Source organism: Capricornis sumatraensis, chromosome 14 (assembly GCF_032405125.1).
Source record: "Capricornis sumatraensis isolate serow.1 chromosome 14, serow.2, whole genome shotgun sequence".
Classification (NCBI taxonomy): Eukaryota; Metazoa; Chordata; class Mammalia; order Artiodactyla; family Bovidae; genus Capricornis; species Capricornis sumatraensis.
In genome coordinates, this window is record NC_091082.1 from 46134455 (window position 1) to 46260572 (window position 126118).

General features: G+C 39.5%; 2 protein-coding genes and 2 non-coding genes across 6 annotated transcripts; all 4 read left to right on the plus strand.

The window, feature by feature from the left end:
- Positions 1–16957: 16957 nt before the first annotated feature.
- On the plus strand, positions 16958–60764 carry FMO2 (flavin containing dimethylaniline monoxygenase 2). Of its 3 annotated transcripts, XM_068986512.1 has the most exons (9): positions 16958–17041; positions 18892–19029; positions 40953–41141; positions 43751–43913; positions 47462–47604; positions 51424–51623; positions 52860–53212; positions 56076–56148; positions 57244–60763. In XM_068986512.1, the coding sequence occupies exons 2-9, from the start codon at positions 18898–18900 to the stop codon at positions 57587–57589; spliced, it is 1599 nt and encodes a 532-aa protein (XP_068842613.1). In that variant the 5' UTR covers positions 16958–17041; positions 18892–18897; the 3' UTR covers positions 57590–60763. The 3 variants fall into 3 exon arrangements, with proteins under 3 accessions (XP_068842613.1, XP_068842614.1, XP_068842615.1); XM_068986513.1 differs by lacking the exon at positions 57244–60763 and having other exon boundaries at positions 56076–56152; XM_068986514.1 differs by lacking the exon at positions 16958–17041 and having other exon boundaries at positions 18895–19029; positions 57244–60764.
- Positions 60765–68473: 7709 nt separating this feature from the next.
- On the plus strand, positions 68474–107388 carry FMO1 (flavin containing dimethylaniline monoxygenase 1). Its single transcript, XM_068985596.1, has 9 exons — positions 68474–68584; positions 78478–78615; positions 90791–90979; positions 94011–94173; positions 98574–98716; positions 101782–101981; positions 103738–104093; positions 104763–104835; positions 106620–107388. The coding sequence occupies exons 2-9, from the start codon at positions 78484–78486 to the stop codon at positions 106960–106962; spliced, it is 1599 nt and encodes a 532-aa protein (XP_068841697.1). The 5' UTR covers positions 68474–68584; positions 78478–78483; the 3' UTR covers positions 106963–107388.
- On the plus strand, positions 95537–95622 carry LOC138090916 (small nucleolar RNA U13). The gene has a single exon (XR_011145890.1). It is a non-coding gene; the product is annotated as a small nucleolar RNA U13 (small nucleolar RNA).
- A 16107-nt stretch (positions 107389–123495) lies between the features above and the next one.
- LOC138090915 (small nucleolar RNA U13) lies at positions 123496–123586 on the plus strand. The gene has a single exon (XR_011145889.1). It is a non-coding gene; the product is annotated as a small nucleolar RNA U13 (small nucleolar RNA).
- The last annotated feature ends 2532 nt before the right edge of the window (positions 123587–126118 follow it).

Sequence of the window (126118 nt, forward strand, 5' to 3'; positions counted from 1 at the left end):
ATTTGCCTGTTACTCCAGGTGTTTCTTGACTTCCTACTTTTGCGTTCCAGTCTCCTATAATGAAAAAGACATCTTTTTTGGGGTGTTACTTCTATAAGGTCTTGTAGGTCCTCATAGAATCATTCAAGTTCAGCTTCTTCAGTGTGACTGGTTGGGGCATAGGCTTGGATTACCGTGATATTGAATGGTTTGCTTTGGAAATGAACAGAGATCATTCTGTTGTTTTTGAGATTGCATTCAAGTACTGCATTTCAGACTCTTTTGTTGACCATGGTGGCTACTCCACTTCTTCTAAGGGATTCCTACCCACACTGGTAAATATAATGGTCATCTGAGTTAAATTCACCCATTCCAGTCCAATTTACTTCTCTGCTTCCTAGAATGTCGATCTTCACTCTTGCCATCTCCTCTTTGATCACTTCCAATTTGCCTTGATTCATGGACCTGACATTCCAGGTTCCTATGCAATATTGCTCTTTACAGCATCAGACCTTGCTTCTATCACCAGTCATATCCACAGCTGGGTATTGTTTTTGCTTTGGCTTCATTCCTTCATTCTTTCTGGAGTTATTTTTCCACTGATCTCCAGTAGCATATTGGACACCTACCGACCCGGGGAGTTCCTCTTTCAGTATCCTATCATTTTGCCTTTTCATACTGTTTATGGGATTCTCAAAGCAAGAATACTGAAGTGGTTTGCCATTCCCTTCTCCAGTGGACCACATTCCATCATAAATCTCACTAAATCTCTATGTAGAATTCATAATGTCATGAGTAACGTATGAGCTAAAGTTGATTTTTGCTAACTATGACTTCTGTTTTCAAATTGAAAAGAAAATGAATAAAAAAAAATATTTAAATGGAGAATATTTAGCCTAATTAAGAAAAACTAATCATTTACTATTACAGCACAAAATCCATAAAAATCAGAATTATGAAAATCATAAATGATGACCTCTTTGCTAAGAAAATGCCTGCTGAGGTCTGTGGCACATTTAAAAGTGAACCATATTACATATTTTAAAAGCAATCATTATTCAAGTTTTTCATTGATTTTTCACTGATATCCTCAAAGGCAAATACTAATCAGTTTATTTGCCTTAAATTTAAAATTGGTATGACTATGTCAATAATCCTCAAGAAATCCTAGTGGATTAAGGTACCATTTCATTCAAAATCAATTGATCCTGAATGTGATCATTATTCAACAACTAGGACATGCAAAGCATTTTGCTAGTAAGGAAAAAATAGCTAATCCTGCTTTAAAAGAATTTATCTAAAGGAACACATACACACAAGCTGCTGCTAAGTCACTTCAGTCGTGTCCGACTCTGTGCAACCCCATAGACGGAAGCCCACCAGGCTCCCCCATCCCTGGGATTCTCAAGGCAAGAACACTGGAGTGGGTTGCCATTTCCTTCTCCAATGCATGAAAGTGAAAAGTGAAAGTGAAGTCACTCAGTCGTGTCCGACTCTTAGCGACCGCATGGACTGTAGCCCACCAGGCTCCTCCATCCATGGGATTTTCCAAGCAAGAGTACTGGAGTGGGGTGCCATTACCTTCTCCACACAAGCTGCTGCTGCTGCTGCTAAATCGCTTCAGTCGTGTCCGACTCTGCGCGACCCCATAGACGGCAGCCCACCAGGCTCCCCCGTCCCTGAGATTCTCCAGGCACGAACACTGGAGTGGGTTGCCATTTCCTTCTCCAATGCATGAAAGTGAAAAGTGAAAGTGAAGTTGCTCAGTCGTTGTCCGACTCCTAGCGACCCCATGGACTGAAGCCAACCAGACTCCTCCACCCACGGGATTTTCCAGGCAAGAGTACTGGAGTGGGGTGCCATTGCCTTCTCCTCCACACAAGCTACATATAAGCAAAAAAATCTGGAGCAGTTGAGGACAGTGACAGCTGTATAGTGACTCCTCTCCCAGGATCTACTTACTCATCAAATAATTTGAAACAAGTAGAAATAAAAGGCAATTTCTACACCAAAACATTCCTTCAGTATAACTTGAGGGTAGAGGATGCCAAAACTGCAAAGTAACTGTCAGTAAAAGAGAAAGATCACCAAATAACAGTGTGCAACTTCACACTGCCACCCCTCCTCCTCAAATTGCAAGACTTCGTAGAAGCAGATCAAGAAAAACTGCATGAAAGAAAGATGGAGATAGTGAAGGAGGCTAAGGGTGAGTTGAACAATCTCTAGATTCATTACATTCACCATGCATTACAAAATACTAGAAAAGCACCTAGGCAGACCAGAGGAAAGGAACTTTAAATACAAGGAATTTGAAGAACTGGGCACCATTTTAAGGACTGGTTTAATATAAAAAGACAGACACTTGTTTTTTTAGTAATAACAATTTCTTATTAAATTAATTAATTTATTTCAATTGGAGGCTAATTTCTTTACAATATTGTGGTGGTTTTTGCCATACATTGATATGAATCACCCACAGGAGCATACATGTCCCCTCAACCTGAAAACCCCTCCTACCTCCCTCCCCAACCCATCCCTCTGGGTTGCTCCAGTATTCCAGCTTTGAGTACCCTGCTTCATGCATTAAACTTGCACTGGTCACCTATTTTACATATGGTAATATACATGTTTCAATGCTATTCTCTCAAATCATCCCACCCTCACCTTCTCCCACATAGTCCACAAGTCTATTCTTTACATCTGTGTCTCTTTTGTTGCCTTGCATATAGGATCAAAATTACTGTCTTTCTAAATTCTACATATATACATTAATATACCATATTAGTATTTCTCTTTCTGACTTACTTCACTCTATATAATAGGCTCCACTTTCATCCACCTCATTAGAACTGAATCAAATGCATTCTTTTTTATAGCTGAGTAATAGTCCATTGTGTATATGTACCACAGCTTCCTTATCCATTCATCTGCCAATGGACATCTAAGGTTGCTTCCATGTCCTAGCTATTGTAAACAGTGATGAAATGAACTTTGGGGTACATATGTCTCTTCCAATTCTGGTTTTCTTGGTGTGGAAGCCCAGCAGTGGGATTGCTGGGTCATATGGCAGTTCTATTTCCATTTTTTTAAGGAATCTCCACACTGTTCTCCATAGTGGCTGTACTAGTTTTCATTCCCACCAAAAGTGTAAGAGGATTCCCTTTTCTCCACACCCTCTCCAGCATTTATTGTTGGTACACTTTTTGACAGCAGCCATTCTGACCAGTATGAGATGGTACCTCACTGTGGTTTTGATTTGCATTTCTCTGATAATGAGTGATCAATCATTTCCTCCATGATCAATGCAAAGAAATAGAGGAAAACAATACTATGGGAAAGAATAGAGATCTCTTCAAGAAAATTAGAGATACCAAAGGAACATTTCATGCAAAGATGAGCACAATAAAGGACAGAAATGGTATGGACTTAACAGAAGCAGAAGATATTAAGAAGAGATGGCAAGAATACACAGAAGAACTATACAAAAGAGATCTTCACGACCCAGATAATCATGATGGTGTGATCATTCACCTAGAGCTGGACATCCTGGAATGAGAAGTCAAGTGGGCCTTAGGAAGTGTCACTATGAACAAAACTAGTAGAGGTGATGGAATTCCAGTTGAGCTATTTCAAATCCTAAAAGATGATGCTGTGAAAATGCTGCACTCAATATGCCAGCAAATTTGGAAAACTCAGCAGTGGCCACAGGACTGGAAAAGGTCAGTTTTCATTCCAATCCCAAAGAAAGGCAATGCCAAAGAATGCTCAAACTACTGCACAATTGCACTCATCTCACACACTAGCAAAGTAAAGCTCAAAATTCTCCATGCTAGGCTTCAACATTACATGAACTGTGAACTTCCAGATGTTCAAGCTGGATTTAGAAAAGGTAGAGGAACCAGAGATCAAATTGCCAACATCTGCTGGATCATTGAAAAAGCAAGAGAGTTCCAAGAAAACATCCACTTCTGCTTTATTGACTATGCCAAAGCCTTTGACTGTGCAGATCATAAGAAACTGTGGAAAATTCTTCAAGTGATGGGAATACCAGGCCACCTGACCTGCCTCCTGAGAAATCTGTATGCAGGTCAGGAAGCAACAGTTAGAACTGGACATGGAACAACAGACTAGTTCCAGATAGGAAAAGGAGTACATCAAGGCTGTATATTGTCACCCTGCTTATTTAACTTATATGTAGAGTACATCATGAGAAACTCTGGGCTGGATGAAGCACAAGTTGGAATCAAGATTGCCAGGAGAAATATCAACAACCTCAGATATGTAGATGACACCACCCTTATAGCAGAAAGTGAAGAAGAACTGAAGAGCCTCTTGATGAAAGTGAAAGAGGAGAGTGAAAAAGTTGGCTTAAAACTCAACATTCAGAAAACTAAGATCATGGCATCTAGTCCCATCACTTCATGGCAAATAGATGGGGAAAGAATGGAAACAGTGACCGAATTTATTTTGGGGGGAGGCTCCAAAATCACTGCACATGGTGACTGCAGCCATAAAATTAAAAGACACTTTCTCCTTGGAAGAAAAGCTATAACCAACCTAGACAGCATATTAAAAAGCAGAGATATTACTTTGACAACAAATGTCCATCTAATCAAAGCTATGGTTTTTCCAGTAGTCATGTATGGATGTGATAGTTCGACCATAAAGAAACCTGATCACTGAAGAATTGATGCTTTTAAACTGTGGCATTAGAGAAGACTCTTGAGAGTCCCTTGGACAGCAGGGAGATGCAACCAGTCCATCCTAAATGTAATCAGTCCTGAATATTCATTGGAAGGATTGATACTAAAGCTGAAACTCCCAATACTTTGGCCACCTGATGCAAGAACTGACTCTTTTGAAAAGACCCTGATGCTGGGGGAGGATTGAAGGTAGGAGGAGAAGGGGACAACAAAAGGTCAGATGGTTGGATGGCATCACCGACTCAATGGACATGAGTTTGAGTAAACTCTGGGAGTTGGTGTGGACAGGGAGGCCTGGCTTGCTGCAGACTATGGGGTCACAAAGAGTAGATACAACTGAGCAACTGAACTTAACTGATAATGAGTGATGTTGAGCATCTTTTCATGTGTTTTTTAGCCATCTGTATGTTTTCTTTGAAGAAATATCTGTTTAGTTCTTTGGTCCATTTTTTGATTGGGTTGTTTATTTTTCTGGTATTGACCTGCATGAGCTGCTTGTATATTTTTGAGATTAATTCTTTGTCAGTTGCTTCATTAGCTAATATTTTCTCCCATTCTGAAGGCTGTCTTTTCACCTTGCTTATAGTTTCCTTTGTTGTGCAAACTTTTAAGTTAAATTAGGTCCCATTTGTTTATTTTCATTTTTATTTCCATTGCTCTGGTAGGTCAGTCATAGAGGATCTTGCTGTCATTTATGTCACAGAGTGTTCTGCCTATGTTTTCCTCTAAGATTTTTATAGTTTCTGGTCTTAAATTTAGGTCTTTAATCCATTTTGAGTTTACCTTTATGTAAGAAATGTTCTAGTTTCATTCTTTTACACACAGTTTCTCCAGCACCACTTGTCAAAGAGATTATATTTTCTCAGTTGTATATTTTTGCCTCCTTTGTCAAAGATGAGGTATCCATAGGTACATGGATTTATCTCTGGGCTTTCTAATTTGTTCCATTGATCTATGTTTCTGTCTTTGTGCCAGTACCATACTGTCCTGTGACTGTAGCTTTGTAGTATTGGCTGAAGTCAGGCAGGTTGATTCCTCCAGTTCCATTCTTCTTTCTCAAGATTGCTTTGGCTGTTAGAGGTTTTGTTTTTTGTTTTTTGTTTTTGCATTTCCACACAAATTGTGAAATTATTTGTCCTAGTTCTGTGGAGAATACCATTGATAGCTTGATAGGGATTGTGTTGAATCTATAGATTGCTCTGGGTAGTATACTCATTTTCACTATATTGATTCTTCTGATCCATGAACATGATATATTTCCCCATCTATCTGTGTCATCTTTGATTTCTTTTATCAGTGTTTTATAGTTTTCTATATATAGGTCTTTTGTTTCTTTAGGTAATTTTATTCCTAAGTATTTTATTCTTTTCGTCACAATGGTGAATGGGATTGTTTCCTTAACTTCTTTTTCTGTTTTTTTTTTTCATTGTTACTATACAGCAATGAATGGGATTTCTGCATATTAATTTCATATCCTGCAATTTGACTATATTCATTGATTAGCTCTAGTAATTTTCTGGTAGTATCTTTAGAGTTTTCTATAGATGATCATGTCATCTGCAGAAGTGAGAGCTTTACTTCTTCTTTTCCAATCTGGATTCCTTTTGTTTATTTTTCTCCTCTGATTTCTATGGCTAGGACTTCCAAAACTATGTTGAACAGTACTGGTGAGAGGCATCCTTGTTTTGTTCCTGATTTTAGAGGAAATGCTTCAGTTTTTTGCCACTGAGGGTAATGATTCCTGTGAGTTTGTCATATATAGCTTTTATTATGTTGAGTATGTTCTTTCTATGCTTTCTGGAGAGTTTTGATCATAAATAGTTGTTTAATTTTGTCAAGGATTTTCTCTGCATCTATTGAGAGAATCATGTGGTTTTATATCTCATTGATTTGTGAATATCGAATAACTGTTGCATCCCTGGAATAAAGCTCACTTGGTCATGTTGTATGATCTTTTTAATATGTTGTTGGATTCTGTTTGCTAGAATTTTATTGAGGATTTTTGCATCTATGTTCATCAGAGATATCAACCTGTAGTTTTCCTTTTTTGTGGCATCCTTAAGGTAGGTGCAATTTGAAAGGATAAACTATGTGTAAAGAAACAGTCTGAAATACACAGCTCTGGGGGAGAAAAAAGACAAAAGAAAGGACAATGTGCCCTTTTAAAATTTGGTGGTGAAGAGAGAAAGAAGAAAAAAGGGGGAAATAAATCTAGAGACTTCCAAGACAAAAAAAAAAAAAAAACCTCAAGATGAGAGGACTCATAACCCTGCCAGGCTCCTCTGCCCATGGGATTTGCCAGGCAAGAGTACTGGAGTGGGGTGCCATTGCCTTCTCCGCATGACCCTTCCACTACCATTTAAACAAAATAAAAATCTTTAATACCAGAATTTTTCTGTTCTTCAGAAGGAATGAATCATTAAATGGGGAATCTAATAAAACATCCCAATATCATAAAAATAAAAATAAATAAAGAAGATGAAGACTCAGTTCAGTACAGTTCAGTTGCTCAGTGGTGTCCGAGTCTTCACAACCCCATGGACCACAGCATGCCAGGCCTCCCTGTCCATCACCAACTCCCGGAGTTTACTCAAACTTGTCTCTATGGAGTTGGTGATGCCATCCAACCATCTTATCCTCTGTCATCCCCTTCTCCTCCTGCCTTCAATATTTCTCAGCATCAGGGTCTTTTCAAATGATTTAGCTCTTCGCATCAGGTGGCCAAAGTATTGGAGTTTCAGCTTCAACATCAGTCCTTCCAATGAACACTCAGGACTGATATCCTCTAGGATGGAGTGGTTGAATGTCCTTGCAGGGTCCAAAGGACCCTCAAGAGTCTTCTCCAACACCACATTTCAAAAGATGAAGACTATGCTACATCTAAATAGATAGGGGGAAGGAGAAAGAGAGAGGGAAGAATATGGGAAGAAGATAACGGAGGGGGAGAAGGAAAGAGGGAGGAGAGATGAGGAAGGGGAGAAGAAGGAGGAAAGGAGAGGAAGGAAGAGAGAAAGAGGGGAAGAGGAAGAATAAAAGGAAGGAGGGAAAGAGTATGGGAGGAAGAAAGGGAAGAAGATCAAATACTGCCCAGAAATCCACTAGAAGAGTTCTTTGTATGTTTCATCATCAAAATTAAAATTGCATGGTGACTTCCAAGTAGAAGGGCATCTGTAATAATGAAAATCTTTTCCAGCCTATAGTGGAGAGGGAAAAAGAACTTGGAAGCTTTTGGACATGCAATAAACAGTCTCTGGTATGTCTTTCCTCACAAACTTAATTAGTAAATATTTCAGTTGGATATAAAACTATAAGCTAAAAATTTTATTACCTTAGAGTTTTTAAGTCATTGCCCCACCGTCTTTTAGCTTCAGTATTATTGTTAAAAGTCCATTGTTATTTCTATTCTCTTTTCTTCTCATACAACTTGTATTTCTTCTTCTGGAAGGTTATGGAAACTTTTTACCCCTGCAATTTTTGTCATAGTGAAGTGCCCTGTTTGGGGGTCTTTTTACATCTTCAGGTCTAGATCTTCACCAGTTCAATTTCTACAAAGATCAAACTTTCAGTTCCCATCCAAGATGGATGGAGGCCAGCCTCATGGTTATGCCGTATTTGAGGGAGAAATATTTGTCCCTTAAACAAATTTTCAACCAATCTTGTTGTTTCCTTACCAACATCTTTGCAGTTCCTGATGCCTTCAACTCCTAAGGCATCCTGACATCATCTGGTTTAATTCACCTTTTTTGTGTTACCATTCCTCTTGCAAATATATACATTAACTTTCTCATTTCTGATTAATCAATTCCCATCTTCAAAAAAATGTGTTGACATATCTTCTTTACTGTAATCTCCTCTCTATTCTGTGTATTCTTTGAATTTATGCTTTTTGGGGGGGGGTTCTTATTAATATTTCAGTGGGATTTCAAGGGCAACAGAAGAGAAACGTGTTCAGTTAACCATACTTAGGCTGAAGTTCTCTTAATTACACCTGTAATCTAATGAATAAATCTGGTGGTGGGGAGGAGTGGTTAAGGTGGAGGGAGTGATGGGCTAAGACTGAGAGTCAGGAGACAATCAGACCTTCAGTAAGAAAGGACAACCACCTGAATTTGGATAGTTGCAGGCATAATGGAGATAAGAGGCCAAATTTCAGACAAACTAAGTTGATAGAAACAACTGCAGTTGGTTATTGGTTGTAAAGAAGTCTAACAGACACAGTATATGAGAGAAACTTGAGCAGGTTACAATTCAATAGTAGCAATGTAAGTTCTAATTTCTGTGTGGGTTGATCAGGAAAGACGCCAAAGATGGGTAAGAGTTTGATAGATGGAGATGGAGGCAGGGTATTATGATGAATCATTACAGTTTATTTGTAACAAGTTCTACAAAGACTAGGATTTAGATGTTTTTGAAAGTGATAAAACTGCTATTTCTTCAGATACAATCAGTTTCTGCCTTCCTGAACGGGGACTGTCATTTACCTCTTTCGGTAGATCCTCCCTTTGTTCCTTAGTCCATTGCTCCATTATTTCAGTAGTGACCATGTAAGACAAGCATCAAGCACTTCCCTTGGGTGAGCCCAGGATTCAGTGAAGTTATCCAAATGCAGAGGCTTTTCTGATGGCCTAAACAGCAATAACTGTGCTTGTTTTAATAGTTATATATTTTCATTGTTCAAAAAACTTTTAATTAAAAAAATGAAAAATCTTACATTCACTCCTGACCTGTATCTACCAAGGTCCCATCTCCCTTCTTTTCAGTTCCCATTCTCTGATCCCCTTGAGTATTCACTTTTATTAACTTCCTGAATAGTTTTTCAGTTTATTTATGCAAATATGAGAAAACTAAAATGCATTTTCATTTTATTCTTTTGGTTTTACACAAAGTATACCATGGTACATATACTGCTCTGTACCTTTCTTTTTTCATTTAACATATCTTGGCAAGCAGTATATAGAGAAGTTTCTCATTCTTTGCAAAGCTGCATATTATTTGACTGTATGGATGGACTGTAATTCATTGAACCCAGTCTCCTATTGATGAACATTTTGTTTGCTTCCAGTGTTCTGCTATTTCCTTCCATTATAATCTTGTAGGATAAAAGATTTTGTTTAGAAATAAAAATTGGATGTTTTAGCAAAGCCATGATCATTCAGATCTACTGAAACGTTTGGCATTATTTTTGGTTTTGATTTTTCATAAATCTGGAGCTAGACGGATGCAAAAGTATAAATGAGAATATAGCAAACAGCAACATTCGGGCAATCTTTCCCTGAGAGATAAAGAACTGAATAGAAAGATACTGGTCTTGGCAGCACAACATGCCCCAATTAGGGAGTCACTCACATAGTGTTGAGGCCTCATAACTGCAACTTTGGGATGTCTTTACTGGAGCTTCCCAGGGGGCACTAATAATAAAGAACCAGCTTGCCAATACAGGTAGAAAAGAGACATGGGTTCTATCCCTGGGTTGGAGAGATCCCCTGGAGAAGGGCATGGCAACCCACTCCAGTATTCTTGCCTGGAGAATCCCATGGACAGAGAAGCCTGGCAGGCTATAGTCCATAGGGTCACAAAGAGTCTGATGCAACTTAGCACTCATGCACTGTAATTCTATTACACTCTTATTCTATTATGGTTGTCCAGATCATGGTAACATGTCTTTTTTTATCGGCATGTATTTTTATTGGAGAGTATGAAGTTTTTATTGTCATTTGTACTGAGTATGGGATTATTCTCAAGAAGCCAACAAGGCAGACCAGGGTGACTGCGCTTTCTGGGTTTTAGAGGCAGTCAGGCCTGGGCTTTAAGATTAACTCTACTATCAGTGAAGAGTCAACCTGGTGAGGGATTCTGAGATTTGATTCAGGTATATAGATTTTAAGAGAAGACACTTCAAGTATCAACTATAACTTACTCTTTAAATTGTACTATTATCTCCAAACCTTTGTTAATTCATAGCACTCAGTAATCCCAAAAAAGTTAAAAATACGATGAAATATCATTTCACATCTTTAATATTAGACTAAAAGAACCTCTGATTATGCCAAGTACCAGATAGAATGAAAGTCAAAGAGAATTAGTCATTGTTGGAGGGAGTATAAATTGGTACATATATTTTGGAGGACAATTTATCAATATCTAGCAAAGCTGAAAATATGAATATGCTATAATCAAGTGATTCCGCAGTGAAGCAGGTACCCTGGAGAAACTACTGAACAGGTGCTCAAGTAAACAAAAACAAGAATACATTATTTACATAGAAAAAATAGAAATAACCTTTCATTAAATGGAGAACTAAACTATAATATACTTATATCAAGGAATTCGCCACGTGATAAAAATAAATGAAATAAAGTTGCATAGATTTAGAAAACATGGATTTCATAAATGTAACACTGAGCAAAAAAGCAAGTTACACAAAAATGTATATGGTGTGATATATTTTTATGATACTATAATGTTTTATTCATTACATGTAGTAAAAGTATAAAGAAATACACACAAAAAATATAAGCAGACTGTTTACCTTTGGCAGGCATAGAAAAGAATAAAATCAGGGAAGGTACAAAGAGGGCTTCAGCTGGATACTGAGTACATGACTATGAGTTATACCTTTGTAACTTTGTAATATATTCATAAATGTTAAAAATAAAGTTACATCTTTATCTTTGTAGTACAATAGTGATTTAGGGAGAAGTGGTCTTCATAATAGCCAAAAGATAGAAACAGCCCAAACATTCATCAACTGATGAGTGGATAAATAAATAAAACATGGTATCCATACAATAGAATATTATTCAGCAATAAAAAGGAATGAAATATCTATATTTTCTACAACATAAGTGAACCTTAAAAAATTACTGCTAAGTGAAAGAAGCCATTCACATTCAAAATAAAGCATCTTATTTGCAATAATTTCAAATCCAAAAAAAAAAGATCATATGATTCCAATTTTAGGACATTTCAGAATCAGCAAATTTTATAACAATAGAAAGAAAATAAGTGGTTGCCTAGGACTCAGGGTGGGGCTATGTGCAAAGAAATTGGGATGTGATTCTGTACAGGAGTTCTCTGGAGGGTGATGAGAATATTCTAAAATTGATTGTAGTGATGGTCACACAACTCTGTGAACATACTAAAAACCATTACATTACATGGTTGTATGGCTAAACTATTTAAATTAAATAAATGAATTATGTAGCATATGAATTATATCCCAATAAAACTTTTAAAAATCTGGTCCAAAGAGCATTTCCTTTGCTCAGACCTGTCATGCATCTGTTCCTTCATATTACTTTCCTACCACTTCAAAGAGATTTTGGGAATGTTTCTCTTGGTCCAAAAACTAAGGAGGATTATTTTAAAAGAGAATTGCCCCAGAAAATATAGAGCACATGGAAATGATGAGACTATATACATCACACGGGAGATATAGATGAGTTCATCCAAACAATAAAACTGGATCATAGTCAAAGGATACTAAGACTAGTTTGGCTTGTCATTTACCTACTGGTCTAAAGCAATGCAATGAGAAAACATGTCCTTCTGGCTCTGCACTTCCTGTTCTCAGGGAGTGATGCATGTTTTTAAGTTATCTGTTGAAATATATAATTAAAAGTAAAAATGGAAATAGGACGATATCAGGGCTGATATATACACTGTTCTCTTGAGAGTAGCCATAATTAAGAGAGCTCAGAACCTTCCAAGAAAAGCTCAGGAGGTGACTCCAGGACCGCATGAGGATGGGTAGTGCCAATAACCTCTCAGTCCTTTACAGTAACCAGCATACTTTCCAGTCCAAAGTCTTCTCAGCAACTTTGTGCCTATTTTAGAACTACAACTGATAGTGACAGAATCCAGGATCTAAAATTTTGCAGTTAGGACAACTTTACTTCACTATCGCACTCCACCTCAATAACCTCTATTGTCCACTAACAAGTGGTTTTCCAACCTCTGTTTCAGTAAAGTAACAGGGAATTCATTACCTCACCAAGCAGCTCATTCCCTTCTTGTACAGCATTGTTAGCCAAAAAGTTCTTCCTTATATTGAAGCAAACAGCTTTTTTGTAACATTCACAAATTTGATCCTGAATAGACTTTTGTGTCTACTCAAAATAGGCTTAAATGACCTTTTCCATATAACAGCCTTTTTGAAGGCAAGTACCATATACTTTTCAACATATATCCTCTGGGCTAAACGTTAAAAGCTTTTTCAGGGACTCCTTATGATAAGGTTTCCAGAAGCTCATTACCATCTTGGTTATTCTTAAACTTCCTTGTAGCCAAGTTAAACTCATTTCATATCCATAAAACAAGGATAGGTAATAATGCCTATGGGCTTCCCAGGTGGCGCAAGTGGTAAAGAATCAGTTTACCAATGCAGGAGATGCAAGAGGCACAGGTTTGATCCCTGGTTCAGGAAGATCTCTGGAGTAGGAAATGGTAAGCCACTCCAGTATTATTCGTGCCTGGGAAATCACATGTACAGAGGAGCCTGGTGGGCTACAGTCCATGGGTCTGAGAGTCAGACACGACCTAAGCATGCACACACACACACAAACACAGTAATGCCTATGGCCCTGAATTAACCAAATGAATCAATGTATATAAAAGTATTTTTACACCTTAAAATACTTTGTAAACATAAAATACTATTAGAAAGTATCTGCTTCCCAGAAGGCAACTTCTCAAAACATAGTAGAAACTTGTAATACACAGTGTGATCTAAGGGTCAGTGGCATTGGAATCACCTGGAATCATGTTAGAAATGAAGAATCTCAGACCCATTCCGTATCTATTAAATCCACATCTGCAGTCCCAGATGGCTCAATGGTAAAGAATCTGCCTGGCAATGCAGGAGATACGAGAGAAGCAAGTTCAATCCCTGGGTCAGGAAGATTCCCTGGAGAAAGGAATGCCAACCCATTTCAGTATTCTTGCCTGGAGAATTTCATGGACAGAGGAGCCTGGTGAGCTACAGTCCAAGGGGTCACAAAGAATAAGACATGACTGAGCGACTAACACACACACAACAAGTATTTTATACATTAAAGTTTGAGGAACACTGTAGACTTTCATGGAGAAGGCAATGGCAACCCACTCCAGTATTCTTGCCTGGAAAATCCCATGGGCGGAGGAGCCTGGTAGGCTCCAGTCCATGGGGTCGCTGCGAGTTGGACACGAGTGAGCAACTTCACTTTCACTTTTCACTTTCATGCATTGGAGAAGGAAATGGCAACCCACTCCAGTGTTCTTGCCTGGAGAATCCCAGGGACGGGGGAGCCTGGTAGGCTGCCATCTATGGGGTCGCACAGAATTGGACATGACTGAAGCGACTTAGCAGCAGCAGTAGACTTTCAAATGGGCATACACTTGGCAATTTCTCTTTTAGATTTTTATCCTGAGAATATAATGTGGTAAGTGTGTAAGACATACACATAAATAAAATTCATGACAGCTTTTTCATAATAGCAAAAACTTGGAAGGAATCCAAAGATATATGGATAGAAAATTGGGCAGGGTGATTGATGTTTCATTTGTGGATATACTCATTCTCCCCAGGAGGCTTTATTGCCCCTTGGCACACCTAATTTCCAGCTAGGGTTATCTGTTGAGCAAGCTTCTCAGCTTGTGCTAATGGCAAGAAGATGCCTGCTCCCAAGCTGATGGCTGATGCCGTGAGCATAGCTGTATGCTCATTTGGACACACAGGGTATTAATATCTCCAGACAGATTATCTACCTGGGGATCATCAAAACATTTGCACAAGAATTCAATCTCCCAAGGGTTCAAACAGTTTTAAAATACTGCTAGCAGCATATCCAGGTGTTTTCTCAAGTACAATTACAGGACTTTTACTGAGATCATAATTAACTAGAGAAGGGACAGTGAAGATATAACTGGAGAACTGCTCACAGGCCACTTAAAAAATTTGTGACCTAATGTCAGTAAACTGGCTTTTTCCCTCTTTAATTGAGAAACATGTTCAGCCTTTCTGTTCCTTAGTTTTGACTATTGCCTTTGAATTTTCTTTTACTCTTGTTACAGAGTTACTTTGCTTATTAGACAGAGAAAAACATTCCACTGTGACCAAACGGTTTGGGAAATTTTAGGAAAGTGATGTTTCCTGAATACTTATTTTAAAATATCAAACTATACTTCTCCACTCGAAGAGCTTATTTCTCTGCTTTATTTTTCTCCATGGCACCCATCATCAACAGCTCCACTTGTTTATTGTTTATTGATTGCTTGTCTGGCTCCCTCCACCAGAGGGCAAGCTCTATAAAGGAAAGAAGTGTTGCCTCTTTTGTTCATTGCTGTATGTACAGCATTTAGGAAGTGTCTGACACCTAGGAGGTGTTCAACAAGTGTTTGTTGAATGAATCTGCATTAAAAAATTTTCAGTATCCTTAGGTCCACTGGTCTTGGATGGAGAACAAAGTCCTTCATCATTTAGACTATATCCAAGGTATACTATGGAATAGGAAATGGCAACCCACTCTAGTGTTCTTACCTGGAAAATTCCATGGACAGGGGAGTGTGGAGGGCTACAGTGGGATCACAAAGAGTCAGACACAACTGAGCACAGCAAGGTACACAAAGGCTTTATAGCCTCTTGATTTAGTCTTCCTAATTAACGGTAGTGCTAGTAATTGAGATTGTAAGCAAAGGTAAGTTATCCAGTTCTATATCAAGGTAAAAAGACAGCAATAGACAGGAAGATATTAGAAGTCCTACTAGATTCATCCAAGCAAGCAGATACCCAAGCAGAGACATATGATGATATATAGCTCTGGGGAGGGTAAGCAATCTAGGAACAGGTAAGTTAAGTTAGGATCCAGAAGTCATCAAGTCTAAGAAAGCCAAGCCAAAACAAGAATGTAAGCTCCAGAATATATGTTTGTGTGTTATACACACAGTCATGTCCGACTGCGATCCCATGGACTATAACCTTCCAGGCTCCTCTGTCCATAGAATTCTCCAGGCAAGAGTACTGGAGTGGGTAGCCATTCCCTTCTCCAGGGGATCTTCCCAACTGAGGGACTGAACACAGGCCTCTGCATTGCAGGCAGATTCTTTACCATCTGAGCCACCAGGGAAGCCTGTGAGTGTGTGTGTGTTAAAAGATTTTTAAAAGAATGTAAATTCCATGAGATCATTTGTCCAGGCATGGCGATATGTCAGAAATAGAAATGGATATTTGTTAGATGGAAAATTAATCCATCAACAAAATGGAATTCATGCAGCCATTTTAAAAATGCTGCCATAACTGGGACAACCCTGAGGGATGGGATGGGGAGGGAGGTAGGAGGGGGGTTCAGGATGGGAGACACATGTACATCTGTGGTTGATTCATATCAATGTATGGTAAAAACCACTACCATATTGTAAAGTAATTAGCCTCCAATTAAAATAAATTAATTAATTTTTTAAAATAAATAAAAAATAAAAATACTGCTTTAAGTTTACTTGAGACTGTGTGAAATTTGTAAGTTAATTTTGACAAAAAGTTGACCTCCTTATACTGCCTTCTCATTCATAAGTGTGAATTCTCTCTGCCTTTGCTTAAATCATAAAAAAAATTAAAATTTAGTTCTTTTGCACTGTTCTCATTATGACTAATAGTATTTTGGAATGTTTGGAATAAATATTTTTTTTTTTTTGCATTATGTCTTCTAATGTATATGTATGACCTATGGAAATCTATTGAATTTTTTTTTTAGTATTGTTATATTGGGTTTTGGTATTTCCTTTTCTATTCATCAACTTTGCTAAACCTGTGCCATTTTTAAACATTTTATGTGCTTCTGTATTACATTAACCAATTAATGGTTGTTGTTAAAGTGTATTTTGGAGTTATTATTTTAAAAAAATAAATACACATGTTCAATATTTTATAAAAAATGTTGCTATAGTTATAAAGGTATTGCTATATTGTAGAGTGAAAAATCAAGTTGGAAATGACATGTAGAGTGCGATTCCATTTTTGTTTTTGTGTATTATCTACATATGAAAATAAATATGAAAGATAAACAAAAATGTTATGGTAGGTAAAGGGATAATTTGGACTTCTTTTTATGAGCATATTTGCTAACTTGTTAATGAGCATTGGTTATATTCATTATATCAATAAAGAGGATTTTTTACCCTGAACCTCAGGATATAAGTCTCTTGCTTCATTTCAGGACTCCTGAAAAGACCTTGGCGTTTCAGTGGGCAGAATGCCGGAAGAGGAGGACTGCAAGCTCCTCCCATTCCCCACAGGTTCCTCTGACTCTTAAAAAGGTTCTGATTACCTCCCGGCACACAATCTACACAGAAAACTACTGTCAGCGCACTCAAAGGCAAAAACAGAGGTAAGGATTATAGCTGGGGAAAGAGACTCAAAAACAAAAGCTCGGCACTCTGAGGAACTTAACTGAAGGGGAGCGGGCCCAGTGTAGCCGCGCGCGGGAGTTAGGTCTCCTATTTGTGCTGGAAGTCATTTCTCGCTCACATTCTCGGTAACAGGGCGAGGAGGGGGAGCCTTTATCAGAGGGCTCCGGTTCCCCGCGCTCTCGCCCGCGCCGTGTAATCTCGCCCAGCACATTTCCTTCCCTCTCAGTTATGGCTTGACGAACCAACGTTGTGGCACATTATGGAGAAGAAGGAGGACCCTTTATTCTACGGGAGTAAAGACAGTACTTGCAAGATGACGGCTCTAGTCATCCTTGCACAAGGAAAGCCTTCTGCGCGCTTTGGGGACTCTAAATGTTGGGACTCCTCAGGCACTAAGTACTGAAGTCCAGCTGTCTCTTGAAAACCGTGTTCACTGTTTGACAGTATAGGCACAGGTGAGAAAGACTGCAGGTTCATTTCCAGACCCTCCAAATAACGTATCACCCAAATTCTTTTCTTTCCCAATATTAGGTTTATATTATACTGCACTCTGTTTAAAGTGTGCAATACCATTATGTCTTGGGCTCCCCTGATACCTCAGTTGGTTAAGAATCTGCCTGCAATGTGGGAGACCTGGGTTCAATCCCTTGGCTGGGAAAATCCCCTGAAGACGGGAAAGGCCGCCTGCCCCAGTTATCTGGCCTGGAGAATTCCATGGATAGTCCATTGGTTCTCAAAGAGTTGGACATGACTGAGCCACTTTTACTTTCACCATTATGTCTAAGAAAGGCATAGTCTTTAATTAAAAAATACTTTATTGCTAAAAAGTGCTATCATTTGAGGCTTCAACAAGTCCTAGTAGAAACATCAGAGATCACTGATCACCATACAAAACCGACTAATAATGATCAAGTTTGAAAATCCTAAGAATTACCAAAAGGAGCCAGAGGGACGCAAAGGAATCAAATGCCATTGGGAAAATGGTGCTGATAGACTTGCTCCATGCAGGTTTGCCACAAACTTTTGATTTGTGTTTAAAGAAAAGCTGGATCTGTAAAGGACAATAAACTGAAATACCAAAAAAAAAAAAAGGAGATATGGCTGTAATTCCTCCACTTTGTGCTAGTTATGTTATTTTAGTCACAAATTGTTTTACTTTTTAAATTCTTTTTCTGTATCTTGCTTGTTCTACTGGTGGCTCTTCCATCAAAGAACCACTAAGTCAGAGGAATGTAAATTGCTATAGGGGTGTCCCCTGGGCATGGGACAAAGGAGGACATTTCTTGAAGTCTCATTTTCTCTTTAAATATATTACTCTTAGAGAAGGAAATGGCAACCCACTCCAGTGTTCTTGCCTGGAGAATCCCAAGGACAGGGGGAGCCTGGTGGGCTGCTGTCTATGGGGTCACACAGAGTTGGACACGACTGAAGCAACTTAGCAACAGCAGCAGCATATCTTTATTAAGGGGGAAGTGGTAGTCTCTCATGCAAAAAGAAAAAAGAAACACTGAGTAAAATTGTTTCAAAATAAAATTTTAAAAAAAGGAACTTAACTCAAGACTGGCTCATATCCCTGGTACTGTTTTTTGAATCAGTTGGCTTTGTTAAATAGGTTGCTTTTAAACATTAAACCAAGACGTGACACAACTTAGCTTCTTTCAAGAGGAAGAGGAGACTGGGATTTGACTGGTGAGGCATTTTATTCAAATAGTGCTGCTTATTAAATGACCACTGCTACAGCATTTAAAGCCAGTTACTGTCCACACCATAAGGACTGACTTACCTGTTGCCTCAGTGAAGCAGCATTAATTGATCAACTCCTTGACAGGATACCATGGCAAAGAAGGTGGCAGTGATTGGAGCTGGGGTCAGCGGCCTGATCTCTCTAAAGTGCTGTGTGGATGAGGGACTGGAACCCACTTGCTTCGAGAAGACTGAAGATATTGGAGGACTGTGGAGGTTCAAAGTAAGTGAGATCTTCTTGTTTCCTGAACAGGTTGTTCTGCTATTGTAGGGTGATTCATACTACTGAGCCACTTTGGCTTTTCCTTAGCAGTTTTGATCAGATTTACTTCAAGCAGGAACTAAAGAAATAGGCTGGTGCCCAGATAGCCAACACGGCCTATAAAAGAATCTTTCCCTCTGGATGCAACGGTTGTCTTGCAGTCTACATTTTTGTTATTCTCAAAGCAATATAATGATATTAGAGAACATATTACAAAATAGAAGTGAGAGGCATTCTGTTCAAGACATGATTTGTAGTCTAACCTTGAGCTCTTGCTTTTTCAGAGAGGGAGCTCTTATTACTGCTGACTTTTTTCTGACAATAAAATAAACAATGTTTGCTTGGCTTTCTGATAACACTGTAGTGTAACTATGAGCACTCTTTAAGTATCTATTGTTATTGTTCAGTCGCTCAGTCGTGTCCAAGTCTGCAACCCCATGGACTGTAGCACAGCAGGCTTCCCTATCCTTTAAGTATACTCTACTTTTTGTACGTATAAAAGTATATATTATAAAAGTATGCTTATAAAAGTATATAGTTTTATACTATACTATACTTTTAAACTACATTTTTACTCATTAAATTTATTCCATTAACCAAACTCAAATACTGGTAATACTAGCTGTCCCTCAGAGTTTGTATAAAAATTAAAGAAAGACACAAAGATAGATAGCTATAAAGATTTATAATGATTTCTTCCCATAATCTTTTAAGTAAATAATTAGCTGGCCATCTGCTAGGTGTGAGACCTTGGGTGAGTTATTTACATTCCTGCGTCTTAGTCTTCTCAGCTATATAATGAGCTATATAATGAGGAGCAACAGAAAAGTATGATTATCTCATAGTGCTGTTTTAAAGATAAAGGGAGATAATTTATGCAAATAACTTCAAATATGGCAAACATTAGCTGCGATACCTATATTCATATTTTATAGACAAGCAAACAGAAGCTGAGGGAGGTTAAATGACTGGTCACTCAGCTGTAGGAACCAACATTCAAACCTTAGTCTCTATGACACCTAAGCAGGAGCCCCTACTTATAACCATAATTTGCATTCCTGCTCAGAAAGGTTAAACAAACTTTTATCTCAGAACTCAAGAGCAGTTACTTTTGGATTATGTATCAAGTACATTCAAATGAGATATTAAAACTGGTGAGAACACTCCAGACACAAGTGAAAGATTTTGAGTGCTTGAAAGCAGACTCTCACATCAGCAGAGACCATCCAAAGGGCTCTCACTACAAGCTGACTCATCAAGGAGATGGCAAGAACATCTAACGTGTGTGCTTTCCCAGTTCAAAATGAGTCTCATGCCAAGAGGAATTTTTTAACATTGGGTTTCTCAACTGTATATAATTATAAGACATGCCTAGAAGGTTTCTTAAAGATATAGATTCTTGAACACCAGCCCAGACTTACTGAATCAAAATCTTTTGAGGCAGGGAATCTATTTTTAACATGAGTTCTAAATGAATCCTATGATGAGACAAGTTCGGCAAAGATTGCTCAAATACCAAACAAAAAAAATCTGTGTTTTCAACCATTCAATCACAGTCAGAGCTAATGATGAAGATATTGATCCTTATATAAAACAGGTAACTTTGCTGAAAAGAAACTGGAAAACAGCTTGAATCCCATTCATTTCTTACTAACAACTAATCATTAGAATCATTATAGCTTTACCTGAGAGTGTGATATGATTAAATGGAAATTTCTGTCTTACCCAAGGATGTGTTATTTTGCCTACTCTGGGTTCACATATAGATTCTATTTCAGATATTTTCCCCAGGTAGATTTTTTTTTTCACCTAAGAAAGAAACATGAAATTTCAATAAGTCCATGTTTAATGATAAATTTGTCATTGCTTTGTTTTATTACCCAATTTGGGATTTACTATCAAAGAGCCAAATGTCTCTTATTTAATTATCATTAACTTGGACACAGAAGAGTAAGAGTTATTTTGAGAGGTCTATCAAAAATATGACTTGATGGGTTCAAGTGGTACAAGAAGGCAGTGTAGAAAGATCCTGAACTCACTTCCTCCCATGTACACAACAAATCCACAGCTACATATGGAGCAACTCTCTCTGGGAAGGACCTAAAAATGAGCTGAAAAGCCTGCCACAACAAAGAATAAAGGGGCTGCATTGAGATAGGTAGGAGAAGCAAAGGCATCATCTTTCCCCAAACCCCACCCTTGGCAGAGCAACCCACATGTGGCAGGGATCTCATGAACAGAGCACTTCTTCCTGAAAAGTGAAGGGTTTGTGCCCCACATCAGGCTCCCCAACCCTTGGGACCTGCTCTGGAGAGACCAGCCTCCAAAATGTCTGACTTTGAAAAGCAACAGGGCTTTCATCTAAGAGAATATTAGGCTTGTAGGGAATGGGGATTCTGCTCTTAAAGAGCTCATGCACAGACTCATTTGCCCTGGAATCCAGTACAAAGGCAGCAGTGTGGGAAGTGCCTAGACCACATGTGAAGGAGTTTCATTTACTAGTCTTAGAGCATCTGCCAGAGGTGCAGGAACTTGTTGGGACTGTGGCTGGAGATGGAGGCACTAGCCAGAACCATTTTTGCATTCTCCCCTCCAATACTAGCACCGCTCACTGTTCGCTGCACCCTGCCAATGCACTGATCCTTTGGTCCTACTAAAGACTGCTAAACAATTACCCTGACCCCCAAGCCACTCCCAGGGCTCCACCGAAGCTGGTGGGCAGGTGCAGACCACACAGTGGATTTGTAGTCCAGCACAGGGTGGATTATGTTCTGGGTTCCACAGTCTGACAAAAAAAATAAGAGAGAGAGTTCTTGGCACCTCAACAACTGGGACCTATTAAAAACTTTGACTGCTTAGATACTCAGAAGGCTTGAGAGACAGCCAAGGGGTAGGGCAAAGTAAAATGATAAGTTTCTTCTCTTACACAAGGCCACTCCCTCAATACTGGGTGAATACGAGCTGTTTTCCCTGGTACATAGAAACAAACTCAGAAACAGAGAAATGTTCCAAATGAAAGAACAATAAAACCCCAGAAAAAAAAAACAACAACATAATGAGGCCTATATGGGAGTATACTAATGCATATATATGGAATTTAGGAAGATGGTAACGATAACCCTGTATGCAAGACAGCAAAAGAAACACAGACGTATAGAACAGTCTTTTGGACTCTGTGGGAGAGGGGAAGGGTGGGATGATTTGGGAGAATGGCATTGAAACATGTATAATATCATATGCGAAACAAATTGTCAGTCCAGGTTCGATGCATGATACTGGATGCTTGGGGCTGGTGCACTGAGACAACCCAGAGGGATGGTATGGAGAGGAAGGAGGGAGGGGGGTTCAGGATGGGGAACATGTGTATACCTGTGGCGGATTCATGGTGATGTATGGCAAAACCAATAAAATATTATAAAGTAATTAACCTCCAATTAAAATAAATTTATATTTTACAAAAAAGAATCTAAAAAAAATAAAAGTAGATATATGTATAACTGAATCACTTTGCTGTACACTTGAAACTAACATAACATTGTAAGTCAACTATATGCCAATAAAAGTTTTTTTAATTTATGAAACAAGATATATAATTTATCTGTAAAGCCCTAAAAGTCATGGTCATAAAAACATTGAAAAGAATGAATGAACACAGCAAGAAGTTCAGCAAAAAGATAGAAAATGTATCAAACATTTCAGTACAGCTAAAAGACAGAAAAGTACCAAACAGAAGTCTTAGAGCTGAAGAATATAATAGCTAATGAAGAACACACTGAAGAGGTTAAACAGCAGACTAGATGAAGCAAAGAAAGAATCAAAACAAAGCAAAGCAAAACAGAGCAGCAAAAAGAATTCAAAAGTGAAGACAGCCTAAGGGACCTAGGGGACAGCATCAAATGGAGTAACATTTGGATTGTAGATGCCTCAGAAGAAGAGAGAAGGGCACAGAAAACTTATTTGAATAAGTAACGGCTGAAAATAAACCTAACCTCGGGAAGGAAACAGATGTCTGTCAGAATGGCTATCAGTTAAACACACACACACACACAACAAATGCTGGCAAAGATGTAGAGAAAAGGGAACTTCCATATGCTGGTAGTGGAAATGTAAATTGGTGCATCCAGCAACAGTGGAAAACAGTACAGTTTCTCAAAAAACTAAACTAGAACTTAACCATATGACCCAGCAATACCATTTCTGATTATTTATCTGAAAAAAACAAAAACACTAATTCAAAAAGATACATGCACCCCAATGTTCATAGCAGCATTATATACAATTGGCAGGATATGGACACAACCTAAGTATGCACCAACAGATGAATGGATAAAGAAGATGTGATGTGTGTGTGTATACTATGTGTGTGTGTGTGTATATATACACACACACACACAATGAAATACTATTTAGCCATTAAAAAAATAGTAAAATTTTGCCATTTGCAACAATATGAATGGATTTGGAGAGTACTGTGCTAAGTGAAAAGTCAGACAGAGAAAACAAATACTATATGATTTCACTTATATGTAGAATCTAAAAAATAAAGCAAACTGTTGAATATAACAAAACAGAAACAGACTCAGCGCTATAGAGAACCAACCAGTGGTTATCAGTAGGGAAAGGGAGGATGGGAAGGGGAAAAGGAGTGGGAGATTAGGAGGTACAAACTGTTAGGGATAAAATAAACTATTGTTATTTAGTTGCTAAGTTGTGTCCAGCTCTTCTGCAGTCCCATGGACTGTACCTGTGAGACTCCTCTATCCATGGGATTTTCCAGGCAAGAATACTGGACTGGGTTGCCATTTCCTTCTCCATAAATAAGCTGTAGTGAATATTTTGTAACTATAAATGGAGTATAATCTTTAAAAATTCTGAATTACTATGTTATATGCCTGAAACTTACATAATATTTTACATCAAATATACCTCAATTTCAAAAATATTTTAAACAAAAGTGGTTAAAAAAAACTATAACTACAATGATTAACTAAAGGATACACAGAAAAGATATAAAATGTGACATTAAAACATAAAATGTGGGGGGTAATATGAACATGGCTGAGTATGACTGAGTCCCTTTGCCGTCCACCTGAAACTATCACAACATTATTAACTGGCTGTACTCCAATACAAAATAAAAAGTTTAATAAAAAATAAAATAGAGACTGAAAAAGCAATTGAAAATATCAATAAGAGAGTTGATTCTGTGAAAAATAAACAAAATTGATAAAACTTTAACCAAGTTAAAAAGAGGATTTAAGTGAGTAAAATTTTAAAAAAAGAGTTAAAACTAATTCCAAAGAAGTACAAATGATCATAAAGTACTACTATGAATATGTCAACAAATTGGACAACCTAGAAAATATGGACAAATTCCTAGAAACATACAATCTTCTAAGACTAAATCATGAAGAAACAAAAAATCTAAACAGGCTGTTACTAATAAAGAGATTGAATCAATGATTAAAACAAACAAACAAAAATCTTAACATAAGTCCAGGACCAGATGGTTTCACTGGTGAAATCTACCAAGCATTAAAAATAATATTTAGTACATCTCCTTCTCTATTTAATACCTAACTTCTCCAAAAATCTGAAGAGGAGGGAACACTTCCAATCTTATTTTATGAGACCAGAATTACTCTGACACCAAAACAAGACAAGAATACCACAAAAAAGATAATTATAGACCTATATTCCTAACGAACATGGATGCCAAAATCCTCAGCAAAATATTAGCAAACTGAATTCAATAATATATTTAAAAGATTACGTACCATGGTTAAGCAGGATTTATTCTAGGAATGCAAAGATGGTTCAACATACTCAAATCAATCAGTGTGATATACCACCTTAACAAAATGAAGGACAAAAATCATATGATCATTTCAATAGATACAAAAAACTTTTGACAAAATTCAATATCCATTTGCAGAAAAAAAAATCTCAATAAAGTGAGTATAGATGGAATATACCCCAACATAATAAAGATGGCATGACTAGCCCATAGCTAACTTCATATTCAGTGATGAAAAACTGAAACCTTTTAAGATCAAAATAAAGATACCCAGTCTTGCTAATTTCATTCAACATAGTATTGATTGGAAGTCCTAGCCAGAGTAGCTAGTTAGAAAAAAGAAATAAAAGGCATCCAAACTGGAAAAGAAGACATAAATTGTAACTGTTGTAATTGACATGATTCTTATATATAGAATATAGACTATATATAGATATATGTATATATAAATAGATGTATGTGTGTATATAAATATAGATATATGTATATATACACACCCCCTAAAGATACCACCAAAAAAATTTGAACAAATTCAGTTGCAAGTATAAAATTAATGTACAGAAGTCTGTAGTTTTTTATACACTAAGAATGAACTATCAGAAAAAGAAATTATGAAAATAACAATATTAGTAATTGTGTCAAAAAGAATAAAGTACACTTAACTATGAAAGTGAAATATCTGTGCATTGAAAAATATAAGATATTAATGAAAGAAGTTGAAGAAGACACAGATAAATGGAAAGATATTTCATGCCGACCAATTGGAAGAATTAATATTGTGAAAATGTCCATATTACCCAAAGCAATCTAAGGATTCATTGCAATCTCTATCAAAATTCCAACGGCATTTTCACAGAAATATAACAAGCAATGCTAAAATTTTTAGAACCATAAAAGATCATTTTATATAACAAAAATCCTAAAATTTTCATAGAATCCAGGAAAGATCAGCCAAAGATGGAGAAGCTCTATACTGTCAGCAAAAACAAGACCAAGAGCTGACTGTGGCTCGGATCATGAACTCCTTATTACCAAATTCAGAGTTAAATTGAAAAAAGGAGGGAAAACCACTAGACCATTCAGGGATGACCTAAATCAAATCCCTTATGATTATACAGTGGGAGTGACCAATAGATTCAAGGGATTAGATCTGACAGACAGATTGCCTGAAGAATTATGGACGGAGGTTCATGACATTGAACAGGAGGCAGTGATCAAGACCATCCCCAAGAAAAAGAAATGCAAAATGGAAAAAATGGTTGCCTGAGGAGGCCTTACAAACAGCAGAGAAAAGAAGAGAAGCAAAAGGCAAAGGAGAAAAGGAAAGATATACCCATTTGAATGCAGAGTTCCAAAGAATGGAGAGGTAAGAAAGCCTTCCTCAGTGATCAGGGCAAAGAAATAGAGGAAAATTATAGAATGAGAAAGACTAGAGATCTCTTCAAGACAATTAGAGATACCAAGGGAACATTTCATGCAAAGATGGACAGAATAAAGGACAGATATGGTATGGATCTAACAGAGGCAGAAGATACTAAGAAGAGGTGGCAAGAATACATGGAAATATACAAAAGAGATCTTCATGACCCAGATAACCATGATGGTGTGATCACTCACCTAAAGTCAGACATCCTGGAATGCCTTAGGAAGCATCACTACAAACAAAGCTAGTGGAGGTGATGGAATTCCAGTTGAGCTATTTCAAATCCTAAAAGATGATGCTGAGAAAGTGCTGCACTCTATATGCCAGAAAATTTGGAAAATTCAGCAGTGGCCACAGGACAGGAAAAGGGCAGTTTCCATTCCAATCCCAAAGAATGGCAATGCCAAAGGATGCTCAAACTACTGCACAATTGTACTCATCTCACATATAGCAAAGTAAAGCTCAAAATTCTCCAATCCAGGCTTCAACATTATGTGAACCATGAACTTCCAGATGTTCAAGCTGGATTTAGAAAAGCCAGAGATCAAATTGCCAACAACTGTTGGATCATTGAAAAAGCAAGAGAGTTCCAGGAAAACATCTACTTCTCCTTTACTGACTATGCCAAAGCCATTGACTGTGTGGATCACAACAAACTGTGGAAAATTCTTCAAGAGACAGGAATACAGACCACCTTACCACCTCCTGAGAAATCTGTATGCATGTCAGGAAACAACAGTTAGAACTGAACATGTAACAACAGACTGGTTCCAAATCAGGAAAGGAGTACGTCAAAGCTGTATATAGTCATCCTGCTTATTTAACTTATATGCAGAGTACATCATGAGAAACCCTGGGCTGGATGAAGCTCAAACTGGAATGAAGATTGCCAGGAGAAATATCAATAACCTCAGATATGCAGGTGACACCACCCTTATGGCAGAAAGCGAAGAACTAAAGAGCCTCTTTTAATGAAAGTGAAAGAGGAGAGTGAAAAAGTTGGCTTAAAGCTCAACATTCAGAAAACTAATTTCATGTCATCTGGTCCCATCGCTTCATGGCAAATAGAGAAACAATGGAAACAACAACAGACTTTCCTTTTGGGGGGCTCCAAAATCAATGCAGATGGTGACTGCAGCCATGAAATTAAACAACACTTTCTCCTTGGAAGAAAAGTTATGACCAACCAAGACAGCATATTAAAAAGCAGAAACATTACTTTGTCAACAAAGATCTGTCTAGTCAAAGCTTTGGTTTTTCCAGTAGTCATGTATGGATGTGAGGGCTGGACTCTAAAAAGAGCTGAGCGCCGAAGAATAGAAGCTTTTGAACTGTGGTGTTGGAGAAGACTCTTGAGAGTCCCTTGAACTGCAAAGAGATCCAACCAGTCCATCCTAAAGGAAATCAGTCCTGAATATCCATTGGAAGGATGGATGCTGAAGCTGATACTCCAATACTTTGGCCACCTGATGCAAAGAACTGACTCATTTGAAAAGACCCTGATGCTGGGAAAGATTGAAGGTGGGAGGAGAAGGGGACAACAGAAGATCAGATGGTTGGATGGCATCACCAACTCGATGGACATTGAGTTTGAATAAGCTCCGGGAGTTGGTGATTGACAAAGAAGCTTGGTATGCTGCAATCCATGGGGTTGCATAGAGTCGGACATGACTGTGCAAACTGAATTGAACTGATAGAAAGATCCCGAATAGTGAAAGCAATCTTGAGAAAGAATAGCAAAGCTGGAGGCATCACGCTCTCTGATTTCAAACTAGTACAAAGCTTTAGTAGTCAAGAAACAGTATGGTACTGTCATAAAAAAAAAAAATAGCACATAAGTCAATGGAAATGAACAGAGAGTCCAGAAATAAAGCCACATATATAGGGTCAATTAATTTACAACAAAGGAGTCAAGAATACAGAATGGGGCAAGAATAGTCTTTCCAATAATTAGTGTGGGGAAAACTGAATAGCCACTGTGAAAAACTGAAAATGGATCACTATCTTACACAACACACAAAACTGGCTCAGTATGAATCGAAGACTTGAACACAAGATCAGAAACCATAAAACTCCTAGAAGAAAATGGAAGCAGTAAGCTCCTTGACATCAGTCTTGGTAATAATTTTTTTGTATCTGACTTGAAAACAATAGCAACAAAAGCAAAAATGAACAAATGGGACTCCATCGAACTAAAAAGCTTCTGCTTAGAAAGAAGTTTAGCTTCCTTCTGCTAAAGGAAACCATTAGCAAAATAAAAGTGCAACCTACTGAATGAGATATTTCAAAATCATATATCTGATAAGGTGTTAATATTCAAAATATATAAACACTCATACAACTCAATAACAAGAACAAACAATCCAATTATAAAATGGGCAGAGAATCTGAATAGACAGTTTCCTAAAGAAAACATACAGATGGGCAACAGGTACATGAAAATATGCTTACGTCACTAATCATCAGGGAAATGCAAATTAAAAACACAACAAGATATCACCTCCCATGGTTCCGAATGGCTATTATCAAAAGGACAATAAATAACAACAAATGTTGGTGAGGATGCTGAGAAAAGAAAATCCTTGTGTATTACTGGTGGAAATGTAAAATGGTGCAGCCACTATGGAAAACAGTATAGAGGTTCCTCAAAATATTAAAAATAGAACTACCAATAATAATTAAGGAATTCTAGTTCTGAGTATTTATCTGAAGAAAACAAAACCACTAATTGGAAAAGATATAATGCACCCCCATAGTCACTGAAGCATTATTTACAACAGCCAAGATAGGGGAATAACCTAAGTGTCCATCAAAAGATAAATGGATGTGGTGTACATTGGAATATTACTCAGCCATAAAAGAGAATGAAATCTTGCCATTTGCAACATTATGAATAGACCTTGGGTATTATGCTAAGTAAAAGTAATTAAGACAGAGAAAAACAAATACCATATCATTTCACTTATATGTGGAATCTAAAATATAAGCAAAATGAAACTCATAAATACAGAGAACAGATTGGTTACCAGAGGATAGGGGATTGGGGAATGGGTAAACGAGATCAAGAGGTACATAATTCCATTTATAAAATAAATGTCATGCATATATAGCATAGGAACTATAGTTCAAAATATTGTATTACAAATTTAAAAGTTGCTAAGGGGATTTCCCTGGTAGTCTAGTGGCATGGGTTCAATCCCTGGTGGGAGAACTAAGATCTCACATGCCATGAGATGTGGCCAAAAATAAATAAATAAATAAAGATTGCTAGGAAAGTAAATCTTAAAAGTTCTCATCTCAAGAAAAAAAGAACTTCTTAAGTTTTTATCACGACAAATGAGAAATAGGACTTACTGTGGTGATCATTTCACAATCCATACAAATGTCAACCATTATGTCCTACATCTGAAATTAATACAATTTTGTATGTCAATTATGATTCAATTTATATATATGATTTGATTAATTCCAGGAAGATGCTTTCTGCCCCAAAATATTTCTCCTGCTATCACATTCCTCATGTCTAAAATTTCAGAATTAGAGATATCATCCTGTGGGATAGAAGAGTTAGGTTAAAATTTGAATTAGTTCAGTTCAGTCACTCAGTTGTATCCAACTCTTTGCAACCCCATGGACTGCAGTATGCAGAGTTTCCCTGTCCATCACCAACTCCTGGAGTTTACTCAAACTCGTGTCCATCGAGATGGTGATGCCATCCAACCATCTCATCTTCTGTTGTCCCCTTCTGCTCCACCTTCGATCTTTCCCAGCATTAGGGTCTTTTCAAATGAGTCAGTTCTTCGCATCAGGTGGCCAAAGTATTGGAGTTTCAGCTTCAACATCAGTCCTTCCGATGAATATTCAGGACCAATTTCCTTGAGGATGGACTGGCTGGATCTCCTTGCTGTCCAAGGGACTCTCAAGAGTCTTCTCCAACACCACAGTTCAAAAGCATCAACTCTTCAGTGCTCAGCTTTATATTCCAAGCTTTATTAGATATAAAATGGTTAAGTATACAGCTCCCTGGCACTTGCAACAATATCACACTTCAAACGTCCCTTAAAACTATATCCAAGTGATAAATATAAACAATTTCTCTACCCAAAGAAGACAAAATCTTCACTGAAGAGTGAAACATGCAATAAGCAAAATTTCACAAGCCTCCAATGGGACCACGAGAGGGTCCGGATTTCCAAGAGACAGTAGTGCCAAGAAAGGAGCTGCTGAAAATTCTGCTGGGAGCCTCCACACCCACTTCAAGCAAAACTTGCCTCTCCACAACTCTACCAATCAGAATCAATGTTAAAATATATTACTGTTTAACTTCTATATTTACACACAATTCTTCTAAGATCACTTAATACATTTAGTGGTGACAAGTTAAAACAAAATTTTAAAATTCCTGCCCCATGCCCTACTCGGATGGTGCTGAATTCTTCCGAAAGGTTCTCTAGCACTTTCTAGTGGCCATTTTGGAACATGAGAGGTGAGTAATTAACATATATTTTAGCACTTTTCTCCAGCAACAGGAAACATTTGCCATGCACCATCTCATTTTTCTTCACAATACTCCTAGGGCATAGGTGTTATGATTATCCTCACTTAACATATGAAGAGTTTAGGATAAATAACCTGCCCAAGGGAATATAGGTAGTGGGAAAATAATAAAAATGAAAGTCTGAATGAATCAGATAAAAATCACTCCCCTCAAAAAATTTATGGTCAGTTCGTTTTATACTTTCCCACTATAGCTTGTGCTTCACTAGGTTTGAATGCTGCACCTCTACTAAAGGTTTAACGTGCACTAGCCTTTTCAGTTGGAGAAGGAAATGGCAACCCACTCCAGTGTTCTTGCCTGGAGAATCCCAGGGATGGGGGAGCCTGGTGGGCTGCCATCTATGGGGTTGAACAGAGTCGGACACGACTGAAGTGACTTAGCAGCAGCAGCAGTAGCCTTTTCAGTATTTGCAAAGCTAATGCTATCATTTATATAATTATTTGCATATGAATTATCTCATTCTATACTCACAATACATTAGTTTTTATTAACTCCAACTTAAAAGTGAGAAAGCCAAAGTAAGTGATTTGCCTATATTAACTAATAAGTGGTAGATGACAGTAAGATGACATAATAAGATGTTTAAGATGCCACAATATTGAGGTTAAACTACTATGTTTACCCTCATGCTTCATCTCACAGAATTCTAATGATGAATACTAAACTTGGGATCAATTAAAACCCCTGTGTGTTTTTCATCTGAACCCCTATCTTTGTAAAAACTAATTTTTTAATCTTAATTACAAGATTTCACATTTGTGCATGTTAGACATTATTTAGTTGGTTTTATTCTTAGTCAGAGTGTTTATATGAAGTTTTAATCTTCTGTTAAGTTTTCTGTGTTGAATAATATTAGAATATTTACTCACACCATATTAAAAATTAAACTGAAAATGGATTAAAGACCTAAATATAAGATCTAAAACCATAAACCTCCTAAAAAAGAACATAGGCAGAACACTCTTTGATATAAATTAGAGCATATTTTTTTTATTTGTCTAAGGCAAAGAAAACAAAAGCAAAAATAAACAAATGAGACCTAATAAAACTTAAAAGCCTTTGTACAGCAAAGGAAATCATCAACAAAATGAAAAGATGACCTACTGAATGGGAGAAAATACTTGCAAATGATATGGTTGATAAGGGGTTAATATTCAAAATATATAAACAGCTCATACAACTCAGTATCAAAAAAGAAGCAACTCAATTTTAAAATGGGCATAAGTCTTGAATAAATATTTCTCTAAAGAAGACACACAGATGGCCTACAGGCATATGGAAAGATGTTTAACATTGCTAATCAGAGAAATGCAAATTAAAACCATAATGAGATATTACCTCACACCAGGGTGGCTATTATCAAAAAGACCACAAATAAGAAATGTTGGCAAGAATGTAGAACAAAGCTAACCCTTGTATACTGTTGGCGGGAATGTGTATTAGTACAGTCACTGTGGAAAACAGTATGGAATTTCCTCAAAAAATTAAAAATAGAATTACTATACAATGCAGCAATTTCACTGCTGGGTGTATATCTAAAAACACAAATTCAAAAAGATACAGACACCCCAATATTTGTAACTGCCAAAATATGGAAGCAAACTAAATGTCCATCAACAGATGATTGGATAAAGATGTGGCAGTATACATAATGGAATACTACTCAGCCATAGAAAATAATGAAACTCTGGCACCTGCAACAACCTATGGATGGACCTAGATAGTATTATGCTTAGTGAAACAAGTCAGAGAAGGACAGATACTCTGTTACTGGTTATGTGTGTAACCTGAAAAATAAGACAAACGAATGTATATAACAAAACAGAAACAGACTCACAGATATCGAGAACAAACTAATGGTTACCAGTGGAGCGAGGGAAGAGAGGAGGGGCAAGTTAGGAGTATAGGACTAACAGATACAAGCTGCTGCTGCTGCTAAGTCACTTCAATTGTGCCCGATTCTGTGCAACCCCATAGACGGCAGGCCACCAGGCTCCCCCATCCCTGGGATTCTCCAGGCAAGAACACTGGAGTGGGTTGCCATTTCCTTCTCCAATGCATGAAAGTGAAAAGTGAAAGTGAAGTCATTCAGTCATGTCTGATTAGTAGCGACCCCATGGACTGCAGCCTACCAAGCTCCTCCGTCCATGAGATTTTCTAGGCAAGAGTACTGGAGTGGCTTGGCTACCCTGTATAAAATAAATAAGCTAAGCAACAAGGATATATTGTACAGCACAGGGAAATATAGCCATTATTTTGTAACAAGTTCTAATGGAGTACAGTGTATAAAAATATTGAATCACTATCTGTACACCTGAAAGTAATATAATATTGTAAATCACCTATACCTCACTTTCTTAAGTGTTTATTTGAAGTTTCAATCCTCTGTCAAGTTTCTATGCCTCCACACTTTGGGTATATACAAATTTGATCATCTGTATTTGTCTCCATCAAATTTGCTAATTTAACTGTTGATAATAGATGAGACTGTGAAGTAGACACCCGGGAAATCACCAAAAGGAATTTCCCCATATGGTGCCATTTTCACACTGACCAAAACACGTACTTTCTTTATTCTATGCCTCACAGCCTCTCTTCTGTTTCAACTGGCATGTTTTTTTAACAGCACATTATGTTCAGTTTAACATTAGACAGAACTAGCTTAGAACAAAGAGCCATTTCATTCCCTGAAAAGATAACCGCCTTACCCTTGTTTTACTTTCAGAAGTTCTCTGTGATAAATGTATCACAGCATTATTCAATATATATTTTTGTACATTGTTGTCTATTTAATAGAACCAAATTCAACATGTTAGATATTAATAACTCTCCAGGAAAGCAAATATAAAATACTATGGTTCTTAAGCCTCTTTGCCAGCTGTTTAAGATATCTTTTGATTGGTGGTTTAGTCGCTAAGTCGTGTCCAACTCCTGCGATGTCATGGACTGTACCCTGCCAGGCTCCTCTGTCTGTGGGATTCTCCAAGCAAGAATATTGGAGTGGGTTGCCATTTCATTCTCCAAGGGATCTTCCCGACCCAGGAATCAAACCCAGGTCTCCTGCATTGCAGGCAGATTTTTTACCAACTGAGCTACAGAGGAAAGCCCTAATTTTGGTTAGTTTTCCATAATTTTTTTTTAAAGAAGTAATGTTTACATGTATAGAATAGAATAAAAAGTTTATAACATAATATTAGCAAAATCATAACATTTGCATGCATAAAACAAAACAAAGTTTATAGCATACTATCAGCAAGACCATTTATTTATTCCCATTACACTACTATTTTAATGTATCATTTAGTAGTATCTTAGCATCATTAAGCCCTATTTACAATGAGGGGAAAATGCTCTGGTTAACATGACTTCTTTCACTCATTCAACAAACATATCACCTGGTTGCATAATATGCACCAGGCATATATTAGGTACTAAAAAGACATAATTGTACAGTCTCTGCCATCAAAGGGCTCATTTTTCGGGAGGGCGGTGTGGCGGGAACTAAAGAAAATCCTGAGTGCAGATTTATAAAAGCTGAAACACTGAGTGTTATGGAAAGCACAGAATCTCACTCAGCAGAAGGGTATGATACTTTTATTTGTCTTGACAATAAACAGATCAGATATGTGAAAATCCATCTAGGCTGAGCAAATGGCATGTGCAAAGGTGTGGAGATTTGTGAAAGTTGATACACTTAGAGAATAGAAAGTCACATAATGTGGCTGGAAAGAAGGATGCAGGTGGCTGAGAGATAACTGATGAGGCTGGAGAGAAGAGCCAGAGTCTCACCATGAGGACCTTGTGTCCCATGCCAACGAGTGTACCATTTACCCTGAAATCAGTGAAGACAGTGGGCAGTATCTGAGTCAACGAGTTTAACTAGGGGGCTCTTTCAGTGATCAAGGGTAGAAATTAGGGAAGTACCATCCCAAAGGAGAGAAGGCAGAATGCAATGACACTCTAATAAAGGGTGTGTCTCCCAGTGTTCATTGTGCATAACAGTCAGCTGGGGAGCACTTCTAAAATACAGATGTCTGGGCCCAAACCGGACCTACTCACCCTTTTTATACTTTTCAAAGCTCCCCTGAATTCTTCTACTGGAATTAGTCCATAGATTAGCATTTGAGAATGACAGTTTTGCCTCTAACTGTAGGACAAGGACCCACATGAGAAAAGAATCTAAAAAAGAGTGGATGTAAGTATAACTGATTCACTTCACTGTACTGCAGAAACTAACACAACATTGTAAATCAACTATAAGCCAATTAAAAAATTAAAATTTTTAAAATAAAAATAAGATGCTAAAATAATTAAAATAAAATGCTAAAATAATTAAAATAAAAATATTCTTATTGGTAAGAATTTAAAATTTCAATTATACTTATTACAAGTAACAGAGCAGATAAAATCCACCTGAAAAAGTGAAAATATGGAATATTAGGATATTTTCAAAGAGATAAATTTTATTTCCAAACTGCTTAGAATAACTAGCCATGAGAATAAACCTTGGATTGTTAGAAGTCAATATAATTACATTTCATAACAAAAAAATTTATAAGATTTTATATTTACATTTGTAATAAGTGGATTTTTGCTTTGTAAGCTTGCTCATTCTAGATTAAATATTAGCTTTATAATCTTTCTTAAACTTAATTTAGTTTTTATATCCTTTTCATCTTTAAGGAATCAAAGATAAACTTCAGTCCAGCCTATAATAAAAGATCATAAATTCTAAATCGGTGTTGTCTGAACTAACTTGGTTTTGGTACATAATCTTCTGACTTGCAAAAAAATTTATATTAAGAAAAATACTTACCATATGATCAATTATCTTAAACAAGTATATTGTCACTAATTCTATTTGTTAGGAAATTCAGGCTATTAATCTGTATTTGTGCTTAGCTCATTTTTAGGCAGTGCTTGTATTTTAAGTAAATATATGAGTTAAATTTATCTGTTTTGAAAGTCATGTCTCCTGTCCTTGCCTTGGTTGAGAGCAAAGCCTCCCATCTTATTTCTCTACTTTCCATCCCCAAAGCCCAAACTGATTTTAATTCAATGTGACAATAAGCTCCATGAAGATAGAAAACTGTTTGTCCTGGTAATACTTTACCCCTAACTCCAAGCTCAGGGCCTAAACAAGATATATAGTTGATAGACATTTATTTATTTACTTTGGAGAAGAAAATGGCACCCCATTCCAGTACTCTTGCCTGGAAAATCCCATTGATGGAGGAGCCTTGTAGGCTGCAGTCCATGGGGTCACAAAGACATGACTGAGCGACTTCACTTTCACTTGTCACTTTCATGCATTGGAGAAGGAAACGGCAACCCACTCCAGTGTTCTTGCCTGGAGAATTAATAAGAATCATCTTCCCTTTATAATCCCAGGAAAACTCAATTATACCCAGATTTATCTAAGCCTATAGGCATCTGCTTCAGCCAGTATAGGAAGAAGCGCACATGGACAGAAAGCATTTTTTAATAGTTGTCTACCAATCAACCTAAGTATAAAGATTATTACTTGATGTTCAGTAAAAGAATTTTGATGTCATCATCAGTTGTGTCAAATTACACAAGTAAAACCCCCAAAGGAGAGCCTTGCCCTGGCCCTGAAACTACTATAGGGGCTCAGACATCAAAACCAGTTGTCATCACTCAAAATTCCCTTAAAATGACCTGACAGAGGAGCTAACCACATGTTAAAGCCAATTTAAAGCACTTGTAAAAACTAACATGTTAGCTCTACTGTAACAGTCCATGTTATTCTGTCTCAAAACTGACTGGTTCAGTAAGACTAACTCTAATGGCCAGTAGTAACGCAAGAGAGGCAAACGTGGATGGAGCACTTATTTAAAGTCAGGCATTGTGTGAAGCATTTTATCTAATCTCATCAAAGCCTCATGACAGCTGTCTAACGGAACAATTGATGAACTCCATTTTACAGGAGAAAAGAAGGAATCTGACTTACGTAACTTGTGTATGCTTTGTGCATATATTACACCATTTTATATAATGGACTTGAGTATCCTTGGATGTGGGTATCCACAGAGGGTCCTGGAACTAATCCCCTATGAATACTAAGGGATGACTGTATTATGCAATTTGAAGCTAGGTTGGAAAACAAAAATACCATGATTTATTCATCCAAAGTTCAGATTATATCCTTGTATATGAGACAGAAAGCACTTCATATTTGAATACAAACTCCCTTTGCCTTCTGTAAATACATACAGTTAATAATAAGACCACACCAAATTAATCACCTAGAAAGCTGACATGCCCTAGCATGACTAGTTTTTACCAAGCCACTTAATACTGTAACAAAGCTATCATCTGCACCTTAATTATGGACTAGGAAAGATAAACAATCTGCTCATGGGAAAAAAGGCATCTGACTCCTGGCTTACGGTAGGCATGAGTGAATGAATGAATGAGGAAGAGAGTGCAATGTATGAGGGAGGAGGATCTTTACAGACTCGGATTTTATTGGTCTTAAATGGCATGATCTGAGAGCAAACATCGTTTTAGCCTTGGAAAATCATGTTAGTACTGATAATCTCTGGACACAGTGAAGCCCAACACATATAAAGAGCTTTGCTGATAAAAGAGGAAAGATCCCACAGTTTAATCTTTAACTCTTTGAAATTAAGTATAGCCTCTTGTAAAAAAAATTCAGATGTGATAGATGATAGTGAGTGTGTTTGTGTCAGTTCCTGTGGTGTCAGAGCAGCTGTCTGGATACCTTTATTTTATGGTGAACAGTGAGGAGTCACTGACAACTTTGCTGAAACTTACAGCTTCCTCTGTAACAATAGACAATAACAATACTTTTGAGCACCTAGCACATCCCGAAGCTCAGAGGCACTGACTGGTCCAGGCTCATACAGCCTGAAAGAGATTAATTCAAACCTGTGTCTAACTCAAAGTCCAGGCCCCTGCTGCTAGTCCAGTTGCCTCTTTCCATGTCCAAAAATCTAAGGAGGCTTGACCTAAAGATCTGGCAGGAAAGTAATAATTTTCTATAAGTAATGGTAAGAAAGCAACATATACAACTGATTTATTACAACGGTAGAATTAGAGTTGGATATTTACTGTCCTTTATTTACTATTCCGTAGAGAACATTATAATGCCATTTATGTTAAGATTAAGTAATTTATTACAATTAATTCATGAGTTCCTATAATCTTTCCATTTCTTTTTACATCCTACCCTGGTGCTGAGTCATTATAGCAACTACTATATGCTGGAATATACTTAGTCTCTGCCTGTGCAGAAGCATCTGTTGAGGTTTTGGGTGGCGTTATTTACATTTTCTTATAAAGCTTGTTTGATAACATTCTGACTTCACAAACACTGAATCACCACACTTGGCTCTTACATGATTTAACATTAAATCATTACACAGACCACTTCTTGTAGAGGAAATTATAAACTCAGACACAGCATGTGCTATCTCCTGAATTATCAAAGCATACTCAACAACACTCAGAATCAAACTTAAGGTTTTATTGAGAAATCTAAAAAGAATGATACAAATGAACTTATTTACAAGACAGAAAGAGACTCACAAACTTAAAGAACCAACTTACGGTTGCTATGGGCAGGTGGGGAAAGGATAGCTAGGGAGTTTGGGATGTTCATGTACACACTGCAATATTTAAAATGAATAACCAACAAGGATCTATAGTGGAGCACATGGAACTCAATGGTATGTGGCAGCCTGGATGGGAGTGAGGTTTTAGGGAGAATGGATACCTTTGTATGTATGACTGACCCCTGCGCTGTTCACCTGAAACTATCACAACATGGTTAATCAGCTATAAGTCCAGTTCAGTCGCTCAGTCGTGTCTGATTCTTTGCAACCCCATGAATCACAGCACTCCAGGCCTCCCTGTCCATCACCAACTTCCAGAGTTCACTCAAACTCATGTCCATTGAGTCGGTGATGCCATCCAACCATCTCATCCTCTGTCGTCCCCTTCTCCTCCTGCCCTCAATCCCTCCCAGCATCAGAGTCTTTCCAAATGAGTCAGCTCTTTCACATCAGGTAGACAAAGTACTGGAGTTTCAGTTTCAGCATCAGTCCTTCCAATGAACACCAAGGACCAATCTCCTTTAGGATGGATTGGTTGGATCTCCTTGCAGTCCAAGGGACTCTCAAGAGTCTTCTCCAACACCACAGTTCAAAAGCATCAATTCTTTGGTGCTCAGCTTTCTTCACAGTCCAGTTCTCACATCCATACATGACTACTGGAAAAACTTTAGCTTTGACTAGACAGACCTTTGTTGGCACAGTAATATCTCTGCTTTTTAATATGCTATCTAGGTTGGTCATAACTTTCCTTCCAAGGAGTAAGCGTCTTTTAATTTCATGGATGCAATCACCACCTGCAGTGATTTTGGAGCCCAGAAAAATAAAGTCTGACACCGTTTCCACTGTTTCCCCATCTATTTCCCATGAAGTGATGGGACCAGAGGCCATGATCTTCGTTTTCTGAATGTTGAGCTTTAAGCCAACTTTCTCAGTATCCTCTTTCACTTTCATTAAGAGGCTCTTTAGTTCCTCTTCACTTTCTGCCATAAGGGTGGTATTATCTGCATATCTGAGGTTATCGATATTTCTCCCAGCAATCTTGATTGCAGCTTGTGCTTCTTCCAGCCCAGTGTTTCTCACGATGTACTCTGCATATAAGTTAAATAAGCAAGGTGACAATATAGAGCCTTGACGTACTCCTTTTCCTATTTGGAACCAGTCTGTTGTTCCATGTCCAGTTCTAACTGTTGCTTCCTGACATGCATATAGATTTCTCAAGAGGCAGGTCAGGTGGTCTGGTATTCCCATCTCTTTCAGAATTTTCCACAGTATATTGTGATCCATGCAGTCAAAGGCTTTGGCATAGTCAATAAAGCAGAAATCAATGTTTTTCTACTCTAGTACAAAATAAAAAGTTCAAAAGGAAAAAATATACTTGATTGGCATTAATACTACTTATTTGAGACTTCCCTGGTGGTCTAGGGGTTAGGAATCCACCTTCCAGAGCAGGGGATGTAGGTTTGATCCCACTGAGGGGACTAAGATCCCACATACTACAGAGCAAATAAGCCACTGACACAACTAGAGAAAACCCACGCACTGCAACAAAAACCCAGTGCATCCAGAAACAAAGAAACTACTACTTACTATTATCACTTGAGGAAGGTTGATTCACATAAAGCATAAGATAAAGGCGGGGGATTCAAATTAAGATGTGAACACTTCCTGCTCCCCAAAATACTCATTTTAACTGAAACTCTCCATTATAGTCTCTGACCAGTGATGCAGAGCTTATTGGTTCCTAAAGATGTGGAAGACAGGTGTAGCCTCCCCAGGGAAAATTTTGGAAGGGGGCTGATTGTCACAATCAGTTCAGTTCAGTTCAGTTACTCAGTCGTGTCTGACTCTGCAACCCCATGGGTTGCAGTACACCAGGCCTCCCTGTCCATTGCCAACACCTGGAGTTTACTCAAATTCATGTCCATTGAGTCAGTGATGCCATCCAACCATCTCATCCATCATCCCTTTCTCCTCCTGCCTTCAATCTTGCCCAGCATCAGGGTCTTTTCCAGTGAGTTAGTTCTTCACATCAGGTGGCCAAAGTATTGGAGTTTCAGCTTCAGCATCAGTTGTCACAATGATTGACACTAAACAGTTAGAAATCTGGGAAGCTAATTATTGATGCATTCTTAAGCAACGTAAGAATGGCACACACACAGCTCCTCATCCACCAGACGCTTCAGTCATACTGCAGCAATGAAAGGGGCTTCCCAGTTGGCTCAGTGGTAAAGAATCCACCTGCCAAGTAGGAGGGGTAGGCTCAATCCCTGGGTTGGGAAGATCACCTGAAGAAGAAAATGGCAACCCATTCCAGTATTCTCACCTGGGAAATCCCATAGACAGAGTAGCCTGGCCGGTTACAGTCCATGGGGTCACAAAAGAGTTGAACATGACTAAACAACAACAACAATGAAAGAGCTCCACATCACGCAGGGGTTAGATGTGGAAGGTGAATAGGAAATCAAGGGATTTCTTTAATACCTTATTACTACTCCTTTATTTCATTAGGAAAATGTTGAAGATGGCCGAGCAAGTATCTATCAATCTGTCATCAGCAACACCAGCAAAGAAATGTCCTGTTTCAGTGACTTTCCAATGCCTGAAGATTTTCCAAACTTCCTGCACAATTCTAAACTCCTGGAATATTTCAGAATCTTTGCCAAGAAGTTTGATCTACTAAAGTATATTCAGTTCCAGGTATTGTATTTTGGGTAGGAGGGAGGGAAACAGCACGATACTACTACTACTAAGTCGCTTCAGTCGTGTCCGACTCTGTGCGACCCCACAGATGGCAGCCCACCAGGCTCCCCCGTCCCTGGGATTCTCCAGGCAAGAACACTGGAGTGGGTTGCCATTTCCTTCTCCAAAACAGCACGATAGAAAACTCAAAAAGTAATGTCATTACCTGTGATATTATAGGCTATATGCATAAACAGAAGAAAAACATTTGTCAAAATTAAGGCTTGAATGATATTTTGACAGTGAAACTGCATTTAAATTAGTATCTATAACCACTGAGATGACTAGCCTCATTTCCTTTGAAAGGGTATATGAAAACAAGTTATGTTGTTTTATTTTCTTACCTTCTCCATAGAAATGGATTATCTTAGAAAATAGATTAGATAAACCCACAGCTCCCCATTCATCTCAGAACCCTATAGAACCCATTTTTGTTAATTTTTGATGCATTCTTTAGCAACATAAGAATGGCCAGATAATTCTGAAATGCAATTATAACTACCTTTCCCTTGTTTCCTCAAAAACAAATAATCAACAAGAAAAAAACAATATCTTCATTAAACATCCTAAATTTGTATCAATAACCTATACTCTGAAAACTAGTAACTGTGTCTAGGAAATAAATTATAGCTTTGAATAAATATTGGTAGAACTTATTTTTTAACACATTTCATTTTCTCAGTAATTTTTGTTTTACTATAGATTTGTATTACATTATTTGTAATAATTGATTTGGCAGACATAAACATATGCAAATACCATGAAAATGTTTCCACCTATCTAATATAGCATTCCCCTAGATGCTTCTTCTCTTGTTTATCGTTTTACTGACGTTTTCTGGAGGTTGGAGAGGGGTTAAGAAAACTCACTCCCATTTATTGGTCTCTGAATCGGTACAAGCTATAAGATGCCAGAACTCAATTCAAACTATAAAAGGACATGTCCAGACTAAGTTCAGTATCAATACGGTGACCTCCCAGGAATAGGAAACCACCAGGTTGCTTGAGGAGGAGTGAACTGGCTCAGGTCAGTTACATTTCTAATAACCTCCCCAGTGACAGTGAAGATTGGTCCTCTGACCACATTTTGAATAGCCAAGAATCTGGAGTACTTTAGTGAATATACTACGCTTAAGTTCAAATTTGAAATCTTTCAACTGAAAATATCCAGACATTTTGTAGGCTTTTCACAACATTCCACATACATTTTTTTAAACTGTAAAAGTTTCAAAATTGCCAACACAGCATTCTGAAAACTATCTGAAATTTTGAAAAGCATGTATAAGGGGCTCAAACACTTGCCATCAAGAGGGATGCATGCCGTTCATCTGGGAGGAACTCTTCACTTCCTTTGACGTTGCTTCTTAAATATAGCAAACACAGCATTTATGTACACTTTTTAAAATCCATAAACCTCCACACAGCAAACAACATTTACAAAAAATCAATAAACCAGTAATTTAATCCAAATGAGACTATGAAATGTATTGCTAGTAAGACATTTTAAAAATAAAGATGACAAGCCACAACTACTGAGCCCACGTGCTGTAACTACTGAAGCCCACGCTCCTAGAGCCTGTGCTCTGCAAGAGAAGCCCACACACTACATCTTTAAAAAAAAAAAAAATAGTGGATATGAACAGACAATTCACAAAGCAAGAAATGTTGTACAAATGTAACAATAAATATTACCAAAAAAAAAAAAAATCTGCACTCACTAGTAAACAACAATATGCAAAATAAAGGATATGATGCAGACTTCCTTGGTGGCACAGTGGATAAGAATCCCTCTACCAATGCAGGGACACAGGTTTGATCCCTGGTCCAAGATGATTCCATATGCCATGGAGCAACTAAGCCCATCCACCACAATTACTGAGCCTGTGTGTTGCAAATACTGAGCCTGTGTGCCGCAACTACTGAAGCTCTCATGCCCTAGAGACCATCCTCAGCAACATGAGAAGCCAACTCAACGTGAAGCCCATGCACCTCAATGAAGAGTAACCCCCACTCCCCACAATGTGAGAAAGCCTGCGAGTAGCAATGAAGACCTAGTGCAACCAAACATAAATTATTTTTTTTTAAAAAACCACATGATGCCTTTAATAAAATAAATAGGAACAACTCACCATTCATGGAGTACTGTCATGGTACCAGGTGCTATACATGGAATATCTTCTCTAACATAGAGTCTGCACAGAGGTCAACACAAAAGTTTTGTGATAAATGCTGGTTGTGCGATCACTTGAATGATGAACATGTATTTTGTATCTTGCCCAGAGTTTTGCCGTGATTTTCTAAGTCTCCCTCCTTATTCAGTCCTTAACGCTGGTTCCCACACTGAGTCAGGCCTCTCACACAAAGCAGTACATCCTTGGTAGCATGTGCCAAGGAAGAAGCAGCAGGGCGCACTTAGCAGTCTTTGCCTTAAGTGGCTTGAAATGGCTTCAAATGGAATCTCAATGGAGCCAGACATTGCACTCTACCCTTACCCACTCCCGGCACTGGACAAGGCCCCTTTTATGCCAGAGTAATTCTCAGTGATGCCTTCTCTGTGTTTGATTCCAGACAACCGTCCTCAGTGTGAAAAAACACCCAGATTTTGCATCCTCTGGCCAGTGGGTGGTTGTTACGGAGAACAATGGCAAGAAGCAAAGCGCCATCTTTGACGGAGTCATGGTCTGCAACGGCCATCACATCCTTCCTCATCTCCCACTGGAGTCATTTCCAGGTGAGGCCTGTGTAGAGCCCCGGCTTTTGGGAGTAGGTGTCCAAGCATTTAATGTTCAGGCTGGATTGACAGCAAAACTGGCTAGCTACTGCAAACTCAGCATAATATTAAAATCAGGATAGAGCCAGAAAGATCAAAGACTCCAAATACCATCTTTGTTTCTTTTGAGCCCTCCGGGTCTTCATTATCAGAGTTCAGCCAAATTTCAGCCTCCCCCAAAGTGACTAAATGTTACTCAGAATTTCAGAGAATTTTCACCCAAGTTGGTTTTCTGTTGGAGAGATCCTTTCAGCCATATACCTTACCTTACGGCAGGGAAGCCTGGCGTTCTGCAGTCCATGGGGTTGCAGAGTTGGACAGGATTGAGGGGCTGAACAATAACAAAAGCTTACCCTGACCTTTTTCTATCCTGCCAAACACTTGTGACTTTGTTTCATTCTGGGGACTTCCACAGAGCCATGCCCACAGCCAGGGTTACTGGGGGTAGTTTCTGGACATCAGTGCTCCTATACAATACTGATGGATGCTGGGAGTGCAGAGGAAGATGGCCCCTCCCAGTCTCCTCCTTAAGAGAGCACACTTCCTTCCCAAGGCCTTTAGGAAAACATTTAATAGGGTGGTTCAGTCCAAGCCCCACATTATTCAAACCACCTGAGGAGGTTTTAAAGTTCAAATAACCTTCAAAGATTCAATTGGTCTAGGGTAGGCCTAGGTCAATTACTTGTTCAAGTGATTTCAATATGCAACCAGGACTGAGACGTCCTGATCTAAAGCAATGGAACTTTCCAACAGAATCACCTGGAGGACTTTTAAAACCACAACTTTCTAGGCTCCACCCCTAGCATTTCCAGCTCTGTAGGTCTAGGCTGAGAATTTGCATCTCTAACAAGTTATGCTAATACTGCTGGCCAAGGGACCAACACTTTGAGAACTCAAATGACCTAAAGGAGAAGGAAAGAGCAACCACTCCAGTATTCTTACCTGTAAAATTCCATAGACAGAGGAGCCTGGCAGACTACAGTCCATGGAGCTGCAGAGTCCTATGTGACTGAAGCAACTGAACACATGATCTAAAGGCTCTTTCAAGCAACCCATCATCAAAGACTTTAATAAGGTCACGTTTTCCTGGGAAAAGACACCAATGTTTATCTTCAAAAAGGCCTGTCCATGGGAAGCAATCTAGATGTTCATCGACAGATGAATGGATAAAGAAGCTGTGGCACATTCATACAATGGAATATTACTCAGCCATAAAAGTGAACACATTTGAGTCAGTTCTAATGAGGTGGATGAACTTAGAGTCTATTATACAGAGTGAAGTCAGAAAGAGAAAAACAAATATATAGTATATTAATACATATACATGGTAAAGATGGTACTGATTAACCTATTTTCAGGGCAGCAATGGAGACATAGACATAGAGAATAGACTTGTTGATATGGGTTGAGGTGGGGGAAGGAGAGGGTGGAACGAATGGAGAGAGGAACATGTAAACATATATACTATCATATGCAAAATAGATAGGCAGTGGGAATTTACTGTATGATTCAGGGAGCTCAAACTGGGGCTCTGTGACAACCTAGAGGGGTGAAATGGGGTGGGAAATGGGAGGGAGGTTCAAGAGGGAGAGAACAAATGTATACCTTTGGCTGATTCACACTGATGTATGGAAGAAATCAACACAATATTGCAAAGCAATTATCCTTCTGCTGCTGCTGCTGCTAAGTCGCTTCAGTGGTGTCCAACTCTGTGAGACCCCATAGACAGCAGCCCACCAGGCTCCCCTATCCCTGGGATTCTCCAGGCAAGAGTACCGGAGTGGATTGCCATTGCCTTGTCCGAATTATCCTTCAATTAAAAACAAACAAATTTTTTTTAAAGCCTCTCCAAAGAAGACATACAGATGGCTAACAAACACATGAAAAGATGCTCAACATTGCTCATTATTAAAGAAATTTAAATCAAAACCAGAATGAGATATCACCTCACACTGGTCAGAATGGCCATCATCAAAAAGTCTACAACAATAAATGCTGGAGAGGGTGTGAAGAAAAGGAAATGGTCTTGCACTGTTGGAGGGAATGTAAATTGATACAGCCAGTATGGAAGACAGTATGCAGATTCCTTAAAAAACTAGGAATAAAATCACCATATGACCCAGCAATCCCACTCCTAGGCATATACCCTGAGGAAACCAGGGTTGAAAAAGACACATGTATCCCATTGTTCATTGCAGCACTATTTACAACAGCTAGAACATGGAAGCAACCTAGATGCCCATCGACAGATGAATGGACCAAGAAGTTGTGGTACATATACACAGTGGAATGTTACTCAGCCATAAAAAGGAATGCGTTTGAATTAGTTCTGATGAGGTGGATGAACCTAGAACCTATCATACAGAATGAAGTGAATCAGAAACAGAAAGATAAATATCATATTCTAACACGCATATACAGAAACTAGAAAAATGGTTTTGAAGAATTCATTTACAGGGCAGCAATGGAGAAACAGATATAGAGAATAGACTTATAGACATGGGGAGAGGGTGAGATGTAAAGAAAGAATAACATGGAAACTTACATTACCATATGTAAAATAGGTATCCAATGGGAATTTGCTGTATGGCTCAGGAAACTCAAACAGGAGCTCTGTATCAACCTAGAGGGGTGGGATGGGGAGGGAGATGGGAGGGAGGTTCAAAAGGGAGAGGATATATGTCTACCTGTGGCTGATTCATGTTGAGGTTTGACAGAAAACAACAAAATTCTGTAATCCTTCAATAAAAAAATTAATTTTAAAAAAAGGCTCATCCAGTCAGTTGCTGACTTAGTGCAATGTGGAGACTATCCTTTGCCTTAAATGTGCCTTGTTTTTAGTTTATTTTAGTTTTTATTTGCTTTTGCAAAATAAGAAAGATGAATGTTATTCCAATTATTACACAATTACAATAATAGCACTTAATACTATGTTTAAGAAACATTTAAAAGAATATATGCTACGTGATATTGAAGTATCATTGTATAGTCCGAAATAGGATAATGGATGGCTGGAAATCAATACCTGACTCTGCTCTATTCATCAAAACCATCTGTCCTCTAGTAAATACCTAAGCTGCAACCTCTAAAATCAACTATTTTGGTGCTGAACTATAGGCTTGGGCTTCCCTGGTGATTCAGATGGTAAACAATCCGCCTATAATGCAAGAGACCTGGGTTCAATCCCTGGGTTGGGAAGATCCCTTGGAGAAGGAAATGGCTACCTACTCCAGTATTCTGGCCTGGAGAATTCCATGGACTGTATAGTCCAGAGGTCGCAAAGAGTCAGACACAATGAGTGACTTTCATTTCACTTCACCATATGCTTAACCTAACATTTCTTACATGTTTCATACTTTGAGTTTGCCAGTTGGCCTTAATATTATAACTTCCCTAAGAGGGGAAATAACAAAACAAATGATTGATCCCAGAAAAGAAAAGCTGACAGTGCAGTTTTATTGAAATTAACTTGACATATTTCATAGATTTCTCTTTTCTTCACCCCAAAGGTATCCAGAAGTTCAAAGGCCAGTATTTCCATAGCCGCCAATACAAACACGCAGAGGGATTTGAAAAGAAACGCATTTTGGTGATTGGAATAGGAAACTCAGCCTCAGATATTGCAGTTGAGTTGTGTAAGAAAGCTGCTCAGGTAAGAAAGCTGCTCAGGTAAGATGCTCCTTGATTACCTTGTCTGCTGGGTGTGGGGGGTGGGAGGAGAGGAAAAGGGAAGGGCATAGTAGAAAATCACAGCCATATAACCAAGGCTCCATTACTTAATAACTGGTTGATTAGTTGGTTGGTTGCCCAGTGTGGTATCATAGGAAATCTAGAAATCAGGAAGCCAGTCAATCTCCCAGCTTTGCCATTAATCAGCTGTGTAACCTAAAGCAAGTCATTTTACTTCTCTGGACTTCTCACTTAAGTTTGGATCAGACAACATTCAGCACAGGAGGCCTTGTTTCTACCCAGGGGCTTCTATGAGTTGACCTGCTCATCTTTGGAGGAGTGCCTTTTAGAAATTTAATGCATATTTGAATTCTATTTGAAATGTAAACAATCCATAGTTCCCAAGAATCATTTTTTAAAAAAGAGAGATTAAATAAACAATAAGACTCCCAAACAAGATCATAAATATTTAGGTGCTTCCTGAGGCCTTCTGACCACTGTTATCTTTGCACCTGTTCAGGAATGACACAGCTTAGCTGCCAGCGCCAAACATTACAAGATGCAGATGATGCTGACAGAGATGGCTGGGAATGGCAGAAACTAAATCCCTTTTAGAAGGACAGGCCTAGGCAAAGATGAGAAAATAGCTTAGGTTCCTCTCCCCACAGCAAGCCCGTTCAACATGGTCTGGATTCCAGGGGCTCTATCACTCTTAGACGGGCCTCCTTAGCCTGGCGTCTTCTGGCTACTCAGGATTTACTGCGGCCATGTCTACCACTGCCAAAAGTGCCCTTTCCTGAGACTCACACTGTCAGGACTCAAAGGTTGTTATTGTTCTTGGGTCATTTAGTCGTATTCGACTCTGTGACCCCATGAACTATAGTCCTCCAGGCTCCTCTGTCCATGGGATTTCCGAGGCAAGAATACTGGAGTGGGAGGCCATTTCCTTATCCAGGGGATCTTACTGGACTGGGAATCTAACATGCATCTCCTCTACTGGCAGGCTCTGGTTCATACCCCTGAGCCACCAAGGAAGCCCCAGGGCTCAGATGCCCAGTAGCAAACCACTTATGATAAACATACGTGGTACTTCCCCAGCAGGTTAATGAAGGGGTTCCACTGGGACCTGTCAGAGTTACCACCCTGAGGACAGAGCAGGTCACTAACACCAGAAAGAGTTGTACTAGACACAGGAGGTCCTCACCTTATTTATGAAAAGAAACCACTTTTCATTTTTCAAAGTTTTAAGGCCTTCATGTGAAGAACAAGTAAAGAGGCAGTAACTGTAAAGGCTCGGAGAAGAGCCAGCTCAGGTGGGGGAAGTGTCAAGTTCAGTCCCCTTGCTGTTGGAAAACCTGACAAGCTTGAGGAAGGGAGTGTGATGAAAGGAGCTGACCTAGCCGTCAACTAAGTGAAGCTCCATACGAGACCACTACATTTTGCAGGTCAGTGATTTGGGCTTAGAACAGCTGATCCAAAGATCTTAGATTGCAAGAGTCTATTTCCTCATATGGGCTTTGCCATGTAAAAGCCTGTCTATCACACTAGATTCAGTGTTAAGTAAGCACCTTAGCTATATTCGTGTGCTTTCCAGCTCATTAATCTTTAAATAGTGTCTTTCCAACATTTATTAGATTAATAACATAATTGATCATTATGATAAAATATCTTACACTGAGTAATGCACTCTCAATCCTTCTTTGACAAGGCTTACCAGAGATTTTCTAGGAGCTGTGTAGGTAAGAGTTAGAACCAGGTGCACCTGCAAAGCTTAAAATTACAGTCTAAACTCACCTTAGTCCTAAGTGTGCCCTGCTTCTGTTAAAGGAAGTTCATGTTCATAATTATATGACTTGTTCTACCACAGTCCAACCACCCACTCAAAATGCTGTGTGATGGTGCTGAGTTATCCATACACTTTCCCACCAAAACCCAAATCTCTGGTCCTTTGCCTGAAGTATACATCTGATCCTAAATCCTCAGACATATCACACTGATACAGCTAGTGGAGCTAGCCAGATTAGACTCCCCTGCTGCAGGTATGGTGACAGAGAAAGAAAGGGAATAAAACAGGCAGAGCTTCCAGTGTGAACATGGATTGATCCTAAGTGTGTTATTCACTCAGTCGTGTCCAACTCTTTGCAAGCCCATGGACTGTAGCCTACCAGGCTCCTCCGTCCATGGAATTCTCCAGGCAAGAATACTGAAGTGGATAGCCATTCTCTTCTCCAATGGATCTTCCCAATCCAGAGATCAACCCTAAGTCTCCTGCATTACAGGCAGATTCTTTACCAACTGAGCCACCACGGAAGCCCTAAAGAAGAAGGGCAGATGATAAGTAATGGAAAGAGACTTCACAGAAATATCTAAGTATATTACCTAATGCCTAGCCAAAGTATTGGCTAAACCAACAAAAGGATAGCAGCAGAAACAGTCAGGATGTTAAGTATATTACTACGCACAGACCAACAATTCAACACCATTTTATATAAGTGCTACTTTACAAGTTAAGGAGTTGAGACCCAGAAAAATTTGTCTCCAAATTCTGGCTCACTCCAGATATGAGGCACTACATGAAACTCCTCCAGCCTAAATTTACAAAATAATAATAGCTAGCAATACCTGTCATTGGCCAAGCAATAATTTCAGTCCTTTACATGTATCGTCTCCTTTAATTGGCACAATAATTCTATGAAGCAGGTACTGCTACTACCCCTATTTTATGGAGAGAAAAACAGAGACACAGAGAGGTTGAAGTAACTCACTCAAGGCAACACAGCTTGTAAGTAGTAAGGCTGGGAATCAAACCCAGGTAGTCTGAATCCAGAGTCCTCGATCTAGAATTCACAGTCTTCAACTCTTAAGTCAATCAGTTCGTTACAAGGGAGTATTAACGTGTTTATCAAGTCTTTGTACAATAGAACTCACAGAGTTCTAGCCTGTAAAAGTACTGACATGCAAAATTTTAAGAAGCAAATGAAATATGTATTTTGTCAATGGAGAAGTAACAGTAAACAAGGTAAAATACACACTTGAAAAGAGATTTAAATGTACATCCTGAAAACTAGGGCAATATGAGTATACAAGGTAAAGAATACATCTGACATATACACAAACACATGACTAGATATAAAATAAAAGCCCATCTGTAAAATATATAATCAACAAGGAATTACTGTACAGCACAGGGAAATATACTCAGTACTCTCTAATAACCTATATGGGAGAAGAATCTGAAAAAGAATAAACATATGTACATATATATATATTAATATAACTGATTACCTCCCATATTAACTTCCATATAAAGTAATATCTATGAATGGTAAAGGTTAGATTTTTAAACTCTGAGTTTTTAAAATAAATTCAAAGTTAAAAATCTGGCTTTTAGGCTGCAATCATATATATTTCCTTGGATTATAATTGTATACCTTTGCAATAAAAACAACTTGGATTGGATAGAAAAGTGAGAGGAGGGAAGACATATCGAACCACAATGCAAACATAGATGTGTGGGTTTTATGGTTAGTTTAGCCCAGAGATTTTCTCGGGTCTCCTTGAAGTTCTCAAGACTATGGTAGTCTTCCTCTATCAGCGTAAAAACCCCTGGGCACCACTTGTATGATAAAGCTGACCCAGAGCAGTGAACACTAGAAGATCCTTCACTTTGAAGTCAATCACCTTTAAGACAAAGCATTTCAGCCAGTTCTGGGGCCATACATGTGGTATATTATCTACACAGTGGGTTCCTCCCCAAAAAGATGATGCCCTAATGTGAACTGCATTCCTTTTTGCTCACCAGGTCTTTATCAGCACCAGACATGGTTCCTGGGTCATGAGTCGTATCTCTAAAGATGGCTATGCCTGGGACTTGGTGTACCACACCCGGTTTAAAACCATGCTCCGAAATGCCGTGCCACGAAGAGTTGTAAAATGGATGATGGAAAAAGGGATGAATCAATGGTTCAACCATGAAAATTATGGCCTTGTCCCTCAAAACAAGTAGAGTTATTTTGCTTTTTTATGGTATACTCATTGATAATCAGGGTTGTCAGAAGGGTTTCTCTTTGAAAAGAGCCAGATCTCTAACATGGTAGTTCAAACCACAACCTAACAGTAAGGGTATCATATAGCTCCCAGATTTTGAATCCCAGATTCATTCTGTATGTCTTTTAAAAAGTTAATATTTGAGAAGATGAAGTATAAATATTATGAGTTGCTCCAGAGAGTAGAACTAGGATTGGGGAAGGACTTCCTAATACCCAGAGCTATCCAACATTGGAAAAGGCTGTTTTAAGAGATTGTGACCTTCCTTTCAGAAGGTGGGGTGGGAAAACTGATCCAAATTCTACAGGAGCCTGTTATCAAATAAAGAAAAATAAACATCCATATTGTTTGCTTGTGTTCATAAGATCAGTGATGTATAACTTGGAGATTAACAGGCAATAAATATGTTCTCAAAAGCTACCCATGGGAAGAACTCTTATGGTGTAGAGTTAGCAAAGTATAACAGGCTCCTTCCCCCCTCCCCTGCCAAAAAAAAAAGAACAGGTGAGCTTTGCAGTCTTTCAACAAATGCAATGTGGCTGCTGTATTCTCAGATCTGATATATATGCCATGCAGCTGTTTTTTTTTTAAGTGGTTCTCAGATCTAAAAAAGAAAAGAAAATTCTAGACATATAACCAGACTTTGCCCCACTATTCATGCTATCATGCTATCCATGGATATTTGAGATATCCCCAAACTTAATTCTATGCAGTAATTTTCACACTATCCTCTTAATTAGTTTCAAAACTGATGGGAATTTAACAAATTTTTTCTTCCTTACTTATGATCAGATAGAGATTAAATGAAGCAGCAAGATAATTAAAGGTAGATAACATAAAGCAACAGTGGAAATATCAGCAGGATAATGACAACTGGAGAACTCAGGAATTGATCACAGGCGTTGGCATTTTGTCTAAACCCTTAGGATGTCTTTTTTTGCAATGTGTTCTGCCCACATCATCTACATGCATGTTTTCCTTATTTGTTGAAGGAAGAGATATGTGACATGTGAATAAAGTCTCATGTGACATGAGAATAAAGTCTGAGAGTAAAGCTTGTGGTAGGCCAAGTTAGAAAGTCAAGTTAGAAAGTTTTACAATTTTCTCAGATCCAACCCCATAAAATATTAACAGAGTTCAAAACTCCTCACTAAATACTCCCTTCTGAGTGTTTTCTTCTGCGTGTTTCAGATACCTTGTTAAAGAGCCCGTCATAAATGATGATCTTCCAAGTCGTATACTCTATGGAGCCATCAAGGTGAAATCAAGAGTGAAAGAGCTCACAGAAACATCTGCCATCTTTGAAGATGGAACAGTGGAAGAGAACATTGACATCATTGTCTTTGCAACAGGATATACTGTCTCTTTTCCCTTCCTTGAAGATCTTGTTAAAGTAGAGAATAATATGGTCTCACTGTACAAATTCATGTTCCCTCCTCAACTGGAGAAGTCAACTCTTGCATGCATTGGTCTCATCCAGCCCCTAGGTTCCATTTTCCCAACTGTTGAACTTCAAGCTCGTTGGGTAACCAGAGTTTTCAAAGGTAAGTGAGTGAGTTAGCAGGCAGGTGAGTGGCTGAGGGTTTCATACTTGGTGGACTTTGCTCAAAAACAAGTTTAGAAAAAGAGGTTGCCAAAAAAAAGCTTTCCAACCTTGGCTGCTCTCACAAAACTGGCATCCTAAAAAATTAGCAGAGAATTCAAAAAATAACCAATACTGGGATACAAGAATAAATATCCATAATCATTCCTTTAAAATATTAGAAAATTCAGGGAATTTCAGTTGGCATAGTGTTAAGTACATATTACTTTTTGTTGGACTAATGAGAGAACAGTGAAGAAGGAAGACATCTATGACTCCAAGTTTTACCTATAAAATATTTATAAATTCCTTGGGATATGTGCAAATCAAGAGACCTAGGGCCTACTCCATACTTAACTTCAAATTAACTCTTAATATCTAAGCACCTCAACCTCACAGATTCCTACAAAGCTATAAAATTATTGAAATATTTCTCTCTGAGCATTGTGTAGCACTTTGCACTTCTCAGAAGACTGTTACTATATCCCTGATCCCAGGGTTCAATTCAGCTAAACAAAAATTTATTGAATATTCAGCCCTGTGCTGGAACTTGGTGGCATAAAGACAAATTTAAACGGGTCATTTCAAGATAGTAAGACAAATGCTTTGTCAGAGGAATGCATGGAGTGTTTGGAAAGAAGAGAAACGGTGTTGAGCAACAGCAGAGTGGGGCTAAGGAATGGCATGTGGTCAAGGAAGACTCCTAGATAGCTGGGTTTCCCAGGTGCAGAAAAAGGAACCCTTAAGTGAGAGCACAGAGGTGTGATATAGATGGAGAGTTACATGCTATCTGATATTCCTAGAACATGGGGTGTGAGGCAGAGAGGAGTGAAAGATTCTTCTTAGAGAGCAAGGGACCAAAACAGAGGAAGCTTTTAAGGCACACTAACAAGCTTCAGAGAAGGCAATGGCACCCCACTCCAGTATTCTTGCCTGGAATATCCCATGGGCGGAGGAGCCTGGTAGGCTGCAGTCCATGGGGTTGCGAAGAGTCGGACACGACTGAGCAACTTCACTTTCACTTTTCCCTTTCATGCATTGGAGAAGGAAATGGCAACCCACTCCAGTGTTCTGGCCTGGAGAATCCCAGGGACGGGGGAGCCTGGTGGGCTGCCGTCTAGGGGGTCACACAGAGTCAGACGACTGAAGCGACTTACCAGCAGCAGCAGCAGCAACAAGCTTGAATATAAAATATAGATCAGCTCTTTCCTAATTTCTTGTTGTTTAGTCTCTAAGTCATGTTCAACTCTTTTGCAACTCTATAGACTGTACCCTGCCAGGCTCCTATGTCCATGGGATTTCCCAGGCAAGAATACTGGAGTGGGTTGCCATTTCCTTCTCCAAAGGATCTTCCCAATCCAGGAATCGAACCTGAGTCTCCTGCATTGCGGGCAAATTCTTTGCTGCTGAGCAACCTGAACCCCCTTCCCAAATTTAGCTGGTAGACCCAAAACCATCCAGTGGACCCTTAGGAATCCTAATTAAGTTTGACCTGAAGACCTAGAGTCTCCACTTAAGAAAGCTTTTCTGCCAGAGGACCCAGTGAAAGTTTCTAAGCAAAGACCAGCCATTATCAGATTTACATTTTTGGTAGATTATTTCAGCATTAGTGTGAAAGATAGATTTGAAAGTTGAAAGTGACCAGAGACCAGTGAGAAGGCTATGTAATGGTCTATACTAAAACATGATACCCCCTCAGCCAGGCAAAGGGACAGGTGGAGGAGAGAAATAGTTAAGAATAAAACGAGCAGGACATAATGATTGGCTCCAAGAAGAAAAATTAGAGGGAAAGAGCAGAATCACAGGTGACTTGCAGATCTCAGGTAGTGGAAACTGGATTGAGAGTGGGGCTGTGATGAGGGGAGGCGTGTGGAAGGGTATGCAAGCCTGAGCAGGAGGACTTCAGTGATAAGCTCAATTTTGGCCTCACTGAATCTGAGATGTCTGATGACTAGCCATATCCAGGGAGTGTTAGTTCTTCATTCATGTCCGACTCTTTGCAACCCCATGGACTGTAGCCCACCAGGTTCCTCTGTCCATGGAATTCTCCAGGCAAGAATCTGGAGTGGGGAGCCATTTCCTTCTCCAAGGGATCTTCCTGACCCATGGATCAAACCTGGGTCTCCCACACCGAAGGCAGATTCTTTACTGTCTGACCCCCCCAGGGAGCCAAAAAAAGTGAAAGTGTTAGTTGCTCAGTCATGTCCGATTCTATGCAACCCCATGGACTGTAGCCTGCCTGAGAAACTGACCATTTTTCAGCATGTCTGAAGCTCCAGGGACACTTGTAACACAGATGGACTCCCAAGCACACAATGATAACTCACATCAATCTTTCTCCACCCCTACTTTCCTACCCTAGCTTGTGCCACTCTCTCCCTCACCTGGTTTACTTCACAGCCTCTTAACTGGTCTTTCTGCCTTTAAACTCACCTCCCTGGACCCATTTTCCAAAATTCAATACCTAGGAGAATCTTTCCAAAAGGCAAACCTGATCAGGTCACTTCCCACAGCTTCCCACCACCTTCAGAATGGAGCTTAAGCCACCTGGCACAGCTCCTTGACTTCTTAGGCTCACTTTCCCTCTCCAGCTTCCTCTCTTAACTGCCACCACCCCACCTCAGAGTCCATAATGTAGTTTGGTGAATCCTGGACAACATCACACAGAACTCAATGTGAGTGGCACATGCTGGAGTTCAACAGCACAACCTCCCTGATTGGTTTAACATGGGTCAGTGGCCGAAAGTTACATGTAAGAATCAATTACTAGATAAAGCAATGATACTGATTCAAACCAACTGCTCAACCAACCTTTTATTTTCTAGGCTTATGCACCTTGCCCTCAGAGAGAACTATGATGGAAGACATTATCAAGAGGAATAAAAAAAGAATTGACATGTAAGGATTTTTTTTTAATTTTTTACATAGAACAGTATTGAACTGCTCACAAGAATCACCTAGCTGCTTCTTAAAAATGCAGATTCCTGGGACATAACCCAGACCAACTTAATCAAAATCTGGATGAGACTGGAAATTCGTATTTTTGTGTTCTTCCAAGGTGATTCTTATATATGCTAGTTTAAGATCCAACTTCTTAAAAATAGTCATTTCACCAAACGAGAACATTTTTCCTTGACGTATTTTCATTTGTTTTGTATGATGCCTGTGTTAGATTCTATATCTTCTCACACTCTGTGGCAAAGAGGAAATGGGATGGGGCACTGGTGGTGACAGTAGCCTGAGTATCTCTGGAAAGTTAGCTGGGGGAATTCCCATCAAAGCAAATTAGAAAGGAGTTGGTATGGAATGAAAGTCAAGGATTTATACTTTGTGACACAGTAGAATCCCTAAGTGATCTTAAGGATCCATTAAGAATCCATTCCATAAGGAATCCACAAAATGCCATAGGTGATTAAGTACATTGGAAGGTTTACTCGGGGGCCTTATATCACATGTAGGGATTATCTTACTTTCAAGTTCTAAATTATCTATTATATTCCAACCAGAGTGCCAGATACTTTAATAATTTAACAAGAAAATATTAAGCATCTCTTCAAGTTCTAAATTATCTATTATATGCCAACCAGAGTGCCAGATACTTTAATAATTTAACAAGAAAATATTAAGCATCTCTTCTGTGCAAGACATCGAGCTACACTTTCATCTGTAATCTGGTGAATCTTTGCAACAATCCTGACTAGTTTTACTTGCCAGAAGATTTATAGCTGCTTGCTGAATACCAAATAATAATAATGGTTATAAACCCCATCACGTTCCTAGAACTTCCACAAATGCATGCTTATTTATTTTATATCCTACTCTCAATCTGGAATGTGGGTCTCCTGATGAAATAAACTAACACTTGCCACCAGAGTCATCCAAAACTCATTTATTCATTCATTCCTCTCTCCATTCTTTCAGCAGCTATTGAATACCTAATGTTCTTATATAACTTAGAATATTTTGTGACTCTGTCCTTTTTTCTCCATTAAGGTTTGGAGAGAGCAATAGCCAGATACTGCAGACCAATTACATCGAATACTTGGACGAGCTCGCTGTAGAGATAGGTGTGAAGCCAAACATCCTTTCTCTCTTGCTAAAAGATCCTAAACTGGCTGTGAAACTCTATTTTGGGCCATGCAACTCCTATCAGTATCGCCTGGTTGGGCCTGGGCAGTGGAATGGAGCCAGGAATGCCATCTTCACCCAGAAACGAAGGATACTGAAGCCTTTAAAGACACGGGCTATCAAAACCTCATCAACTTTCCCAGTTTCCTTCCTATTGAAAATCCTGGGGCTTCTTGCTGTGGTGGTGGCCTTTTTTTCCCAACTTCAGTGATTTTAATCTATCAGCATAATGCTTTAAGTTTTAATGGCAGTCAGTACCTCTTAAAGAAAAAAAAAAGAAAAAATATTAAATCTAAAGTCTACATTTTAGAGTTGGAAAGAACACAGAGAGAGAAAGAGTTAGAAGAATTAAGTATAAAATGTATAAAACCAAAATTGTGTCATGAAATTTCTTTGCCATCCATCCTTCCCTCAAGCTCACCAGACTCTCCAAAAAAAAAAAAAAAATCAATATAGTAACACTGGCTGAATAGTGCTGCCAAGCCTGAATAAAGGAGAGCCATATGGAAAAATAGTAGAATTACACAGAATGAAAAGCACCCATGGTTTAAATTATTGGAAAATTTAAATTGTGGGTAAATATTTAAATTTCTGCATGTTGTTCTTGATAGTCCTCTTAGCCAAACTTTATTTGGTCACAAAGTTCTCAAATGTTAAGTCAGGCTCCATTTGCTTCATGGAGAATCACTCAAAAATACTGGAGGAAAAAAAAGAATGAGAAGATAGACTTAGAAAACAGGAACATTCGGACAGGTTTTTAGGGCCTCACATTAAAAGCTGAGCAAATAGCCACTTTTCTTATATTTGTCTTATATTTTTGAAGGGCTTCCCTGGTGGCTCAGGCAGTAAAGAATTTGCCTGCAATGCAGGAGACCTGGGTTTGATCCCTGGGTAGGAAGATCTGAAGGGAATGGCTACCCACCCCAGTATTCTTGCCTGGAGAATTCCATGGACAGAGGAGCCTGGCAGGCTACAGTCCATGGAGTCACAAAGAACTGGACACAAGTGAGCGACTAACACTTTCACTTCACTATATTCTGATAGAGACACTGCTGTAAAATTAAAAATAAGCATACTATAATAGATGGATAGATGTATTTATAATATTACTATACATATAATATGTATTTTCCATATATGTATTGAGAGACTACTTATCATATACCAATGTGCACATGGTGTGTATTATTTCATTTAATTCTCATGACAATTGTGTGAGATGGGTGCAGCTCTTGTACCCATTTTACAGGCTATGAAACTGAAACTCAAGTTAGGTAACATGCCCAGGGCCATCCATCTTGTGATGGAGCTGGAACTGGAACTCAGGTTTGCCTGACTCCAGAACTGAATATCATAACCTTGCCTCATAATACTTATTTACAAAAACCTCTACTATTAACAAAAATACTTACAAGTTCTATTTATAATCACATATGTATTACTTCTATAGGTCCTTTACATAGAAAACAATACTCTTCTCACAAATAAGATCTGATTAATTTTATTTATAATATTTGGGTTATATTTTAGCTAGGTCTAAAATTTGTTTGAAGGAATTTATAACAAAATAAATGCTTATATAATAACATTAAAGATAATCATTTACATTTTCAAAAAACAAGTGTTAAGGGAAAAAAAGTATATTTCCCAAGTAGATGAAAAGTATTGTAATGATTGGACCTTGTATTTAGCTCTGACCAACAAATAACCAAGGCAAAAAGCAAAACAGTATGTAATCTTTGTCACCTGATAAAAGCAAGCATACCAGCTTGTTAGGAGAAACAGACATTTGCTTAGAACTGAACTTTAAAAATGTCACAAGCAATTCAATGTCAATAGATATTGAGCAACATAATAGATAAACATCTGGTTATAAAACATTGATCACAGCTGTTATTTCTACAAATTGTACTTTGGGAGATTAAACCATGCCACAAGCCCAGAACAAGACCTTCAAAGATAGCGGAAAGGTCAGAGATTCAGGATTTAGACAAATTTCTCCTTTTATTCCTCCAAAGCCTTTGGGGTCATCACTCTTCACTTGGCCTAGATTTCTCAAGTGCCCAGAACAAGGTGATGGCAATCCTGTCAGTGGAACCTCTTTAAAGGCTATTGAAATGATACCAGCCTTTAAATACAGGTGTTTGGTTTTTTTTTTTCATTGCTCCTACAAGCAGATTCCTTTGAAAAAGTGTATATGGTATATATACTTAGTTATCAATTAAAAACCAATTACCTTGCTAATTATTAAAAATCATTTACAAGTCATTATATTAGTAATAATAATAGAATGGGATTTATCAAGGCTTTATAACAAGAGTAGGCAAACTACTGCCTGTAGGTCAAAACCAGCCCACTACTTGTATCTGTAAATGAAGTTTCACTGGAACACAGCCATTCCTTTTCACTGATTGTGGCTGCTTTGAAGCTGTAATGACAGCGTTGAGTAGTTGCTAACAAACACAGTATGGCTCACAAAGCTTAAAATATTTACAGAAAGTTTGTAAAGACAGAAAGCTTGCCAGTCCCTGCTTTGTAATGTGCAAAGCTTTGCCCTAATTGTTTTTTCATAACTCACTCATCATTACCACTACCCATTGAAATGACTATGGTTATTATTCTATTTCTAGAGTAGAAGATTGAGAATCAATTGTCAGGTTGATGCTGAATCAGTGGGGTGGTGGGGGGGTGCGGTGGAATAATGCCATTAGGACAAAATTGTTATTCAATTTACATTCTTGAAAATGTTTAGAAAGAAGATGATCACTTGAAATCATTCCAAGTATTCTGATATATTTTTTAAACATAAATAGTTCACATCCAGAGCCTGAGATTAAGGAAGACTCATTCAAGTCTGTTCCTTTGCCTCCATACATCCTCAAACATGAAAGTATCCTAGATAAAGAAACCATCTAGGATAGTTTGTTTCAAACTATGATCCACAGAGACATTTTCTGCATCAGAATATCTCAGAGAGTTTTTAGAAGTGCAGATTCCTGAATAAAATGTAACTATAATTCAGACCTGCTGGATTAGAATCTCCACTGCAATCTACAGTCTTGATAAATTCTCTGGAGGATTCTTGTGCACATTAAATCTTGGAAATATTGGTTTGAGGCTTCTCAAAAAAACACTGCTTTCAGAGATTAGTCCATGAATTTTTCCACTCCTAAGGCCCAAATTCCTCCTTAGATTCAGTCTTACAATTTCTTGCTGTACAATGTTTCTTCTCCTGAGAAGGATGTTAGCTAGCTACCATCTTCTTGCAAAATCTCTTCCTGTGATGGTTCCCTTTTACTAACTTCTGATTTTAACTATTCTTCTCCAGATGATTGGTCCTTGAATTTCCACTCTCAAAGCCAAATGTGTCATATTTGCAGAAAAATAAAGATATTTTAAAAATAAAACAATTGGACCATCATATGTAACAACATTCCAAGTAATAAAGATTTTCAAAGCTTAATTGAATTATAATCCAGCAGTCACATTATAATGAGGATGGCAAAAGAAGATTCTTCTTCATAACTGGTCTTTCATCCTGGAAGGATTGCTGCTGGCCTGCAACACCTTTTACAGAACTTTTGGCTATTTCCCAAGAGGGAGAATATGTTTACACACAACATATCTCACTTTCTGGTCCAGTCTGCCTTATGACCAGATCATGGATCAATGAGGTTAAAACAAAAGCTCCTGAGATTGTTGTTGTTCAGTTGCCAAGTCATGTCCAACTCTTCAAGACCCCATGGACTGCAGCATGCCAGGCTTCCCTTTCCCTCACCATCTCCCAAAGTTTGCCCAAGTTCATGTCCACTGCATCGTTGATGCCTTCCAGCCATCTCATCCTCCATTGCCCACTTCTCCTTCTGCCTTCAATCTTTCCCAGCATCAGGGTCTTTTCCAGTGGGTCAGCTGTTCACATCAGGTGGCCAGAGTATTGGAGTTCAGCTTCAGCATCAGTCCTTCCAACGAATACTCAGGGTTGATTTCCTTTAAGACTGATTTTAAGATTCTAATCTCTAATCCTGAGATTAGATTCTACTTAATTCAGGTTGGGTGCTAGAATGAGATTAAATATGCAAGGGGTTTATTAAGGAAAATGACTGCATGAGAGGAAAGAGAGAGAGCTGTGCAAGAAAAGGCTGAAAGAGTCACTGAACAGCAATGCAAGTCTGACCCTGAATGAAGGAGAGAGGGAAGATGGGTGGATAGAAACATCATAGACTGTTGTGCAGTTTAAAGAAGAATTGGCGGAGCCACTGGGGACACTTCAAGCCATCAGAGAAGCCCTGACTCTCCTGTGAATGAAATGCTTCAGTCTCTGTGCTGTCATCACTGACTGAAAGCAGCTCAGGGGAAAGTGACCTGAACATGAGTGCAGCAGTGCATCTCAAGCACAGTAGCTAACGCCCTTGGTTAATCACACTCCCTATTGTGAAATATCTATAAAACGCATCCTCATGGTTACCATGGTTTCATAATATTATTTTTATATTCTTTACTTGGTGGAATCAGCGTTTTTAGATTAATTTACCTAGTTAGTCATCAGTTTCTTCCACAACCAGTTCTGAGATATCAGTGTCCCTTCCCCTTGCCCCAAAACTTCCAGTCCCTGAAAGCCCAGACTCAAAGGTATTTGTGAGAGTACCAACAAGGAGATGCTATGGAGTTCTCCTTTCCTGCTGACACCTTACTCCTTTCCTCAGAAACCTTCAGTGGCTCTCCATCATTTATTATTCAAAATTCTCCACACCAGCTGTCACTTCCCTTCCCAGCATTCCTCCCACTGTGATGCCTTCACACCTCCCTTCACACCTTGCCTCACTTGCTGCCCTTCTTCCTACAGTGCCAGGTCAAATGCTTTCCCCAGTCCCTCCAGCCAAAATATATCTCCTCCCCCTCTGTGTTCCCAAACCACTTTGTTTCAATCTTGCAATAGTGTTTACACTCCTGCCTTCTATTAGGTTACTTCTGTAGCTCCTAAAGGAGTCACCTCAGTTTTCTGAGACTGAGTTTTCTCCACTGTGCAGAGAAAAGGGGTCAGATGATCACTAATTCCCAGTAAGTATAATATTCTATGGTTTTATCATAATTCGTTAACTGTCAATTTTTTAATAATGGTTAAATAGAATGCCTTTTGTAGTTCACTAGCACTAACAGCATGGCACCCCACTCCAGCACTCTTGCCTGGAGAATCCCATGGATGGAGGAGCCTGGTGGGCTGCAGTCCATGGGGTCACTAAGAGTCAGACACGACAGAGTGACTTCATTTCCACTTTTTACTTTCATGCATTGGAGAAGGAAATGGCAACCCACTCCAGTATTCTTACCTGGAGAATCCCAGGGACAGAGGAGCCTGTTGGGCTGCCATCTATGGGGTCACACAGAGTTGAACACGACTGAAGTGACTTAGCAGCAGCAGCAGCAGCAAAGGTAACAATTTTGTGCCAAGAAGCTACCAAACCCAACTTCCAGAAAACACACAGAAAAGGCTGCTTTGGCACTCCTCAGGGTAAAGCAGTAATACGAATCATATTTTGGAACCAAAGGATCATTGCAAGTCACTGGGTCATTTTAAGGATGGAAGAGACTAAAGAGAATGCTCTCAGATATGAAAACAGAGATTCAAAGAACTCAGGTCACCATCCGGGGCCACATGAATAGTCATGTCTCCTGAATACCAGCTGGTATTGCTTCCTCTATCAGTTCAAATAAACTGCAATAAAGACTGGCTGCTGTATCTTGTGGGTGAGAAGTATACACCTAAAACTTGTGTTTTCACACCCAGATATCCATCTATATCTGTCACATATTCTGGGAGAGGAATTTTAATTATAACTATTAAACAGAGCTTTAATTGTTAGACATTCCTATTCTTTGGGCTACTAGCCAGTAGAAAGTAATTGATTCTATAGGATCATTAATTTCTCTTATTGTGGAACTACTTCAAGTTTAGCAACCTAAAGAAACTGGAGAAAATAATAAAAAGTCATATACTGATCATTTATTATGTTCTAAATATTATGAAGAATTCAATTTAATTTCATCATATTTAATCCTCATAACCTATTTTATATACCTGGAAATTGAGACATAGTGGCAAAAAGGCTTTTCCAAGTTATGTGGGTTATAAGCAAGCCCATCTGGGTTTTACTGCCAGAACTGTCTGACTCTGCAGCCTGTGCTAATGATGATTTGAAGGATGATGAATCAACAAAAAAGTCATTTATTATTTCTTCATTTTCCATTGTCCATCTTATATCCAAGGTAAAATATCATGTTAATCAATTTCATCCCCTCTCTACACACCAAGAATGGGGCTGATCCACAAAAGAACTAAGAAGTTGATGTAATGCAAGTTGTCAAAGAAGGTTCAAAAATAGTTTTAATATATTTGTGTGTCTAATAAAATAACATAAAATTGTATGAATATCTACAGTCATAAGTATGTTAACTTAGGTATTAAGGTATCTAAATAAGAATGGAGACAACATTTATTTGAAAAAAAAAATTCTTACAAGTGCCTGGGGGCAAAAGAGACTTGAGTTTGGAACAAAATGAAATTCTTCAGAAGAGAGAAAGGTTCAGGCTTTTTAAAAGAGGATGGAAGGAAAGAATATAAGAACAAAAAGAAAGAAAAGAACCAGCAGGATAGCAGAATGTTGGGTAGGAGCCCATGCAACCTCTCCTTGTGATTCTTCAGCTAGTCAGTAGAGCTATTAAATACACACACACACACACATACACACACACACACACATACACACACACACACACACACACACACAAATACTGAGTGGAGCTAGACATTTTGTGGAATAGAGGAGGAGCTAAGCCCTGCACTTACATTGGTTTGGGACAAAAAAGTAATAGCACAGAGTCTAATGCAGACATAGAAAGGACCATGCTATAGCTGGGAATACCATGATGAGCAAGAAAAGCCAGATGCACACTTTAAAGAGTTAGATAATTGCGTTCTGTAGTACTTACAAAGCACTCGACAATTATTATCTAACCTAATCCTTACCACGGCCTCAGGTGTTAGGCAAAACAAGGATGACTGTTCTACTCTGCACAGATTACTAACGAACCCTGATTTCTCACCAGTGTTCTTTCTGCTTCACCCCTCGCTGCTATTCTAAATACAGTAAGTCCACTAGGTACAAATGAGTTCCATTACCAGAGTGCGCTGGTAAGTTCAATTTGTTTGTAAGTCCAACCAAGTTAGCTTAGGAACCCACCAACACAACTGGCTATATAGTACCATACCATAATAGGTTTATTATACTTTTCACACAAATAATACATTTAAAAAACACAAAAAATAATAAAAAATTTAATCTTATGATACAGTACCTTGAAAAGCACAGTAGAACCACTTATATCACCACTGCTTTATGCTTGCTTCCAGATATCCTGAGCTTGAAGTAAAGATACTGTACTCTGTACTTTGCACAGTAAAGTACACAAAACCACAACCACTTGTAGAAGATGCACACATGACAATGTACACCAGACACGTGAACTACCTTACATAATTGGACACACAAATGCACATTTGTGTCTTTGAAAGTTCACAAATTGAAGGTTCCCACATATGTCACCATGTAAACATTTCCCATTAATTACAAACTTCTTCAGTTCAGTTCAGTCGCTCAGTCGTGTCCGACTCTTTGCGACCCCATGAATCGCAGCACACCAGGCCTCCCAGTCCATCACCAACTCCCGGAGTTCACTCAGACTCACGTCCATCAAGTCAATGATGCCATCCAGCTGTCTCATCCTCTGTCGCCCCCTTCTCCTCCTGCCCCTAATCCCTCCCAGCATCAGAGTCTTTTCCAATGAGTCAACTCTTTGCATGAGGTGGCCAAAGTACTGGAGTTTCAGCTTTAGCATCATTCCTTCCAAAGAAATCCCAGGGCTGATCTCCTTCAGAATGGACTGGTTGGATCTCCTTGCAGTCCAAGGGACTCTCAAGAGTCTTCTCCAACACCACAGTTCAAAAGCATCAATTCTTCGGTGCTCATCCTTCTTCACAGTCCAACTCTCACATTCATACAAACTTCTTAGGCAGTTACAAAATATAATAGCACCTTAAGTGTTATAACAGTTTCTAACTCACTGTTGCAAACTTTCCCACAAAATTTTCATCAAGCTACAAAGACATCTAAGGGAACTTAAAGTGGCTGCTATTTGCTCTCATCCTTAGATGGCAGAGGTGTGAATCACTGATTCACCACTGTTGAAGAGAAAAGACCCATTTCAAGCAAAATAATTGGCCTTAAGTAGGCATGGTACTATTTCCACCTCCCCTTTCAATGCTACTGTTCTGTAGGTGTATTCTCACAAAAAGAAAAACAACCTCAACGTGAAAGGCACTTAGGGAATTAACTCCACTTAAGAACACGTGTATATATATATATATATATATATATATATATATATATACACACACACACACACAATGGCACAGGGAGCTTCTTGATGCTTTTGGTGTGGGGGAGTTGAAGTGTAAGGAGTTGTGACTGTTTTAACTTTTTAGAGGGAGAAAGAACAGAATTGCAATGGGTAGGTCCAGTTTACAACTGGGACTAAAACTGAGTGAATTCTATGCTCTCTTTTAACTTTGAAATTCTGTGGCTTTAAATATGAACAGAACAGGGGAAGAAAGGAAGGGAAGGGAGACTTCAGAAGATTACTTAAAAATGCAATGAAGGAGCAAACAAACATCCCTCTAGTGCATCAGTCATTACAAGCAAGGTGTGATGCATTAACAACAAATCCTTAAATCTCAAAACTTTGAAATAAGACAAAGACTGTTTCTCTTTCATGCTATATATCCATTGGGAGTTAAGCTCTGCTCATCATAGTTACTCAAAGCATCCAGGTTAATGGAACAGCCATGTTGAAAGTTTCTCCTTACCACACTGAAGGAAATGAAAGTTCTATGGGATCTCATACCAGCAATTAAATCCTCTGAGCCCAGAAAAGACACTTGATACTTTGGTTCACAGTTCACTGACCAGAACTAGTCACATGTTCCCAACCAACCACTAAGGGACCAAGAAGTTCAATCCTACCATATACCTAAAGGGCAGAAATTCCAAGTTACTTCCTAAAGACCATCATCATCCACCAGTTCAGTTTCTTAGGGTCTAGGTTTGTTTCAAAAGGGGGCCCGGATAGATTTCACCATCCCAAGGCCACAAGTACAACTAATTGCCAATAAACCCTAAAATTAGAAGGAAGGAAAAAAAGGAAGGCGCTGTTGAAGGCCAGTCTTTTCATTTTTAATTACTTAAGTTTCTTGATAATTATGGAAACTGAGGTGCTATGATCAATGGCTAGGTTTATACACAACCAACACTATAAAATTTGTGTTTCCACTCATGTTAGCAGCTTGCCTGGTAAGGCCTTGGGACCTCCTTGGTGGGCACCAAGGGTGCATGTACAATCAAGGTAAGCACCTAAGCACTGGGGTTTGGGACATTAATCGTGGCCCTGGCTCTCAAGGTATCCATGACTCACAATTTTTAAAAACACTTGAACTAACAGTTGTCTTGAAGTCTTAATTTCAGGGTAAAAATTAAACTTTGAAATCATCCAAATACTATCATCTTCATAGCTACAGGTAGGCAGCTGGGCTCAACAAAGCCAACAATGCTATTTCGGTGCCAAGTCTTCAATAAGCCAGAAACAAGGCAAAGGGTAAGTGTTGTGAGTCAGCAACAGACCCAATGATACAGAAGGCCCTCTGAATATAGGGCTAAAGGGTGTAGTGAAACTACATTGAAAATCAAGGGGAAAAAAAAAAAAAAAGATTTGTCTTTCCAGAACCTTCTCCATGCTTCAGTCTTACCAATCAGTCTTGGAGTGTAGTCTTTGTACCTGTGAAAGTCACTTCAATATTGTAAATCAAAAATCAAGATACCTTATCTGGTCTAGCAGTAGCATCATCATCATCACCATCACAGCCATCCGCAACATGTGTACTGTGTACAAGACTCTATACAGATGTCTCATCCAGTCCCCACCACAACTATGTGAAGCAAGTATTATTATGCTTATCTTAAACTGAGGAAATTAAAGGTTTAAAAAGTTAAATAATTTTCCCAAGGTTACTCTAATAGTGCCTGGTGAAACTTCACCTAAACCCAGGACTTCTGATGCCAAAGACTGTGCTCTTTCCATACATTTGTTATATTTCCCAAGTGCTTTGGCAATCATCTGCAGTCAAGTCCTTAAAGATGGGAAGCTGGGATGGACATAAACATACTACTACATACAAAACAGATAACTAATGGGGACTTACTGTATAACAAAGGGAACTCTACTCAATACTCTGTACTGCCCTATATGGAAAAAGAATCTAAAAAAGAGTGAATATATGTAAATGTAAAACTGATTCCCTTTGCTGTACACCTGAAACTGACACAACATTGTATATCAACTGTACTCCAATAGAAATTAATTTTAAAAAATAATAAAAATATATAAATAAATTAACACAGAAAAAACTGAATACTAATATGGGTGAAGCATGACTTGGAAACAATAAGCATTTTCTCTAAATGAGAAATGGATCAAAATGTTTAAAAGTGACTCTTCAGTGTAGCAGCTGTTGCCATAATTGCCTTATTTTATTTATTCCCTCCTCTTTTAAGAGTGAAATCTAGGAACAATGAATATGCTGCTGTTACTCCCTAAAATAATTTCTCTTTTGCAGGAAAAGAGTGAGTCTAAAGTACATATCACCAGTATTTATCTTAGCATTTCACTGTTGCAATTAATCAAGTTAAAATATAAATAATGGCTAAACTTAGATTGCAAATTCTGCATAACATTCCTTATCCTAGACAGGGTTCATCCGGTGTACCCGGGATGCCTAGGACAATACTGGCTCTGGATCACTCAGTTTCATTTCTGCAAACTCTTAACTGCGGCCAGGACTTGGCATCAGGAATTTCAAGTACATGAAGTAAACAACCAGATATAACCTCTGATTCTTTGCTTTAGGGAGGTGGGGCCCAGAGTTTTCCTGTTTTGTTATTGTGCTTCAGGACAGAGTCCCCTCAGCAGAATGCCACTCCCTTAATCTGTGGAGAGCTATAAAGTCACTCCCCATCCCAAAGGACAAAGAGGGGTATGTGCTTGAGTTCTTGTAACGGGACAGTAAAGTCAGATAGTACCAAGTCTTCTGTGTACACTGGTAAGTACATTGCTGGGTAGACTACTAAGTGGTTAATCAAGGGGAAAACATGTATTCCTAATGCAAAGGGAAATCAGTACTTTTTCTTAACAGCTTCCATTAATAGCTTCTAACTTGGTGTCAGACAATGCTTTGGGGGTTTGTCTACCAAATATTGGCATGAGCTTGGAGATAGAGGCAATGACCCCTCCCTTTTGAATCTGACCAATTTATCTTGCATGTTGTCTTTTTTTCACTCAGTTAAATTCACAGGAGTATTAATTTTAAGAGTTTCAAAACTCTCTTGTAGATATCCGGTTGAATGCCATCTGATTTACAGATGGAGGGACTGTCTGTCCTTTGTTATTTGCTAGTTTCCCCTCTAGCCGAGGGAATATCTGTGGCCTTGTAACTGGTATGGTGAATTTAGTACCTGGCAGAACTTTTCTTATCAAGTGGTTGTGTTTCGGAAGAGGCTGGAGGAGGGGGAAACAGCTGCTGGAGGTTAGAAATCCCAGAGCAGGGCCAGGGCCATCCTCTGGGATTTCTAACCTCCAGCAGCTGTTCCCCCCTCCTCCAGCCTCTTCCAAAACAACCACCTGATAAGAAATGTGTGTATATGTCCATGTGTGAGAGAGGGGACGAGAGACACAACATAGGACAGAGAGACAGAAAGAGAGAAAGGGGAAGGTGCGGGTGCGTAATGTACAAATGAAGGGCTGGTTACAAGCCTGTCTGGCTTCCCTGGAGGCTCAGAGGTAAAGAATCTGCCTGCCAGTGCAGGAGAGTTTGATCCCTGGGTTGGGAAGATACCCTGGAGAAGGCAATGGCAACCCTCTCCAGTATTCTTGCCTGGGAAATCCCATGGACAGAGGAGACTGGCGGGCTACAGTCTATGGGGTCGCAAAAGAGTCACAACTTAGTGACTAAACATGACTTAGCGACTAAACAAGAAGCCTGTCAGCACCAGTGAAGATGGCTTCCTTTGAAATACATAGATGAGTCACACCAGAAACCTTTAACACTGGTTAACTGCTGGACTAGGTATAGGATAGCTTGCATTTCTTGACACCAGTAGATAAGGTCTCCTGATCAATTAAAATATATTCAGAAGGAAAGACTATAACCCAAAGATTCCCAAACCTTCTAGGTTCAAGGGGCTCTTTAGTGTGCAAGTAATTTTGTCACAGGGCCCCCAAGCTATAGCTCCTCTTATTAAATAGTCACATCCAGACAACTTATGTATTTCTATTCTTTGTATTTGTAGTTTTATTCTGTTCTCTATTTATACTTGTTCTTTTTCAATCAACCTTGTAGTTGTTTGAAATAATAATACACAAACTTAAAGGAAAGTGGTATTTTTATTTTATATTTGAATAATCGCAGTTACTTAATAATGAGGTGCACACAGCACTGCTCAACTCTTGGAATCAGATCAAATATTCATTTTCTGTTCTACCTCAACTGTTCACTTTTTAACATTGCAACAGTCAGAAACCTAGCTTTGCAAAGATGTTACATCATGGAATAGAATACATCCCTATCTGATATAAAAATTGTGAACTACCTCCAGCTAATACTTTGGTATTCAACAGACATGGAGTATTACTACACTTTCCTCAAATTTTTGAAATAACTCAGTACCTCTGCACACAATTCTGGGAATGACAGCCCTAGCCTCATGTTCTAACCCCCTATATCATCCTAATAAACCAACAGAGGCACTCAGTCTCGCACACGCACACAGCAACACGCCAACCAAGTGTATATATGTCAATCGCAACCAGCTTCATTTTAGAAGGAAACTGAGACCCAGAAACAAATCACTTGTATAACATCACACTGCTGGCAATTAGTCAACACTAAACTTCCAGCTCAGGTCTGACTCCCAAGTACCTACTTTCCCATAAAAAATCCACAGGGATGTTTACTTCTCCAAAAAAGTTGGCTGGTACATTATATTTTTGCATCTTACTTCTTTTGAAGTAGAGGCAGTGATGTAAAATGCTTAGGAAAATACCAGTGGTTTGCTTGTAACCCCCATGGTTAAAAATCGGTAACTTTGATGTAACCGACAGTAATTTCTCAACTCATTTAGCAATTTTGTGTTGCTTAAGTTATTTTGTTTGATGTTTTTTATAAACTCACTTTCATCCAGTGGACACTTCACCAATTTGGTCATACTTTTTATTTTCATTACTTCTTTCATATTTAGTCAGCTTTGATGAGGCTTTCTTCATTGAAATAATAATGATGATGGTGATGATACACTGCTTTTAAAATCTCCAGCAAAGGAATGGCCAAATTTTTATTGTATATTCACATTAGAAGCAATAGTATTTTTAATATTCATTTTGTGTTAGCGTGTGAAATAACGCTAATCAGTGGCATTAGAGTACTTTTCACCTTAACAAAATTTCCTACTCTGTTATCAGTCACTTTGTCTAACCTACAGCAGTCAGTGACTAGAAATGATTTTTAGTTAAAAGAAATAATGAAGGCAGGCAATACTTTTTCTAAAAAGCACTTATTAATTTTTTCAATCACTTTGGTTTCATAGAAGTATCAATACTTGAAAGAATGATTGGAAGCATTAATTTTCATCAGCATGCGAATGAGGTATTCACCTTGAGGGCCTATGTGCTCGTGTATGCTCATGTTCGTTTTTCCAGACATGAGAACAATTCATGTGAGAATATGGAAACACATCAAGTAGATCTGAAATGAAAACGGAAAGAAATAAAAAGAAAAGTCCTGAAGGGTGATTTGGAGCCTATTTTTTCTCCTTTTATCTTTTTCTCTCTTTCCTTCTCTTATCACCAATTCTTTTATTTCCCTACTCATTTCCTTCACTTGCTAGAACACAACCTTTAGCTATATATTTCTAGTTGCCCCAATACTCTCTTATTCCAAATAAATAAACCCAAAATTGTCAAGGCAGATATCTACAAAAATATCAGATTCAAGAAAATGCTCCTGAATATGTAAAAATAACATAGCAACTTCTGTTCTGAGATAAGAATGTCCCAAGTACTGTGCTAAAGTGTTTTACACATCTGTTGATTCATTCCTACAACAGGTTCAACTTATAGCTACAATTTTTTATTTATTTTTATTGGAATATAATTGCTTTACAATGTTGTGTTAGTCTCTGCTGTACAGTGAAATGAATCAGTTATATGTATACATATATCACTTCCCTCTAGGGCCTCCCTCCCTGCTCTCCCTGACATCCCATCCATCTAGGTCACCACAAAGCACCAAACCGTGTGCCCTGTGCTATACAGCAAGTTTTCACTAGTTATCTATTTTCCATATATCTAGTGTATTTTAACATATCTAGTGTACTCTTGTGACTTCACTTTCAGTTTTCACTTTCATGCATTGGAGAAGGAAATGGCAACCTACTCCAGTATTCTTGCCTAGAGAATCCCAGGGACGGGGGAGCCTGGTGGGCTGCCGTCTATGGGGTCGCACAGAGTCGGACACGACTGAAGCGACTTAGCAGCAGCAGCAGCAGTGTATATATGTTCTTGCCAGAACAGAGGAGCCTAGCAGGCTACAGTCCATGGAGTCACAAAGAGTCAGAAAAAAATCGCACACGCACACAGCAACACACCAACCAAGTGTATATATGTCAATCGCAACCAGCTTCATTTTAGAAGGAAACTGAGACACAGAAACAAATTACTTGTATAATATCACACTGCTGGCAATTAGCCAACACTAAACTCCCAGCTCAGGTCTGCCTCCCAAGTACCCTGCTTTCCCATAAGAAATCCACAGGGATGTTTACTCCTCCAAAACGGCTGGCTGCATCTGGCCCACACTGAGTAGCAGTGATGACCTGGGGAGGGAATGTCTATGGATTGTACATTTGATAGAAAGTCATTTTGAGGACAGACTGTCTGACCCAGGATATTAGCTCCCAGAAGATATTTACTCAACTATTTTTTAATTAAAAAGATATAAGGTGATGAATTAATTCATTGTACCTGTCAGGAAATCAACCCATTGCCAAATATTTATGCAACTACTAGTCCAGGACAAGCACGCAGCTAGATGCTATGAGAAAATAAGAGACTAGTCAAAGAAAATGGCCTTCTGTGAAGAAACATATAGGCTTATGCAGAAAGAAGACTAAACACATACAATCCAGTAAATCAACACAGTAATATAGTCCTCTCATGTGGGAAACATGCTGTTTCTAACAGGAGTCAAAAAAATAGCCCTTCTTAGAGTCCAGCCTCCATAGAGTCAAGTGGTCATGATGCCTCTATGGCCAATCTCTGGCCCTTACTCTCACTGCTGCCTCTCTCTGGAGGGCACTTCCTCCACTCCTCTGCCCACTGGAGTTCTTTTCATCATTCAAATCCTGGAGCAACAGTACACTTCTGTGTTGCTTTCCTACTTACCCAAAGTCACTATTACCACCTCTTTCATCATGCTCTTATTGCAAAGCACACGTGAAACATATCTCTGTGTTAGTACTTGACACAGAATGTGGTATTTATTTTCAAATCTTACTTTCCCACTGAATGACAGCTAAAGAAGGCATCATGCCTTATTGATTTTTTTGTACCCCTGAATACCTTGCCTAGGGCTTAGCAGCGTAGAAGCCCCTTGTTGAGTGTTTGAAGGGTAATCAGAAGATGAATCATAGAATCTGGCTTGATAAGACCCTCTAGGGCCTTAGATTCCACCCTCCACATTACCTTCTAATTTCCTACTTATGAAATCTCCCCCAAAAACCATCATACAGACTCTGAATGAACAAAATAAATATCAGAGCTTCAAATGCTGGAAAGTGCTTATAGTGACCTAAAATTTGCCTCCCTATAACATCTTCAAATGCATAATTGGCCATAATTCTAAGCTGTCCATGATGATTCTTCTAATGTTTAAAGGCAAATACTTAAAGTACTGTGTCAGGCCCTTGGAATAAGAGTCAGTACAGATACTCTCTTTTATAAAGTGAGCTCAAGGCCATTCCATTAGCAGCTAGAGCATGACTTCCCCCAAAGGGAATCTACTAACTTTCCCCAGTAAATCAAATCCAGCTGAAGCAAATTGGCTCTATAACACTTTCATATGATACCTAAACAAATGGGCCTTTTCATTTCATTCAAGAAATATTTGTGGGGACTTCCTTGGCAGTCCAGTGGTTAAGACTGCACTTCCACTGCATGGGGGCAAGGATTCGATCCCTGGTTGCAGAATGAAGACCCCACATGCACACAGAGTAGCCAAAAAAATAAAAATTTAGAAAACATATATATATATATAAAGAGAAATATTTGGGGGTACTAAGCATCAAATGCACTCATCTCACACACTAGTAAAGTAATGCTCAAAATTCTCCAAGCCAGGCTTCAGCAATACATGAATCATGAACTTCCAGATGTTCAAACTTGTTTTAGAAAAGGCAGAGGAACCAGAGATCAAATTGCCAACATCCGCTGGATCATCAAAAAAGCAAGAGAGTTCCAGAAAAACATCTATTTCTGCTTTATTGACTATGCCAAAGCCTTTGACTGTGTGGATCCAACAAGCTGTGGAAAATTCTGAAAGAGATGGAAATACCAGATCACCTGACCTGCCTCTTGAGAAACCTATATGCAGGTCAGGAAGCAACAGTTAGAACTGGACATGGAACAACAGATTGGTTCCAAATAGGAAAAGGAGTACATCAAGGCTGTATATTGTCACCCTGCTTATTTAACTTATATGCAGAGTACATCATGAGAAAAGCTGGGCTGGAAGAAGCAGAAGCTGGAATCAAGATTGCCAGGAGAAATATCAGTAACCTCAGACATGCAGATAACACCACCCTTATGGCAGAAAGTGAAGAAGAACTAAAGAGCCTCTTGATGAAAGTGAAAGAGGAGAGTAAAAAAGTTGGCTTAAAGCTCAACATTCAGAAAACTAAGATCATGGCATCTGGTCCCATCACTTCATGGGAAATAGATGGGGAAACAGTGGAAACAGTGTCAGCCTTTATTTTGGGGGGCTCCAAAATCACTGCAGTTGGTGATTGCAGCCATGAAATTAAAAGACGCTTACTCCTTGGACGGAAAGTTATGACCAACCTAGATAGCATATTAAAAACCAGAGACATTACTTTGCCAACAAAGGTCCATCTAGTCAAGGCTATGGTTTTTCCAGTAGTCATGTATGGATGAGAGAGCTGGACTGTGAAGAAAGCTGAGCACCAAAGAATTGAGGCTTTTAAACTGTGGTGTTGGAGAAGACGCTTGAAAGTCCCTTGGACTGCAAGGAGATCCAACCAGTCCATCCTAAAGGAGATCAGTCCTGGGTGTTCATTGGAAGGACTGATGCTGAAGCTGAAACTCCAGTACTTTGGCCACCTCATGTGAAGAGTTGTCTCATTGGAAAAGACCCTGATGCTGGGAGGGATTGGGGGCAGGAGGAGAAGGGGATGACAGAGGATGAGATGGCTGGATGGCATCACCAACTCAATGGACATGGGTTTGAGTAAGCTCCAGGAGTTGGTGATGGACAGGGAGGCCTGGCGTGCTACAATTTTTGGGGTTGCAAAGAGTCGGACACAACTGAGCGACTGAACTGAACTGAACTGAAGCATCAATTACTATGTTCCAAGCGCAGAGTTGGGGTTACAGCAGAGTACGAATCAGATGAAGTCTCTGAACTTGAACTACTCTGTGTCTCAATCCTGAAAAACAAAAATGTATATTCAGTTTTGTGGAACAACCTCATCTGTGAGACAAGGAAATGCAAATGTTCAGGAAGATAGTATCTTTGAGGTAATTTTGCATCTACTCTTTGATCCATCCGGTTTAAAATTTACTAACTTGGGGAGAGAAAAATGTCCCCAAAATATTGGGGGGAACAACAGCTCAAATCACATGATAAAGAGTTGAGCTTGTGTGTATTGACCAAAATGCTATAGGAATTTAAAGAACAGAGGCTCAGTGATGGGAAAGGCAAAGAGGAAGCTGATTTAGGGAAATGTTTTTATACTTACAATAGCTTCTATTTATTGAGCATTTTCTTTTTTTTATGGCAAATCTCTACTGTAGATTTTATTTATTTTTTTATTGTATTTTTTTTTACTTTATTTTGCTTTACAATACTGTATTGGTTTTGCCATACATTGACATGAATCAGCCACAGGTGTACATGAGTTCCCAATCCTGAACCCCCTCCCTCCTCCCACCCCACACCATCCCTCTGGATCATCCCTGTGCACCAGCCCCAAGCATCCTGTATCCTGTATCGAACATAGACTGATGATTCATTTCTTACCTGATAGTATACATGTTTCGATGCCATTCTCCCAAATCATCCCACCCTCTCCCTCTCCCACAGAGTCTAAAAGTCCATTCTATATATCTGTGTCTCTTCTGCTGTCTCACATACAGGGTTATCATTACCATCTTTCTAAATTCCATATATATGTGTTAGTATACTGTATTGGTGTTTTTCTTTCTGGCTTACTTCACTCTGTATAATCGGCTTCAGTTTCATCCACCTCATTAGAACTGATTCAAATGTATTCTTTTTAATGGCTGAGTAATACTCCATTGTGTATATGTACCACAGCTTTCTTATCCATTCGTCTGCTGATGGACATCTAGGTTGCTTCCATATCCTGGCTATTATAAACAGTGCTGTGATGAACACTGGGGTACACGTGTTTCTTTCAATTCTGGTTTCCTCGGTGTGTATGCCCAGCAGTGGGATTGCTGGGTCATAAGGCAGTTCTATTTGCAATTTTTTAAGGAATCTCCATACTCTTCTCCATAGTGGCTGTACTAGTTTGCATTCCCACCAACAGTGTAAGAGGGTTCCCTTTTCTCCACACCCTCTCCAGCATTTATTGCTTGCAGATTTTTGGATCGCAGACATTCTGACTGGTGTGAAGTGGTACCTCATTGTGGTTTTGATTTGCATTTCTCTGATAATGAGTGATGTTGAGCATCTTTTCATGTGTTTGTTAGCCATCCGTATGTCTTCTTTGGAGAAATGTCTATTTAGTTCTTTGGCCCATTTTTTGATTGGGTCATTTATTTTTCTGGAATTGAGCTGCAGGAGTTGCTTGTAAATTTTTGAGATTAGTTGTTTGTCAGTTGCTTCATTTGCTATTATTTTCTCCCATTCAGAAGGCTGTCTTTTCACCTTGCTTCTATTTTCCTTTGTTGTGCAGAAGCTTTTAATTTTAATTAGATCCCATTTGTTTATTTTTGCTTTTATTTCCAGTATTCTGAGAGGTGGATCATAGAGGATCCTGCTGTGATTTATGTCGGAGAGTGTTTTGCCTATGTTCTCCTCTAGGAGTTTTCTAGTTTCTGGTCTTATGTTTAGATCTTTAATCCATTTTGAGTTTATTTTTGTGTATGGTGTTAGAAAGTGATCTAGTTTCCTTCTTTTACAAGTGGTTGACCAGTTTTCCCAGCACCACTTGTTAAAGAGATTGTCTTTAGTCCATTGTATATTCTTGCCTCCTTTGTCGAAGATAAGATGTCCATAGGTGTGTGGATTTATCTCTGGGCTTTCTATTTTGTTCCATTGATCTATACTTCTGTCTTTGTGCCAGTACCATACTGTCTTGATGACTGTGGCTTTGTAGTAGAGCCTGAAGTCAGGCAAGTTGATTCCTCCAGTTTCATTCTTCTTTCTCAAGATTGCTTTGGCTATTCGAGGTTTTTTGTATTTCCATACAAATTTTCTATGTCCCAGGAGCACTTCTAAGCCAGTTGTCATGTGTTGTTGACTCACTTGATTCTAACAAAACCCACAAGGAAAACACTACCATTCTCTTCATTTTTTATGATACACAGAGGAGTAGAATAATTTGCCAATGTCACAATGTGGTCCAGAGTCTGGTTGCTTAACCCAGAGGTTTCCAACCCCCTGTGGCCTGTTAAGAACCCTGCCACACAGCAGGAGGTGAGCGGAGGGTGGGTGGGCAAGCAAGGGCAGTGACGCTTCATCTGGCCCTGGCCTTCGCTCCCCCCATTGCTTTCATTACCACCTGAACCATCCACACAGCCACCCTAATCCCTGGAAAAACTGTCTTCCACGAAATCATTCCCTGGTGCCGCAAAAGTTGGAGACCACTGGCTTAACCAATACATTATCTTGCCTCTCATCATTCTTACAAGTTCATGTTAACTCATGGCCAAGGTCAGATACCCCTCCATCAGTGCCAGTGGTGACACGATGGTCCTAGAGGTGAATCAGGACCCTGTGGAGACAGGAGGAGAATTCCCCATGCCTACCTTTCCACCCCACACTTTCCCTTTCCCACTGATGACCATCCACTGGCAGCAGTCAGGGGAAGGACGACAGCACAGCTGGAATGCTGGCAGCTGGCCAGGGACAGGGACCAGCCCAGCGCAGTGTTGTAACAGCGCTCGTGGTGGCCAGTGTCTTGGCTCTGCATCTCATCCCCACTCCACCAGCTTCTGGGTGACCTTGTATCACATCACACCAACCTGAGATTCGATTTCGTGTGTTTATAAAAATCTGAGTTTGCCAAGCTGATCCTTTCCTGGGCTGCTGCTCTGTTATTTCACTCGAAGGTTTGTGGAGGAAGGCTGGAGGCAGCAGCACAGTGCAGAACGCGAAACTCCGTGTACTGAAGGATCCGATTCCAGCTATTCTGCCAAAAGCTACAGTCTTGACAACTGTACTGTTATTTAGCACGAGTTCTGAGTGAGGGGGTGGGAACATACGAAGCACAGGGTTAAACCAGTGACCTGAACATTGCCCTCCTAGCATTCACAACACCAGAAACCAGCTACAGAGGATTCAAAAGGAGCAAATCTCTTAATCTCTCTGATTCTTTTTCCTGGTTCACTAGAGCAGCCAAGGATGGGGTGGGGCTTTCATTTATGAATAAATAGTTCTGCTTCATTGTCCCCACACAGGACAACATGGCCAAACGAGTTGCGATTGTGGGCGCTGGGGTCACTGGCCTGGCTTCCATCAAGTGCTGTCTGGAGGAAGGGCTAAAGCCCACCTGCTTCGAGAGGAGTGATGACCTTGGCGGGCTGTGGAGATTCACCGTAAGTAGGGTTTCCGTGACTTTGTTGTGTGTCTGTTGGAAAATGGTTGACTGGTGCAAAAAAAGACTGAATTTCTTCCACAAGGGCTGGCACCCATGAGGAAGAGATAGAAACATCTGCTGAACAGGGAGACAGAAAGGGCCATTGAAAAAAAAATTTTTAATATAAATTTATTTATTTTAATTGGAGGCTAATTACTTTACAATATTGTATTGGTTTTGCCATACATCAACATGAATCCGCCACGAGTATACACGTTCCCCATCCTGAACCCCCCTCCCACCTCCCTCCCCGTACCATCCCTCTGGGTCATCTCAGTGCACCAGCCCCAAGCATCCAGTATCCTGCATCGAACCTGGACTGGCAATTCATTTCATATATGATATTATACATGTTTCAATGCCATTCTCCCAAATCATCCCACTCTCTCCCTCTAAGCAGGGCACCGCCTGAATTTGGGTGGGAAGTGCATCAGCTGCCTTATAAACTACACCCAAAGCCAAGAGGAGGAAAGATGCCTGTGAAGGGTAGAAGAGTATGAAGTGGCTGAGACAAGCCAGGAAAGCTCAGGACAAGGGAGGCTAACAGCAGAACTCTGGGGGTCTGAAGCAAGAAACTGCAGTGTGGAGGCAACAGTATGAATACAGTTCAGGAATTTCTGCCTCTGCCTGCAAGACTGAGCCGCTTAAACCAACTTCTTTTTCCAGCCCTGCTCTATCTGAAGTAAAGCAGCATAAGACTCAGTGTAGGGGGAGTTCTGTACTCAAGGTCTTGTGGTCCAGGCAGGTCCCACCCATGCCAAGAACAATCACAAGTAAAGGATGTGAGTTTGGAGACTTTTTTGTTGCTGGAGGAAAATAAAAGTAATATTCTCAGGACTACAGTATGGATTGGAGAAGGGAGGAGGGAGGAGAGGCAACTATAAAGCTCATCCTTGACTGGCCTGGGACGCAGGAGAATCACAGGGGCCCTGCTGGAGGTCACTGAAACTCTGTGAACTCCACAGCTCAGCCAGACAGTTTTTTGCACCAGATTTCCTCAAACCTTCTATTTTTCCTTCTTCTCAGGAGAACAAGAACATTTCCCATGAGCTTTAAATGTGCTAATGAAAATGTCAAAAGAATGAAAAGGAGCATGGTGTCAGATATCCTGGCCTCAGAGCTCCCAAGAGATTAAGAGAAAGACCTAGCTGTCTATTATACTAGGGTAGAACTTGGAACAGGAATAAAGCACTCATTTTCTAATTCAGTGAGCAAAGCTCTGGAGAGACCAAGGGTGCTAGTTTCAGTTCAGTTCAATCAGTCATGTCCGACTCTTTGCGACTTCATGAACCTCAGCATGCCAGGCCTCCCTGTCCATCACCAACTCCCAGAGTTCACTCAAACTCACCTCCATCGAGTCGGTGATGCCATCCAGCCATCTCATCCTCTGTTGCCCCCTTCTCCTCCTGCCCCCAATCCCTCCCAGCATCAGAGTCTTTTCCAAAGAGTCAACTCTTCGCATGAGGTGGCCAAAGTACTGGAGTTTCAGCTTCAACATCAGTCCTTCCAATGAACACCCAGGACTGATCTCCTTTAGGATGGACTGGTTGGATCTCCTTGCAGTCCAAGGGACTCCTAAGAGTCTTCTCCAACACCACAGTTCAAAACCATCAATTCTTCTGTGCTCAGCTTTCTTCAGAGTCCAACTCTCACATCCATACATGACTGGAAAAACCATAGCCTTAACTAGATGAACCTTTGTTGGCAAAGTAATATCTCTGCTTTTGAATATGCTGTCTAGGTTGGTCATAACTTTCTTTCCAAGGAGTAAGCATCTTTTAATTTCATGGCTGTAATCACCATCTGCAGTGATTTTGGAGCCCAAAAAAATAAAGGCTGACACTGTTTCCACTGTTTCCCCCTCTATTTCCCATGAAGCGATGGGACCAGATGCCATGATCTTAGTTTTCTGAATGTTGAGCTTTAAGCCAACTTTCTCAGTATCCTCTTTCACTTTCATTAAGAGGCTTTTCAGTTCCTCTTCACTTTCTGCCATAAGGGTGGTGTCATCTGCATATCTGAGGTTATTGATATTTCTCCTGGCAATCTGGATTATAGCTTGTGCTTCTTCCAGCCCAGCGTTTCTCATGATGTACTATGCATAGAAGTTAAATAAGCAGGGTGACAATATACAGCCTTGACGTACTCCTTTTCCTATTTGGAACCAATCTGTTGTTCCATGTCCAGTTCTAACTGTTGCTTCCTGACCTGCATATAGGTTTCTCAAGAGGCAGGTCAGGTGGTCTGGTATTCCCATCTCTCTCAGAATTTTCCACAGTTTATTGTGATCCACACAGTCAAAGGCTTTGGCATAGTCAATGAAGCAGAAATAGATGTTTTTCTGGAACTCTCTTGCTTTTTCCATGATCCAGCAGATGTTGGCAATTTGATCTCTGCCTTTTCTAAAACCAGCTTGAACATCAGAAGTTCTCTGTTCACATATTGCTGAAGCCTGGCTTGGAGAATTTTGAGCATTTCTTTACTAGAGTGTGAGATGAGTGCAATTGTGCAGTAGTTTGAGCATTCTTTGGCATTGCCTTTCTTTGGGATTGGAATGAAAACTGACCTTTTCCAGTCCTGTGGCTACTGCTGAGTTTCCCAAATTTGCTGGCATATTGAGTGCAGCACTTTCACAGCATCATCTTCCAGGATTTGAAACAGCTCAACTGGAATTCCATCACCTCCACTAGCTTTGTTCGTAGTGATGCTTTCTAAGGCCCATTTGACTTCACATTCCAGGACATCTGGCTCTCGGTGAGTGATCACACCATCGTGATTATCTGGGTCGTGAAGATCTTTTTTGTACAGTTCTTCTGTGTATTCTTGCCACCTCTTCTTAATATCTTCTGCTCCTGTTAGGTCCATACCATTTCTGTCCTTTATCGAGCCCATCTTTGCATGAAATATTCCCTTGGTATCTCTAATTTTCTTGAAGAGATCTCTAGTCTTTCCCATTCTGTTGTTTTCCTCTATTTCTTTGCATTGATTGCTGAGGTAGGCTTTCTTATCTCTTCTTGCTATTCTTTGGAACTCTGCATTCAGATGCTTATATCTTTCCTTTTCTCCTTTGCTTTTCACTTCTCTTCTTTTCACAGCTATTTGTAAGGCCTCCTCAGACAGCCATTTTGCTTTTTTGCATTTCTTTTCCATGATGCTAGTTTAGTCCCAGCATAAACCAGCTTGAGTCACATAAAGAAAAACTGCATATCTTGAAATGTGTCCAAACACCAAATGTGACCATCGATGCAGAGACCTCCCCAAGGGGCCTAGGGGAAAGAGAACTTCTGTTCCTATGATTCAAACCACATACATTCCAATAGACAAGCAGAACCTGACATGTATGCCATAATTCTAGCCTCTCATGGCCATTGAAGACACTGCTAATCAAACACTATTAGGACTCAGGGACTCATACTCAGACATTTGCAACCCTTTAGACTATAGCCTGCCAATCTCCTCTGTTCATGGGATTTTCCAGGCAAGAATACTGGAGTGGGTCGCTATTTCCTCCTCTAGAGGATCTTCCCAACTCAGGGATCAAACCCATGTCTCCCATGTATCCTGCATTGCAGGAGATTCTTTATCTCTGAGACATCAGGGAAACCCAATCAAACACTATGCCCTTCACCTAATTAACCTCAGACTCCTTCTTAACACAATAACCCAGATTACCACTAATTAATCTGATGGGTTAGCATTAATCCATCAGAGTTGAGAGCTGGCTTGCAGAATAAATTGCCAGAATAGAGGGACAATTAGTAGAGCTGTTTGGTTAAAGTAATTTCAGTCATAGCAAAATGTAAGCCCAGAGACCTTGGGATACCAGAGAAAAAATGCCGCTTATGTCAATCATATATACCCAATTATTAACACACTAAAAAAAAAAAAATTGATGAAGAATCAAGAGAAATGTGTTCTAGATCCATGTGTGCCCAGCTGGCTATGTAATTGGACAGGTCAAACACTTATGCACAAAGCACTGTGAGGGACACAAAAGTGAGAAACAGTCATCCTGCCCTGTGGAGCTACTATGAGACTGATAGAAAAGGGCAGGATCTTGTAACTCAGGAGCAGTACTATGGGCATTTAAATGAGGTCAGGATAACATTCACTTGAGGGAAGCCAAGGAAGGCTTCATGGAGGAGAGAGTGTGTGATGGACTCTGGAAGATTTCAACAGGCAAATGAGATTGAGTGGGAAATACCAGGGAGGAGATTGTAAAGAAAATGTACTGCCCTTGTTGGAAAATAAAAATAGTTTATTGGTACGTGGAGTATGAAAACATGGAAGAAGAGGACAGTGGTGGAATGTTTGAGGATTCACACTCCATTTAGAAGGAGCTTCCCTGGTGGCTCAGCTGGTAAATAATCTGCCTGCAATGCAGGAGATGAAGGAGATGCTGCTCTGATCCTCAGGTGGGGAAGATACCCTGGTGGAGGGCATGGCAACCCACCCAGTATTCTTACCTGGAGAATCCCATAGAGAGAGGAGCCTGGAGGGCTACAGTCCTTAGGGTCACAAAGAGCTGGACACAACTGAAGCAACTGAGCACACACGCACGCGCTCCATTTAGAAAGCAATGGATAATAAGCAGAATGAATGTCTTTCCTTGTTGCTACTGCGTTTGTTTTGTTTGCATGATAGGAAGACCCATATATGTTTCTCTCAGGTAAAGAGAAAATACCGGGATAACAGGAAATGACTGAATACGTTAGCCCAAATTGAGACAAAATCCTAGCAGTAAAAGGAAGAAGTAGAACTGCAGATCCAAGTGGAAGGATTTGCCTTGGGAAAGTGCAGAGACACACTTTCCTCAGAGACAGGAAAGGAAGGAAAAAGGGACATGGACGAGAGATGTTGAGGTGGGGGAAAGAAGACACAGGAGCAAGCACAATGGAGGCCTCAATTCTTTCAGGAAAACATGGCATCTGTGGAGGCTGAAGAAGTCAGGGTGGAGAATGAAGGAAAAAAGAGGTCACTGTGAGGCACGTGATAGCACATCAAAAGGATAAGAAAGAGGGCGACCCAGCAGTAGCCTAAGTAAAACGGTACCCTATTAACATTTCCTTTCAGTCCCCATTACCTCGTCTGTAAAATGAGAACATGGAGTCAGTTTAAAAAATAGATAAAAACTAAATTACTAGGGTCTTTGGAGGCAGGAAAAACCACCTCCACCTTCATTCAGCAGCTCTCTCTTGATACAGAAGTGTCTTTAAGGCACCTCTGTACTACCTGGAGATTCCTCTAAAGCCTGATTGAAAATCTCTAAACTAAGTGACCTTATAGGGGACTTTCAGCTCTAACATGCTATGAGTGTCCTGAGTCTTTCTAGAGAAATCCCTTCCAGCTCCTACCTCAACAGATACACACACACACACACACACACACCACACACACACACACACACACACACACACACAAGATGGTTAGAGATGTCTTTGCAATCAAAGCAAGTGGCACATTCAAAACCTGTAGAATTAGAGTCTGCCCAGGCAAGGGCTGCCCTTGCCACAAAATATACAAGGGTTATCTTTAGGACCTGTTCTGGGTGGAAGGGGCCACAAAGCAAAAATAAACAGGAAAACTGCAGAAACCGAATAAAACAAATATGGAGAAGGTTTCCATTTACAAATGGAGAGATGCCCTCAACATTATAGAGATTATGGACTACTGCAGTTTAATTCAATATTCACGTGGGCCAGACCACAGTCCTAAAGACGAAGCAGACAAAGGTTGCAATGGAAAAGAAAGCCCGTTTCTTTTCCAGGACAGGGGAGGGGTTGGCAATGTTTCAAAAGAAAAGAACCCACTTGTGAGCACCAAATCCAGTGGCAGCAGGAGGCAAGTGTGGAACATCTGTTCCACAACCAACTCTCTCAGGCTCTGGAGGGGGAAAGGGGGCTTAGAACAGTAATGCTAAAGGCTGATTGTTCAACTGTAGAGGAATAATTGAAGAAAAACATGCCAGGAATTATCCTGTCGCTCATAACTGATATTACTCTTAGAGTGTTTTAGGTTAGGAAGGAGCCTTGAGAAACAGCCTTCATGTAGAACCACACTGACATCATCTAGAGGTAATTATGCTATGCTGACAGAAACACATTCTGCTTCACCCTTCACATCTCTGTAACAATAATCCTCCCCTGGAATGACATTCTTCCTCTGTGCACCAAGGTCTTTCCCTCCACACATGTATCCTTTCGCTTACTCCAGTTATTGAGCACTCACTATGTGCTTTGTGCTGTGCTGTACTTAGTCACTCAGTTGTATCAGACTCTTTGCAATTCCATGGACTGTAGTCTGCCAGGCTCCTCTGTTCATGGGGATTCTCCAAGCAAGAACACTGGAGTGGGTTGCCATGCCTTCCTCCAGGGGAATCTTCCCAACCCAGGGATCAAATCCAGGTCTCCTGCATTGCAGGCAGATTCTTTACCAGCTGAGCCAGCAGCGAAGCCCAAGAATACTGGAGTGGGTAGCCCATCCCTTCTCCAGGAGAACTTCCCGACCCAGGAATTGAACCGAGATCTCCTGCATTGCAGGTGGACTCTTTACCAGCTGAGCAACCCAGCAAACCCACGAGGCACCTTATGTACCACATATTTTTGGATTCAGTGAGGGCAATGATTAAGTATAATACTTTACCCCTTAAATCATTGAAGGTTTCTTTAGGTGTGTTCCACCTAACTCTTACGGGGGCCAAAATGATCCGTTAAATGGATACCTTTTTACTTCTTCTTAAAAATTTATTTTTTAAGTTCAGTAATCTTAGTAGGTTTCATTTTATTCATATATTAAACAAACATTTATTGAATTCGTATCATCTTGGAATAGATCCTCCTGATAGGCTCCTACCCTCTCATGGGGTTCCTCAAGCCTTCTCTGAGGTTTCCACAGCCCGCTTGTGCTGCAGATCTGAAGACAGATCTACAGATTGTGGACAGACTATATATAGGCAGTCTGACTACAGGGAAAGGAAGTGACAAAGTAAAATGGGCTCTGACTCTTCAAAGGAGAGGAAAGGAAGGGAACAGTTGCTCTTGAGAACAAGAGCTATGAACAACCTAGCTCAGGGTTCCCCACACTCAGCATTGAGAGAAAGTCTCTAATGTGTCTATATAGTAGTCACTTTAATTATCATTTTATATCCATTTTTTAAATGAGAAAGGAGAGACCTCTGACCTGACAAAGCTTTCTTCCCATTGCCAACAATCTTCTCTGGAGGACACAGAAGTTGAGAAAGTAAATCTCCATGATAATTATAGAAAAATAATACAAAACAGTTAATATTTTTTGAGAGCTTATCAGGCACTGTTCTAAATGCTTTCAGTTCAGTTCAGTCACACAGTCGTCTCCGACTCTTTGCAATTAGAGCTATCATTTCATTTTATCCTAGGGTTATACGTACTATTGTTATTTCTATTTCGAGAGGAGAAAACTGAGACACAGAGAAGTTAAGAAAATTCCCAAGGTCACCCAGCTAAAAATGTTCTGCTTAAAGATGAACCCAGGCTGTCTGACTCCAGGACCTGTGCTGTCAAGAACTATACTCCATTCATTTCCAGAGTCTGTGCCATAGCTCAGGGATAAGGGCATGCAAATCCTGGACTGTTCATGAAATCCCATGAAGTGTTCTACTGAATATAATGTCCTTACTATTGTATTGCAGCACCAAGTGGACCAAGAAGCCGAAAACTCCTCCACTCTTGCCCTTATTATTTCCCCTTTTCCCTCCTCTCATTCGGGCTTCCCTGGTGGCTCAGACAGTAAATAATACACCCGCAATGTGGGAGACCTGAGTTCGACCCCTGGGTTGGGAAGATCCCCTGGAAAAGGGGACCCACTGGAAAAGCTACCCACTCCAGTATTCTGGCCTAGAGAATTCCATGGACAGAGAAGCCTGGCAGGCTACAGTCCACAGGGTCACAAAGAATTTGACATGACTGAGCGACTTTCACATACACACATCTCTCATTCAGTTTCCCCTTCAAGACAAAAATGTTTTCCCTAAGTGCCCTCATCAACTCTCAGGAAAAACATGCGTCCACACACAGCATACCATGACAACTGGCAGACTAACATGGAGAGAATGCCAAGAGTGCCCACAGCCAGGGGTCCCAGTGGGGCCTGGGAATCACTGGGACATTTTTTTCACCAAGGCAAAACCTGGAGGGGAGGCTTAGGACTTGCAGACCTCATTCAGAAGTGCCATGGACCTGTAATCTCTGTATATACCTTAAACACACCAGACCTTGTGTTTTTACCAAGAGAAACAAGCAGAAGAGGAAAGAGACAGAGCATGTTGGATTCCACCCTATAGGCTGACATCTGTGATACATTCTTTCACAATAGGCTTCAGTGTTTCCTGTAAAGTTTTCTTCTTCCTGCTTTTACAATTATCTTCCAAAATGTTGCAAAACAAAGTTGGTTTTGGTCTCTTTATTTTCTATTTTTGTTTGTGGGTTCAATTGTTTTAAGGTCTCCATGGTTTCATGACTTATCCAGTTTCAGTGAGTCGCCACTGCTCTTTGATTTTTAAACATGCCATTAATAAATGCTCTAAAGTTTCTTGAACTATTTTTATGAAAATCTTTACAAGATATTATACACATCCCTACCCTTCTTTAACAGTGTATATTCCAAATTTAGCCTTTTATTACTGCTAACTAGAAATCAGCAGTATTAACAAAGTATTGTTTACAATATGATGCTCTCAGATGCCAGAGAAAAGTGAATGAGCTTTGGTCACACATTGACTGATCCCAAAATGTTTATAACTGATGTTTTTATCCTTACTCTCTAATTGTTTCCCTTGCTATTTGCTCTCACTTCTCAATATTACAGCTCTTTAGAGCTATTCACATTCTCTTCATTCCTATAACCCAGAAGAAACTTGATCATGTTTAACTATGTCAAACCAACGCTAAATTTAATTCTAATACCTGGCTTCAAGTTTAAGGATGGTCTAAAGCTGTGCTGTCCAGTAAGGTAGCCACCAGCCATGTGTAACTGTGGAATGCAGTTGATTTGACTAAGGAACTGAATTTTTTTATTTCATTTAATCTTGATTAATTTTAATTTTAAAGCCAATACTCAATTCAGTTATTGGTGAATCTTTAAACATTTGTTAACAATTTGGGTATGCAAATCCACTTTTTCCAGTGAAAATTTAGCATTTGGATTCAGATTTGTAAAATATACACTAGACCTAAAAGACTTCATATGAGAAAAAAAGTTCATACTTCATTAATAATTTTGATTGATTACATATTGAAATTATAAAGTTTTGGAACTATTGAGTATCCTCTTTACCTTTGTTAATGTGGCTATTGGAATTTTTTAAAGTGCATGTGTGGCCTACTTGCCACTCTTACCAGGTAGGACTGCTCGAAAGTCTTGTTACTCAAAGCATGGTCCATGACCAGTAGCATCTGCGTGTGAACTTGCTAGAAATACAGAATCTCAGGCTCACCCAGACCTACTAAGTCCACATCTACACATTAATAAGATTCCCCAAGCAATTCTTAATAAGATTTAGAAGCGCTCATCTAGAGAGCTGTGATTCTCAAGCTGTGGAAAAGAATCAGATTTGTTTGTTTTAATTTCCAAGGAAGTATAGACACTTATATTTGTGAAATACGATAAAAAGAGCTATAATAAGGTGAAAATGAAACAAAACATAAATTCAAATTTCTTTGAAAGTATGTACAAGACAATTACTGTAGAGAATCACTATTATACTTGTGATTTTTTGCTGAACAAAACATTATGTGTGAAATACCAGTTCTCCATTAAACACCTATAGCCACACTTTCTCTATGCATTGTATATATTAATACTTAAGGCTTATAATGTGGTAATTAAGCTTGCTTCTTGTTTGTCATTTTATCTAATCTGGATTGGATGGGCGACAACACTCCTCCCAAGACCTAACATATATCTAAACTATTTCTAAGTTTTGTTTAACAGCACACATAGAGACATGAGGCTCACAGAATATAAGAATGGAATGTCCAAAAGTCTGTTCTATACATCTGTGTCTCTTGGACTCTGTGGGAGAGGGAGAGGGTGGGATGATTTGGGAGAATGGCATTGAAACACATATAATATCACGTAAGAAACGAATCACCAGTCTAGGTTCGATGCAGGACACAGGATGCTTGGGGCTGGTGTACTGGGATGACCCAGAGAGATGGTATGGGGAGGGAGGTAGGAAGGGGGTTCAGGATTGGGAACTCATGTACACCCGTGGCGGATTCATGTTGATGTATAGCAAAACCAATACAGTATTGTAAAGTAAAATAAAGTAAAATAAAAAAAATTTTAAAAAAAGAATGGAATGGAAGAAGAAAATTCAAAGCAACCTCAGCAAGCTCAGGATATTCATTTTCTTAACTGCTATCTAAAGTGAAGCAAGTGGCACTGTATTTTTAAAACTTATCTTCAGTCCTTTATCAGTAGTAGTCAGTTCTGACCATGTATTCTGTAAAGTTGTAATCAAATATCAATTATCTTCCAGTCAAAGAAAATAGCTTATAGCTTTTATGCACTTTTGGGTAACAGTTTTCAAACCTTGAAATGTCACACACTGTAATGGAGTCCTACTCACATGACTACTACACAGTTCAAATCCCACACAACTCATCACATGACTTAGACAAAGACAAGATGGATCCCGTTCATCACTAAGGGGTCCACATGCATGAATACTGAACAATGTTGAATTATTGCTATAAAAGTTTTAAGATGCTTACCCTCAATTTCTGTACCTAAATTGTCATAAACTGGTAGCAAAGAGTTCATACCAGTCTGGCTCTTTGAACAGCACTGCTTTAGATCTTCCTACAGAATAAAAGGTCAGGATTTAAACAGTCATCTTTCTCGGAAGCCATTTAGATTTTAGTTTTCTAGATGTGTTCTGGATAAATAAGACTGTCAGATGTGGAGCCACAGATAAGCAAGATAAGGTGAACTCATCAGTTGATGGGATCTGTATCATTAATTCAAACTACAAAGATATGTTATAATTTTATTTTCTGTTATCACAACACATGTCCCATTTCATACAGCTCTAGATTCATACCTTTTGAGGGAACAAAGTATGTCCTCTCCATATGTGAGGTTTATGTTCACATTTCTACTTGATTATAAAAATGATTTTTATTTCACAGGAAAAAGGAACTATACATATCCAAGATGGCAAATAATATTAAAATGCTAAGAACTTTCCCACTGAAATTAGAACAATCCTTTATAATACATCCAAAAAAACAGAGACAATGTATACACCTAAATGAGTAACTAAAACTGCCCACTATTCAGCCTTGTAGTATTAGTTGTCTGAGATGTTGTTATTTGCTAGTTATTTAAGTTCAAACTGGGATGGGAAATTCTTTAGCATTTTGCCATGCTTGCAGTTGTCCAGTCTGGAAACCCTTGACCTGCTTCTTCTCCCAAACCTTAAATCTAATCAGTTTCACAATCCTATGCATTCTACCTTTCTGCTACCTAACAAATCCCATCTCTTTCACTTTCAACTGTCATTGCTTTTGCTCAGGTTCTCATTGGCAATTGTGTGGATTTGTATTTCAAGTTCTTAACTAGCCTCATTCCCTTCCTTTCCAGATCCCTTTATCTTTTATAAAACCAGAATTATCTTTTCAAAATTTAATATGAATCACTTCCATCGATTTCTACAAATTCAAATTTCTTAATTTTAGGTACAAAATCCTTCATAATCTGAATGCCCTTTCTCCATAATCCTTTTGACAATACTCATGAAATCAACATACCTAGCAACCATTCATCATCTAGAAACTACTTCCTGAGTCTGGTGTATTTCCATATTCTCCTTTATTTTGCAGTGATACTGTGTAAATGTAGACAGGTAAGTTTATCCTATGGTTGTTAGCACATAATGATGAAATTGTAATTCTGATCATGATATTCATCATTTTTCAAGTTAAGTGCAGGTTACCAAATCCCATTAGAAAGTAGAAGGTTGCATGCATAAATTGTCTGGGTCACCTTAATCTTAGTCAATGTTTCAAATGTCTAAAAATTAGTATTCATTTCATGTGTGTGCACGCAATATGCACACATGCATACACACTCACGCGCATGCACTGCTTGTACAGGAACATGTTGAAGAAGGCAGAGCCAGCCTCTACAAGTCTGTGGTTTCCAACAGCTGCAAGGAGATGTCTTGTTACCCGGACTTTCCATTCCCAGAAGATTATCCAAACTATGTGCCAAATTCTCTATTCCTGGATTATCTCAAAATGTATGCAAACCGGTTCAACCTCCTGGAATGCATTCAATTCAAGGTAAGAAAGGCACAAAACATCAGTTAGCAGTCAGGAAGTATTTCCTACCTATTTTGTGTTATCTCTCTCTACCTGGGGTTCTATAAATGAGAGAATGAACTGGCAAGACCAACACCTGGTTGGATTCTTTTCCCCTTTTACTTACAATCACCCTAAGTAAATCTGGAGGTAGAAGTGAATACTTGGTTTAAGGATTCACGTGTAGAATTTTTTCAGTTTGCAATGCTTCCATCCAAGTATTCAAATGGACCTTAAAAATGTCAAACCGCATTTTCAGTTTGGGCCAAATACCTATACACGAGGACATTGAGAACTTCCTACCAGCTCCAGGGCTCTCCCTTTTTACTATCCATTTATAGAAATGGATGTGTGCACTGGCTCATACACAAGAGAACTCACTGTTTGAAGGAAAACCTTTCTAGATATCTTTGGAATTAGAAAAATCTTTGACATTGTTCTTCTCATTGACCATACCCATCTCCTTTCCCATTTTAGGGGAAGAGACAGGAGGTAGGTAGAAAGACAGAAGCAAATAAATATATCCTCTTTCTTTCTTCCTGTTTTTCCTTTCTCTGCAAGAAACACATGAAAATTCATGTGATTCTCTTCTCCCATTACCCTCCCTATAAGAGGTAGGGATGGTTAGGAATTCATGGAGAATTACACAGAAAAAGTAACATGAGTGGAAAGATTGGCCAAAACAAGTACCATGTAAGATTCACATTCACAACCTTTAAAGTGTTCCTGATCAAAATGAAATCACTATCTGTACCTCCATATTCATTACAGAATTATTTACAAAGGCCAAACTATAGAAATAACTTGTGTCCATTGATGGATAAGTGGATAAAGAAATGTGATAGATGATTAATAGATAGACAGATAGACAGACAATGGAATATTATTAGCCATAGTTAAAAAAAAAATTCTGTCACTTGCAAACACATGGATGAACCTTGAGGGCATTATACTAAATGAAATAACTCAAACAGAGAAAGACAAATTTGTATGATCTCATTTATATGTAGAATCCAAAATATAAAAAGGGACCTTCCCTGGCAGTCCAGCAGCTAAGACTCTGAACTCCCAATGCAGGGGGCATGTGTTCAATCCCCAGTTGGGAAACTAAAGATTCCTCATGCCCCGGAAGCATGGTCAAAACAAACAAACAAAACAAACAAACAAAAAAATCCAAACTCATAGAAATAGAGAACATACTGATGGCTGCCAGAAGTAGGCTAGGGAGTGAGGGAAGGTGGTCAAAAGGTATAAACTTCCAGTTATAAGACAAATTAGTTCTGGAGATACATTCTATATTGTGTAAATCAATTCTGGAGATGTATTGGTAATTATACCATACTGTATATTTAAAAGTTGCTAAGAGAATAGATCATAAAAGTTCTTATCAGAAGAAAAATATTGTAACTATGTGGGGTGATAAATGTTAACCAAACTTATTGTGGTAATCATGTTACAATATGCACACATGTCAAATCATTAGGTTGTACACTTTAAACTTTTACAGTGTTATATGTCAATTATATCTCAATAAAACTGGAGAAAATTAAAAGTACTCTAGTTGTCCAAAGAATATTTCATCCTACTTCCTTATTTCCCATGAGACAGAGTAAAAATAAAACAGTGCCATAATTGATGGATATAATCCACAAAAATATTTTTAATGTATCAGAATTTCTGAACCTGAAGTATTTCCTTTGCTACATGCTTTCCAAGCCTGTTTTAAAAAATATATATAAAACTGGATGTTCACCAAAGTTTTAAGAAAGTACACACAAGCAGCTGTCTGTGAGAGGTTTTGTTTTTCCTTCCTCTCTATACATTCCAAATTTTCAATGATAAATTCAGTATTTTCAAGATAAAAATAAATTTTATCTTGAATGATTTTTTAATTACCTGAAAATTTACGTTTTAAAAAGATGATTGCTAATACAAATGTAGACCCCAACAAGCACTTCAAGTATGATAAACCAGACAGTGAACCATTAAGTGGGACTTGAGAAGTCTGTCTTCTTTGAAACCTGAAGAGGAAAATGAGGCAGCAAAGTCTCTTTCATGCTTTTAAATTTGACTTGTAAATTTCTTTTATATATTTTCTGAATCAGAACCTCACACCATGGATATACATGTACTTGAAGAGAACAAAAATAGACTACAGTTGACCCTGGAGCAACATGGGTGATTAGAGGTGCCAACTCTGCACAACGGAAATCTCCCATTTCCTCCATTTCTGTGCTGTCTCTGTATCCACAGTTCCACATCCATGGAATCAAACACTTATGAATCCTGTTTACTGTAATATTTACTGTTTTTTAAAAATCTACATATAAGTGGACCTGCACAGTTCAAACCCATGTTGTTCAAGAATCAGCTGTGTTTGAAATTCAGACAACTCCATGGAAATTCACGCATAAAACGAGCACTTTTGCACAGTTCCCCCAGTCAGGGCAAATCTCAGTACCATAGCCTATAAGGCCTTTCATAAGCTACTTGTGACCAGATTTATATTTTCAATTATATACTATCCATGTCTCTATTAAAGGAACTGTTGAAAGAATTGTCTCTTGAGTCCCTTTGCTGTTCACCTGAAACTACCACACCATTTTTAATTGGCTATACTCCAATACAAAATAAAAAGTTTAAAGTTTAAAAAAAAGAGTTGTTTCTATGAGAACTAGACATGGCAGATAAAGAATTTCAAAAATACAGAAATACCTAGGTTATAATCTTGGTTCTATTACTCATTGTGAGAATTGGAGCAAATCACTTAAAATTTTTGGACCTTATCACCTCTCTTCAATACCTCTCTACAATTCTAAGTTTAGAATACTTCCATCCAGAAAATTGTGATTAACCTGAGAGCCCAGTTCAATATCTAGGGTTATGCTTATTATATTTATAGTATAATAAATATATATGTGCTCGAGAATATTTGAAATAATTGGCATGTCAGCCAGCAAGCCCTTTCTGGAATCTTGAAAACTATTAACCCTGTCTATGATTCTTTTTTCAGACAAAAGTCTGCAGTGTGAGAAAATGCCCAGATTTTACTGCCACAGGCCAATGGGAGGTAATCACTCTGTGCGAAGGGAAGCAAGAGTCAGCCATCTTTGATGCTGTCATGGTCTGCACTGGGTTTCTTACTAATCCGTATTTACCACTGGACTCCTTTCCAGGTATAGCCCTTTCTACAACTGACTTTAATTTGTCTTACGTGAGCCACCCTGATACTGGATTGTTCTGGAAATACATTCCTATTGATTTCCTCCATTAAATAGTTAAAGTAGTGAGGTAAGAGGGTTTATTCCCCTGACCTGCGCTATTTGGGCAGACTTTGGTTTTCATCAGTTTGAAACAAGTTATGAGTACCAAAGAGCAGAATGAATAACTATGAAGCAGTTTTATGCTTCACTGAAGTTCAGTGTCCATCTCTAAGTAACTGGCAGCACCAGAAAGCCTTCTAAGACATAGCAGGCCTAGACAGTTTGCTAGCCTCAGCAGTCGTGCATTGACAAAGGTGAGAGTAGAGGTCACAAGCGTCAATCCGTGAATAAAGGGAAACATAACTTGAATTTTGTTTGTTTATGTCTATGGGTCATGGCAGTTAACTAGATCAAAGGTTTATGGCACTGGTTAATAGTCACCAGGGGCATAAGTCTTGGGAGGCAAATTAAGACATCTTTGGGCCTCAGTTTCTTCATCTGGCTTTTGCAACCATGGTTCACTTATGTCAAATTTCAATTGGATTACAACTCAGAGGGAATAGGAAATCCAGTGGTTTGGTTTATTCAATCTGTAACAAAGGATTCAAAATGTTCAAACTTTAGCAAATTTTTCTCTGAATCATCTAAATATCACTTGTAGTGATCACAAGACTCAGTTCACAATTAACTCATCTACCTCCAGTGATACTTGGTCTGCCCCCAGCGGTTACTGAAGTCAGGCCATGTTAATATAAAACATATCCTGAAAACTGTCATAGACTCTAATCAATGAATTGGAAAGCAGTCCAGCCTTCTTCCTGGTGCAGGAAACTCTTCAGCATCCCTGAGAAAGACTCACAGCCTTGGCTTAAATGCATTCAACTATGAATTCTTTCCACCTCACCCATTTCTTGCCTACAGAGAAAATCCCTGAGTAGGCAAGTTACTCCAACTACCAGGTAGGAGTGCCTGGTACAGGATCACTCCATGAATCCAGAAAATTTCATGACATAGAGAGTACACTGTGTTTATTGCTAAGAATACAGAAGTGGATAAGACAACACATAGCCTGCACGAAAGGAAAGAAAAGAGATTTATAGGGGTCCAGTGGAGGAATTGCAGTCTACATATGACCTGTAATGACAGCAATACTCACTTCACAACAATTTCATGTACTTGAAATGGCCCTGGACCTGCCCTGAGGATGCTACTCAAGTCAGATCAGATTAGGATAAAGTATAGCTTGAAAGCAATGGAGCCAATGTGCTCAGTTTAAATAAGAGGAGCTTGGGACCCAGGAGGTATAGATTCCAGGCTATACAATTAAGAAGCTATGATCCTTTTGAAGTTCATAAGCAGGATGATTGGGTGTTCACACTGTTGCATGACATGTTCAGTTCAGTCGCTCAGTCGTGTCCGACTCTTTGCAACCCCATTAACCTCAGCACGCCAGGCCTCCCTGTCCCTCACCAACTCCCGGAGTCTACCCAAACTCATGTCCATCCCATTCAGCCATCTCATCCTCTGCCGTCCCCTTCTCCTCCTGCCCCCAATCCCTCCCAGCATCAGCGTCATTTCCAATGAGTCAACTCTTCACATGAGGTGGCCAAAGTATTGGAGTTTCAGCTTCAGCATCAGTCCTTCCAGTGAACACCCAGGACTGGTCTCCTTTAGGATGGACTGGTTGGATCTCCTTGCAGTCCAAGGGACTCTCAAGAGTCTTCTCCAACACCACAGTTCAAAAGCATCAATTCTTAAGCACTCAGCTTTCTTCACAGTCCAACTCTCACATTCATACATGACTACTGGAAAAACCATAGCCTTGACTACACAGACCTTTGTTGGCAAAGTAATGTTTCTGCTTTTCAATATGCTATCTAGGTTGGTCATAACTTTCCTTCCAAGGAGTAAGCGTCTTTTAATTTCATGGCTGCAATCACCATCTGCAGTGATTTTGGAGCCCCCCCAAAATAAAGTCTAACACTGTTTCCACTGTTTCCCCATCTATTTCCCATGAAGTGATAGCACCAGATACCATGATCTTAGTTTTCTGAACGTTGAGCTTTAAGCCAACTTTTTCACTCTCTTCTCTCACATTCATCAAGAGGCTTTTTAGTTCCTCTTCACTTTCTGCCATAAGGGTGGTGTCATCTGCATATCTGAAGTTATTGATATTTCTCCTGGCAATCTTGATTCCAGCTTGTGCGTCTTCCAGCCAGCATGACATGTGCTCTCTCCTAAACCTTGTTAGGACACCAGCACATTACCCATCAGATGTTTAAAAAAAAAAACAAAAAACTATATAATCTTGGACTTTCCACTTAACCTTTCTAAGCCTCTGTTTTCCTTCCTAGAAACTGAGGTTTGACCTACCTTACCCAACAGCATATATCACAAATCAAGCAAAAATAACTCTATCAGTATTTGCCATCTTTCTCTATATCCATATTACCAGCCACTACCAATTGGTTATTTCAAATCCATGGATAAATTATTATTAAGGAGCCTCTGAGCACTAAAATTTCATGACGTTAGACTTGAAATGGAGTCCTCTAAACCTCATCATCTCTCTCTCTGCCCCATAGCAGATTTGCATACACCCTGGAGTAGTTGTTAATCGTCACAAAAATTAAATTCGTTGAAATTAGTCAAAAAAACATGTCATCAGTTCTTGAGGCAATTCCAGAAGAAAGTGTTCCCAAAAGTCTTCATAAATATCATAGGTATTACAGCTGGAATAAATATATAACTTCCCAAGGTAACTTACTTTAATTCAGAAGCCATATACATTCAGCTATGTTTGCTAACACAGCCCCTTCACCTAACAAAAGTTCTTGCTCTGTTCTCCTGTAATATAAGTGGGGAAAGTATTAATCTGATAGAAGACTCAGCCACAAAGTCTCATATTTGTCCACTTGTGATCCAAAAAAGCCTGATCCAGAGAGAATCTAAGACAATCTAACATTCACAGATAATTCTATTATTCTAATTAAACTTGTCCAGCTCTCCATTCCTGGCAGTTTCTTGGATCCATATTGGGTCAAATGTTGAGCTAAGTCAATATTTGAATTTGATTGCATCATTGCTAAATTCAAACTGATCTAGATTGTGGTTGGGTTTTAACTGAGATTCATGTTAGACTTCTAAAGATTTAAGGTGAAATAGAGTTACTGGCCTTGGTTAAGGCCCAATAATGTGCCACTAATGTGCCACAGCGTCCATATCCTGAGAAATCACTGAGAATCTAGATGTGCTGTCATATTTTCCTTTTAAAAAAAAAAGTTCTTTGCACAGGATGTATTACTTTTGATTGTTTTATGCAACCTAGGAGTACTTTCCAAAACCCTCCACAAGCATTTGATCTTTCAATGAGATTTGGCATCAACTGAGATATTTTATCTAGTTCAAACAGCTCTGATCCCAGTATAACTAACGTAACTCCTTTTTCTGTGAGCCAACTCTGGCTGACTCAGCAAACCTAGCCTGAGTTACCGTCAGTCACCAAAGTAAACACACAAGGATCTTTCACATAGGGACCATAATTTTATTTCCTTTTTTAAAAAAAGTTCGGTTGCACTGGGTCTTTGCTGTGGCGCTCAAGCTTCTCTTGTGTCACATGGGCTTAGTAACCCTGCAGCATGTGGGATCTTAGTTCCCCGACCAGGGATCAAACCTGCATCCTCTGCATTGGAAGGCAGATTCTTAACCCCTGGATCACCAGGAAAGTCCCATATTTTTATTTCTTATTTCCCATATCATCTAGCACAGTGTCTGGCACATAAAATGTATCCAAACATTTTGCTGAATAGAGTGGAAGCACTGACTCATAGTTCAATTTAACTTCTCTGCTCTTTCTCCTTGCTTATAAAAAGTTCTAAATAATCAGATTAGTAAATAGAGTATTTCTGTCCCATTCATTTCTATCAAATTTTTATAAGTAATGACTTCTTGTACTTCAGCTTAATAAGTCTTAATACCATGATTTTTTTCTTTCTTTCCTTTTTTTTTTTTTTTTAGCATAAAATGGTTTACTGCAGGGCAAAGCAAGGATGGGTGCTCATGCTCAAAAACTGAAATCCCCAGTGGGCTGGGGCCGGGGGGATTTTTTTTACAGTGCCATGATATTTTAACTTAGTAATCATCTAGTAGGTAAAACTAGAGGGCCATCTAGTGAGATGGAGTAGGTATCTCCATAAAATAATCACGTATCCGTATCTTGCATAACTATGTATCCATGTTTCAGATTTTCTTAAATTGAGTATGCTATTAAAACAACCTAAGTCACCCATCAAAAGGATGTTATTAGCTGAATAATATATGTTTCATTCACAGATCTTGTAAACTTTCTATTTGACTTCCTTTTTTTTCTATAGGTATAAATACTTTTAAAGGCCAGTATTTCCACAGCCGAGAGTATAAACATCCAGATATATTTAGGGACAAGAGCGTTCTTGTTATTGGAATGGGAAATTCTGGCACAGACATTGCTGTGGAGGCCAGCCACCTGGCAAAGAAGGTATTGTTCTTGGTGTTACCTAATGAGGGGCTTTATCTTAAGATGCATGCCTCAAACAAATGTGTTTGACACCATGATAAATGAAGAAAGGAAAAAAGAATTCCTAAAACACACACACACAAACAGATTTTTAGGTACTTTTTTTCTTGAATGTTCATAAATGTTACTATAAATTCCAGGTGTCATTTTTCCTCAAAAATTCGGGTTCTCTGACTTCCTATTTTTGCTATTTTCCCAGCCAAAATGAGTTACAGGAAGCATCTATTTCTTACTCAGTCCCATGGGTCAGAAAATTCTGGCTAAGTTTTTCTTACTAAGATCTTCCATTTGCTCCTTCCTTTCCTTATTGATTGCCATCATCCTCATCAGTTCCATACCACCTCACGTGGGATCTATTACACAGTCCTCCTCACAACAGTTATGGAAAGAGTTACTATTACTGGGGCTTGCTTATTCTGTACCAAGAACAGCACTAAAGGCTTTACTGCATGACCTCAGCCAATTATGAAAACAAGCCACGAAGTAGGTACAAGACTCCTTAACCACCTGTGAAGAAGCTGAAACCCAGAGTTAAACAAGCTGCCTAAAGGCACACCACCAGCAGCTGGTAGAGCCAGTCCTCAAGCCCAAGTCTCTTCCATTCAAAGCCCCTGTTCCTAATTCTGCCTCAAGTGCCTGTACTCCTATCCCAGTCCATCCCCCTAAAACATGACAATCCATCCAGATCCCCAACCACCAACAAACAAATCCTCTGAAAAGACTGCTCTCCTTATGGCACTCATGTTAAAAAATACTAACAACTCCTACTTACCTAAAAAAAAGAAAAAATCATAAATTACAGGGCTCTCTATCACCGGTCCAGATCTGCCATTTTAACTTTATCCTGTGCTACTTTCCCACATGATCATCAACTGAAAGCTGACTGGTCTCCTCTGTGACCTTTCCCACCCCCAAGCTTCCATTTTCGCCTTCATCCACACCATAGCCCTCCCTTCTGCAGTGCCCTTTTCTCTTTTATTACAATTTACACTTATGTTCCCAGATACCTCTACCCAACACAAAATCATCTCTCCAGTATGAATTTATGTAATAATTGAAATTTACACTCCTCAGATGGCACTTTTATTTCTTGGTGTTGCTCATTACCTTTTATGAGGTGTCTCAGTTGGCGCTAGTGGTAAAGAACCTGCCTGCCAAATGCAAAGACTTATGAAACACAGGCTCAGTCTCTGAGTTGGGAAAATCCCCTGGAGGAGGGAATGGCAACCCCCTCAAGTATTCTTCCCTGGAGAATCCACATGGATGGAGGAGCCTGGCGGACTACAGTCCATAGGGTCGCACAGAGTCAGACATGATTGAAGCAACTTAGCGCGGCACAGCAATTACCTTTTATATATAGGTAAAATATATAGTATGTATTATTTATAGTATGTATTTTCTTTCCAACTATGCTATAAACTCATTGAAAGCCATTCAGGCAACAAATCAATATTAGTTGTTGAATTCTGCTATACCAAATGTTGTGCCAGGCATGGAGGCTACACGGGAGAACAGAATAATCAAACAGGATTCCTGCTGTCATAGATGGCATAGTCATGGGGAAAACAGATGCCAAGTAAAGAAGTGTGAATAATTAGATCAATAATTGCAAGAATGAGGTATGAGGAAATTGGTACGAGGAAAAACAATTGGGAGTGTGTTCCTTTCTGGAACTTTAAGGAAAGAACTCGATGATTGGTTGACTGATTTGGAGAAACTTAGCAATTTGGTAGAGTTATGCCAAAGGAAGGGAAAGGAGGTTCTGAAGCAAAAATCAGCACAGGCCCATTCACAATGACCACCACATGTGAGTCATACATTACTACTTCTATTTCTCTAACCACTGGAAATTTCTTCAATCTGAAAACATGCTTTGGCACACACCATTTCTATATTGACAAAGAAACTCCCCTTGTTTCAGAATATAATTCATTTCTACCAAAATATCATATCTGATTCTGCATCATGATGAAGAAAGGCAGGTGCAAATATGTCTAATGTCAGAATTACTGATGTGCTCGTAATTCTTGCCACCATAAGGCTCCATCATATTATTAGGCTTCCCTGGTGGCTCAGATGGTAAACAATCTGCCTGCAATGCAGGAGATGCAGGTTCTGTCTCTGGGTGGGGAAAATCCCCTGGAGAAGGGAATGGCTACCCACTCCAGTATTATCAAGTCAAACAAAACGTATCATAAAAACACTAACACTCCAGCTATAGCCACCATGCCCCAGTTTATTGGAAGAAAACCAGGCATTAAACCAGTTGTTTTGTATTTGCAAAGCAACAGATCAGTTGACTAAATTTTTCAACTTTTAATAAGTTATACAGACAACTTGTTGTATAGGTTCCAAAGCAACTATTAGTTTAATGAACTATGTCAGCTGGTAAACTCAAATAGTTAAATAATCTGTTTTTTAAAAATCCACTAAAACTAGTTGTATTACTGAATTTTACTGTCAGTTCTAACAATGTTTATGTTGAAACTCTTTGCAGACATCTTTTTTTTTTTTAAGCTGCACTGCACAGCATGTGGTATCTTAGTTCCCTGGATAAATCTCATGCTTCCTGCATGGGTTTGATCCAGAAAGGCAGAGTCTTAAGCACTGGACCACCAGGGAAGTCCCTGCAGACAAGTTTCAGTTGCATCCTTGCCCTGCTCTTGTTTATAGTCACTAGCATACAAAGTTGTTATCACCTGTTCACTATCTTCTCACATGAGATTCCAAGTTCCTATGGCCAACCACAATATATAATTCACCATGGTGTCTAGCACTGAGCCTGGCAGATAAAAAGTGCTCAGTAATATGTGCTAAGGCATTTTAATACTCTAGATACTCAAACCATTATCTCAAAAGAATAACTTTAAAGTGGGAGTTAGAGAAGCCAAAACTGTCTTGTCAGGGAGGTATTTTGGGGGTGGCTGGCTATTTGGTGCCTTTCAATTCATGAAATTTCTCTCATCTCTGACAGAACCAGCCCTGTTCACTGTGTCAAACTGAGTGACCTCTTTGATTGCTTCTAGGTGTTCCTCAGCACCACCAGAGGGGCATGGGTGATCAGCCGTGTCTTTGACTCAGGGTACCCATGGGACATGGTTTTCATGACACGATTTCAGAACACGTTCAGAAATTCTCTTCCAACTCCTATTGTGAATTGGTTGATAGCAAGAAGGATGAACAGCTGGTTCAATCATGCAAATTACGGCTTGATACCAGAAGACAGGTAAATACGGAGGGTCTGGGGAAGGCTGTTAGGGAGAAGGGGCGTTGGTCCTTCCAGCAACCATAATACAGCAACAAGACTGAGTATGAAGGAAAACGTCATATGAATTACTTAGTCATAATGGCTAACTGTTTTTAGTGCTTGGTAAGTAGAATTATGTGATACATAACTGTCAACAACCCTTTAAAGTAAGCCATATAACCTCCCTTTCAGAGTGGGTATACTAAGACTTAGGGAAGTTCAGTCACTTGGCCAAGTTAATCTAGTACCAAGCAGACTCTGTGACCTTGGCAAGTTACATAAACATTAGTTGCATCAATCAAAAGAGAAAAATTTGTCTATGACTCTTCCAACAAAAGCAACACATTTGCCTATTTCACAGTGTGGGAAAAATTTAATCCTTCACCATCTTTCAAAGGACAGTGCCTTCTTCCCCTTGTCAAGATGACCTTGATTTCAGTCTTGTCCTTTCAGTTACAACACGTTGCTTAGCCCATTAATGAGAACCAGTGGTTTTATTTTACTTCCTCATTCATTGACTCTGTACATTGATATTCCATTGCCTGGGTAGCACCACAGCCTGGAGATCCTGTCTGATCTTCCCCCAGATTCCACGCTGGACCAGGATGGATCAGGTGGCACCCAAGCCGCCAGGGTTGGCAGGCAGCCCCCTTCCTGCTACATGTGCTTCATTCCTCTGGTCTCTTCATCCTTCTCTCATATACCTTCCTCTCTCCCTGCTCTTCTAGTCCTGCTATTGTCTCCATTTTTTCCTTTCTTACCTACCCTCTTCTGTTGCCTAACTCCAGGTCCCCTAGGAGTTTTAAACTTCACCAGAGCCTTTCCTACCATAAGCTTGATTTAGCCTAAATGGCCACTCGAAAAGACTTTATTTAATCCCACAAAGCCTAGAAAATGTAAAAGAAGATGAGGAATTATAATATCTTCCCTGGTAGATTTAGCTAATCCTTTTTCATTTCCAAAGTTCTTAGAAATACACTATTTCATATGTTCTTCATCCTACCCAATCAACTAACAAGGATGGCAAGTATTAGCATCCCTATTTTACAGGTGAATAAAAGAAAGCCTACAAAGATGAAATGGTTTTCCCAAGCTCTGTTAAGTATAAACATTTGGACACAAAGCCACCCTAACTACCTCCTGCTCCAGAGCTCCCTCCATTTTATCACATTGTCTGTTTCTGTGCATTTGCCATAAGCCCAAAATGACTCAGCTTACTTAAAATCATCTTGCATAGCATTTGCTTTGTGATTCCAAAGACACAGCCAGAAAAGGGTGATTCCAAAGGCATAGCCAGAAAAAGCTAATTCTGCCCTGGTTCCTTTTAAACACATGCAAGTTTTCCTTGTACAATTGCTTCTGAGGAGGAAAGAGTTTCTAGCATTTCTCAGCAGATAGAGAAGTCCCTGGTTTCCCTTGTGGTTCTTCAGCATTCAGCTATCTCTAAAATGACAGGGATAGCTGACTGCTAGAATTCAGCAGGAGAAGGAGAGTTAGAGAAAACTCTGACCTCCTTCTCCCCAGGCTTCTAAATTCTTGTAAATAGTAAGCATGGTTCCATCATCCCTCTTGGTCATTCATGAATCCACTCCCACAGAGGTAATTTCCCACAGCACTGTTACCTCCTGCCTAGCTGAGGGGCGAGACACAGAATGAAGAGGAGAAGGGGAGGAGGAGAGAGGGCTGGCTGCATCAGTCCCTGGCAGATCTCTTCCTTGTCCATTTTAATGTCTAGGGTACAGCTAAGAGAGCCTGTGCTAAATGACGAGCTCCCAGGCCGTATCATCACTGGGAAAGTACTCATCAAGCCAAGAATTAAGGAAGTGAAGGAAAACTCTGTCGTATTTAGCAACACCCCAAAGGAAGAGCCCATCGATATCATTGTTTTTGCCACTGGATACACTTTTGATTTCCCCTTCCTTGACGAGACTGTAGTGAAAGTTGAAGATGGCCAGGCATCGCTATACAAGTACATCTTTCCTGCACATCTGCCAAAGCCAACCCTGGCTGTCATTGGTCTCATCAAACCCTTGGGCTCCTTACTACCCACAGGGGATACGCAAGCTCGATGGGCTGTTCGGGTCCTGAAAGGTAAGTGTATAAGAAATAGGAGAACATGGGAATTCCCTGGCAGTCCAGAGGTTATGACTCCACATTTCACAGTGGAGGGCTCAGGTTCAATCCCTGGTTGGGAAACTAACATCTCACAAGCCACATGGTGTGGCCAAAGTAAAATAAATTAATTTTAAAAAAAGAAATAATAGAATATATGTGTTCAGTTTACCATGTTATTTTAGATACTGGAAATTTTGACTTTTCCCACCTCCCATCTAAAATAATAGAATTTTTAAAGCAAATCCATCTATTGTTCACTGAATTACAATATCATAATGAATTTGTGCCAGTACAAGCACAGAAGATAAATCATGGATCAAAAAATATCAGCTGCTATTCTGACTGAATCAACTGGTTCAATTAACATTTTAACATTTTAAAAGCTCAATCAACTGAATGACAAATTCAGCCAAGCCAGTTGTGAGGTTCTGCAACATCAAATAAGTAGTGAGGGGATTTGATTCTTATCTCTTCAGCTGGTGGCATAATCACCAGGAGTTAACATTACTCTGCTGACATTTCTGCCAAAAGAATAGATGACTAGCTGGGTACTAGAAATAAAAGATGTGCAGCAGTAAAGCATCTTTGCCTGCTAAGTAAGCACTGAAGTTACATTGCATTTTTGTTTATTTGTTTGCTTTATAGGTGTGATTAAGTTACCACCATCAAGCATAATGATCGAGGAAGTTAATGAAAGGAAAAAAAACAAGCCCAGTGGGTAAGTTAAATGCTATGCATTCTTTTTGAATCATAACTAAAACTGGTAAAGCAAGAGCAAAGAATGGTGCGAGTTACACTGGAGAAAAAAGAAGGGGCTAGGACTCAAAAGAGGGGAAAAAAAAGACTAAGCTAGCCTGTTTAAGGAAAGAAAGGAAAAGGAAACTGAGGTTTTACTGTCCTAAACCATCACTTTAGACCATGGTCATCTAGCACGACTTGGAGACATGGAGTTTATATTCTAAACCAAATGTAATTAATCCTCATCTACCAGATATTACTCTATACTTCTATCCATAATCAGGAGGCAAACTGTTGTGTTTATCCACTCTGACACCAAAGGGTCTGCTCATTCACTCATTTCAGCAAATCTATGTTCAGCTCTCCTGTTTTTATTCAGACGGCCACTCTAGAACAGGAGTCAAAACAGGGCCAATGGACCAAATCGGCCAACCACCTATTTTCCTATTTTAAATCATTGGAAAGAAGATTTTATGATACGTGCAAATTATGTACAATTCAGATCACTGTGGCCATAAGTAAAGCTTTATTAGCACACAGCCCCGCTCAAGTTTGGGCTTCCCTGGTGGCTCACTGGTAAAGAATCTGCCTGCCATTATGGAAGACACAGGTTTTATCCCTGGGTGGGGAAGATCCCCTGGAGAAGGAAATGGCCACCCACTCCAGAATTCTTGTCTGGGAAATCCAATGGACAGAGGAGCCTGGCAGGTTACAGTCCATCGGGTTACAAAGAGTCAGACACTCTTTGACTGACTGAGCAGACTCAATTTATGTATTGTTTAAGACTGTTTTCATGTTAGGACAGCAAAGTTGACCAGCTGAGGTAGAGACTGTAACATGGCCCTTGTAAACCTTAAGTATTTAGCATCTAGTCTTCTGCAGAAAAACTTTGTTGGCCCTTCTCCAGAGAGAGGTCTCCACTTGCGTTCCGCTTTTTGGCTACCACGAAGGGCCAGGACAGTGGAAGGCAGATGGCCAGCTAGGGGGACTCTTGCTTTCCCCAACTCCTAATCCTAAAGCACCTCTGATTTTCTCTGTGTTACTGTTGATGTTTCAGACTTTGACATATATTTTTCACTTGGGAAAAAGAAGGGGTTTGTAGCCGAGAAAAAAGTCTTAAAATCACTGCATTGAAGAAACACTTTTCTCCTTCATATATATTTCCAAACTTCAAATGTTGTTGTATCCTTGTCAAAGTCCTAAATCCCAAAATTATAAAAGCACTTTCAGTGTCTCTCAACCTGGGATATGATTTGATCTCCATTATGCAATTCTAGTATAACATAAATCACTAATTAGAACTACATGAAGCAAAAGCTTTTGTCACTTTGGTCAGTCAAGGGATTAATTAATTAAGGATTAATACCAGCATTACACAGAATTTCACCCTACTGAGTTGTGTGATTTTTCACATTATACAAATCAAGCAATAATTGAGTTTCAGGAAGATGTAGAAATAGTAAAATTATGTAAAACCTTTTTTTCTAGAAATTGCTTATCATTTGACAATAGGACTAAAGTAATACTCGATTCATTATCAGCATTTGATGAACCATGTGTACAGAGTGTTTTTTCAAAGGATCTGTCTTGTATTTAAACAATACCATGAGACCATTAGACAGCTATGGGCATGGAGGGAAGAATACAGAAACCAGTTCAAATTGTGTAGCCTCATTGTTTATTTCTGGCACTTTTACTTGTTCTAAGGTTACCATTATTTAATCTTTTTGTTTTCCCCTTTATCCCAATCTTCCTTTTATAAAGGTTTGGCTTGTATTACTGCAAAGCTTTGGAAACCGATTATATCACATATGTAGATGAACTCCTGACCGCTATCAATGCAAAGCCCAACTTGTTCTCTCTGCTCCTGACGGATCCACGCCTGGCTTTGGCCATCTTCTTTGGCCCATGCACACCATACCAGTTCCGTTTGACTGGTCCAGGGAAATGGGAAGGAGCCCGAAATGCTATCATGACCCAGTGGGACCGAACATTCAAGGCCACCAAAACTCGAATTGTACAAGAATCCCCGTCTCTCTTTGCAAGCTTACTTAAACTCTTCAGCTTTCTAGCTTTGCTTGTGGCCATTTTCCTGATTTTCCTATAAATAAAAAATTACCTAAATAAACTATCAAATGCACGGAGTAGATGGACAGCGATCTGGTTCCCCCACTGCAACAGCTTTGCCTTCATGACTATAATATATATCTGAGCAATGAAAGCCACCCCTTCCCCTTCCCTGGCTGGCTCGAGGGCCCACTAGTATTCCTGAGTGTCTCCCAGCTCCACCTGCTTCTAACGCTATAGAAAGATAACCAAGATTTCTGTGCATTTGAAGGCTGCTGGAAGGTTCAAGGTTCATTTTAGAGGAGAGAACTGCCTCAGACACCACTCTGAGCAATTAGACCTCTTTCCTATGTTCATAGATCTCAGTTAAAACTCAATATTTCATGGAAGAAATACTAACTGGTTGTACTAAAATGGCACTCTTATGGTATCAGCTGATTAAAAATAAAAAGAAAGAAAAAGCCTAGGATTATTTTTGAGTGGTCTTTAATTCTCTTTTTAAGAGTTGGGGAAAAGAGAGAAGGGGATGAGAAGCCCATTAATAAAGACCATAAAAGGATGGGAGGTGTCAACGACTTGGTTGGAGTGTTTCTAAAGGAATGTACCTGCCTAGAAGTGCCCATCCCCCTAGAATGCACTCTTCAACCAAACAGAGTCTCCAGCTGACATAAGAGCAAACCCAATCAGATCTATTCCACGGAAAGCAGCCACCTCCACCACCCACTCTTGGAACCGGCCTCCAGCACCCAAAGGAAAAACACCTTCCACTCACATACACCTTTATAACTCTGCTTAAAGAGGCAAACGGCTGCCTCTTCTATGAGTCAACCAAATCCAGTTGGAAAAGACAGAGCTGAGACGTCTTTCACAGAGAGATAATAGAAGAAAAGCTAGGAAAAGAAGAGCAAAGGCAAACACCATGTGAAAAGCAGTTTCTGACCAAGCTATACCAACGCTGGATCCTCTCTCACAGTGAAACTTTGAGAATGTGACTCAGCCAGAAAAGGTGTTGCCTTCCCATCATCTCACTGAGGGGCTTAGATGGCAAACTTCACCTCACAGAGAGGCCCATGGTTTGCACACTTGAGGAAATGCGAAGCCTACAGAATCAGGAAGCTGTGTAGGTCAGAAAAGATCTAGTTTGTGGCTCCTCCACTCTGGTCTGCTCTTGCAGCTCCTCTTTTTTCTTCCATTTTTTAACACTTCTAACCTATTTCACTTCTTAACATATATGATATTGTGATGTGCAATAACAACTGTATATTTGGTCTTCCTCATTTCCAGCACAGAACTCCTAAGACTCCTGAAATCTCCTAAGTGATGAGAACATAAAGATATCTTTTGTTAATGAGGTGACTTTTGGAAAACACCTAAAGATGGGGGCCAATCACCAGAAGAACCATCCATGTGATTAGAGGATTGGAACTTTCCTTCCCACCCCTTTGATCTGTGGGGAGGGGAGAGGCAGGCTGGAGGCTGAATCAATAACCAATGGCTAGTGACTTAATCAATCATGTCTATGTAATGAAACCTCTGTAAAAACCAAAAAGGATGAGGTTCAGAGAGCTTCTGAGTTGGTGAACACACAGAGATTCAGGCAGAGTGGCGCCCTTGAGAGGACATAGAAATTCCATTCCCTTCCCACCTATCTTGCCCTGTGTTTCTCTTCTATCTGGCTATTCCTAAATTATATCATCCTTTTATAATAAACTAGTAATCTATTAAATAGAATGCTTCTCTGAGTTCTGGGAGCCAAACTAGTTCACAAAAGCACTGATTATTTTAGCAAATTGGTTGAACCCAATTAGGGCCTCATTGAAACTTCCTACCTACAACTGGTTCTCAGACGCACAGGTGACAACCTGGGCTCATGATTGACATCTGAAGAGAAAGCAATCTTGTAGGACCAAGCCTTTAATGTGTAGAACCTGATACTATCTCTAGGTAGATAGTGTCAGAATCGAGTTCAACTGTAGGAAACCCAGCTGGTCTCCAAGAACTGCTCAATGGTGTGGAGGGAAACACACACACACACATTGGAATTGGAAGCAGAGCATTTAATATAGGAACTCATAGTGAAAAATTGCTCTGCTGAATATAATAGAAATGACTTTGGGAAATGCTTTTCTCTCCTGTGAAGCAGAGCTGACACTTTAGCATTCCTCATAAAGTTGGCTGGGAAAGTTGGGTACCCAGGATGAAGCATGGCAAGGTAAACTATCTGGGCAACCATGGGGCAAACTATGGGAACACAAGCTGGAGCCTGAATCTAATCTCATCTGCTGCACACCCTGTGCCAAGAGACTGAATACCCAAATAGAATATTGCCAAACCATTTACAACAATAGAACTCTGACCCATAATCTCTGCAACTATCAGATTAGAACATTCAGGACCAAGACTTTGTCAATAAGTGCCAGCTTCTCTAACTCTTGCCCTAGTTCCAACTCAGGAACAACAAAGAAAATCAAATATAATCCCCAAACACAGGCACATGTGATGCCTTGCTTCTCATTAACCCACCTCTGTTGGAGATTACGAGTGAAATGACACAAAACAAGACACACACACACAAGAGACAGATGATACACACACTCCAGCCAGAGGAACAGAACTGCGCAAACTATTTGTGCTTTATTATTATAAAGCCCCCCTAGGCAGAATTCCAGACTGCATGAATAAGCCTTTTCAGTACAGCGCAGGTGCATACATGTTATCGTACAGCAAGAGGGAGTGAAATTTCGGCCTACTGCAGAGTCTGTCCAGAGCCCTCATCACAAGAAGGAAATGTTCCCTCGTTTGCAAGGGACCATTAGTCTCAAGGCTCTGTCTGTCTCCTTGGCAGAACATCTTGTTTGTAAGCAGCACATAGAGGGGCTTTATAATAATAAAGCACGAACAGTTTGTGCAGTTCTGTTTCTCCGGCTGGAGTGTGTGTATCGTCTGTCTCTTGTGTGTGTGTGTCTTGTTTTGTGTCATTTCACTCGTAATTTCCAACACACCTCCACCTTTCCCATGCTAACAATCTCCAATAAGAGTATGTCTGATTATGTGAAGCACCTGATTTTGATAAAGGTCAGGACTGCTGACCCCCGCGTGACTCTGTATTCATCCCTATGTGTAACAAAAGGTATATAAGCAAACCCAAAAATAAAGAAATTGGATCAGTTTCCGGAAAAAAAAAAAAAAAGAGTATGTCTGAATCCCTCCCATTTTCTAATTTTTTAAAAAAAATTCCCCTTCTTGCCTCTGAATCTCTGCTAAATGTAATGACGGTAGCTGAGTTTCTTACTATGGCAAGCTCTGTCTTCATGGGGAGGTCAGTACTACACAATTTACCAAGAAACAGACAAGGAAATATCAGTTGATTACTCCAAGGTTGTTGTTGTTTGTGGTTTAGTTGCTAAGTCTTGTCCAGCTCTTTTGCAACCCCCTGGACTGTAGCCTGCCAGGCTCCTTTGTCTATGAGATTTCCCAGGCAAGAACACCCAAGTGGGTTGCCATTTCCTTCTCCAGGGGATCTTCCCAACCCAGGGATTGAACCCGTATATCCTACATTGGCAGGCGGATTCTTTATCACTGAGTCACCTGGGAAGCCCCTAGTCCAAGGCAACAGAGCTAATAAGTGGCTGAGTGAAGACATGGATCTGCAAAACATACATCCAGGGATCTTCTTAACTCCAGCAATTAAGCCTGTGGTTTCCAATGTACAAATGACTTCAGAATTCTTAATAGTGATAACATGAAAGTCATATTACAAGGATATTGCTCCATGAAAGCATCCATATGTCTCCCTTTCTCACTCTGCCTGAGTGTGTGTACAGACCTGCCTCTCTATCCAAGCACATCTGCCCTGCTGTGTCTTGGATTTTGCAGCTAATTTCCTCCATGTAGACCACTATGTTTCTGAATCTCCACATGCATCTTTTTCACTGTTCATCCCTCCCTCTTCTTCTCTGACCATGACTATTCTAGACCTACTCTGTGGCCATAGTGTAGAACAAGTTCAATAGGAAGAAGGGGTCTCCTTCCCCACCTTGGAATTAGTCCATAAATCATACTGGGAAACAGCTCAATTATAGGTATACAGAGTTTCCAAACAAGTCTCAGAATCAAAATTAGATAACCTTGAAAGGAGTGCTCTTGACAATGCTTACTCATTTATTTAACTGTGAAAGAAGAAAACAAATATTTATTGAGTACTGTTTATTTTTAAACTGTGAAATTCTACATCAGTTCAGTTTAGTCACTCAGTCATGTCCAACTCTTTGGAACCCCATGGGCTTTCCTGTCCATCACCAACTCCTGGAGCTTACTCAAACTCATGTCCATCAAGTGATGCCATCCAACCATCTCATCCTCTGTTGTCCCTTTCACCTCCTGCCTTCAATATTTCCCAGCATCAGGGTCTTTTCAAGTGAGTCACTTCTTCACATCAGGTGGCCAAAGTACTGGAACTTCAGCTTCAGCATCAGTTCTTCCAACGAATATTCAGGACTGATTTGCTTTAGGATAGACTGGTTGAATCTCCTTGCAGTCCAAGGGACTCTCAAGAGTCTTCTCCAACACCACAGTTCAAAAGCATCAATTCTTCAGTTCAGTTCAGTCACTCAGTCGTGCCCAACTCTTAGTGACCCCATGAACTGCAGCATGCCAGGCCTCCCTGTCCATCACCAACTCCTGGAGTCCACACAAACCCATGTCCATTGAGTCAGTGATGCCATCCAACCATCTCATCCTCTGTCGTCCCCTTCTCCTCCTGCCCTCAATCCCTCCAAACATCAGGGTCTTTTCCAATGAGTCAGCTCTTCGCATCAGGTGGCCAAAGTATTGGAGTTTCAGCTTCAACATCAGTCCTTCTAATGAACACCCAGAACTGATCTCCTTTAGGATGGGCTGGTTGGATCTCCTTGCAGTCCAAGGGACTCTCAGGAGTCTTCTCCAACACCACAGTTCAAAAGCTCAGCTTTCTTTATAGTCCAACTCTCACATCCATACATGACCAATGGAAAAACCATAGCCTTGACTAGATGGACCTCTGTTGACAAAGTGACGTCTCTGCTTTTTAATATACTGTCTAGGTTGGTCATAGCTTTCCTTCCAAGGAGTAAGCATCTTTTAATTTCATGGCTGCAGTCACCATCTGCAGTGATTTTGGAGCCCCCCCAAAATTCTACATAATTGCCAATTTAATTCTACATAATGACCTATTGAAATACATTTTTTTCAATTACTGATTGAAATACAACCCATGCATAAAAACAAATGAATTTAGTTACTGTTGCCCTAATAGTCCAGGAGCGAGCAAGGAGAATGAAGACATAACACGAAATCTGGTGCAATGGGTCAGGGGACCTGTAGCTTCTATTAGACTGATGTGCAGAGTCCACTCTGATTCCAGCTTTTATTCCTAATTGCTGACTACAAGATTTTCTCAGAACTTATCTTTCTCAAGATACATGCTGTGTTGTTGATCACCTACTCCTAAATGTCCTGGACTACACTGACATAGTCCAGATCTCCTTGTGTTTACCCCAGGCCGTTCCCTTCTGGGCTAGTCTTGGGAACAATTAGAAAGTAGGCAGTGTTCATGTCTGGCACCAACCCGGTGTTCCAACGTCCATGCTTTCAGGATCCTAGTCATACTCCCTTCTGGATCTGGCCTTGGGGTTTGTAACAAGGCGATTATTCTTAAGAAAAACATGAAAGATAATCATTAACATAATCTCTTAATATATGCTGTTTTGCCAGGTTCTATTTCTGTGAAATTTCTCAAGGCTGTGAAAGTACATTATTAGGAATTCCCACTACAAGTTAGGTCCCAGAAACCTAGCAAAAGGGAAAACATATTAAACACTTTGGCCTCCAGCACATCCTTTAAATCAGAAAGACTGGTAAGGCATTTCAACTCAAGGGTAATTTTACATTGTCAGAAATTCTTTTTAGTGTATACAAATAGTACCCCCTACCGCACTTATCTTTTTTTTACTGTCCAACACTCCAGATCTTTTAATACACCCCGCTGTAGGGGCTGCTTAGAGAACTGAAATTAGTGCAAAAGTCCTGCCATTTACTAGCTGTGTGAACCTGAGCAAGCAATGTACTTTTCTGAAGTTACAGTTTTCTTTCCTATTGCATAGAAGTTGTAACACATCCTACACTGTAGAGTCTCATAAGGATTATGAGTGTAATCCACCATTCCAGAAAGAATGAAGAGATGGAGTCAAAGCAAAAACAACACACAGTTGTGGATGTGACTGGTGATAGAAGCAAAGTCTGATGCTGTGAAGAGCAATATTGCATAAGAACCTGGAATGTTAGGTCCATGAATCAAGGCAAATTGTAACCAGCCAAACAGGAGATGGCAAGAGTGACATCAACATTTTAGGAATCAGTGAACTACAATGGACTGGAATAGGTGAATTTAACTCAGATGACCATTATATCTACTACCGTGGGCAAGAATACCTTAAAAGAAATGGAGTAGCTATCATAGTCAACAAAAGAGTCCGAAATGCAGTACTTGAATGCAATCTCAAAAACAACAGAATGATCTCTGTTGGTTTCCAAGGCAAGCCATTCAATATCACAGTAATCCAAGTCTATGACCCAACCAATAATGCTGAAGAAGCTGAAGTTGAACAGTTCTATGAAGACCTACAAGACCTTCTAGAACTAACACCCCCAAAAGATGTCCTTTTTATTATAGGAGACTGGAATGCAAAAGTAGGAAGTCAAGAAACACCAGGAGTAACAGGCAAATTTGGCTTTAGAGTACAGAATGAAGCAGGGCAAAGGCTAATAGAGTTTTGCCAAGAGAATGCATTGGTCACAGCAAACACCCTCTTCCAACAACACAAGAGAAGACTCTACACATGGACTTTACCAGATGGTCAACACTGAATCAGATTGATTATATTCTTTGCAGCCAAAGATGGAGAAGCTCTATACAGTCAGCAAAAACAATACTGGGAGCTGACTGTGGCTCAGATCATGAACTCCTTATTGCCAAATTCAGACTTAAATTGAAGAAAGTGGGGAAAACCACTAGACCATTCAGGTATGACCTAAATCAAATCCCTTACGCTTATACAGTAGAAGTGACAAATAGATTCAAGGGATTAGATCTGATAGACAGAGTGCCTGATGAACTATGGATGGAGGTTCGTGACATTGTACAGGAGGCAGGGGTCAAGACCATCCCCAAGAAAAAGAATGCAAAAAGGCAAAATGGTTGTCTGTGGAGTCCTTACAAACCGCTATGAAAAGAAGAGAAGTGAAAGGCAAAGGAGAAAAGGAAAGATATAAGCATCTGAATGCAGAGTTCCAAAGAATAGCAAGAAGAGATAAGAAAGCCTTCTTCCGTGACCAATGCAAAGAAATAGAGCTTATTTACTGTACCTAACGTACAGTAAATACTCATACAAAGGTAACTATTATTAAACTCACAGACTCTGTTCCTTATCTTCCCCCTTTCCTCACTGCCTAGTTCAGGCCCATTTCATTTCCTGTCTAGGTTACTGATTCCTGTTCCATTGGTCCCCCTGGCCCCATCTCCCCATGCCCTACCATAGAATAATGTGAGGGTCTCCCCATTCCCTGTAGTGATCTTTGTAAGAGGATATCAATTAAAGAGCTTCTGTGTTCTCCCAGTACTAGTGAAAGTCTCTCAGTCGTGTCCGCCTCTTCGTGACCCCATGGGCTGTAGCCCACCAGGCTCCTCTGTCCATGGGATTTCCCAGGCAAGATTACTGGAGTGGGTAGCCATTCCCTTCTCCAGGGGATCTTCCCAACCCAGGGACTGAACCCAGGTTTCCTGCATTGCAGGCAGATTCTTTACCATCTGAGGTACCAGGGAAGCCCAGTCTTAGTGCCCACTCCCAATCACTGACAGTTTCACATGAAAACTGTGACAACTGAGAAAAACAACACCCTCCACAGTTGTCCTGTCCTTAACACGATATATCATTATTTTAAAACAGTCTCTAACTTCAAAGCATTTTGATTTTTTTAAAAAGTCTACACTTAGTCCTTTCTTTAAAAAAAAAAAACTTGCTAGATAATTAAAAATAGATATCAAAATTTTAGGGCAAAAGGGAAAATATAATGAGACAACTAGCTTGTATCCATAGGATAAGACTACTGAGCACATTTTCCTACAGAGTAAAAGTTATACTATCTAACTATGTCATATTTTTATTTTTGACATCTGTTTTCATGGAAGTGCCAGCAGACTTATAAAGAGTGTAACTATGATCAGTCATAGCTGCTGCTGCTGCTGCTGCTAAGTCGCTTCAGTCGTGTCCAACTCTGTGCGACCCCATAGATGGCAGCCCACCAGGCTCCCCCATCCCTGGGATTCTTCAGGCAAGAACACTGGAGTGGGTTGCCATTTCCTTCTCCAATGCATGAAAGCGAAAAGTGAAAGTGAAGTCGCTCAGTCGTGTCCGACTCTTAGCGACCCCATGGACTGCAGCCTACCAGGCTCCTCCATCCATGGGATTTTCTCAGTCATAGCTAGATTAGTAAATAGTGAAGGAGCAAGAACAGTATGTGAATGGAGAAAGAAACTAAGCCTTGGATTTGCCTGGTGGCTCAGTGGATAAAAATCTGCCTGCCAATGCAGGGATCACGGGTTCACTCCCTGCTCCAGGAAGATTCCATGTGCCCCAGAGAAACTAAATCCACAAGCCACCACTACCGAGCCTGCACACCTAGAGCCTGAGCTCCGCAACAAGAGAAGCTACTGCAATGGGAAGTCCGTGCACCTTTGCTGGGTCCAGCACAGCAGCTAGGGATCGAAAGTGGTCAACGCACAGTTTAGGAAAAAGAAACTAGTGACAGAATTAAAGTTTTAAAGATGGGAACGAGCAACTAAAGACCTCTTGGGTCAAGAGCCCTGTTCCTCAGAGCCACATCACTTTTACTTAGTGTCTTGGCAAGCAGAAAGCGTCTGTTGTGTTATGATGAAGTCAGCCTCCTGTGTCCCCAGTCAGGACTACCATTTTATTAATTACTTTAAACTATCTTTGTTATTTTCTTGTACAAGGGCTATCACCTAGCTGTAGGTCATAGACCCGCATATGCCTTGGGGAAACATCTTAGTGTGTGCACAGGCAGTGTTCTGAACTGGTGCTGACCTGGCGTTCCAAGGTCCACACTATGTTCTTCCTTAGCTTAGCAGGGCATGACCACTCCAACTGATCAACCCAATGTACTTTTATTTGGGTTATGCTCTATTGCTATTAATTTTGCTTTTATTCTGTTCCCATGGTGACTTTCTCATGGCTTAGCCAGAGCAACAGGTGGCTATTAACCCCTGTGCACCACAACAAAGAGTAGCCCCTGCTCATCACAACCAGAGAAAGCCCACACAACAAAAGCAACAAAGACCCACACAGCCAAAAATAAAAGAATAAAATAAAATAAATTTTAAAAGAATCTAACCCTCAACATCAGCAGAGGAGGATACATCACCAAAATTCTCTCCTGTAAAAGCTATCCTACAAAATCTAGACAAAAGGAGACATCTCAGAACATTAGAGGAGAGTGGTGATTGTGAAATGTAAATGATATTAAACATAGGTTGGGGCAACTTGGTAGTGTTCACCAAAATGTTAAATGCACATATTCTTTGGCACAGCAATGATTCATCTTAGACTCTATCTATAGAAATGGTCATGTGTACAAAGACATTTATTGCATTGCTTGTAACAATGACAAAGAGAAATAGTGTTGGCAGTGGAGTGGTTAAATAAATTGGGGTGCATCCTAACTGCAAGAAACAGAAACTCAACTCCAACCGGCATAACAAGAAAACATCGTGGCTCATCTAACTGGAGTCCAGAGGTAACGTGGGCTTCACAAACCAGTGGCTCTAGTGCCATTTCTCCACAGTTTCCTTGGCTTTGCCCTTCTGCCTTTACTCAGCTCATCCTCAGCATGCTAAGAAAACAGCTGCTGCAATTCCAGACTACAACCTGAAGAAAAAGAGAGAATTGCCTCCAGAATTCCTTCAGAAGCAGAATATGGCAGACAGCAACTTGTACTTTAGAAGTCTGTTTACCTCTTCTTCCTGGTCACATGGCTGCCTAACTAAGGACAACATTTCCCTGTCTTTCTTGCAGCTGGTATGGCCATGTGATCATTTTCTTGTGAATGGAAATTATGTGTGTGGTTTCTCCTTCAATTACTTAAAAGGGAATTGCTTACTCTGGACTTCCTTACTCTCTCCTTTCTGAGAACTGTATCATGGTCATGGCAGCAACCCAGTTTCAACCATGCAAAGGCCTCAGAGATGACAGAATAACAAGAGTGACCCAGGCAAGAAAACTGCCTTACCAGCCTAGAGTGGGCAAATGGTTGCATGGCAGACAAATAAAATGTTGTCTTATTTGTTCCATTGTATTTAAGAGTCTCTGCTACATCAGCTTCCCTTTGCACTATAGAAACAAATTAAAATCTCCAGTGCATCTCTCCTCATGTTTCAAGTCCTCACATATAAACTGCATCAAAGCCTCCTTCTAATCATGTTTTAGGGGGATGGGATTCTCCTTTGGTTAAAAGACCCACACACAGAGCTGGGGGTGAGGTCAGCTGTCTCCAAGAGGCTCAGAGCAGCATAGAGAAGCTGTGAATCAACCTCTGACTCAATGTCTCTCTCTTTCCTGTGACGCCTGTCATAATTCTCAGTGATTTCAAAATCAGATATACCATCCTTCCACATCATGTCCAATCAGCTCCTTAACCTAGCTCCCTCCAACAATCTTATCCTCCACCTGTCTCAATCACCTACTACTATACCTGGAGGCATGCTAAGTCACTTCAGTCTTTGCGACCCTATGGACTACAGTCTGCTAGGCTCCTCTGTCCATGGGATTCTCCAGGCAAGAATACTGTAGGAGTTTCCGTGCCCTGCTCCAGGGGATCTTCCCAAGCCAGGGATTGAAACTGCTGGTTCAGCTGCAGCTCCTGCACTGCAGGCAGATTCTTTACCACTGAGCCACCAGGGAGGCCCACATAGTACTATGTTCATATGCCAAACCAGTGCTGTCCAATTGCATTTTCTGCCATGATGGAAAAATTCAATTTTCACTCTTTAGTGCAGTAGCCACTAGCCACGTGTGCCTGTTAAGCACTTGAAATATGGCTAGTGCCAAAGAAAAATGAATTTTTAACTTAATGTTGATTTATATGTAAATTTAGAAAGCTATAGGCTTCCTTGGTGACTCAAACAGTGAAGAATCTGCCTGCAATGCAGGCGACCTGGGTTCGAACCCTGGGTCAGGAAGATCCCCTGGAGAAGGGAATGGCAGCCCACCCCAGTATTCTTGGTTGGAGAATTCCATGAACTGTGGAGCCTAGTGGGCTATAGTCCATGTAGCTGCAAAGAGTTGGACACAACTGCATGGTTAACATTTGCATAAATTAGAAACACACTTAGAAAGCTATATATGGCTAGTGGCTATTGTATTAGACAGTGCTGGTCTTGGCTATACTATTCCCAACAAGTGTAATTTTCCACAATCTGAATTACAAACATCCCACTCTCTACCAACATCATTGTATTCTTCTGGTTTACTCTTCTAATGTGATATTCCCTTAAAACTCCTGGGACTTCCAATTCAAACATTCCACCATCTTTCACTGTCCAGCCTCCCTTTATTTTCTCATCTCCTTCATTACCCAGTTTAGAGTTCATGATTCTATAACATCACATTTGCATACTTAAAAGGGAGTTGCTCACTCTGGACTTCCTTAGTCTCTCCTTTCTGAGAGCTGTATCATGGTCATGGCAGCAAGCCAGTTTCAATCATGCAAAGTCCTCAAAGATGACAGAATAACAAGAGTGACTCGGGCCAGAAAGCCGCCTTACCAGCTCCATTGTCTCCTTCTCAGCTCCATTGTCTTCTCTCATTCATTCACACTCGCATGGCAGGACTCAAACTCTGGCCGAAATCCAACTCTTCTCTGAGCACTTCATCTTAGATAGAGAAAAAATGTTCAGCTTCCTAACTGATCACTCTTCAATTCCTGCCTATCCTACCGCCCCCTAAACCCTGGTAGATTTCTTTAATTCCTTCACTTCTCAATCTCATGTCCTAGATGACTATTTTATATCATCTGCTCTTACCACAAATCTCTACCACTTTCTTCTCATCTCACTCTCAGAGAAAAAATAGTAGCAATTAGCAGATAACTTTGACAGATTTCCACCAACTTCTCTCCCAAATTGTTGAGTTTTCCTCTCTACTTGGTTATTTGCCACAGTACATAAACATGCCTCACTATTCCTGATTTTAAAAACCCTCCCAAACCACTCAACTCTTTCAGCAAACACTTTTATACATCAGAGGGCTTCCCTGGTGGCTCTGCTGCTGCTACTGCTAAGTCGCTTCAGTCATGTCCAACTCTGTGAGACCCCATAGACGGCAGCCCACCAGGCTCCCCCATCCCTGGGATTCTCCAGGCAAGAATACTTGAGTGGGTTGCCACTTCCTTCTCCACTGCATGAAAGTGAAAATTGAAAGGAAGTCACTCAGTCAAACTATGGTAAAGAATCTGCCTGGAATGCATAAGACCCAGGTTTGATCCCTGGGTCGGGAAGATCCCTTGAACAAGGGAATGGCTACCCACTCCAATATTCTTGCCTGGAGAATTCCATGGACAGAGGAGCCTGGCAGGCTACAGTTCATGGGATCACAAAGAGTCAGACACAACTGAGTGACTAACAGGAAAAAAAAAAAAACATGATCTGATTTATGATTTAGAAAGATAGTTCTGAAGAACAGTTTGTAGGTGAGCAACTGGAAGTAAGAAAACTAAGTAAAAGGCTATTTTAGGAAATTAGTTCCAGTAGCAGCAAACTCGATAATGTTGATCATTCTTAACCTAGACCCTTTGGAGGATGGAAAACTGTTATGGAATAGGACAAACTACAGATATCTAATAGTTAAACATAACTTATAAACTTTGACTGCCTCTTTAATCAGGAGAAATATAACCATAAAGAGTGGTATATGGTTCAATGTATACAAGTCAATTAATGTGATATATCACATTAACAAAATGAAGGATAAAAATCACATGATCACCTTAATAGATAAAGAAAAATCATTTGACAAAATTCAACAGTTTCATGATTAAAACTCTCAACAAACTAGATGTAGAAGGAATTTACTTCAACATAGTAAAGGTCATATATAACAAGTCCACAGCTAACACCATGCTCAGTTGTGAAAAACAAGACAAGAATGTTCACTCTTGCCACTTAGATTCAATGTTCTAGCTGGAGCAATTAAACAACAAAAATAAAGTATTCAAATCATAAAGGAAGAAGTAAGTTATCTCTGTTTGCAAATGACATGATTTGCATATAGAAAACCTTTAAATACTCCGCAAAAAAAAGTTAGAACTATTAATAATAAACAGAGCTATAGTGATTAGAACAGTATAATATTAGCATGAAGACAGACATACAGAGGAATGTAACAGAATAGACAGCCCAGAAATAAACCCACATGTATATAGTTAGTAGATCTTCGATAAAACTGCCAAGATCACAGAAAGGGTAAAGGACAGTCTCTTCAACAGATGGTGCTGGGAAAATTGGATATTCACGTGCTAATAAAACTTGACCATTCTCTTACACCATGCTAAAAAATCAATTCAAAATGTATGAAATTCCTAAATATAAGAACTGAAACTATAAAACTCTTTTATTTTTTGTCGGCAGAACATTCTTTAACATAATTTGCAGCAAGATCTTTTTTAAAAAAACTCTTAAGAGATAACATATTGAAAAAACTTCTTGACATTGTTCTTAGCAATGAATATGACACCAAAGGCACAAAAACAAAATAGACAAGCAAGATTTCATCAAACTAAAAGTCTCTGTACAGCAAAATAAACAACATTTTGTAGTTTTAGAAAAGACAACTACAAAATGAGAAAATGTTTGCAAACCATACATCTGATGAGGGGTTAACATCCAAAATATATAAGGGACTTCTACAGCTAAAAAATAAATAAATAAATAAATAAATTCACAAATGGGCAAAGAACTTGAATGGACATTTCTCTAAAGAAGATATACAAATAATCAATGGGTATATTAAAAAGTATTCAGTTTCACTAATTATCAAGGAAATGTGAATCAAAACCACAATGAGATATCACATCACATCTGTTAAGATTGTTGTTATCAAAAGCAAAATAAAAGATAACAAGTGTTAGGATGTGAAGAAATCAGAACCCTTCCACACAGTAGATGGGGATGTAAAATAGTGCTGCTATGGAAAATGGTATGGAGGTTCCTCAAAAAATTTAAAACTAGAAGTACCATATGATCCAGCAATCCTACTTCTGGGTATTTGTACAAAAGAATTGAAATCAGGATCTCAAAAAAGTATTTGCATTACCAGGCTCATTGCAGCATTATTGACAATAGCCAAGATATGGGAACAACCTAAATGTCCATGGACAGATGAATAAATAAAGAGATGTGCTATATACATACAGTATATGGAGAAGGCAATGGCACCCCACTCCAGTCCTCTTGCCTGGAAAATCCCATGGATGGAGGAGCCTGGTAGGCTGTAGTCCATGGGGTTGTGAAGAGTCAGACACAACTGAGCGACTTGACTTTCACTTTTCACTTTCACGCATTGGAGAAGGAAATGGCAACCCACTCCATTGTTCTTGCCTGGAGAATCCCAGGGACGGAGGAGCCTGGTGGGCTGCCATCTCTGGGGTCGCATAGAGTCGGACACGACTGAAGCAACTTAGCAGTAGCAGCAGCAGCATACTATTATTCAGCTCTTTAAAAAGAAAAGAAATTGTGCAATATGGGACAGCATTGATGAACCTGGAGACATTACTGTAAGTGAAATAAGCCAGTCACAAAAATACAAATCTGTATTATTCTATTTATATGTGGTATTCAAAATAGTTAAATTTACAGAAGGAAACAGTGGAATGGTGTTTGCCAGAGAATGGAGGGAGAGGGAAATGGAGAGTTGTTGTTCAATGGATATAAACTTTCAGTTATGCAAGATGGATAAATTCTGGAGATCTGCCATTCAATGTAGTGCCAATAGTTAACAACAGTGTATTGTGGATTTTAAAATTTTGTTAAAGATTTGTTAAGAGAGTTAACAAATGGCTTCCCAGGTGGCTCAGTAGTAAAGAATCTGCCTGCCAGTGCAGGAGACTCGGTTTCAATCCCTGGGTTGGGAAGATCCCGTGTAGGAGGAAATGACAACCCACTTCAGTATTCTTGCCTGGAAAATCCTATAGATAGAGAAGCCTGGTAGGCTACAGTCCATGGAGTTACAAAGAGTTGAACACTACTTTGCAACTGAACACAGCACAGCAGCAAGTAGATATATCTCATGTCAAATATTCTTAAGCAAAAACAAACACAGGTCCATAAGGAAACTTCTGGAGGTGATGAATGTGTTTATTACCTTGAGCGGTGATGGTTTCACAGATGCAGGCACATGTCCAAATTCATCAAATTATATTCATTAAATATATACAGGGGTTTTTTTGTATATGAGTTAGGCCCCAATAAAGCCATTTGCCAAAAATGAGAGGGTAAATATTTAACAAATGGCTGGGGTGGGGGAGATCCCAAATTTGTAGTGTTTGCCAGTTTCCATGTAAACATGCCCACCATGAACAATGTCAAGCTACTGTGTCAAGCACTACTATGCATAATGCCAAGCTATCACTGAACTTGGAAGACATACATATTCCCTTTGTGCAGACCAGCTTCAGTACACCAGTGGATGAGAACATTTTTGCGGACAACTGAAGAAATTTGAAAGTGAACTGTATGTTGGATGATACTGAAATTATATTGACTTGGATGTAGTAATGATAATGATTCTGTGGGGAAATGCCCTTACTTTTGTGAAATATATGCTGAAATATTCTGATGGCATCCTGATGTTTGAAGACTACCTTCAGATCTGTGGATTTAGGTGTATATGTGTCTGTGTCTCTGGGTACATGTGTGTGGAGAAAGAGGAAGAGAGATGAAGAAAATGCCAATGTGTCAAGAGGTTGCTACTTGGTGAAATGGGTGAGGGATATGTTGATGCACATTAATCAGATTGTTTCTTCAACTTTCTTCCGGGCTTAATATTTTTCAAAATAAAAATTAGTTTGTTGCCAACAGAAGATTTTATATAAGAATTTGAGGTTGTAGTTTCTAGTAAAAGGAATCTCAGTTCAGTTCAGTCATGTCCGATTCTTTGAGGCCCCATGAACCGCAGCAGAAGTGGATGAGACAACACATAGCCTGCACGAAAGGAAAGAAAAGAGATTTATAGGGGTCCAGTGGAGGAATTGCAGTCTACATATGACCTGTAATGACAGCAATACTCACTTTACAACAAATTCATGTACTTGAAATGGTCCTGGACCTGCCCTGCAGATGCTACTCAAGTCAGATCAGATTAGGATAAAGTATAGCTTGAAAGCAATGGAGCCAATGTGCTCAGTTTAAATAAGAGGAGCTTGGGACCCAGGAGGTATAGATTCCAGGCTATACAATTAAGAAGCTATGATCCTTTTGAAGTTCATAAGCATGATGATTGGGTGTTCACACTGTTGCATGACATGTTCAGTTCAGTTCAGTCGCTCAGTTGTGTCTGACTCTTTGCCACCCCATTAACCTCAGCACGCCAGGCCTCCCTGTCCATTACCAACTCCCAGAGTCTACCCAAACTCACGTCCATTGAGTCAGTGATGCCATCCAGCCATCTCATCCTCAGTTCAACTCTCACATCCATACATGACCACTGGAAAAACCATAGCCTTGACTAGACAGACCTTTGTTGGCAAAGTAATGTCTCTGCTTTTGAATATGCTGTCTAGGTTGGTCATAACTTTCCTTCCAAGGAGTAAGTGTCTTTTCATTTCAAGGCTTCAATCACCATCTGCAGTGATTTTGAAGCCCCAAAAAATGAAGTCTGACACTGTTTCCATTGTTTCCCCATCTAATTCCCATGAAGTGATGGGACCAGATACCACGATCTTAGTTTTCTGAATGTTGAGCTTTAAGCCAACTTTTTCACTCTCCTCTTTCACTCAAACCTTGCAATTTGGGACTTATGCTCTCAAATAACGCCATTTCAGTTCAGTTCAGTTCATTTCAGTTCAGTTCAGTCACTCAGTCATGTCCAACTCTTTGAGGCCCCATGAATTGCAGCACACCAGGCCTCCCTGTCCATCACCAACTCCCAGAGTTCACTCAAACTCATGTCCATTGAGTAAGTGATGCCATCCAGCCATCTCATCCTCTGTCGTCCCCTTCTCCTCCTGCCCCCAATCCCTCCCAGCATCAGAGTCTTTTCCAATGAGTCAGCTCCTCACATGAGGTGGCCAAAGTGCTGGGGTTTCAGCTTTAGCATCATTCCTTCCAAAGAAATCCCAGGGCTGATCTCCTTTAGAATGGACTGGTTGTATCGCCTTGCAGTCCAAGAGACTCTCAAGAGTCTTCTCTAACACCACAGTTCAAAAGCATCAATTCTTTGGTGCTCAGCTTTCTTCACAGTCCAGTTCTCACATCCATATATGACTACTGGAAAAACCATAGCCTTGACTAGACAGACCTTTGTTGGTAAAGTAATGTCTCTGCTTTTGAATATGCTATCTAGGTTGGTCATAACTTTCCTTCCAAGGAGTAAGCATCTTTTAATTTCATGGCTGCAATCACCATCTGCAGTGATTTTGGAGCCTGAAAAAATAAAGTCTGACACTGTTTCTACTGTTTCCCCATCTATTTCCCATGAAGGGATGCCATGATCTTCGTTTTCTGAATGTTGAGTTTAAGCCAACTTTTTCACTCTCCTCTTTCACTTTCATCAACAGGCTTTTTAGTTCCTCTTCATTTTCTGCCAAAAGGGTGGTATCATCTGCATATCTGAGGTTACTGATATTTCTCCTGGCAATCTTGATTCCAGCTTGTGCTTCTTCCAGTCCAGTGTTTCTCATGATGTACTCTGCATAGAAGTTAAATCAGCAGGGTGACAATATACAGCCTTGACGTACTCCTTTTCCTATTTGGATCCAGTCTGTTGTTCCATGTGCAGTTCTAACTGTTGCTTCCTGACCTGCATATACGTTTCTCCAGAGGCAGGTCAGGTGGTCTGGTATTCCCATCTCTTTCGGAATTTTCCACAGTTTATTGTGTTAAAGCTAATACACGGTGGAAGTGCTTTCCAGTCAGATCTTGCCCAGGCCCTCCTCCCTCATTTAGGTTACCTTCCTGACTCCTGAGAGTATTTGCATTTACGCCACTGGGCTAGAAAATGTTCAGTGAGACTAAGATGGTCTTTGACACTGAATTCCAAGCACTCAGTGGAAGGTGTTTTAGTTCAGTTCAGTTCAGTTCAGTTCAGTCACTCAGTCATGTCCGACTCTTTAAGGCCCCATGAATTGCAGCACGCCAGGCCTCCCTGTCCATCACCAACTCCCGGAGTTCACTCAAACTCACGTCCATCAAGTCCGTGATGCCATCCAGCCATCTCATCCTCTGTCACCCCCTTCTCCTCCAGCATCAGAGTCAATCCCTCCCAGCATCAGAGTCTTTTCCAATGAGTCAACTCTTCGCATGAGGTGGCCAAAGTATTGGAGTTTCAGCTTTAGCATCATTCCTTCCAAAGAAATCCCAGGACCAATCTCCTTTAGAATGGACTGGTTGGATCTCCTTGCAGTCCAAGGGACTCTCAAGAGTCTTCTCCAACACCATAGTTCAAAAGCATCAATTCTTCGGCACTCAGCGTTCTTCAGAGTCCAACTCTCACATCCATACACAACTACTGGAAAAACCATAGCCTTGACTAGACGGACCTTAGTTGGCAAAGTAATGTCTCTGCTTTTGAATATGCTACCTAGGTTGGTCATAACTTTCCTTCCAAGGAGTAAGTGTCTTTTAATTTCATGGCTGTATTCTATTATTCTATTATTGCCTGTGCTTATGTAATTATTTCTCTTCTTGTGCCCTAGGCTAACATCTAAAACCAAGTTTAAGCTTTTTCAAACATGGTTTACCAGCTCCCTCTGCTGACCTTTTCTGAAAAGATGAAGCTGCTTAAATTCCTTATAAATTCTGAATTTTGAAATCACACTTTTGGGGTTAGGGAACTAACCCTACTTGGGAGAACTTGATGACACAGTAGTCACCT

Coding starts and splice junctions, on each gene's coding strand:
- FMO1 (XM_068985596.1), top strand. CDS start 78,484: ATGGCCAAACGAGTTGCGATTGTGGGCGCTGGGGTCACTGGCCTGGCT. Junction 78,616..90,790: donor GCGGGCTGTGGAGATTCACC/GTAAGTAGGGTT, acceptor CTGCTTGTACAG/GAACATGTTGAAGAAGGCAG. Junction 94,174..98,573: donor ACCACTGGACTCCTTTCCAG/GTATAGCCCTTT, acceptor TTTTTTCTATAG/GTATAAATACTTTTAAAGGC.
- FMO2 (XM_068986512.1), top strand. CDS start 18,898: ATGGCAAAGAAGGTGGCAGTGATTGGAGCTGGGGTCAGCGGCCTGATC. Junction 41,142..43,750: donor TAAAGTATATTCAGTTCCAG/GTATTGTATTTT, acceptor GTTTGATTCCAG/ACAACCGTCCTCAGTGTGAA. Junction 53,213..56,075: donor GGTAACCAGAGTTTTCAAAG/GTAAGTGAGTGA, acceptor TTTATTTTCTAG/GCTTATGCACCTTGCCCTCA.